Source organism: Poeciliopsis prolifica, unplaced genomic scaffold, assembly GCF_027474105.1.
Source record: "Poeciliopsis prolifica strain line A6 unplaced genomic scaffold, Auburn_PproV2 SCAFFOLD125, whole genome shotgun sequence".
Taxonomy (NCBI): domain Eukaryota; kingdom Metazoa; phylum Chordata; class Actinopteri; order Cyprinodontiformes; family Poeciliidae; genus Poeciliopsis; species Poeciliopsis prolifica.
In genome coordinates, this window is record NW_026562500.1 from 650,001 (window position 1) to 764,538 (window position 114,538).

Sequence of the window (114,538 nt, forward strand, 5' to 3'; positions counted from 1 at the left end):
GCTGCAGTTTGGGAAGCAGAGCAAACATTTGGGAAACGATCGTTTGCATTTATTAAAGTCCCACCATCACTGCTTAACATACATCCTGTAAAATAATTTTATCACCATCATTCTAAAACAATTCAACCAAAAATAAAATGTATTTAAGTGGATGAAGACATTTGAAAATCTAACACTGGCAGGCTGACAGCTGTTAGCTTAAATATAGCAACGCTAGCATGAGGAGAGTTAGTCTCACTGCATTGATTGATTAGTGGAACATGTTGGTCAGGTTCAGATAAAAACTTGACCTTGTGCTTGGTGAATTCAGTTTCCAGTTCTGGTTGTGTGAGAATCTCAGGGTTCCACAGAAACCGCTTCGCTCAGCGCCGACAGCAACATCCAGATGATTAGAGGAACTAAAGAGCAGCTGCTCAAACCGATGGAACAACTCGCTCATCGTCTCCGGGAGCACCGCTCCATTTACGTTGCAGATCAGAGGAGACGGTTTCAGGTTCATGACCTTAACAGCCCCAATGACCCCGACAATCCTACCAGTGACCCCAACAACCCTATCAGTGACCCCGACAGCCCTACCAGTGACCCCGACAACCCTACCAGTGACCCCGACAACCCTACCAGTGACCCCGACAACCCTATCAGTGACCCCGACAGCCCTACCAGTGACCCGACAACCCTATCAGTGACCCCGACAACCGTACCAGTGACCCCGACAACCCTACCAGTGACCCCGACAACCCTATCAGTGACCCCAACAACCCTATCAGTGACCCCGACAACCCTATCAGTGACCCCAACAACCCTATCAGTGACCCCGACAGCCCTATCAGTGACCCCGACAACCCTACCAGTGACCCCGACAACCCTATCAGTGACCCCGACAACCCTATCAGTCAAATTGTCAAATGCCAATCGTCAATACACCTCAGATATTGCTGATTAATGTTGAACAATGTTTTGATTATTATGAATGAAAGGCAGTTGTTAGTGGTCCTAAGAACCGTGTTATGGTGATGGTTCTGGCTAACGCTGTGCATTGGTTCTTCCAATCATGTGCAGATTAGTTTAGTTTTGAATAAACATCTCAGAGGAACAACAGAAGAAGTCCAGTTGCCTTCCTGGCTATGACCTGAGTTTCCTCTCATCCAGTCTCTGTCGCCTCCAGGTTTTTCAGACTGATCTCTGCCCGGGTTTTCATAAAGAGCTGGTTCTGATTCTAGTCTTTGTTGGGTCCTGCCCAGAATTTGTTGTCCAGGTGAAACCACTGCAGCGGTCAGCAGCGGCTCGTCTTTCTGCTTTTTATTTGTTCGACTGAAATCTGAATCTTCTGCAAACAGTTCCTGCGATGCACCTGCAGCTCGTCATCCTCCTGGATTCAGAACCGATTCACAATCGGTTCTGCTCCGTGTTTTCAGAACTATTCCAGCCTTCAGCCGGACTTCATGCTGAGCTGTTTGTAACTGGGTTTGCTTCTCCAGCTGGGAACTGTGGCGCTCAGACCTTCTGGTTTATTATTTAGCGATGATGGAGACAATCTGCAGTCAGTCACATGATGTGACGGTGACACCTGGACCTGCAGGGCAGATTGCAGCTCCGGCGCCACCTGTAGGACAGTAGATGTCAGTCTGTCATGACAGCTGATGGCCAATAGAAAATCTGAAATTAAAGGTGCAGAAAATGTAATTTCTCTTAAATCTACTGGTTTTATAAGAAAAGGCTTTTAATTTGAAGGTGACTGAGGAGATGAGACAACAAGAGCTGCGCAGCATCATCATAGTATCTTTATCGTCTTCATCATCATCATCTTATCCTCATTATCATCATCAGCTCCTGTTTTCCACTGACGCGCCTCCTTTCCACCTGACATGAGGTTCAGTTTTTATTGTGAAGGAGCTGAACTGAAGGTTTCCAGAGAAGCTCGGAGCTGCGAGGTCCCCAGAGTCCCACAGTGGAGATTAATATTCATGCAAAGCGCAGCGTCTTATTAACAAAGTGCGGCTGAATAATCAGGCTTAATGAGAGCAAAGCTGCAAACGGAGCTGAGCGCAGCGGGACTCTGAGGCTGAGGAAGGTTCAGATGGAGATGAAGAGTCTTCCTCAGATCTCTGCACCTGCAGGTCAACCCGAGACCCTCTGATCAGAACCAGGCCTGTCACCGTGACGGGCTTTACCGGACAATAAACTCACCCAGAAATTATTGCAATTACTACAATATTATCATTTTCTAATATCATAATAACAACATATTTATGTGAGATCATCCTCTCAAAGATAAAAACATTTTAATTTCTTAAGAATTTTTAACGTTGGATCTGGAAAATGGTTTCAATATTGAAAATAAGTAAAACAATCTAATCCATTACGATGGATTAGGAACTCAAAGTTGGACTTTTGAAAAAACAAGGCAACATGGCGGCCATTTTGGATTGCCGTTTAGAGCACATAGCAGATAAAAGCTCTTAGTTTGGTCTTATTTCAAATGTAACTTACTTAAATGAGAATCCAGACCAAAAATACTCAGTAAGAGTTTGAGTTTTTGCAGTGCAGACATGAGGTCCATGTGTAAGAATCCTTCTTACTGGTGTTTTCTGGACAACTGGTTAGAAATGTCAGACCTGTCCAGGTCCAGTGTGGAATGAGATTTCTGTTGGTGTCGAACGTTTTCCTGCTCCTCTCTGCAGAACGTCCAGAGCTGCCTCCGTCCTCCTGTCCGACCCCTGCTTCCAGCTCCACTCCATCCAGCACCTCCTGGGGGAAGCGGCAGAGTCCGCCGGGCCCATCGCCGGTCGGCCCGCTGCCGCCGGGCCCGCAGCCGCCGGGCCCGCAGCCGCCGGGCGGCCCGCAGCCGGGCCTCCGGGTCCCTCTGCGGCGCCGCCGGCTCCTCTGGCTGATGGGAGCGCCTCAGAGAGGAAACACTTCTCCCTGCATGCATGTGAGTTCACCGACGCTCTCCTGGAACTGGGTCGGTTCTGAATCTGTCTATGGTTCCACCAGAACTTCGGCTTCCTTCACCTTCTGTGCTCCCAGGTCGACCTTTAGCTGTTGGGTCACTTTTATCCAGCTTGTTTTAGGGCTGAAATTATTAGTGAAATATTGAAATAATCGTCAATAAGTTTAGTAATTAATTAATCTGTAGAATGCAGGACTGAAAGAAGCCATATACTGAACAAACATGTTGATAGCAAATACAAAATAAACACTTTACATTTAGATAATCAGTGTCTGTAAATCTGTTCTGAAGTTTCAGTTTCAGTTAAGATTCACTACAGGAAGCTTTTATTGCCTTTATTTAATGACTTCATTTCAACCTTTAATGTATTTCTAACATTGTATAAAAAGGGTTAATAGTCACATGAAAAATCTTTAGAATTTATCTGATTGATCATTGAACTAATCAGTACAATAATCAGTAACTGAAATAATCAGTAGTTGCAGCCTCAGTTCGGTTTGGTTGGTGAGGTATGAACGCTAATCGACCTCTGACCTCTGACCTCTGGTCCTCCAAACCTCGGTCTGGTTCTGTTTGAATGTGAATGCCAAGCGGACCAGAGAGCGCTCCAAAAGCAGGAAGTGGACTACAGCACAGGGCATTCTGGGTAAATACAAACAAAGCTAATGTCCTAGCCTAGCGCTAGCAGCAGAAATGGCTCCTGGTCTTCAGTAACGGCTAAAGAGAAATCCTCCAGCATTTAAATCTGTTTCCATCTGGTGAGGAAGGAAGTTGCCTCTGTGTCTTCGGAGGTTTTCCTGTTTGAAATGTTTCTGTTTTGGCTCTCATCTGCTTCTGAAAACAGAAAAAACACCACATGGTTTTTTGGTGTCTAGAAACCGAGTCATTTCAAAAACCTCTGGGCAAATCACCAGGCTCTGGGCCGTTACCTAGCAACAGCTGAAAATGGAACAAATGTTACAACTTTGATCTCTAATCGAGTTTATTGATCAACGATCAGGTGGGAAAACTGCCACCTGATAGTTGATCAATTAATTGATTAACTTGATAGACTGATAAATAAATTATACCAATACAGGAACTGATGATGAGGTGAAATTTGAGAGTGGCTTGTCTTTCTGGACTTGGACAGAACCGTCCTCACTGGTTCTGATGAGCCACTGGACTTGGACAGAACCGTCCTCACTGGTTCTGATGAGCCACTGGACTTGGACAGAACCGTCCTCACTGGTTCTGATGAGCCACAGCATCAAACACAGTGAGAACCAGTGGGCCACATGGACCAAACGACGCTCCTGCAGGTGGACAACATCTTGGTTCTGTTCAGGCCCGTTAGAACCTGCAGAACCAGCTTCCTGGGTTCTGCCTGCGTCCCGTCACAGAGTGGGAATCAGTTCCCTCAGAACAGCAGCCTGGCAGCCGCCCAGCTCTGCACTATCACAGCCCAGATGAGGCGCTGACAGCTCACTGCAGAAACACGAGACTGATGGAGGAAATGGAGACACGGATCGAACACCATCAGCTGGGGGGAGGATGGAGGATGGAGGGGGTGGAGAGGATCCCACTGTGGCTGGTTCTGCTGCCTCAGCAGGTTTTCTTCTGACATTCAGTTAATCCAGAAGCAGAAACAATACATTCGCTGGTACCTGAGGCTGCGACCCATCAGAACCAGCAGAGATTCTGAAGGGTCTGGTTCTGCTTGGTGAGATCCGATTCTGAATCTGTTTTTCTGCCACCAGACACCGACTACATCAGCCTGGAAGAGAAGCAGAAGGTGGAGGAGATGTTGGAGTTCCTCACCGAGGAGTCCAAGATGGCCGCCGCCTCCACAGCGGTACGGTCACTTCCTGTCCTGGATTTTATTCTTCTTGTTTCTAGGTCTTAGTTTAGGTTTTATCAGTTCAACTGAATCAGTTTCTGTTCATAGTTCATCTCTCATTCTCCTAATCTGTAAGTGACATCACTCCTAATTAGCATATTTATGATGTCATCAGCAGCTTTTTGAAACATTTAGCTCAAGGTAGCTGTGAATCAGAATCAATGAAGGTAAACAGGATCACGAAAATATCCACATCCCCCTACACACACACAGACACACACACACACACACACACAGACACACACACACACACACACACAGACACACACACACACACACACACACACACACACAGACACACACACACACACAGACACACACACACACAGACACACACACACAGACACACACACACACACACACACACACACAGACACACACACACACACACAGACACACACACACACACAGACACACACACACACACAGACACACACACACAGACACACACACACACAGACACACACACACACAGACACACACACACACACACACACACACACACACACACACAGACACACACACACACACAGACACACACACACAGACACACACACACACACACACACACACACACACACACAGACACACACAGACACACACACACACACACAGACACACACAGACACACACACACAGACACACACACACACAGACACACACACACACACACACACACACACACACACACAGAGAGACACACACACACAGACACACACACACACACACAGCCACACACACACACACACAGTTCTGTGTTTGCTTGGTGTCACCAGGACAGCGGAACCAGCAGCTCCACAGCCCTGCAGAGTGTCTGCTTGACCTTTAACAGAACCTGAGGGTCTGGAACTGGTCCGGTTCCAGTCCGGTCTCGTGTCCTGCCCCGTCATGGGCCAGCGATGAAGCAGCTTTCTCTGGGTTCTGATGGAGTTCTGGCGGGTTTGGCTGCTGTTTGTGGCACCGATCAGAACCAGAACCTGCAGTCTGGTTCTGATCTTCATGAATTCTGAAGGTTCTGAAACGACAGAAGAAAGAAGATCAGGAGGAATATTAATTCAGCCTTTCTTCTTCTAGTGCTACTGTTAGCGGTTAGCATAGTTAGCATGATGAACCATCAGCCTCCATGTTTACGTTCCAGAAACTTCATTAACTGCCGACTTTCCCAGGTCCAGATTTTGTTCCACGATGGACAGAATTTGTTATTGCTGAGAGATGAACTGACAGTTTTTCTCTATGTTTTTAGCATTTCGGTTTTTTTTAAATCTTTGTTTTTTCAACAGGGTTAGGGCGGCCATCTTGTTTGAGATCATTTTTACAGCTTGTATTCATTTAGGCTTGACTGCAGGTCAGTATCAGGCTACAGTTTATACTTTCATTATGAGAATACTTTCATAAAATCACCAGAATAATAACATTAATAATATTAGGAGGATGAAGTAAAAATTTTATGAGAACTCAACATGAAAAATAACAAAAACATCAAATGGTGTGAAATTCTTCATCTTCTAAGACGGCGGTTTTCAAAGTGTGAGGCGCGCCTCCCCTGGGGGGCGCCAGAGCACATTAGGGGAGGCGCAGTGCGAGGGAAAAAATAAACCGAAGAAGCAGCTATTCGCTTGCTGTCACTGAAGTGTGAGAAAAAAATTGACAAATTTTTTGTAAACGTGTCCATCTCCTTCACTTCAACCTATCTCTGTGAATGTGGGTTTTCTGCTCTCGCAATGATAAAAAGCAAATCCCGGTCAAGGCTGCTGGTTGGAGATGATCTGCGGTTATACGCTCCACAGTGCAACCCCGCATTAACCGGATTTGCGCATCAAAAGCACATTGTTCCCACTAAAACGAAGGTGAGCTGAACAGTAATGTTGCCATGTTGACAATTTAGTTAAAATCATAAATAAAATGACTTACACATGATTCAGGACCGTGATAGAAAAAGAAATGGTGCGCATAGCGTGCGTAAATGTTTTTTCCTTTGTATGCCTCCGCTCTTCCATACTGCACGCTCTTTTAGCTCGAGATAAATTGTTTAGATGAGCCACAAAAAGAGCTCCACAGTTTTGCAACTGTTTAGGTTTTTGATTTATTTTTTTAATTTCAAGGAAATGTGCAACATTTACATATGTGTTCCAAAGATCTGATCAAAATGTTTTTGTTAAGATGTGAAAACACTGTTGGTATCTCAAACATGAAACTCAGAATCTCAGATGTAACGTTTGTTTGAGAAAACGGTTGAAAATGAGTTTGGGGTTATTCTTATCATTAAAAATGAAAAAAGGGCATATTTACCATCCAAAGGCCCTGATAAAATAATTAAAATGGGAGGAAATGTTTTAAAATGTTCATGTGTTAAATTTCATTCAGATAAAGTGTCATTTTAAAAGATGAGATGGTTCTAAAATAAAAGCAATTAGAGAGTGTTTTGGTGTGTGTGCGTGTGTGTGGGGGGCGCAGCAGGCATTGTGCTCCTTGGAGGGGGGGCTCACCCTTTCATACTTTGAAAACCCTGTTCTAAGACATCAGTTTTAACCTCCAAACTGCAGATTCTTCTCCCATTCACGACTTTTTCTCTTGATTTCTGGTGAAATTTTTATTCCACCAATATTTTAACTGTATTATGATATTAAGTTAATATTTTCATAATACAGAAAGGATGATTGACATCATTTTGAAAATAGTTCTTATTTGCAAATGTAGCCCAGTGTTATAACAAGGTTAAATAACTATATGTTGGGATTAATAAAAATCTTAATAGTAAATGTTTATTTACTAATCATAACCCTTATGATAACTAGGGATTAAATATTATTTTTAAAAGATATATTAGTGTTCTTCTTTAATATTTAAATAATATAAAGGGTATTTTATTTGGCTTTGCCATTTGATTGGTCACTGAGACAGTCCGTCTGGGGCGTGACTCCTGATTGGTGGAGAGAAGGAGAGGCGGGAGAAAGATGGAGAGCAGAACCGGGTTGGTGGATAACGGAGGGAGAGACGAACAGACCAGAAGGGAAGAAAAACAGACTCGAGCGAAATAAAACGGGAAAAAACACTGGAGAGGACGAAATTCGGGAAGAGTTGGAGGGGCACGAGAAGAGATAGACAGGAGGAGTCCAGACGAGTCTGGCTAAGCTAAGAGAACTAGCCGCTTCAGTCCCAGCTAAGGGAGCTAGCCGCTTCAGCCCCAGCTAAGGGAGCTAGCCGCTTCAGTCCCAGCTAAGGGAGCTAGCCGCTTCAGTCCCAGCTAAGGGAGCTAGCCGCTTCAGTCCCAGCTAAGGGAGCTAGCCGCTTCAGTCCCAGCTAAGGGAGCTAGCCGCTTCAGTCCCAGCTAAGGGAGCTAGAAGCTTCAGCCCCAGCTAAGGGAGCTAGAAGCTTCAGCCCCAGCTAAGGGAGCTAGCCGCTTCAGTCCCAGCTAAGGGAGCTAGCCGCTTCAGTCCCAGCTAAGGGAGCTAGCCGCTTCAGTCCAGCTAAGGGAGCTAGCCGCTTCAGTCCCAGCTAAGGGAGCTAGAAGCTTCAGCCCCAGCTAAGGGAGCTAGAAGCTTCAGCCCAGCTAAGGGAGCTAGCCGCTTCAGTCCCAGCTAAGGGAGCTAGAAGCTTCAGCCCCAGCTAAGGGAGCTAGCCGCTTCAGTCCCAGCTAAGGGAGCTAGAAGCTTCAGTCGCAGCTAAGAGAACTAGCCGCTTCAGTCCAGCTAAGGGAGCTAGAAGCTTCAGTCGCAGCTAAGAGAACTAGCCGCTTCAGTCCCAGCTAAGGGAGCTAGAAGCTTCAGCCCCAGCTAAGGGAGCTAGCCGCTTCAGCCCCACGCGTTGCTCGGGTTCAATGGACTTCAGGGACGAGTCCAGTGGATTTCAGCGCTCTCAATGTTTTTTCTGTGGGATTTCAACTCCGCTGTTCAACAGACCTGCAGGTTGAGTAACCAACTGCCTGGGTTACATTGGTTTAAGACTGTTTGTTGCTAGAAATGGGCGTTTCTTGTTGTGTTCTGGTTCGTTGGAACCAAAAAGTGGACATTAATGTTTTATTATTCTTGCCTTATCTAAGGAGGTTTATGTTTTGTAGATATTGTTGAAGGGTCTTTCAACTCTAAAGTTGCAGAGGTGACTAAATAATAGGTTTTCTGCTTTAGTTTGATAGAGTTAGGCTGAACCATTTCTCTGGGTCATAAATTAGGTCATCGGTGCCGCACAATTGAGGTACCGGATGTACATCGAACCCAGGACCCTCCATTTTAGTTTTCTCGAAGGTGCTACATAAATATTTGGAAAATAAATGAGACGTTTGATGCCCGGCCTGCTGCTCTTCATGCCAACAGGATTATTTCCATAACCGGATCAGTTTCCCAGCAGGAGTTCTGCTCATTTCGGGCCGAACAACACGAGCCTCTGGAACCCGCCGGGTCTGACGGAAAGGTCACCGCTCCGCTCCGACACGCTACGCTTCCTGCAGCACTCTGCGACCTTACCATAACCTTTAGGCTGCCAGCAGCTTCCTGCAGAACTGGACCGAGCAGAACCAGCACCACGCTGGGACTCCAGCAGGAACCGGCTTAGAGTTCTGTTCTGCAGAGAACCGAGCCAGGAGGTTCTGGTCGTCCCAGCATGAAGAAGCAAATCTCCAGTTTATAATGGATCAGAACCGGACCAAACTGGACCGGGATCAGTCAGAACTGTTCCGTTTTCAGTTTATTTCTATAGATCTGTTTCATAACACGACGCTTTAATAAGCAAATCATTTCAATCAATCAGCCAATCGATCCTATTAATTCCAGCTGTCATTCAGCTCTGGACCAGCAGGGGGCGACACGGGAGAGGAAAATTCCTAACAACAAGGAACCCTACTGGGGTCCGGTTCTGGTTCTGCTGTCACTCAAAGTTCTCCTCTGTTTGTTTTAGCCGACCAGCGGGAAGATCTCTGCCCATCTGCTACGCCCACTCCATCTCCGCCGTCTTCAGGCCCTGCGCTCACAAGTCTTGCAAGTGAGTCCACAGAACCAGAACCACACAGAACCAGAATCACTCTGACTCAATGTTTCATTAGTAGAGTTTTTTAGACTCAATAGTCGTGTGAAGAAAATCTGCTAAGAACCTGTAATTATATTCTCACTTTCAACCCTTTGGGTTCCTCTGGTTCTGGTTCTGATTCCTCTGGTTCTGGTTCTGATTCCTCTGGTTCTGGTTCTGATTATGCTGTGTTCTGTGTGCAGAGCCTGCATCAATCAGCATCTGATGAACAACAAGGATTGCTTCTTCTGCAAGGCCACCATCACCGGGGTGGAGGACTACAGCAAGCCCTCCTAACACACACACAGAGAGAGAGACACACACACACACAGAGAGACACACACACACAGACACACACACACACAGAGAACACACACACACCTCCACCGGAGCTCCACCCACCATCCTACATGGAGGCATCTGCAGCCAATCAGCTGGCAGCTCAAGAGAGACCAGCAGGTTGAGCTTTTATTTTGAAAGAGGCCTGGTGTGTGTGTGTGTGTGTGTGTGTGTGTGTGTGTGTGTGTGTGTGTGTGTGTGTGTGTGTGTGTGTGTGTGTGTGTGTGATAGCAGCTTTGACTCTGGACCGTTCTCCCCTTGAGAACCAGAACCGAGCCAACTCATGGATCAACTGCAGCATTAGAATCAGTTTGGTTCAGGTCCACTGTAGCTTCAGGTTCTGGTTCCGGTTCTGTAACTGGTTGAACGTCTCTGAGTGTTTAAGAGCCAAAATGGAGCAACGGGTCGGATTGTTCCGATCCAGATGTTGGTTCTGTTGGTGCAAAACTGCAGCATACATGTAACCTCATTAAATTATTAATCCTGAACCAAACAACCGGTCCTGTGTGCTCCTTTTGGACCCACCGGTACCACTCACTGGGTACGACACAGTGGGTACCCACACTGGGTACCACTCACTGGGTACCTTTCACTGGGTACCACACACTGGGTACCACACGGGTACCACACACCGGGTACCACTCACTGGGTACCACTCACTGGGTACCTTTCACTGGGTACCACACACGGGTACCACACACCGGGTACCACACACTGGGTACCACACACGGGTACCACACACTGGGTACCACTCACTGGGTACCACACACTGGGTACCACACACCGGGTACCACACACCGGGTACCACTCACTGGGTACCACTAACTGGGAACCTTTCACTGGGTACCACACACTGGGTACCACTCACTGGGTACCACTCACCGGGTACCCACACTGGGTACCACACACCGGGTACCACTCACTGGGAACCTTTCACTGGGTACCACACACTGGGTACCACACCGGGTACCACACACTGGGTACACACACCGGGTACCACTCACTGGGAACCTTTCACGGGTACCACACACTGGGTACCACTCACTGGGTACACTCACCGGGTACCACACACTGGGTACCACACACTGGGTACCACTCACTGGGTACCACTCACTGGGAACCTTTCACTGGGTACCACACACTGGGTACCACTCACTGGGTACCACTCACCGGGTACCACACACTGGGTACACACACCGGGTACCACTCACTGGGAACCTTTCACTGGGTACCACACACTGGGTACCACACACCGGGTACCACACACTGGGTACCACACACGGGTACCACTCACTGGGAACCTTTCACTGGGTACCACTCACTGGGTACCACTCACCGGGTACCACACACTGGGTACCACTCACTGGGAACCTTTTCACTGGGTACCACTCACTGGGTACCACACACTGGGTACCACACACCGGGTACCACACACTGGGTACCACTCACTGGGTACCACTCACTGGGTACCACACACCGGGTACCTTTCACTGGGTACCACACACCGGGTACCTTTCACTGGGTACCACACACTGGGTACCACACACCGGGTACCACACACTGGGTACCACTCACTGGGTACCACACACCGGGTACCACACACTGGGTACCACACTGGGTACCACACACCGGGTACCTTTCACTGGGTACCACACACCGGGTACCACACACCGGGTACCTTTCACTGGGTACCACACACCGGGTACCACTCACTGGGAACCTTTCACTGGGTACCACACACTGGGTACCACACACCGGGTACCACACACTGGGTACCACACACCGGGTACCACTCACTGGGAACCTTTCACTGGGTACCACTCACTGGGTACCACTCACCGGGTACCACACACTGGGTACCTTTCACTGGGTACCACACACTGGGTACCACACACCGGGTACCACACACTGGGTACCACACACCGGGTACCACACACTGGGTACCACTCACTGGGTACCACACACTGGGTACCACACACCGGGTACCACTCACTGGGTACCACTCACTGGGAACCTTTCACTGGGTACCACACACTGGGTACCACTCACTGGGTACCACTCACCGGGTACCACACACTGGGTACCACTCACTGGGAACCTTTCACTGGGTACCACTCACTGGGTACCACACACTGGGTACCACACACCGGGTACCACACACTGGGTACCACTCACTGGGTACCACTCACTGGGTACCACACACCGGGTACCTTTCACTGGGTACCACACACCGGGTACCTTTCACTGGGTACCACACACTGGGTACCACACACCGGGTACCACACACTGGGTACCACTCACTGGGTACCACACACCGGGTACCACACACTGGGTACCACTCACTGGGTACCACACACCGGGTACCTTTCACTGGGTACCACACACCGGGTACCACACACCGGGTACCTTTCACTGGGTACCACACACCGGGTACCACTCACTGGGAACCTTTCACTGGGTACCACACACTGGGTACCACACACCGGGTACCACACACTGGGTACCACACACCGGGTACCACTCACTGGGAACCTTTCACTGGGTACCACTCACTGGGTACCACTCACCGGGTACCACACACTGGGTACCTTTCACTGGGTACCACACACTGGGTACCACACACCGGGTACCACACACTGGGTACCACACACCGGGTACCACACACTGGGTACCACTCACTGGGTACCACACACTGGGTACCACACACCGGGTACCACTCACTGGGTACCACTCACTGGGAACCTTTCACTGGGTACCACACACTGGGTACCACTCACTGGGTACCACTCACCGGGTACCACACACTGGGTACCACTCACTGGGAACCTTTCACTGGGTACCACACACTGGGTACCACACACCGGGTACCACACACTGGGTACCACACACCGGGTACCACTCACTGGGAACCTTTCACTGGGTACCACACACTGGGTACCACTCACTGGGTACCACTCACCGGGTACCACACACTGGGTACCACACACTGGGTACCACTCACTGGGTACCACTCACTGGGAACCTTTCACTGGGTACCACACACTGGGTACCACTCACTGGGTACCACTCACCGGGTACCACACACTGGGTACCACACACCGGGTACCACTCACTGGGAACCTTTCACTGGGTACCACACACTGGGTACCACACACCGGGTACCACACACTGGGTACCACACACCGGGTACCACTCACTGGGAACCTTTCACTGGGTACCACTCACTGGGTACCACTCACCGGGTACCACACACTGGGTACCACTCACTGGGAACCTTTCACTGGGTACCACTCACTGGGTACCACACACTGGGTACCACACACCGGGTACCACACACTGGGTACCACTCACTGGGTACCACTCACTGGGTACCACACACCGGGTACCTTTCACTGGGTACCACACACCGGGTACCTTTCACTGGGTACCACACACTGGGTACCACACACCGGGTACCACACACTGGGTACCACTCACTGGGTACCACACACTGGGTACCACTCACTGGGTACCACACACCGGGTACCTTTCACTGGGTACCACACACCGGGTACCACACACCGGGTACCTTTCACTGGGTACCACACACCGGGTACCACACACTGGGTACCACACACCGGGTACCACACACTGGGTACCACTCACTGGGAACCTTTCACTGGGTACCACACACTGGGTACCACTCACCGGGTACCACACACTGGGTACCACACACTGGGTACCACTCACTGGGAACCTTTCACTGGGTACCACACACTGGGTTCCACTCACCGGGTACCACACACTGGGTACCACACACTGGGTACCACTCACTGGGTACCACACACCGGGTACCACTTACTGGGAACCTTTCACTGGGTACCACACACTGGGTTCCACTCACCGGGTACCACACACTGGGTACCACACACTGGGTACCACACACTGGGTACCACTCACTGGGTACCACACACCGGGTACCACACACTGGGTACCACACACTGGGTACCACTCACCGGGTACCACACACTGGGTACCACACACCGGGTACCACACACTGGGTACCACACACTGGGTACCACTCACCGGGTACCTTTCAATGGGTTCCACACACCGGGTACCACACACTGGGTACCACTCACTGGGTACCACACACCGGGTACCACACACTGGGTACCACTCACTGGGTACCACACACCGGGTACCTTTCACCGGGTACCACACACCGGGTACCACACACCGGGTACCTTTCACTGGGTACCACACACCGGGTACCACACACTGGGTACCACACACCGGGTACCACACACTGGGTACCACTCACTGGGAACCTTTCACTGGGTACCACACACTGGGTACCACTCACTGGGAACCTTTCACTGGGTACCACACACTGGGTTCCACTCACCGGGTACCACACACTGGGTACCACACACTGGGTACCACTCACCGGGTACCACACACTGGGTACCACACACTGGGTACCACACACTGGGTACCTTTCAATGGGTACCACACACTGGACTCTATAGTGATGTCATCACCAGGGCGGCCATCTTGTTCTACTTGCATATTTTACAGCTTCTGTTATTTTGGACGTTGAAATCATGGTAAACTACAATATTTTAATATTTCCAGAATAAAACAGTCATTTTTTGAAAACCCAAGAGAAAAATAAAAACATGATGAATGTTGAATCTCAGCTGATGAAACTGTAACTCGACTGTCTCGTCTCATCAGTTCTGCTTGTTTGGGTCAAATTGTTTTTGTTCAGACTGGATTCATGTTTCATTTGTTCTAGTAATATTCTGACTCCGTCATCCAACTCAGAGCTGGAAATAAAAATACTTTCTGCTGTTTTTGTAGAAAAGAATTGGCAGAAAGATGGATTCAAATCTGAGAAATTTGAATCCATCTTTATTTTAAAGTCGTAGTTTGACTATTTCCGGAACACAACCTGCATCCCGTCCTCACCGCTCCGGTCCAGAAGGTTCCAGGGTTCTGAGGTACCAGACGAACCCGACACCGCTGGACAGAAATAGCTGATGATGAGGAGGAGGACCGCTGATCGAAGGTCTGAGAGTATTTATAGCAGAACCGGGCCGGTCCGTTTCCCCTCATCGATGTCAGAGCAGAACCTGCGGAGCTAAAAAGTTCATAAAAACAGAACCAGATTCACATTTGGTTTTGATGCAAACACAAACATGTCTTGGTTTATGTATAATAATCTCGTTTCTCGTCCCTGAGCCTCAACGAGGCAAACAGAACTTGCTGTTCTGGTCCGGTTCTGGTCCAGATGTTCTGTTTCCTCGTCCTGAGATGCAGACCTGAGGAGACTCTGACTCTCTGCAGGTATCAACATGGGAACGCCGAACTAAACCCACCTGCAGATGAAACAGATGGTTTAATCAGAGGCAAAGGAGGCAGCCAGCAAAACTCTAATTAAACCGGTTAATCTGAAGGATATGAATAATAATTTGATTTAAATGGCAGAAAAAGGAAACAAAGTTCTTGGTTAGACAAAAACTTTTAAATATTCAACTTTATATCTATTGTTATCTAACATTTCAACTTTTTGTATTTATGATTGAAAAAAATCCAAATGTTTCATTTTTGGACTGAATTTTTTCCACTTCCAGGTTTTAAAAAAGTGAAACTTCTGACTGTCAAATGAAGTTTGAAGAGGAGAGGAAATATTTAATAACTTTACATTATGAACCATACTTTGCACATTTAAACGTTCCCAGCAGACCCTCACAACACGTTTGGGCCGGCCAGGTCTGACCGGCTGCACCGGAGCCGACTCACCACCAGGTGGCCGGCGGGAAGCTCGCCTCTCTTCCCCCAAGTGCCCAAGGGAGGCTACCCTCTCGTTCACCGGGGTAAACCCCAACGTACAGGCGCCGAGATGGGGGCCAACAAGTCTGCCCACCCCTGCTCAACGCCTCTCACCGTGGGCAACTCCAGAGTGGACGTACATCCAGCCCCTAAGGAGACTGGTTCCAGAACCAGAGCCAGGCGTTCAGGTGAGACCGGCTACTTTTAGCCGGAACCTCTCAGCCTCACACACCAGCTCCGGCTCCTTCCCCACCAGAGAGGTGACGTTCCACGACCCAAGAGCTTCTGCAACCGAGGATCGGACCGCCAGGACCTTCTTTGGTTTCACTGCACAAAACTTGAGTTTGATGAAAGTTTCTGCTTGAATTTCTTTGCAGGATGTCAGAAAACCTTCCCACCTGCATCCCAGCCTCACATCTTCTACTGGAGGAAACTCCAAAGGTTCCCAATAGGGTCAGAGGTCAGAGGAGGATGGTGACCACACCATGAGTTTGTCCCCTTTACCTCCATAGCAGCCAGTGACACAGTGTCAGTCCTTGCAGCAGATGGTGCATCGTCCTGCATGAAGATGATTTTGCTACTGAAGGTCCGGCTCTTTCTGGACCGAGACAGAAAGTGATCAGTCAGAAAGTCCATACATTTTGCTGAGGTCATTTTCACATCTTTGGGTCTCTGAAGGGGCCGACCAGCTCGCTCTCTCCCTCCCCATGATTTGGGCCCAAAGCATGACTCCACCTCCTCCTTGCTGACGTCACAGCCGTGTTGGGACGTGTGGCCGTCCACCACCGTACTCTACTGCGTCCATCTGGACCATTCAGGGTTGCACAGCAGTCATCAGTGAACAAGTCTGTTTGAAAATGAATCTTCATATCCGGCTGGGTCCACTGCTACTGGTTCTGCTTGTGAGCAGGTTAGGGGCAATAGTAGGTTAGGGGCAATAGTAGGTTAGGGGCAATAGTCATTTAGGGGCAATAGTAGGTTAGGGGCAATAGTAGGTTAGGGGCAATAGTAGGTTAGGGGCAATAGTAGGTTAGGGGCAATAGTCAGTTAGGGGCAATAGTAGGTTAGGGGCAATAGTAGGTTAGGGCCAATAGTAGGTTAGGGGCAATAGTAGGTTAGGGGCAATAGTAGGTTAGGGGCAATAGTAGGTTAGGGGCAATAGTCAGTTAGGGGCAATAGTAGGTTAGGGGCAATAGTAGGTTAGGGGCAATAGTAGGTTAGGGGCAATAGTAGGTTAGGGGCAATAGTCAGTTAGGGGCAATAGTAGGTTAGGGGCAATAGTAGGTTAGGGCCAATAGTAGGTTAGGGGCAATAGTAGGTTAGGGGCAATAGTAGGTTAGGGGCAATAGTAGGTTAGGGGCAATAGTAGGTTAGGGGCCAATAGTAGGTTAGGGGCAATAGTAGGTTAGGGGCAATAGTAGGTTAGGGGCAATAGTAGGTTAGGGGCAATAGTAGGTTAGGGGCCAATAGTAGGTTAGGGGCCAATAGTAGGTTAGGGGCAATAGTAGGTTAGGGGCCAATAGTAGGTTAGGGGCAATAGTAGGTTAGGGGCAATAGTAGGTTAGGGGCAATAGTAGGTTAGGGGCAATAGTCGGTTAGGGGCAATAGTAGGTTAGGGGCAATAGTAGGTTAGGGGCAATAGTCAGTTAGGGGCAATAGTCGGTTAGGGGCAATAGCAGGTTAGGGGCAATAGTAGGTTAGGGCAATAGTAGGTTAGGGGCAATAGTAGGTTAGGGGCCAATAGTAGGTTAGGGGCAATAGTAGGTTAGGGGCAATAGTCAGTTAGGGGCAATAGTCGGTTAGGGGCAATAGTAGGTTAGGGGCAATAGTCGGTTAGGGGCAATAGTCGGTTAGGGGCAATAGCAGGTTAGGGGCAATAGTAGGTTAGGGGCAATAGTAGGTTAGGGGCAATAGTAGGTTAGGGGCAATAGTAGGTTAGGGGCAATAGTAGGTTAGGGGCAATAGTAGGTTAGGGGCAATAGTAAGTTAGGGGCAATAGTAGGTTAGGGGCAATAGTCATTTAGGGGCAATAGTAGGTTAGGGGCAATAGTCAGTTAGGGGCAATAGTCATTTAGGGGCAATAGTCAGTTAGGGGCAATAGTCATTTAGGGGTAATAGTAGGTTAGGGGCAATAGTCAGTTAGGGGCAATAGTCGGTTAGGGGCAATAGTCAGTTAGGGGCAATAGTAGGTTAGGGGCAATAGTCAGTTAGGGGCAATAGTAGGTTAGGGGCAATAGTCGGTTAGGGGCAATAGTAGGTTAGGGGCAATAGTAGGTTAGGGGCAATAGTAGGTTAGGGGCAATAGTAGGTTAGGGGCAATAGTAGGTTAGGGGCAATAGTAGGTTAGGGGCAATAGTAGGTTAGGGGCCAATAGTAGGTTAGGGGCAATAGTAGGTTAGGGGCAATAGTAGGTTAGGGGCAATAGTAGGTTAGGGGCAATAGTAGGTTAGGGGCCAATAGTAGGTTAGGGGCAATAGTAGGTTAGGGGCAATAGTAGGTTAGGGGCAATAGTCAGTTAGGGGCAATAGTCGGTTAGGGGCAATAGTAGGTTAGGGGCAATAGTCAGTTAGGGGCAATAGTCGGTTAGGGGCAATAGCAGGTTAGGGGCAATAGTAGGTTAGGGGCAATAGTAGGTTAGGGGCAATAGTAAGTTAGGGGCAATAGTAGGTTAGGGGCAATAGTAGGTTAGGGGCAATAGTAGGTTAGGGGCAATAGTAGGTTAGGGGCAATAGTAGGTTAGGGGCAATAGTCATTTAGGGGCAATAGTAGGTTAGGGGCAATAGTCAGTTAGGGCAATAGTCATTTAGGGGCAATAGTCAGTTAGGGGCAATAGTCATTTAGGGGTAATAGTAGGTTAGGGGCAATAGTCAGTTAGGGGCAATAGTCGGTTAGGGGCAATAGTCAGTTAGGGGCAATAGTCGGTTAGGGGCAATAGTCAGTTAGGGGCAATAGTCGGTTAGGGGCAATAGTCGGTTAGGGCAATAGTAGGTTAGGGGCAATAGTCAGTTAGGGGCAATAGTCGGTTAGGGGCAATAGTCGGTTAGGGGCAATAGTCAGTTAGGGGTAATAGTCGGTTAGGGGCAATAGTCAGTTAGGGGCAATAGTCGGTTAGGGGCAATAGTAGGTTAGGGGCAATAGTCAGTTAGGGGCCAATAGTAGGTTAGGGCAATAGTAGGTTAGGGGCAATAGTAAGTTAGGGCAATAGTAGGTTAGGGGCAATAGTCATTTAGGGGCAATAGTCAGTTAGGGGCCAATAGTAGGTTAGGGGCAATAGTCGGTTAGGGGCAATAGTAGGTTAGGGGCAATAGTCAGTTAGGGGCAATAGTAGGTTAGGGGCAATAGTAGGTTAGGGGCAATAGTCAGTTAGGGGCCAATAGTAGGTTAGGGGCAATAGTAGGTTAGGGGCAATAGTCATTTAGGGGCAATAGTAGGTTAGGGGCAATAGTCATTTAGGGGCAATAGTAGGTTAGGGCCAATAGTCATTTAGGGGCAATAGTCATTTAGGGGCAATAGTCATTTAGGGGCAATAGTAGGTTAGGGGCAATAGTCATTTAGGGGCAATAGTCATTTAGGGGCAATAGTAGGTCATTTCAGCAGATGATCTCTTGATCCCAGGAATTGAACAGAAACTTTAGTCTTTATCTGTAAACCATCTTTATTCTCAATAATCCACAAATCTCTTCACAGTTCGATGAAAACGATTCAGTTTTACTTAAATATCTAATATTTTCACACCTTGTCATACGGCTCTACACTATCTGATGGTTTTCATCCCATGTTGCTGAAATCCTGATCAATAATGTGAAGCATTATTGATCAGGATTCAATAATCCTGATTGAACATTATTAATCAGCTCTGAACGTAATTATAGTGATTCAAAGACATACCATCTATTTTAATAGCACAACAAAATCTTTGACACTTTAATCCAATTTGCATAATAATTTGAAACATGTGCTGAGAAACTCTGGATGATTTGTTGGCATTTCAGTCATTAGATTTCAACCACAAAACATTGATCTGCTGAATCTCTTCAGTGTTGTTGGATGATTGTCTGATGATTGATCAGACAAAAACCAACCGTTCTGACTAGAATTCAACGTTGAATTAAAATCGCCTGCGATCTGGGACGACACGTCCTTCTGACCGAGACGAAATGGATCCTATCCTAAATATTCGCCTATTTTTTCAGGAAGACTGGCCTGCTGAGGGCGTTAGCTGTGATGCTACATGCGTTAGCTGTGATGCTACATGCGTTAGCTGTGATGCTACATGCGTTAGCTGTGATGCTACATGCTCCATTCAGTGTGATAGTCACCCCAAAGTGGTTCATCTGATCAGCTACCTGATTGGTTCCTGATCATCCCTGTTCAAATCTGTGGGTTGAGACGTTTGCAGCGCCACCCGCAGGCCAGAAGCTGCCTATTATATCAACATGTATTTGTGTTTGCATCAAAATTACAAATGTGACTCTTCATCTGCGTTTGTGAATTATGAGACTGTTTTAGCGGCTTAGAACCCGACCCGGAGATTCCCAGACTTACTGGACCGGTTCAGTTTGGATTCCAGTGGAAACAGGTCCAACAGATCTAGAGAGAGGCTTCAGAACCAGATCCAGGAGAAAAGTCTGACCCAAACCCCAAGCAGAGTCTTGAATGAGCTGAACAACTCTGACCTGCTGAAGACCTGGTTCTGATTGATGGTACCACCTCAGGGTTCGGGTTCTGGTAACCTAGAAAATGTCATTGCTAAATTGGTTCTGACCCAATTTAGGCTCAGAAGACCAGCAGAAATTAAAACTGATGATGAGAAGGTGCAGTTTGTGATGAAACGCTGCCATCTAGTGGTCAAGATCCTGACCTGCAGTGGAGGATCAGAGGTTCCTCATGTTGGCGCAGAACCAACAGCAGCAGCTCCTCCTGACCAGAGGAACAGGAAGAAACCTCTAGCAGAACCAGAACCTGGATGAGTACCAGCTCACACCCGGGCCGATGTTTGGGTCGGTTCTGAAACGCTGAATTACAGCGAATTGGAGAGAAGTAAAGGAAAGTGAAATAATGTTTGTCTTCCATAGTAACAGAAATAACTCCAGATAATCTAAGCCAGCCCATCAGCTCAATCAGAGGAACGTTTAGGCCTAGTCAAAGTGCGCAGGGTGTGTACGGACTGGAACAGGCTATTGATGTGCTTGATGCAGTGGGGGGGTGGGGCTTACCGACCAGGTGACATACCTGCTCGTTCTCTCATTTTTCATCTGACAGCATCAGGTGGTGCACCGGTCCTGGAGGTACCTCAGTACCAGGTGGATGCGTGGAGTGGACGGAGCAAGCGCCTACTCCATCTCCCTGCTCCAAAAATCTATTTGAAGTTTCCGCTGGTTCAGATTCAGCTCATCATCATAGTTGATAAATGTCAGAGGTCAAAGGTCAAATCATTTCTGAATGTTTCTGTTTGGAGCAGAAACATTCAGTTCGATCTGTCAAAGCTTGGGTGAAAAATGAAGCTCTGAACGGCGAGATCTGGTTCCCTTCAGTTTGAGCTTCATGTCGATTTGATTCTTTATTTCAGTTCATCTCTGCAGGGTTTGATTCTTTTACCGTTTTCATTTGTTTTCAGTTAAAGAGTCAAATTTATATTCCTCTAGATAAAAATATGATCAATTAAATCTGTTTCTGTAAGGTTTGTATTGCAGCGGCTGCCTGACTGCTTGAGGTTTCCTGATGTAGCTCTGTAGCCATTTTACACTCCGCTACATTCTCCTACTACTCTCCAGTTTTATTCATATGCTGCTATTTCAACTTTTTACTTTTTGTTTCGGTTTGGTTTGAAGTGAACTGTGGTTCAGTTTGAATGTATATGTGGACATCAAGCAGGAAGTGGACTACAGCGCAGGAAGTGAATACAACCAGACTAGCTAACGTGCTAGCCTAGCGTTAGCAGCAGAAATGGCTCCTGGTCTTCAGCAAAGACTAAAGAGAAATCACTAAACTCTGACGCCTCCATCTTGTTTCATCTGGTGAAACAGGAAGTTGCTCTCGGTGTCTTCAGAAGTTTTAGTGTCGTTTCCTGCAGTGGTTGTTGGTGCAGCGCCCCACAGGCCAGGAGGGGAACAGGTTGGTTGGACTCAGAACCGCAGCAGCTGGAGGTTCTGTTCCAGATGTTCTGGTTCTAGTAGAACCGGGTCGACCCGACCATCAGGAAGGAAACAGCCCAACTCTTCCAGGATTTGAAACCAGCTCAGAGGAAGGCAGAAACTGGATGAAGCGGATATTCATTAATATTTAGTTTAAACATGAATATTTCACTGTCAACTGAATCGCCTGTAACTGTGCAGCTTTTTCAAGTCCAGAAAACATCAAAGTTATTTAGTTTGAATCTGAATATTCAGTTTCAAGCTGTTCTCCGTGTTAAAGCGTTTCTGTTCCTCCATGTTGATTCTTCGTCTCCTGAGATTCAGTCAGTAAACCTCGTTTCCACCTGCAGCCTCCAGTGACCTCTGACCCCAGACCAGCCTGCCTTCCTCAGAGGAAGCCGCGTGTAGATCAAGAGCCGCTGGTCCTTCATGTTGGTTCAGCTGTTCTGACCTGTTGTTCTCCTTTAACTCTACAGGCTGCAGCAGCCCAGGAAATGAAAGACAGCACTTTGTGAAGCATGAAATTGTGTCTGCAGGAGGTTTCAGTCCGATGTGGAGAAATGCCGACCAGCAAGCTGCATTAACAGCTCCAAAGAAACTGGAAACGCTGCATTTGCTTAATATTTGAATTAATTCAGAGATGGAAACCTGCAGGAGGCGTCAATGTCGGCCCAGAAATCCTCGCTCCGTGTTTTAATCACCACTCAACGTTACCGAGTATTACATCTTAATACACTTCAAAGGAACAAAGGAACTCATTAGTAACTTTTCAGGAGGAAAGAGGAACTTGTTTTATGTAAATAATTCCTGAGTATTGATTTAGTTCTATTTCCACTGACAGATTATTTCACTTTTAACATAAAAATGTTTGGTAAGTGAAATAATCTGTCAGTAGAACAAGACCTTTCATCAGTATCAAGGAGTTATTGACTTACGAGCTCCAAAGTATTTCTGAAAACTATTTATTCTCAAAACTTGGTGGCCTTCTTTTTATTCCCCTCTGCAACTAAAATCTCCCCAAAACTTTTCTCATTTCTACGAACTAATGCTTCTTTCGTTTGGACCTGATGGCGTCTGAACGTCTGGACCCGGTCGGTCTCCTAGCAGCTGAGGATTAAAATGCTTTTTAAATCTTCTGGAGCTTCGGTTCCGACTCCACCGGGTCCAGATCTGCTGACACTGATGTTGGTCAAATCTGTTTTCCACTGAAAGGCGAATCGTGATGTTCGTCCTCATTCCAGCTCATCGTCTCTGTTCTGAATTTTCTCTTGTGGGAAAAACTTTCCAATGTCTGTGTTAAATAATAATCCATATAAATACATCTGATCATTAATAAGATCAAAGTGTCTTTGAAGACGATCCGTCGACACAAACTGTTCATTCTGCCGACTGCATGCAGCAGACACACCTGCAACAACTCTGACCCCGAACAGTGAACTACAAGTCCAACCAGAGCTGCTCTACTGTTGAGCTCTGGGCTTGTTGTGCTTCAGACAGCAAAAAAACCGAACCCTAACCTTAGCCCCAACCCTAACCCCAACTCTAACCCGTTACTGGGTCTCTGACACCACGACCAGAAACACGTGTAATACACTGACAATAAGTACAACTAAAGGCAAAAACATTTTCCTTTAGAATGGATTAAAATGTTTAGATACTTAAATAGCAGATTTTTACAAGACAATTGTCCGAGACTATTACCTACTAGCATAGGCTATTGTAGCCACAATAAGCTAAAGCTAGTGTTAGCCACAGTAAGCTAAAGCTAGTGTTAGCCACAATAAGCTAAAGCTATTGTTAGCCACAATAAGCTAAAGCTAGTGTTAGCCACAATAAGCTAAAGCTATTGTTAGCCACAGTAAGCTAAAGCTAGTGTTAGCCACAGTAAGCTAAAGCTATTGTTGCCACAATATGCTAAAGCTAGTGTTAGCCATAGTAAGCTAAAGCTAGCTCTGCAGCACCAGGTTAAAATGGACCGGAACCCACCGAGCCGCTGTTCCGGAAGCTGACGTCAAGATGTTTGTTTAGTTTTGTTATTTATTTCTGTTGTGAATTTTGCTGTTTTGTAAACCCTTCATTATCAATAAAGAACAGAAAACAAAACAAACAAAACTAATAACTAAACTAAAAAGATGTAGATACACAACTTTGTAGTGATTTGGTTATATTCCATCTCGTATTTTTGTTTAACTAAATTAGTTATTTGATTTTTTGTTGATGAATATGTTTGTTCTATAATGTTACACACACTAATTGATGAATAAATGTAATAAATTAACCTTGATAACCTCATCAATGATCAAATAAATCACCATTGCATTGACAATAACAATAAAACAGAAAAAAATCTAAATAAATATTGATGGTACAAAGTAAAAGATATAATTATTGAATGATAACAATTTCATTAAAATGTTCAGTAATGAACTTTTTCAGTGAAGTGAAAAAGTTTTAAATATCTCCAAAGCAGGAGATTCGCAACTAAATCCAGGTTGTAATCTGGATTTAGTTTAATTATGAGCCTAACTGGGTCTGACTGGGTCTGACTGGGGCCTAACTGGGTCTGACTGGGTCTGACTGGGCCTAACTGGGTCTGACTGGGTCTGACGGGTCTAACTGGGTCTGACTGGGTCTGACTGGGTCTAACTGGGTGACTGGGTCTGACTGGGTCTGACTGGGTCTGACTGGGCCTACTGGGTCTGACTGGGTTAACTGGGTCTAACTGGGTCTGACTGGGTCTAACTGGGTCTGACTGGGTCTGACTGGGTCTGACTGGGTCTGACTGGGCCTGACTGGGCCTGACTGGGTCTGACTGGGCCTTTCTGTGTTGAAGTCCCACAGAGAAACCATCTCAGGCCTGAACCTGTTTTACAGCCTGAACCTGTTCAGCTGCTGAAGCCCCGCCCCTTTCCTGTCTCACCTGAGATGAACAGGAAGTGGTGTGAAAGAGAAACAATCAGTTGTGTCGTCTTCTGGAGGATTGGTCTGCAGATTCAGGATTCAAAGGCTGCAGCACATTTATGATTTATTCTCGTTTCTGATTAAAGGCTAAATTTGAACCTTAATATCTGAAAAAAACTTCTGCAACTTCTATATGATCCCATTTTTATTTGAAGATGAAATAAAACTATCAGGAAAAACTGAAACTTCAGAAACTGAACTGGCAAAATATCACAATAATAACTTCACATGAGGTTTTTATTGACTTATTTAACAGGTTTATGAGAACATTTGAATATTCTGGACATCTGGACCTGGAAATCCAACAGAAAATCCAGAGAGTTCAAAAACAAAGCTGCCAATAATTTAGGGGAGCTTAATCTGGTCTGCAGTGGACGAATGAATAAACTAATAAACCTTTAAGCAGTCAGTGGAGCCGTGACTGACTGACTTCCTGTGATTCCAGATTCACTCAGAGACAAAATGGCTTCCAGACCAGAGGAGGATCTCTGCTGTCTGCACTCTGAGAAAACTCAAACTCTTCTGTCTGGACCATCAGCAGCCAGTTTGTCTCGTCTGCAGAGATTCAGAAAAACACATCAAGCACAGATTCAGAGCCATCGATGAAGCTGCTCAGGATCACAGAGAGAATCTGAAAACATCTCTGGAGCCTTTAAAGAAGAAACTGGAGCAGAAGAAGGAAGTTAAAGAGGAGTTTGATCAGACAGCAGAACACATGAAGGTCCAGGCCCGACACACAGAGAGGCAGATTGTTGAGCAGTTTAAGAAGCTTCATCAGTTTCTAGCAGAGGAAGAGGAGGCCAGGCTGGCTGCACTGAGGGAGGAAGAGGAGCAGAAGAGAGGGATGATGGAGGAGAAGATGGAGGCTCTGAGCAGAGAGATAGCAGCTCTTTCAGACACAGTCAGAGCCACAGAGGAGGAGCTGAGAGCTGCAGACGTCTCATTCCTGCACAACTACAAGGCTGCAGTGGAAAGAGTCCAGCGCTGCCCCCTGCTGGAGGATCCACAGCTGCCCTCAGGCTCTGATAGACCAGGCCAAACATCTGGGCAACCTGGCCTTCAACATCTGGAGCAACATGAAGGACATGGTGACCTACACTCCTCTGGTTCTGGACCCAAACACGGCGAATCCAGAACTCCTGCTGTCTGAAGATCTGAGCGTTGTGACAGCAGGACGGAGGCAGCAGCTGCCTGATAATCCGGAGCGGTTGGATAAATCCCGTTTGGTTCTGAGTTCAGAAGGTTTCAGCTCAGGGATCCACAGCTGGAGCGTCGATGTTTGAGTCGGTGGGACCTGGAGACTCGGCGTGTTATCAGAGTCTGGAGGGAGGAAGAACTACATCACCTCAGCTTTATGGGAGATCTGGTTTAATGAAGGGAAACATTACAGCTGGTCTCCAGAGTTCCTCTTACTGTTCTCCCAATAGAGAGGAAGATCCAGAGGATCCGAGTGGATCTGGACTGGGATGGAGGGAATCTGTCCTTCTCTGATCTGGACACGAACACACACACACACCGTCACACACACCTTCACTGACCGGATGTTCCCTCATTTTGGCACCGAGAATAAAATGCAGATTTTACCTGTAAAGTTCTCAGTAACAGGAGGAAAGCAACCAAAGTGACCTCTGACCTCCAGAGCCACATGGAGCCGGTTCCACAGTGGGCCTTCATGCAGAACCAGAACCAGAGAAACTGATTCCTGCAGCGTCTGACAAACCAGAACCTGCTGCTGGAGTTCTGACCAGAACCAGGAAGATGGAGGCACCGCCCGGTTCTACACCACCTGGTTTCTACACCATCAGGTTCTACACCACCTGGTTCTACACCACTGGTTCTACACCATCAGGTTCTACACACCCTGGTTCTACACCACCTGGTTCTACACCACCTGGTTCTACACCGCCTGGTTCTACACCACCTGGTTCTACACCACCTGGTTCTACACCGCCTGGTTTCTACACCGCCCGGTTCTACACCGCCTGGTTCTACACCGCCCGGTTCTACACCACCTGGTTCTACACGCCTGGTTCTACACCATCAGGTTCTACACCACCTGGTTCTACACCGCCTGGTTCTACACCGCCCGGTTCTACACCACCTGGTTCTACACCGCCTGGTTCTACACCATCAGGTTCTACACCACCTGGTTCTACACCGCCTGGTTCTACACCGCCCGGTTCTACACCACCTGGTTCTACACCACCCGGTACTACACCGCCTGGTTTCTACACCACCCGGTTCTACACCGCCTGGTTCTACACCACCCGGTTCTACACCGCCTGGTTCTACACCACCTGGTTCTACACCGCCTGGTTCTACACCATCAGGTTCTACACCACCTGGTTCTACACCATCAGGTTCTACACCACCTGGTTCTACACCGCCTGGTTCTACACCGCCGGTTCTACACCACCTGGTTCTACACCACCCGGTACTACACCGCCTGGTTCTACACCGCCTGGTTCTACACCGCCTGGTTCTACACCACCTGGTTCTACACCGCCTGGTTCTACACCACCTGGTTCTACACCGCCTGGTTCTACACCATCAGGTTCTACACCACCTGGTTCTACCGCCTGGTTCTACACCGCCCGGTTCTACACCACCTGGTTCTACACCACCCGGTACTACACCGCCTGGTTCTACACCACCGGTTCTACACCGCCTGGTTCTACACCACCCGGTTCTACACCGCCTGGTTCTACACCGCCTGGTTCTACACCGCCTGGTTCTACACCACCCGGTTCTACACCGCCTGGTTCTACACCACCTGGTTCTACACCACCCGGTTCTACACCGCCTGGTTCTACACCACCTGGTTCTACACCGCCTGGTTCTACACCGCCTGGTTCTACACCGCCTGGTTCTACACCACCCGGTTCTACACCGCCTGGTTCTACACCACCCGGTTCTACACCGCCCGGTTCTACACCACCTGGTTACCTTTAATTCAGGATAACAGGAACATGTATTAATATCATTAACGGTGATTATTGTTGATTTGTCAAAATGTAAATGTTTAGTTGCTTTAGTACTGATACTCGTTTCATGCATATTAAGGAATTATTGGGTTAATAAAATTTTTATATTTTGCTGAAGATATACTTGTAAATTAGCTTTGTCATATTTTCTCTATTAAAATATCTGCATTAGAAACTGGAGCAAAATGCTGGGAAGGGTTTTGTTTTTTAGTGCAATGAAACTGATTGTTTTCATGTGAAGCTGCTTGAAACGCCTCGTTTCTGAAACTTGCATCGTTCTGTGTTGTCCAGCAGCTCATACACACATTGCAGCATTTGGATCAATGTGGTTCCGTCCGGATCCGGACCCGGCTCCTCAGGGTCAGCGTGTTCCAACCTGCTGTCCCACTCTTCCTGTTTGTCCCCAGAATAAAGGCTGCAGGATGATAAACTGGTTTCCATTGATTCTGCTTTCTGGCCGGAGGATCTCATCAGGCGGAGCAAAGCGTCCCGTTCCCGCCGTGCCGCCTGATCTCAGATGAAGGTTCAAACGCTGCAATATTCGTCATTTTTCTGTGAGAAATCAAAGAGGCAGCAGATCAGCACTTTAACTGTCTGCAGCGCTGATTCAGACTGGAAGTTCCTCTGCACCAACCAACTGGGAGGAAAACGTCCCAGTTCGGTCATCTGGGTCCACTGGGACCAGCCGAGGAAGCAGAGACTTTTCCCTTTCACTAAAACTCAACTTGTTCACAGAAAGTGGATTTTTCTCTCAGCGCTGGATGGATATTCATTTTATTCAATTGTTTCATTATTTATTGATGTGATTTTTTGTAATGTCTGAATTTCGGGCGAGTCCAGTTCTGTGGTTCCGGTCCAGGTCTGTGGATCCGGTCCAGGTCTGTGGATCCGGTCCAGGTCTGTGGCTCCGGTCCAGGTCTGTGGATCCGGTCCAGGACTGTGGTTCCGGTCCAGGTCTGTGGATCCGGTCCAGGTCTGTGGCTCCGGTCCAGGTCTGTGGATCCGGTCCAGGTCTGTGGTTCCGGTCCAGTTCTGTGGCTCCGGTCCAGGTCTGTGGATCCGGTCCAGGTCTGTGGATTCGGTCCAGGTCTGTGGATCCGGTCCAGGTCTGTGGATCCGGTCCAGGTCTGTGGCTCCGGTCCAGGTCTGTGGATCCGGTCCAGGACTGTGGTTCCGGTCCAGGTCTGTGGATTCGGTCCAGGTCTGTGGATCCGGTCCAGGTCTGTGGATCCGGTCTATGTCTGTGGATCCGGTCCAGTTCTGTGGATCCGGTCCAGTTCTGTGGATCCGGTCCAGGTCTGTGGTTCCGGTCCAGGTCTGTGGATTCGGTCCAGGTCTGTGGTTCCGGTCCAGGTCTGTGGCTCCGGTCCAGGTCTGTGGATCCGGTCCAGGACTGTGGTTCCGGTCCAGGTCTGTGGTTCCGGTCCAGTTCTGTGGATCCGGTCCAGTTCTGTGGTTCCTCCTGTTTTTCCAGCTGAGTTGGGTTGGAGGAAAAACGCGGCTCTTTGGGCCGGAACGGAGCCGTTTGACGGTTCTAGAAACCAGAGTTTGGGCCAAAGACATGAATTCAGCTGAGAGGAAAACATGTAGAAAAAATAACAAATGTTTTTATTTCATGTTAATACATTCTTAGACAACAACACAGAATAGTTGCATGAGTGGCCAAATGTAAATCTCTCCCACAACATTGGCACAGAAGCAGCAAGGGCAACAGGAAAATATCAAGTACAAACAGTAAAAAACATACATGCTTTCTTTTTAAATATATATACTCAACTTCCTCTGTTTCCCAAAACTTCTCTGGGAAAATCCAAGTTCTGCAGAAAGTATCGGAGGAACCAACAGTGAAGAACAGGAACCAAAGAAAAGAACGTTACATTTCAGAGCAGACGTGTGGAATCAGCTGTGCTTCGAATATTTCATTATTTTCAACTTTTTTTCTGATTCAGTTTCAACATCAAACATATCAGGCATGCATCGACAATCTCCACAGCAGCAGTCCATGAAATCACCAGGTTCTTCAGGGACTGTGGGACAAACGGACGCTCCCTCTGCAGAAACGCCGTGACGGGAAACCTTCCCTGAACTCGCTAACAAAACCTTTAATCGGTTTGGCGTAGTGCCAACAACCCGCTGAGTTTTCTAACCAACCGGGATCTGAAAACAACTAAAGTACAGAGAAAACATTTCAAACCGCTGGGAAACTTTCACCGATCACCTCCATCCCAGGAAACGGCAACACTTTGGAGACGATCAGGGATTGGCTGAGGAAGCAGGTGGTCGTCTACTGGCTAGCTGCTGGTTACCAAACCAACCGGGTCTCCTGGTCCGGACGGGTTCTGGTGAAACAGAACCTGCGTTTCACCAGAACTGCGGTGAAGAAGAGCCAAGTGGACAGAAAAGTGGGAAACTTCTGAACCTGTCACGAATCGGCTCAAGAGGTCAGGCTGTGATGTGACAACCCCTAAAGATGATGTCATACCTCACATCAAACTTCCTGTTTTAAACGAAGAAGTGATCTGATTGGTCAGCTGCTGTTTGATGCTTTGCAGCCAGCATCCAGGCTCGAGCCATCAAGCTAACGCCACCGGGCCGCTCAGAACCGTTCTGCCCGTCCTCCAGCCGTTGGTGACGTTTCCATGTTGGAGTCCAGGCAGAAGCGAAGCAGCTCGGCGCCGTGAACCCGGCGTTGGACCAGCAGTTATCCTGATGACCTCTTGACCTCTGCTTCACATTCTCTCAGCTTCTCCGTTTCTCCACACTGGCAGTGGTGGGCACCGCTAGCTAAACAGATAGCTGCGCTAAAGTGCTAATCACTATTATTGCTTCTGCTAATGCTAAGCTGCTGTGCCAACAAAGTATTTAGCAGAAGCTAATGCTAAAGGGCTAACTTGAATAAAAAGCACAGCTGAGATGTTCGGCTTTAAATCGTCTTCATGTTTGTATCTTGTTCTGTTGGGTCCATGTTTAGCCTTGCTTCTGTAAAACGATGCCTGCGTCCAAAATAATGCCGGACATCAGTTTGTAAAACATTTTCAAAGTTAGCAAAGAAGCAAAAGTGCCAACATAAAAAAAAAAAAAATCATTTTCTGTAATGCCTTAGGACTTCAGGATTATCTTTTAGTGCTGTTTCTGTATGTTTCTTATTTTAAATGAAGGGAAAAGAGAGATTGTGACCAGGAGTGAATCTGCTGCTGTTATCTAGAAAAACCGACCGAGTGAAGCTAAGTGTGCTGAACATTTTCAAAGTCAGAATAATGATGAAGAACTACTGGGACCAAAGCAGCGATCGCATCCTTTGGGTGGTGATGGCGGCAGTCATTGTGACTTGGCTGAAATCTAAAATCTGTCCCAGGTTGAGCTGTTTTTCACTATCCTAGTGTGAAATATCTCTTCCTTTTAGTTCGTTTTTATTTGTGTGTTCTGGTTTTACTTATCAGGTTTTAGTAAAGGTTTTAGCGTTTCCTCTCTCAGGGTGGGGCCTCCACCATGGCGGCTCGCCGGCATGCGGAGGCACCACAGCGTCCGCTTTTATTTGACGAACGAGGCAAAGAAACTGAGCTGAGGAGGTTTAGACTTGTCCCGAAAATTGATGCAGCAAATGCTGAAGTTTCGGCCAGATGACCTGAACTGTATCCTCACCCTGCCTTTCAACAAGGGATACGACGTGAGTTTTGTTTCCGCCGCGCTTCTGAAGGATTTCTGGACCTGGGAAGGAAGGAAACATCCAGCGAGGGGGGGAGATGCAGACCGAAGGCGGAGCTAGCTCGGACTCTGAGGAGCCGCAGACGGACAGCAGCGATGATGCCCCCCTCCCCGACGCCCAGCTGGCCAAGAGGCCGGCATCGGAGTCCCCGCTTGACGGCACCAACACGGCGGAGAAGAGAGGGAGGAATCCATGCTCTCCCCCTCGGACTCCTTCAGCCAGGCCTCCTTTCTGAAACTCGCTCACCAATCAACCCCGAAGGACCCAAACGAGGTATCGGCTCTAGAAAAACGACCGAAACCGAGACCATTAATGTTAGAAGTCGCGAGTTAGAGCGCAGAGCGTTTTATCATTTTTACAGGAATGTGGTCTCCCGTTTTTTAAACATTGCCCCCGGTGGCAGGATTTATGGCCACCGTCCATATGGAGCGGCTCTAATGTGGCCATTTTAATAAACAAGCCGCACATCCTGGTGAAGGCAGCACTGTGCTGAGAGAGGGACTTTTTAGCAAATCTGACTTTTAACGGACAGGATTTTAACCTTAAATATTTATGGTTTTAGTGATAAACATGACAGGTACGACTTTTTAGAGGACTGCAGCCCCACATGCTGGGAAGGAAACCTTTAATAGTTGGGGGGGATTTTAACTAGAAAAGACAGGAAAAGAGAGACAGGATTTTAAAATAGACAAGACATCGCTTTTTATTACAGAGGATACTTTGGGATTTTAAACTAGTGGACTGCCAAAAACGGATCTTGAAAACTGGAGACCCCGTCACCCTTTTAAACGTGGACTATAAACTTTTAGCAAGCTTTTAGCAGCCAGGATGCACCGAGTGTTGGGGGATCTAATCCACCCGGATCGCCTGCGCCGTGCCGGGGAGGAAGATCACGGACAGCCTGGTTCTGATCCGAGAGCCTGGTTCTGATCCGAGAGCCTGGTTCTGATCCGAGAGCCTGGTTCTGATCCGAGACACCATCTGTTTTGCGAGAGCCAGAAACATTCGGCTGATAGTCCTAATCTAGATTTAGAGAAAGCGTTTGATCGGGTCTCCAGAACCTCCTCCAGGTACTGCGAAAAATGGGTTTTCCCGGGAGGTTCGTAGAGTGGGTGGGACTGCTGTACCGAGACATCTCCAGCAGATTTCTGGTGAACGGGTTTCTGACAAAAGCAGTGGAAGCGAACAGCATGGGGTGTCCGTTATCTGGTTCAAAACTAAAAGAAAAAACAAAGCGCAATTTTATGGCCCATGGAAAGAAAGTGAAAAGACAGGATTGCAGTTTGAAGTAGAACAGGAAGAGTTAAAAATACTGGGTGTGAAATTTGACAAGAATGGGGGGGAGGAGAGGAAAACTGGATAGAGAAAATCAGGAAAGTAAATCAAAGATTAGGATTTTGGGGACTAAGAGCGCTGACGCTAGGAGGCAAGATTTTAAATCATTAAAGCTGTGATTTTACCCGTTTTTACTAACCAGTTCTGTTTTTATTCCTCCTAGGAGAGTGGTTTTAGAGCTGCAACGAGACATCTTTTATTTTATCTGGAACTCCAGGTGGGAAACACTGAGCAGAAATATGATGTTTAAACCCAAAGAGAAAGGAGGGAAAGGACTTCCAGAAATGTTTTTGTTTTTATACAGCACTCACCTCAAACAAGCGCTGAATATCTCTACAGATGAAAAGTCAAACGCAATGAGCAGAATCTGGATGGGAAACATATTTCAGAAAATTCAAACTTTTAAAAAGTGATTTTAGAACACCAGTAGCTTTTAACCTCCCACCAGCTGATGCTTTTATACAGATTTTTAGAGCATTTTAAACTGGAAGGAGAGGAGGACAGGATTTTAACCAATCATCGTTTTATCTCTGTTGTGCAGGACCGGGAACCAGGACCGAGAACCAGGACCGGGAACCAGGACCGGGAACCAGTGACTCCAGTGCGCAGACTCCTGTACGGAGACGCCACCACCGTTTGGCGCAACGTGAGCATCCCGTCCTCCCAAACAGACTCCAGGACCTGTCATGGATGGCGGCTCATGGGATCCTTCGGGTCAGAGCCGTCATGCTCTCCCGCGGCATGTCCGCAACGTCCATCTGCCCCCGACCCGGTTGTGGCGCGCCGGAGTCGGTGAGGCACCTGCTGTGGGAGCGCAGCGCTGCTGAGGACCTGCGGGCAACGGCCGGCTCCTCGCAATTCCCACACTTGCCAGCAGGGGGGGTCCTAAATGCACAGCTCATTCTGTACAGGTGAGCCAACAGAAACTTACAAAAAAAGACTTTGCAGAGATGTGGCTCACCCTCGCCACCATCAAAGACGCCATTTGGACCTCCAGAAACCTGCTGGTGAGCAGCGCAGCCAGATCCCCCCGTGGCTGTGATCCGGATGGCGGCAGCAAGAAGAGAAACATCAGGAGCTGCCGAGGACACAGCCACCAAGAAGCCGGCGCCTCCGTGGACGGAGGAGCCGGTCAGAGCCGGAGGTCCCGGCAGCGGCGGCCTGCCTCACAAAGGGGGACCCCCTGCTGGGCGGGGAAGGACGGGATGACTCTGGACTGGATGGGGAGTCACCCCTTGTTCTTGTTTGCTTTTAGTTTAATTTAACTAACAAAAGTGTATTTTAAAGAAAATGAAGAAGATTCTTTGTATCACTGCATAAATGCCACATTTTTAACTGTCCCAAGTAACCATAAACTTTTTTATTAAAGAAAAAAAAACAACAAAAAAACTGACCAAAGCAGACAGGTCTTTTTGTGGGTGACAAATTCAATTCAACAATAAATAAATGGGGCCATGCGGCGCCGGTGGTTCTACAGAGAGACTTTTAATCTGGGCAAAATTCTGACTGATATCAATATTATAATTATCACAGGAAAGGAAAATGTAAAGTGCAAAGTACTCATGTGTTTTATAATAAGTAGAACCATATTTATCCAGAGACTTTTAGTGGAAAGTAATCTTATTGAAGTTGACTACAGAGCCAGCGTTCCAAAGAAAGCGATCCGAATCCAGTTTCCACAATAAACAATGTCTCCATAAAACAAACGTCCAAAATCCTCTGAGGTTTTCCTACCAAAACTCAGCCAACAACAAATCCGGCTTCATTTCAACAATGTTCTCGCATGACAGCAGTTTGGACACACCTGCACCAAACAAAAGCTAGCTCTGCTGTTAGCGCATTAGCACATTAGCATCAGTGTGCCCACCACTGTACACTGGAGACGCTTGGGGTGTCAGGCGGGTCGGACTGGACATGCAGAACGGTCACATTAACAGAAACCATCGCCTCAGAAACACAAAGAGCCACAGACGGAGGAACCGCAAACACAAGCTGGGAACCGGACAGGATGGGAACGGACGCACACGACGGCACTGGCACATCACAGCTGCTACTTCCTCTCACAGCTCCTCCCACAATCCTGCAAAGCATTCTGGATGTAGAGTTCCCAAAGTTGGAGCACGAACATGGACCTGCAAACCAAATAAAACATGCACCATCGATAATTACATGAAGCTGTGAAGGTGGTGGCGTGGTCACCGTGCGCCTCAGTCTCAGTCCAGAACCAGCGGACCGGTTCCACTGGTTCTGGACGCGTTTCATCCTCCAGCCTCCAGGTGGCAGCGTGAGCTCAGCTCTGCAGGTGTGTGGCTTCAATAAACACAGAAAACAATGAGATGTTCATCCAGGAAGCAGAACGGATCCGCCAGCGGGCCAGAGTCATCCCGGCACCAGAACGAGCAGAACCGAAGGACGGGTCCGATGGAAGAAAGCGACGGATGAATCAGCCTCCAGAACGCTCCGGGTTCGGCGCGCCGTCAGGTCAGACACCTCCGTCCCATGAGTCCACGCTCAGAGCGGATCAGAACAGAACCGGCGGCCCAGTTCCCCGGCTGAAGAGGATCGGACCAGCAGACCGCTCGCAGATGGAGGATGGAGTTAGATCACGACGTCGTTGTAGCTCACGTACTTGGTCTTCGCTGCTGGACCTGCGGACAAAAAGAGACGCCATAATTACCAGGAACCCGACGACTGGAGTTCAGAGGCCAGAGGTCAGGTATTTGTCCCGGTCATTCAGAGAGATCCTAACCGACTGGTTTAGGATGATAAATCACCTCCCACCTCCTTCCACTGTTAATGTTCATCTGAAAGATGAAGCAGCCTGGAACCAGCAGCTTTGGGTTGTAAGTTCTGACCCCCAACCAAAACCGCTCCAGATTCAGTCGGTTCTGAATCCAAGTAGAGGAAGAGGAGCGAATGTTCAACATCCTTCAGGAGTTTTCCATGAGCTGGAGGTGATGGAGGAGCTGCTGCAGAGACTTTAGCAGGAACTCCTCTGACTTTTAGCTGAAGCTAGTGAGGGATGATATATATGTATATAACATAACAGCTGTGCTAAAGTGCTAATCACTATCATTACTTCTACTAATGCTAAGCTGAAGGAACTGTCAATATGAGGCTCTTAAGTTCACTGAGAAGGGGATCTTAAGGCCCTCCAGACTCAGCAGTGACTGTAAACAATGGATTCATGAAGAACTAAGAAGCTCTCCCCAAAGCCCCGCCTCTCCCCGAAGCTCCGCCTCTCCCTGAAGCCCCGCCTCTCCCTGAAGCCCCGCCTCTCCCTGAAGCCCCGCCTCTCCCTGAAGCTCCGCCTCTCCTGAAACCCCCCTCTCCCTGAAGCCCCGCCTCTCCCGAAGCTCCGCCTCTCCCTGAAGCCCCGCCTCTCCCTGAAGCCCCGCCTCTCTCTGAAGCTCCGCCTCTCCTTGGCCGTCATGGGCAGGAAGCTGACTGAAGGGCGCCCCGAGTATGTTGGGGCCTCAACGCTGCAGGTTTGATACAGATGAGGAAAAACGTTGAGACACGATGGGAAGGTTGATTTTACACAAACCGCCCTTTAAAAGCTGAATCGTGAGCTTACCGCTGTTCTCTTTAATATTTAACGTTTTTTCTGCTCTAACTCCTGAAACGGCGGCGTTCAGACCGCAGCTCTAACGACCGTGCGGGTGATAAACATGAGGGTCGCGGGCCGGCCGGAGCCGCCAGACTCACTGCTGGGCTCCAGGTTCTCGCACAGCTCCGTCTTGGCCTCGCCGTTGGGCCGGTCGGCCGCCTTGTGGGACAGCCGGGACGACATGGTGGCGGCGGTGACCACGGCCTTGAAGGAGCGCTTCCTCTTCTGGACGTTGAGCTCTGGGTGGAAGATGATGACGTAGACCTTGGGCACAAAGAGCAGGCCGAGGGCGACGGAGGCGCTCAGGTTCATGGAGACGGTGAGGGTGGAGGTCTGGATGTAGAGCTGGGGGCAGAAAACACCAGATTAACCAGGAACCACAACGGCCCGGAACCGGCCGGACGGAACCAGGTGGAACCGGCTGGACGGGTTTTACAGTGAAGGATTGTTTTATTGCTGTGTTGCTCACCAGCAGCACCTGGTTCTGAAGGTCCATGAAGAGTTTATATCCAGTGGATGTAAACACATTTAAAGCCACCTGCTGAACCCATCCAGAACCAGAACCAGAGGAATGCAGTGAACCACCGACTTTATGTTTTATGGCTGAAGTGGAAATGTTCTCCAGATGTAGCCAAGAGTTAAAGCTGCAGTTGCTGCATCCGAGGTCCAATCAGACACCAGCATCTGGTGAACAGCCAATCAGACTGCAGCATCTGGTGAACAGCCAATCAGACTGCAGCATCTGGTGAACAGCCAATCAGACTGCAGCATCTGGTGAACAGCCAATCAGACTGCAGCATCTGGTAAAAAGCCAATCAGACTGCAGCATCCGGTGAACAGCCAATCAGACACCAGCATCTGGTGAACAGCCAATCAGACACCAGCATCTGGTGAACAGCCAATCAGACACCAGCATCTGGTGAACAGCCAATCAGACACCAGCATCTGGTGAACAGCCAATCAGACACCAGCATCTGGTGAACAGCCAATCAGACACCAGCATCTGGTGAACAGCCAATCAGACACCAGCATCTGGTGAACAGCCAATCAGACTGCATCTGGAGGACAAAGAGACCTTTGCCTTCAGGTTGGAATGAAAGAAATCCAAAGATTGAGCCGGATAACTATCAGAACCAGAATAGGATCAGATACAGATCAGAACCGGAACACAAGATGACATATTAGATAGAGCAGAAACAGCAGCAGTTGTTATTGGGATTCAGGTCACTACTTCCACTAATGTGGGGCACTCACAGTGAGTGAATGAGTGTGTGTGTGTGTGTGAGAGAAAGTAGGAGAGACAAGGGAAAACACTAATTGATCCTGATCCCAGAGACGAGAACAGATAAAGCAGCAGAATCAGAGATAAAGAGGTCGTCCTGATCCGCTGCCTGCTTATCAAACTGCAGACTGCTAACTGGGGGCTAACAGGCTGCTAACTGTTGGCAACATGCTGACCAACAGGCTGCTAACTGGTGGCTTACAGGCTGCTAACTGGTGGCTAACAGGTGGCTTACAGGCTGCTAACTGGTGGCTAACAGGTGGCTTACAGGCTGCTAACTGGTGGCTTACAGGCTGCTAACTGGTGGCTAATAGGCTGCTAACTGGTGGCTAACAGGTGGCTTACAGGCTGCTAACTGGTGGCTAACAGGCTGCTAACTGGTGGCTTACAGGCTGCTAACTGGTGGCTAACAGACAACTTACAGGCTGCTAACTGGTGGCCAACAGGCTTCTAACTGGTGGCTAACAGGTGGCTTACATGCTGCTAACTGGTGGCTAACAGGTGGCTTACATGCTGCTAACTGGTGGCTAACAGGCTGCTAACTGGTGGCTAACAGGCTGCTAACTGGTGGCCAACAGGCTGCTAACTCGTGGCCAACAGGCTTCTAACTGGTGGCTAACAGGCTGCTAACTGGTGGCTAACAGGTGGCTTACAGGCTGCTAACTGGTGGCCAACAGGCTTCTAACTGGTGGCTAACAGGTGGCTTATATGCTGCTAACTGGTGGCTAACAGGCTGCTAACTGGTGGCTAACAGGCTGCTAACTGGTGGCTTACAGGCTGCTAACTGGTGGCTAACAGGCTGCTAACTGGTGGCTAACAGGCTGCTAACTGGTGGCCAACAGGCTGCTAACTCGTGGCCAACAGGCTTCTAACTGGTGGCTAACAGGCTGCTAACTGGTGGCCAACAGGCTTCTAACTGGTGGCTAACATGTGGCTTACAGGCTGCTAACTGGTGGCTAACAGACAACTTACAGGCTGCTAACTGGTGGCTTACAGGCTGCTAACTGGTGGCTAACAGGTTGCTTACAGGCTGCTAACTGGTGGCTAACAGACAACTTACAGGCTGCTAACTGGTGGCTTACAGGCTTCTAAATGGTGGCTACCAGGCAGCTTACAGGCAGCTAACTGGTGGCCAACAGGTGGCTTGCAGGCGGGTTACAGGCTTCTAACTGGTGGCTAACAGGTGGCTTACATGCTGCTAACTGGTGGCTAACAGGTGGCTTACATGCTGCTAACTGGTGGCTAACAGGCTGCTAACTGGTGGCCAACAGGCTGCTAACTCGTGGCCAACAGGCTTCTAACTGGTGGCTAACAGGCTGCTAACTGGTGGCTAACAGGTGGCTTACAGGCTGCTAACTGGTGGCCAACAGGCTTCTAACTGGTGGCTAACAGGTGGCTTATATGCTGCTAACTGGTGGCTAACAGGCTGCTAACTGGTGGCTAACAGGCTGCTAACTGGTGGCTTACAGGCTGCTAACTGGTGGCTAACAGGCTGCTAACTGGTGGCTAACAGGCTGCTAACTGGTGGCCAACAGGCTGCTAACTCGTGGCCACAGGCTTCTAACTGGTGGCTAACAGGCTGCTAACTGGTGGCCAACAGGCTTCTAACTGGTGGCTAACATGTGGCTTACAGGCTGCTAACTGGTGGCTAACAGACAACTTACAGGCTGCTAAACTGGTGGCTTACAGGCTGCTAACTGGTGGCTAACAGGTTGCTTACAGGCTGCTAACTGGTGGCTAACAGACAACTTACAGGCTGCTAACTGGTGGCTTACAGGCTTCTAACTGGTGGCTACCAGGCAGCTTACAGGCTGCTAACTGGTGGCCAACAGGCTTCTAACTGGTGGCTAACAGGTGGCTATATGCTGCTAAGGTGGCTAACAGGCTGCTAACTGGTGGCTAACAGGCTGCTAACTGGTGGCTTACAGGCTGCTAACTGGTGGCTAACAGGCTGCTAACTGGTGGCTAACAGGCTGCTAACTGGTGGCCAACAGGCTGCTAACTCGTGGCCAACAGGCTTCTAACTGGTGGCTAACAGGCTGCTAACTGGTGGCCAACAGGCTTCTAACTGGTGGCTAACATGTGGCTTACAGGCTGCTAACTGGTGGCTAACAGACAACTTACAGGCTGCTAACTGGTGGCTTACAGGCTGCTAACTGGTGGCTAACAGGTTGCTTACAGGCTGCTAACTGGTGGCTAACAGACAACTTACAGGCTGCTAACTGGTGGCTTACAGGCTTCTAACTGGTGGCTACCAGGCAGCTTACAGGCTGCTAACTGGTGGCCAACAGGCTTCTAACTGGTGGCTAACATGTGGCTTACAGGCAGCTAACTGGTGGCCAACAGGTGGCTTGCAGGCGGGTTACAGGCTGCTAACTGGTGGCTAACAGACAACTTACAGGCTGCTAACTGGTGGCTTACAGGTGGCTTACAGGCTGCTAACTGGTGGCTACCAGGCAGCTTACAGGCTGCTAACTGGTGGCTAACAGGTGGGTTACAGGCTGCAAACTGGTGGCTAACAGGCGGGTTGCAGGCTGCTAACTGGTGGCTAACAATAAACAATATTACCATTTCTTTCAAATGTTGTCCACAAATCTGTCTAAATGTTCGATAGTGAGCACTTCTGCTTTGCTGAGATAATCCATCCCACCTCATAGGTGTGCCACATCAAGATGCTGGTCTGACATCATGATTAGTGCACAGGTGTACCTTATACTGCCCACAACAAAAGGCCACTCTGAACGTGCAGGTTTGTCACACAGCAAATGCCACAGATACCGCAGGCATTGAGGGAGCGTGCAATTGGCATGCTGACAGGAAGAATGTCAACCAGATCTGTTGCTCGTGCATTAAATGTTCATTTCTCCACCATAAGCTGTCTCCTAAAGCGTTTCAGAGAATACGGCAGTACATCCAACGGGCCTCACAACCGCAGACCACGTGTAACATCAGCCCAGGACCTCCACATCCTGCAGGTTCACCTCCAAGATCGTCTGAGACCATCAGACAGCTGCTGAAACAATTGGTTTGCATAAGCAAAGAATTTCTGCACAAACTGTCAGACACCGTCTCAGGGAAGCTCAACTGCATGCTAGTCGTCGTGTGGGTGAGCGCTTTGCTGCTGCAAATGTTGTGGATCGAGTAGCCCATGGAGTTGGTGGGTTGATGGTATGGGCAGGCATCTGTTACGGACGAAGAACACAGGTGCATCTTATTGATGGCATTTTGAATGCACAGAGATACCGTGATGAGATCCTGAGGCCCATTGTTGTGCCATACATCCATGAACATCACCTCATGTTTCAGCAAGACAATGCTCGGCCCCATGTTGCAAGCATCTGTACACAATTCTTGGAAGCTGAAAATGTCCCAGTTCTTGTATGGTCAGCATACTCACCGGACATGTCACCCATTGAGCATGTTTGGATGTGCTTGACCAGTTCCACTAATATCCAGCAACTTCGCACAGCCATTGAAGAGGAGTGGACCAACATTCCACAGGCCACAATTGACAATCTGATAAACTATGTGAAGAAGATGTGTTGCACTGCATGATGCAAATGGTGGTCACACCAGCTACAGACTAGTTCTGAGTCTCCAGACCCCCAATGAAGCAGAAACAGAAATGCACATTTCAGGGTGGCCTTTTATTGTGGCAGTATAAGGTACACCTGTGCACTAATCATGATGTCAGATCAGCATCTTGATGTGGCACACCTATGAGGTGGGAAGGATTATCTCAGCAAAGCAGAAGTGCTCACTATCAAACATTTAGACAGATTTGTGGACAACACTTGAAAGAAATGGTAATATTGTTTATTTGGAATAAATTTTAGATGTTTGAGTCCATCTCATGAAAAATGGGAGCAAAACAAAAGTGTTGTGTTTATATTTTTGAGTGTAATTGATACCAGGACTCTTCCTCATACCTGAGGCTTTAGCAAACAGAAATCATGTTAGTGGTTCTGAACCAAAGGAGGATAATGGTGGACGTGGTTTTTTATTGGGCGCATGTAAACTTCTGGTTTTAAACTGTACATGAGCATGCATATCATGGATCCTATATTTACCAAATTTGGACTGAACATATTCCAATGCATATAAATACAGAATTTATCTAAATTATTTACATCAATGTAAAACTGAGGAGCCTTTTAAATATTTGTAGAAAACCTGAGTGTTTAGTGGTATGAAAGAATGTAAGCAAAGCAGAAAAATAGCGGAAAGGATCATTACAGCAGCAGGAAGAGAACGTGGAAACGGCATGAATATTAGAGATGCTCTTCAGCCTCAGTTCCTCCCAGCATCACTTTAAGCAGAATATTTAACTCTGAAGCGTTTTCTTATCTCTGGATGTTCCTTTCATTTCTGTAAACACTCCACATCATTACTGATGCTTTTCTTTCTCTATCTGACCCACTTTTCCACAAGTGAGAGGCTCACAGCTGCCAGCCAATCACAGAGCAGAACGGCTCTGCACTCCAACCAGATGCTGAACCTCAAACTGGTTTCATCCGAGATGTTCAGGTAGTTCAGCTTCAGAGACCTGCTAATGTGACACAGCGCTAATGTGACACAGCGCTAATGTGACACAGCGCTAACAACAACGTTAACGTGACGCAGTGCTAACATGACACAGCGCTAACGACAATGCTAACGTGACACAGCCCTAACATGACACAGCGCTGACGACAATGCTAACGTGACACAGCCCTAACGTGACACAGCGCTAACGACAATGCTAACGTGAGAGATACAACAAAGGAGAGATATTCTCTGTTAACGGGCAGAGCTCTGCCAGCAGCAGGCTCTGCTCTGCCAGCAGCAGGCTCTGCTCTGCCAGCAGCAGGCTCTGCTCTGCCAGCAGCAGGCTCTGCTCTGCCAGCAGCAGGCTCTGCTCTGCCAGCAGCAGGCTCTGCTCTGCCTGCCTCCGTCCTTCACTGTTGGTTGTTTCTTCAGATCAAAACAAGATCATACAAGCAGCTGACAGCTGAGTGTCCTCATTAATGATAATTAAAAATGTATTAAAATGATCAGCATGGCGAGAAGTCGTGACAAATCACTAGTTAGGCGCGATCACACATGTTGGTGCCATATGGAAATTAATTTATTTTTAGTTTCATCATCGTGACTAATTTTTAAATCCAGACAGAATTAGACCAGCTGATTGATTTCAGAAAGATTGTAGTTCTAGTACAATCACCTGGATGACTGGACACGAGGCTGCACATTCTCACCAGTAGGTGGCGGTAATACCCAATTAAATTATTCACCAAGGAGCATTCATCAGAAGTAGAAGAAGAAAAGGAACCAATCACAAACCCTAGAAGACAGCATCGTACCGAGCAACGGGTCGACCACACCCGGCAACGGGTCGACCACACCCAGCAACGGGTCGACCACACCCGGCAACGGGTCGACCACACCCAGCTAGTTTCTTACACATTTCTATCAGTGAATCTAAAGTTGCTCAGCTGCTTTCAGGTGTTCTGCTCTAGAGGAGATGAGAAGGACCAGGATGGGACCAGCGATCAAGGTCATTGGGGCCGATGGAGGACGAGTTGAGAGCAGAGACCTCTGATCAGTGAAGGACAAGCAGGAGGATATTCAAAGCAAACAGGAAGTCTGGAGAGATGTAACAGGAAGCATGGAGCGGCTGTCTGCAGCAGCAGGTCAGTTTCTCTCCTCCTGTGTCTCTTACGTCTCAGCGTCCCTGCTAAGCTTCAGAAAGCCTCCCTGCTCTGCCGCTGATCTCTGCTGTCAGAGGCAAAGCGCTCAGATTTATTTACGTCGCTCAAACCACACGTTACAAATCTGCCCCACAGGTCCGTAGATTCTGCGGCGTGGAACCGGCTCTGCTGACCTCAGAACAGCTTAGCCCATCACTCCAGAGCTACTTCATCCCGTTATCTGACGCTGAGGTCTGCGGCGCGTTGCAGCAGGCCACAGGTTACGGCTAACGGTCTGAGGAGAGCCGGCGGCGACTCCTCCACCGGGAGAATGAAGCCACGAGCTGAAGGCTGAATCAGGCTTTTAATCAGAGATGTGATTCTAGATTTCTGCTCCTGGATCCAATAAAACAGACCATTAGATGGCCAATGGTGCCGCTCCTTTAAAACCAGTCCTTAATGGGAAAACGTGGAGCCGTTCCAGTGTCTGGATGAGGAGAACATAATTAAGGCTGCAGCTAAAAATTATTCTAGTAATCTATAATTCTGACCATTAATGGCACATTCTGCTTATTAAATTTTATTTTATACGTCAGAAATACGTTGAAGATGTAAAAACAAACTATTCAATTCCTTTTTAAAGAAGAAAATAAATATTTTAAAGCATTCCTTCAGTGATGGCTGGATCATCTGTAGCAGAGGTTGAATCTGCAGCTGCAGGAATCATCTACACTGTAAAAACACAAAATCTCACTACCAGGTATTTCTGTCCAGTTTCTACTGCAAATATCTCAGTTCAGTTGAAAAAATGTTCTCAACAAGATATAGGAGTTTGATTCAGCCAACAATTTCTCAACACTGACAAAAAGAACTAGTTCCACTTGCAGATTATTTTACATATGACACGAGAAAAATGCTGGTTTATAAATAAAATAATCAGTGGAACCAATACTTTATCATTCAATAATTATTGGCTTAAAACAAACTTATATATCTTGCAGAATAATTTATTTGCAAGTTATTTTCTCTATAAACTAAGATTTATTTTTTGCAGCCCAGACTGGAACTGAAGAGTTTCCTCCCGTCCAGCTTCAGAAAGAAAACATCCAAATGTCTCAAACTGGAAATCCTGCAGAATTTGTGTCAGCAGAAAATAGAGAAAATGTTTTTATTATTTTGTCTTTTTGCTTGTTTCAGCTGTTTGGACAGAAAAGTGAAAACCAGCTCTGCGGTTGAACAAATGGGCCTTTCTCTTTTTGTTAAGAGTCCTTTCATTTTTTTCTGAAATAGAAAATAAAAATCTAATCGTTTTTGACACAGAAGAAGAGAAACGCGTTCACATCCTGCAGCAACACACTGAGGCCTGTTTGTGTGTGAATGCAAGCAGCTGAGGAAGGTAAAGTCTGTAAAGCAGGGAGATAACAGGTAAACACTCTGCTTTCTGACTCGCTCTCCCAGATATTCTGCTGCCTCAGGCTGCTGCTCCCACATTCGGAGTCAGCCGCCGCCGCCTTTCAGATCCTCCAACAAAGCAGAATGAAGTCAGCCCAGACCTGCCTGCGAACACAAATCCTCACACAGACATGGAAACATCTGCAGCTACCACCAAGAAACAGTCAGCAGGGCCGAGGAGATTCCTGAGCTGCAGCTGAAAAGCTGCTTTTATGTGAGGACAGGCACAGCAGGGGGTCAGAAAACCACCAGGAACAGCACCGCCGGGTCAGTCCGGTCCGGCGGTGCTTACAGGAGAACAGTTAGAGGTTTGAAGATTTAGGATAACTGTATTTCATTTTCTTCTTTAAGAAGTTCAGTTTATCACAAAGAGTCCAAATTATAATATACAGTAAAATTTAATCGGCTCTTACAGACGTTAAATAATTCATCATGTTCACTTTACTATTCTCAAAACTTTCTAAAGCTAAACGTTCACTTCAAAGTTTAGCTTGATGCTAAATATTCAGGTTACTAATTAAATATTATGGTTTAAACTGATAATTTAATTATCAAATTAATATTTACTTTGAAGCTAAATGTGGACAGCAGGGGGCAGTAGCTCGTTAACGCATCAGCTTTCAGATGCATATTTAACGACAGATCACCAATGAAGATTTATTTTTGCACCAAAATTGCCATCATACGTTAATAATTTTAGTGTCAAGTTGTACATAAATGGACACAGAAATTATATTTATTTCTATTTAGATGAATGTGGTTATTGTAACATCATAGCCTATATATTTTGAACCATGGAAATCATATATTTTCTTCATTTTGTGCTTCTCTGGTAGATATTTTTCAAAATGGCTGCCATGGTTGTAATGGAGAATATGTTTACAGTAAAATCAGCAGTTATTGTCAGTGGTGGGTATGGCTAACCAAACAGTCACCAACTGCTAATTCACTGAACAAGAATCTCAGTTACGGTAATCCTAAACTGCTAAATACATAAAAGAATTAGCAGAGGCTAACGCTACCCATTAAGATGCTAACCTTTCAGGCTTCCCCTCATTCTGGTTGGTGACCGGTGGGAGAAACAAACAGCAAACTCTCCAGTTTGTGATTTTGCTGCATATTATGACATTAAAAGGGCAAAATTCAGTATTTTTCAGGCACAAAGAAGCCCTTTAAAAACGACCTGATTGTGTTTTTAAATACATGAAATATGACTTGTAAATTTTTAACGCCTTGAAATTGGGCGTCTGCCTCTTTAAGACAGAGGTTCTGTCTGAAGCTCCGCCTCCAGGAAGTCATCCCAACATGACTGCTCTGAGCAGCAGCTCCTATAATGAACCCAGCAGGTATTTGCTAATTGCTGGTGGCTAGTCTGAAGGAGCTGAGTGCAGAGTTGGAACACTCAAGGTCTGTTTTTGTTGAGGAAATAACATACTAGGATGTAAAGCTCGAAAGATGTAATTTTACATGTTAAAGCCCCTTAAAAGTTGCATGAATAGGATGAATGTCGTCAAAATACGATGTGATAAAAATGAATCCAAAACATAAAGAGGGAAAGTTTTAAGGCAATAATTGGCTCAAAAATGGCGGCCATCTTGAAAGACGACTGAAATCCCAAAAGTCCGTGGCTAATGGAAAACACAGGCCCTGAAGGCTTAGCATGCTAATGCTAGTACTTTTCACAGTAAAACTCCTACCTTCTCTGCAGACTGAGCCGTGCCGAAGAAGATGGGGATGAAGGCCAGCCACACGATGCAGGTGGTGTACATGGTGAAGCCGATGGGCTTGGCCTCGTTAAAGTTCTCCGGGACGCCCCGGGTCTTGATGGCGTAAACAGTACACGTCACCATCAGCAAGATGCTGTATCCCAACGAGCAGATGATCTGCAGATCCGTGATGTCACATTTCAACACGCCCCGCGCCAGCTCGGGGTCAATGGTCCTCTGCTCGTCGAAGTCCACCACGGTGTTGGGCGGGTCCACCCCGAACCAGACCAGAACCCCCAGCAGCTGCACGGAGATGAGGCTGAAGGCGATGGCCAGCTGGGAGGTGGGGCTGATCAGCCGCGGCGCCGTCACAGACTTCTTGCCCTGCTCGAAGATGCGGTAGATGCGGTTGGTCTTGGTGAGCAGCGCGGCGTAGCTGATGCACATCCCCAGACCCAGGAAGACCCGCCGGAACGAGCACACGCCCACGTCCGGCTTGGCGATCATCAGGAAGGTGATGATGTAGCACAGGAATATTCCGGTCAGGAGGACGTAGCTCAGCTCCCGGCCCGACGCCCGGACGATCGGCGTGTCGTTGTAGCGCACGAAGGTCGCCATGACAAAGATGGTGGCGATGATGCCCAGCATGGCCAGGAACACGGGGATGACCGCCCAGGGCGAGTGCCACTCCAGCTTGATGATGGGTATGGGCCGGCAGGAGGTCCGGTTGGCGCCGGGCCGCATGTTGTAGGCGCAGAGCTTGCAGCTGAACTCGTCGGCCTGGAACTGGTATCCGTCGCAGGGCTCGCAGTGCCAGCAGCACGGCATGCCCTTCACCACCTTCTTCCTCTCGCCGGCCTCGCAGGGCAGGCTGCACACCGAGACCGGGACGTCCTGCTCCCCCCGGGGCCACCGCAGGTCCTCCATCTGCAGGCAACAGGAGGTCAGAGGTCACCACGACAGGGCTCTACATCAGTGGAGCGTCTGGAGGGAACTACAGGGAACCAATTCTAAGGTCAAATGTTCACAGCAGTAATTTGGGTTATTACAAGTCACCATGTTGTTCATTTATAGACAGTTTCAAACTAAATATTTCATTTGCAAGCTAAATATTAAGCCTAATAAATACTTAGTGAGCAGCTCTGAGCTAAATGTTCAGCTAATAAGCAGATTCACTCATTATGAAGTGGACTATCAAAATAAAAGCTGAGTCTTTGCTGCTGTGGATCCGTTGCTAAAACGGCTCGTCTGTTTCAGCTGAATGTTGGACAAAAAGAAAACAGATGACGTGGCGTAGGGGAAGCGCGACCCACGTTTGGAGGCTTGAGTCCTCGACACGGCCGTCTCGGGTTCGATTCCCAGAGCCGACGACATTTGCCGCATGTCTTCCCTTCCTCCTGTCAGCCTACTGCCATATGAGAGCCACAAAAACCCCTGGAGGGAAAATGACATGAGGCGAAGGAGGAGATTATAATTTGAAAGATTCAACTTTTATTTTGGTAGTCCACTTCCAGAAATCAACAAGTGAAATTGCATAATGTAAAAATATTTACTATGCACTAGCTAAATATTTAGTTTGACAGTAAATGTTTAGCTTCAAACTAAATAGTTAGCATGAAGTTAAATATTAAACTTGCTAACTAAATATTTATAAATGAGCCCAAATTATTGCTAATTTGACTCAAAATGGCACAAGATCGTTTTTATGACACAAACTGGAGACATATTTCATTCCTGAAGCCAAAAGAGAACAGGTAGACCCAGAAGGTCGTCTGTCCGTCCAGCAGCGGCTTCAGAACCGCAGCCGGACTGACCTCAGGAATTCAGCCGTCTGTTTCTGCTGATCTGATCTCGACTTGCCGTCTCAGGTCCAGAGTCCAACATGCTCCCTCGTCTCTGCAGGCTCAGGGTTGTGAACTCTGTACGTCTGAGAGGAAGTGAGACGTGAAGCTGCTCCGGGTCAGGCCAGAATCAGCAGAACCGCCTGCAGCCTGCTGGGATGTTTCACCGCTTTTCTGTGAAAATCTGCATTACTGTCGTTTTTTGCGTCTCCTTCCTGAGAGAACCGTGAAACTGATGATGATCCATGTAAACGAACCATAATTTATGGTGAAGAGCGTTTATATCTCGGTCTGTCATTAAATATGCGTCTGAAAGGTTCTTGTACGGAGCACCGAGAAGGCCAAAAAGGTGTGAAACTTCCTAGAATTGCTCTGCTTTCAGTGAGAGTTTTTCTGTTTCAAACTTTTATTCTTGCCTTTCGGGGCAGTTGGACAGACTTGGCCACAATTTTTATACTTTTCTCTTTATTTAATTTACCTCTGGGATCAATAAAGTAATTTTGAATTGAATTAAACAAAGGGAGCAGCTGAGACACACCACCAGTGAATTACAGGTTGCTTTCATCCAATTAGATTACTCCATGGATGCAAACAACCAATCAGCCAACGAGTCAAAAGCAGAAACTCGGATTTCAGAAAAACAATCCTGGGACCATTTCGTATTGAGCTCTTTGTGATGACGTCATTTCTTGTGGACTCATCCTCTGCTCCACTGGTCGATGCAGAAACGATCCGTCGTTTCAGGAAGTTTGCAGCAGTTTCTCCGCGCCGCCTGCGGGGGGCGCCACCCGCGCCAATCGGCAGTCGTCTGGCATCAGAGATAGAATCTGGAGAGGCGGATGGGAAGCATCGACCGTCCAGAGATCCAGGTCAGATTCCCTTAACCAGGCATCAGACCGGCGATCAGAGAGACGCCGGCGCCTCCCAGCCCGTCTCCATCTCCAACAGATTGTACTGAGATAAGGGCGGTTCTGATCCATGAGAATTACATCTCCCAAACAGAAAGCCGATGAGAAACGTTAATATTCCTGTTTTTATTCTCAGAACGGCTTAAAGAGAAAAAACAGAGAGAAACCAGCTTTTCTCTGAACTGGTTCCGAGTCCTGCAGAACCAGAACCGCTCAGCCGGACCTGTTAGAAATCAGCATCATCTGCAGTCATCACTGGGCGGCGGAAACATCTAGGAACAAGCAAAGTTTCTGATTTTTATTCTCTGTAGGAAAAAATGTTTTGCACCTTTACTGTGTTGAAAGAAAAGCATTTAGTTTTCAGATTCTTTTGTGTCCGACTGAGTAAATGTATCTGGATCGGGTTCCCTTCCCGGGGATCGGGTTCCCTTCCTGTGGATCGGTCTTCACATCCCGTGGATCGGGTTCACATCCCGTGGATCGGGTTCCCTTCCCGGGGATCGGGTTCCCTTCCCGTGGATCGGGTTCACATCCCGTGGAGGTCTGCGGGGAGTAAAGTTGCCCTGTGGTTGTCAAAGTCCAGGTTGCTCTGATAGGAACCACCTGCTGCTGGTGCTCTTTGTCTTCCTTCCACTCAACTTTCTCCACTATGCTGGACAGAGCAGCCAGTTTCCTGTCCTGTCGGGCCAGCGGTCCGGAGCCCAAGAGAACAGAACATTCTGTGAAAATCCTGTTCATTGATCCAATGAAACGTTTTAATCTCAGCAGCTGAATTATTAAACCAGAATGAGCAGAAATGAAACCATGAATCTGATTTTATGAACCGGATTGTTTTCTCAGTTTGGTTATAATCTTAGTTTCTGTCCGTTTCTGTGGAGGTGTCGGGTTTTCGGGTCGCTGGGCCGGTCCCGCTCAGAACCTGGAGCATCAGTCTCTGTTGGTTCTGTTTAACGGAGTGGATCGTTTGTGGGTTAATGTTCAGATGTTCCGGCATAAATCAGAAACCAGCTGAGCCAGAAAATTAAACTCTGATGAAGGTTCCTGAACTCAAAGTGAGGTTCTGGACGGGTTCCAGGCTGAACGGGTCGACAGGGAGCCATCCAGACAATCAGAAAGGAACAGAAATTATTCAGGTTTTCATCTCAGTCATGAGAGAAAAATTCAATTTTATAAGAAAATATCTTCAGCATGTTATTCACTCACTTATAGAGACCAGTTTAAAACTAAACATTTAATTAATGTGGAAAATAAAGGCTTAAAATGATCTAAAATAAAATCTCACTGTTCAGTTTGAAGCTAAATATGTAGCATTAAACTAAATATTAGCTGGCTAATTTTAGCTCAAAGCTAAGTAGGAGCAAAAGAATAAGTTACAACAGCAAATTAAAATGAATATGAACTAAATTAACTAGACACTTAACTAGAAGATGAATATTTAGTTTGTAGCAAAATATTTAACAGCCGTTCAGGAGCTAATTATTTAGCTCGTTAATTAAATATTTAGTTTGAAACTGGGACTTTTATGAATGAGTAACTATGACTTTAAAAATGTGACCCCTATTTTTTAATGACAGCCAGCTGGTTCTGGACCTACAGAAACCCATCAGAACCAGAGGCTGAGCCACAGAGACTCATCAGAACCAGAGGCTGAGCCACAGAAACCCATCAGAACCAGAGGCTGAGCCACAGAGACTCATCAGAACCAGAGGCTGAGCCACAGAGACCCTTCAGAACCAGAGGCTGAGCAACAGAGACCCATCAGAACCAGAGGCTGAGCCACAGAGACCCATCAGAACCAGAGGCTGAGCCACAGAGACCCTTCAGAACCAGAGGCTGAGCCACAGAGACTCATCAGAACCAGAGGCTGAGCCACAGAGACCCATCAGAACCAGAGGCTGAGCCACAGAGACCCATCAGAACCAGAGGCTGAGCAACAGAGACCCATCAGAACCAGAGGCTGAGCCACAGAGACTCATCAGAACCAGAGGCTGAGCCACAGAGACTCATCAGAACCAGAGGCTGAGCCACAGAGACTCATCAGAACCAGAGGCTGAGCCACAGAGACCCATCAGAACCAGAGGCTGAGCCACAGAGACCCTTCAGAACCAGAGGCTGAGCCACAGAGACCCTTCAGAACCAGAGGCTGAGCCACAGAGACCCATCAGAACCAGAGGCTGAGCCACAGAGACCCATCAGAACCAGAGGCTGAGCCACAGAGACCCATCAGAACCAGAGGCTGAGCCACAGAGACCCATCAGAACCAGAGGCTGAGCCACAGAGACCCATCAGAACCAGAGGCTGAGCCACAGAGACCCATCAGAACCAGAGGCTGAGCCACAGAGACTCATCAGAACCAGAGGCTGAGCCACAGAGACCAATCAGAACCAGAGGCTGAGCCACAGAGACCCATCAGAACCAGAGGCTGAGCCACAGAGACCCATCAGAACCAGAGGCTGAGCCACAGAGACCCTTCAGAACCAGAGGCTGAGCCACAGAGACCCTTCAGAACCAGAGGCTGAGCCACAGAGACCCATCAGAACCAGAGGCTGAGCCACAGAGACCCATCAGAACCAGAGGCTGAGCCACAGAGACCCATCAGAACCAGAGGCTGAGCCACAGAGACCCATCAGAACCAGAGGCTGAGCCACAGAGACCCATCAGAACCAGAGGCTGAGCCACAGAGACCCATCAGAACCAGAGGCTGAGCCACAGAGACTCATCAGAACCAGAGGCTGAGCCACAGAGACCCATCAGAACCAGAGGCTGAGCCACAGAGACCCATCAGAACCAGAGGCTGAGCCACAGAGACCCATCAGAACCAGAGGCTGAGCCACAGAGACCCATCAGAACCAGAGGCTGAGCCACAGAGACTCATCAGAACCAGAGGCTGAGCCACAGAGACCCATCAGAACCAGAGGCTGAGCCACAGAGACTCATCAGAACCAGAGGCTGAGCCACAGAGACCCATCAGAACCAGAGGCTGAGCCACAGAGACCCATCAGAACCAGAAGATGAACATTCCTCTGAATGTTTCCATGGCGGCAGAGCATCAGGATAACGGATCCTGACGTCTCCGTCTGTTAACAGCCGGTTCAAACTGAGGTTAGCCCGGTTACTGCGGCGTGGCGATCCATCAGGCTCCTCCTAACGACTCGGCCCGTCTGCAGGGAGCGCCGCAGCCAGACACCCAGGAGTTATGAGGACGGGGAAGGCGGCCATCATGGGACGCTTAACGTCAACGAGGCTGCAGCTGGAGCGGCGCCGCCGTTCAGAATTATTTACAGACGGGAAAGAGCAGAGGCATGGCTCTGCATGCAGAGCAGGACAGGACCCGTCCGGCGCCAGCTGGGGACGGAGGGACCGTCCGGCACGCGGTGGACAAGGTGAAAGACAGGGGGACAGGTGAGACTAAAACAGATCAGACAGATCAGGTTCTAAAACCAGACATTGTGGGATCCAGTCCTGGTTTGGGACACAAAGAGACAAAATAAAGTGGGACAGATGACGGCTGTCCGTGTCCTGCTGGCCCGACGGAAAATTTTTTGTTTGTTCTAAAAATAAAAAAAAAATAAAAAAAGTTTTGCAGCTCAACCAGAAACCAAAAAATATTCCTGGATTCCTCGGATCATTTCAGGATTCTGTTTTCCTTCCTCCAGGTTCTTCAGCGGTTCTGTTCAGTGACCCGGTCCATTTGTCCACTGCTAGTATTGCTAAACGCAATCCTTCAGTAAGCTAGCTGACCACCAGAGGGCGATCTGAGAAGCCACCCGACTCTGGTCAGAACCAGAATCCGGTCAGAACCAGACTGGGTCAGATCCCGGTCAGAACCAGAATTGGGTCAGATCCCGGTCAGGACCAGAACCAGTATTAGACTCACATTGAGCTGCAGCGTCTCGGTCCACTGTCCCACCGCTCTGTATCCCGACCCGGTTCCGTTGCTCCGCTGGTACTGGAACAGGTCGTAGCGACCCGGAGCGTCGCCATTTCTGTTGAATGTCACCGATGTGCCGGCACTTCCTGTGGAGGGAGAACAGGGTCAAAGGTCATATTCACCTGCACTCTGATTGGCTGATTCAGCCAGGAAGAAACGACACATGGACACATGAGGGATGAATGTTGGGTTGGGTTTTTCAGCAACCCAAGAGCTTCCTGTTTGTTACATTTGATAAATATGTCAGAGTTTAATAATGTGAAAACCATTTCCTGGTTATTTAGTCGATGCAGCATAAAAACCACATTATGGTTTATGGTTTCAGCAGATTGAAGTTCAGCCCTCTGGGAAAAGATGGCCGCCGTCCTCGTGCAGGAGGAACTCAGGACTTCGCTGCTCATCATGACATGCAGGATCTTCAGAGGAGTCGTTGTTTCTGATAACCGGTGAAGGACGCCGGGTCTCTCTGCTGTCCTTTGGCTTCTGTTTACGATAATCCGGAGCGTCTTTCTGCCGCCGCAGTGATTTCCCTCGGAAATCCTTAACAAGACGAAACATCGAGCTTTCAAGTGCAGGTGGAGATTTAACCACTGCAGATCAAACAGAGAGCGGCGGCGGCCTCGTTATGGGCAGCGCCGTCTCAGGGAGGTGATGGAGGCCCTGCTGTCATAACGCCATGTTTCATTTGCGTTTTGGAGCAACTCTGGAGGCCAGAAAAAAGCAACTCAGCAGAATTAACTGGCTCATAAAGTTCTTGCAGATTCTCTGACTCGGGTCCGCCCGCAGCCGACTCGGGTGAGGAGAGATGTGACCTAATCGACCTCTGACCTCTGATCCTCCAAACCTCGGTCTGGTCAGTTTGAATGTGAGCACCAATCAGAGTGTAGACCACTCCAAAAGCAGGAAGTGGACTACAGCGCAGGGCATTCTGGGTAAATCCAACCAATGCTAACATGTTAGCTTACCGTTAGCAGCAGAAATGGCTCCTGGTCTTCAGCCAAAGACTAAAGAGAAATCACTAAACTCTGACGCGTCCACCTTGTTTCATCTGGTGAAACAGGAAGTTGCTCTCAGTGTGTTCAGAGGTTTTAGTGTCGTTTCCTTCAGTGATTGTTGGTGCAGCGCCCCCACAGGCCAGGAGGAGAACAGGCTGGTTGGACTCAGAACCACAGCAGCTGGAGGTGGAGCAAATGATGGAGTTCTAATACAATCGATTCTACCATCCAGTCTCATTATGACCCTTTCAACTGAACTCATTAGTTTCCATCCTGCTGTCTGACTCCACAGTTTCAGTCTGGATCTGATCTATTTATCCCCCAGCTGTGAGAAACTGTGATAATGGAAGATTTCACAATGAGTCACGTTTTCCTTCAGTGTGTTTATGATGCGGAGCTGCCTGGGTGTTTGTCATTCTGACGCCCTGCAGCCCGGCTTTACGGGCCGCTCAAGGCCGGTGGCCCACTCACCGTTGAAGCCGACGCTGCGGATGTACTTGAGCAGTTTCTTCCCGCCGGCCAGCTCCATCTCTGGGCAGATGCCCGACACGTCAGGACACAGGTCCCGCTGCATGTTGTGCAGCGCGTGCGCCATGGCGTACACGGCGTCGATCACAAACTGCACCTTGCCCTCCTGCTCGTACTTGGAGTGGATGCCGATTCGTTCCTGACCTGAAACAGAGAGCAGACGAGAAAATGAGCCAGAGGGAAGATCGGCTTCCTCTGGTCCCGCAGCCAGACAGGAAACGGGACTTTAACTGAAATTTTATAAACCAGGCCTGTTTAGGCCTCCATATCTCTCACCCTTCACAAGTATTACAACAACTAAATATTTAGTTTTACAAAATTATTAAGTTCAAACTAAGTATGAAGTGAGCAAGCTAACTCCAAGATAATATTTAGCTTCAAACTAAAAAAGCTTCAAAATAAATATTTAGTTTAAATATTGAGCAAAGAGCTAAAGTTTCAGCTATATGCTAATTCAGTTACCAGTAACTGATTTATCTGTGAGCTAGCTAATTATGTAGTTAGCACACAGATAAACGTTTGTGTTCAAGCTAAATTTAGTTAATTAAATTAAAGTTTAATTAAAAATATAGTTTAACTAAATGTTTTGATAACTAAACATTTAGCAAAGAGATAAATGTCCAGCTGGTCTCAGGTGTCTCAGCTGGTCTCAGGTGTCTCTCAGCTGGTCTCAGGTGTCTCTCAGCTGGTCTCAGGTGTCTCTCAGCTGGTCTCAGGTGTCTCTCAGCTGGTCTCAGGTGTCTCTCAGCTGGTCTCAGGTGTCTCAGCTGGTCTCAGCAGGATTTCCCTCCTTGCTGCTTCTCCTCAGAGCCGATCCGAATCCCTCCAGGCTCCATGTTTTGCTGCCTGCAGCTGAATGTTTTCTCTCCTCTCTCAGTGAGCGCCCCTTATCTGTCCTTCATCCAGGCGTCCCCCAGACGCGGCGGATAATGTTATCGGGACGGCAGAGCGGCTGTAAACAGCTGGCGTCCGCCGCCATGACGACAGGCTGCAGCAGCAGCAGGACAACGGGCGCAGGAACGACCAGCTGCATGTGTCCACTCTGACCGTCCAAGCCTTAGTCCTTTTTCAATGCAGGTTCGATTCCCACCCTGGTGACCGGTTCTGTCAGGCCAGATCCAGGTTTAGCAGGGCATGAAGGATCCTGGGTTTGTTCTGCGGGTTCTGGACCGGATGGTCCGACTGCTCCGTCCCAGAGAACAAACTGTTTCAGGGAAAAGAGACTCTGACAATAAATTATACGGAGCAAATGAATCAGAGGCTCCAGAGTTCATATTGTCCAGAATCAATCAGTCAGAGACGGAAATTAGAGCCAATAACGGAGGAGGGAAAATGAGCCCACAAGATAAAATGTTCCTGTGTCTTCGATCAATAGTCCAAACAGAACCGGCTCATTAGCGATCGGGCCGGCTCTCGCTGCGTCACTAAATGCAGCGCTTCATAGATCAGAGAGCAGCTGCTGTTGTCCATCGCCACGGCGATGCAGTCTGTCTGAACCGACCCAGACCAGGAGAACCAAAAATTCATCTGTCAGCCGTTAAACGCTGCGTCTTTGTCATGTGGAGCAGGGCTGAGCAGTTACTATCTTCCCTCCGGGATGAGTTCCAATCAGACCAGAAGGAATTTGAACTTTTCTGTGATTTAAAGGTTTCAGGAGAATCTGGAGAACATCATTACAGTGTAGCACCGGTATCAGTTCTAGGCTCTAAGGAGTGGGGACCAAGAATGACATCACCAGAGACCGCTGCTTTAAGTGAAACAGGCCAGCAATTTACTGAATGCGAAACACACACATAAGATGTGATACATAAACAAACAAAAAATAATTTCTCTGCAGGTTCTTAATAAGGAGGAGAATAACAATGACAGGGGACAAAAAAATAATCATTCAAGAGTATATCACTCTTTCTTTTTGCCCTTTAGTTTACCTAGTTTATTTTAATAAGACTAATCTAACTTAATCGATCTCCGTTCTCCTAGGTTATTTTAGACAGACTAATTTGACTTAGTCTGTCAAATAAGATTGCACCTATTTTAGGATTCCCATTTTTCTTGAGTTAACTCGTTTCCTTTCTTTTACAGGTAAGAAAATACCTCCAACACAATCAAACCAAAATGGACCACAATTATTCAAATCACATTCAAAGACATAACATATGAAAATTAAAGTATTGCACTTTAAATTCGAGTTCAAGTCCAAATATGAATTCAGGTATTCAGTTCAATAGAAACTTTTAGTTCAACTCAGTCCAAAACAAAAAAATAATTCAATAAGTTCTCAGTTCGATCTAGTTCCTGATGCTCCTACCGCCCTGGCAGCGAGTTACCACATGCAGGAGAGTCCCTCCCTAATGCGATGGAGAAGACGAATTGAAGGTCTGGGTCGCCATCTTGAATCCCGTCTGTAAATGTGCAGGCCGCACACGGCAGACCAATCCTCGCTCCCAACAATAAAACTCTTTTTAAATCCTCAAATTATACTAATAAGTTCTTCTTAAACCCAATATGTTGACCAAATAACATTTTATGACGGAGCATTTCTTCGTAACGGCTACGTTTTTTAGCATTAGCTCTCCGCCAAAAGAAAAAGTACAACACAGTGAAGTGCGGAAAAATAAACATAAAACTCACCGAAACCGATGTAGCTTAGTTCTCATAAAATTCCCGTCAGTTCCCGACCAGATAGATTATGTTTCTCAACTATAATATTAACTTTTGCTGTTAATTAATCACCGCTCTTTTCCTCTGATTCCTCCTCTGCTCTCTCTCCCGCCGGCCTGTGCGCTGCAGCGTCACTCAGCGTCACCTGTGACGCTAGTCCCTTAAAGGAACAGCGACATGATTTTCTGTCTACAGACTTTTAATCAACTATTTATTCCTATTTACGTCACATTTTAACGTGGGTTACAACAGGAAACAGGAAATGTTTCCTTCCAGTGTTTGAAATGAAACAAAATTATGAAATGAACGCTGAAAATGAATTTCAGTGTTAAATTTTTTTTTACAATTTACAATAAAATGCAAAAGACAAAAAGAAGCTGAGTATCTGACATAAAATACACAAAAAAAGGACATAAAATGAAACTGGGTGGATAGAAAATCACCTTGTTTGGTAAATAATTAAAAAAATAATCATTAAAAGCGCCAACTTTGTAAATAATGACACTTTAATGCAAAGTTGGCACTTTTAATAATTACTTTTTAATTATTTACCGAATGACACTTCAGTCACAGACATTCATAAAGACTCCTTCATTTTTATGTCATGTCAGTCTTATGCACACCTCGAGTTCTTCTCTATTAATAAATAAAAGCTTTCTGGCATAAACCGGACAAACAGATGAGAGAAAAGCAGAAATGTCGCCAGCTTCACACCGACCTGTGCACTTCCTGCTGCTGTCGTCCTTCTTGGAGGAGCTCATCAGCTTGCAGTTGAAGTTCTCCTCCCAGTACTCGGCGAACCAGACGTTCCTCCGGTTGTTCTCCAGGGTCCGTGACATGAAGTAGGCGTCGAAGCCTGGAAGACAGCAACAGAGGTGGCTTTTATTCACAGCATCCTCTAGAGCGTGCAAATGTTTATCTGCTCGTGTTCGAGAGGCTCGGCTCAAGAGGAGTCAGAGGGGAGAGCTTCCTCCTCCTGCTGCACGTTGGAGTGAGCAGCTGCTGCCTGAACACAGCGCTGCAGGAGCAGCATGGAGGACAGGACGTCTGCAGGAGCTTCCTGATTATTTACAGATCACCAACAAAACCAAAGGTCATTCAAAGAGTCGCCAGAGTGAAGCTGCTGCAGAAACGAGTGGCTTTTAATTCCCTTTTTCTCTCAGTCAGTCAGTTTTTATTTCTATGATCAGAAACGTTTGGAGAGCAGAGCAGTGAGAGGTCTGGACATCCTGGAGGACAGAGGACGTCCCAGAGGACACAGGAAGTCTCAGAGGACAAATGTCAGGAAGCTATTTTACTTTCTAGAGATTTTTTTATTTAGCTAATATTTAGCTAAAGTTGGCTAAATATCAGCTAGCATTAGTTAGCTAGCAGATATTTAGTTACCTAGCTAAACATTGAGCTGGTCATGTAGCTAGCTAAATATTGAAAATGTAGCTAAATATTTAGTTTACAATCTGATATTTACTGTAGCTCCATCTTAAATATTTAGTGTCAGTAAATGGAAGTGGACTATCAAAATAAAAGCTGGGTTTTTAGAGCGGCTGGTGGAAGTTTAAGCGTCGCCGTTAAAAGGGAAATAGGTTCAGAAGAAATGGCTTTTATTTTGATAGTCCACTTCCAGGATCAGCAACTGTATTTGCATAGAGGCTAAATATTTAGCTTTAAATTTAGTATTTAGCATGCTAACTGGGTATTTAATTTGGAATTGTGGCATTATGAAAATAATGAACATGGTGAAATATGACTGAAAGATCAACGCCGTAAATAAAACCCACTTCTTTCTCCTATGAAAGTTTGTGTAACTTTGCGAACAGCGCCACCTAGAGGTCAGTAGGATCTGGATCTCTCAGCTGTTTCTGCAACATGATGGTTTGACCCGAAGCTCCGGTTCCTCTTCATCATCTCGAAACCAACATTTCAGATAAAAAGGTGCTGCCCTGTTTCCTTCAGCTGGCTGGGATGAACAGATTCCTTTAAAACCAGCAGAACCTGGAGCTTTGGGAAGGTTCTGGTTCAGTCAGCGCCATCAGTTCCTGACTCCCTTCATGTGTTTGCTGACAGTCAGAGTTATGGGAGGTTATAATCTGAAGAGGAGCTCTTAATCTTCCCCGTCGGACGGAGCTGCAGCCTCACCGTCACCGACTGCCTCAGACGTCCTTGACGCTCCGAAATGATCCCAGCGATGCATAAATATAAATAATTCCTGACGGGATAAAATCAGGATCTTCACCTCGCGTGGAGCTGAAAGTCACTGAGGAGGCAAAGAGGAGCCAGTCAGGAGGCGACGAAGAGACGACCAGGTTGGGACGCTCCATCGCCCTGCATGGATCCACTGATGATCCAGAATCCAGTTTGGATCTGGTGACAGACGACCATCAAGTAAGAGACATAAAATTCATCTGATTTTTGTTCCATTTCCTCCATAACTGAAGAAAAACTGTGGAAGAATCAAATGTTATTGGCATTTAGTTCTGCTGCAGAGAATCAGGAGTCTCTGCACAGCTTGGCCGTAATTTCTCCCTGGAAGCGTGGTTACGACGCTGCAGCAGCGTTACGATGCTGCAGCAGCAGAGCAAACATTTGGAGAACATAACAGGGTCTGGATGAAACCTCTGGATTCGCCGCCGCGTTCGGTCCAAACTGATACGAGCCTCCGGCGGCTTCACCGAGCAGAAAACTTTAGAGCCGAGTTCGTCTTCAAACAGAAACGCTGCTCACTTTCCCCTCATGTCCTCCAGAACCAGAACCTGACCCGGTCCAGTCTCTGCAGAATCAGCTGTAAACCTCCAGGAAGTGATGAACAGCTGACTTCCTGCCCTGCAGATGTTTGTCTCCACGTTTTCTGGGTGAGCGGCTGCAGTGACAGAAACAGAGGCGGCGGCGCGCTCCGCTGCCAGAGGGGAGGTCAGAGGTCAGGCAGCAGGACGGCTCGCTGTGCAAAGCTTTCATCTGGCTCCGGCGGGAAGCTTTCAGACTCTGGGTCTCAGATCAAACAACCGGCTGAGAAAATGGAGGATGGAGGTTTAAAAAGATTCGGCTTTTCAGGTCTAAAGACAAAAACACCAAATATTACAAAGTATTTAATCTGGTTTATAGTTAAAGTTTCTCAGTTCACTTGACATGAAACAAACTTTCCAGTAAGATACAGGAGCTTGGCTCAGATTAATCTGCTTCATCAATGCTCAGGGATTGTTGACATGAAGAAGCTCCCGTATCCTCCTGCAAAGTGACTGCAGCTCAGTTTGGTCTCACGTCAAGTGAACCAAAATATTTTAAGTAGAAACTCGAAAATATTTGGTGATTTTGCTGTGAAGCTGCATTAATGGCACCGATGAAGGTTCTGGTGTGAAGTTCACAAACGACCCGATTCCTTTGAACAGTTCTTTTCTCTGAACGTTGGACCTGCAGTCCAATCAGCCACAAACATTTATTTTTACAGCTTTGCTTTCTAACAAATCATATTTATTTAAACCTGTGAATAAATAAGAAGTTTGGATGTTTGAGCTTCGTCGTTTGTTTTCGTCACATTTTGGCGGCAGCAAAAAGAACGAAGTCCAGTTCCAGCACCGACCTGCCAGTTCGGACTTCTCCCTCTAACCGGGACACAAACAGCAGCAGAAATGGCTGCAGCTGCTTCAGGCGTTGAGCCTGGAGATCCTCAGGAAGTCAGGCAGAGATCCGTCTTTATTTCTGCATAAAGCTCAACGCGAAGCTGAACCGCAGCAGCTTCTGCTGCAGCTTCTGCAACCTGCAGCAGAAGCTGCTTCACTGAAACAGAAGCAGCTCAGAGAAGCAAACATCTGAACAGTTTGTCAAACGTTTGAGGGAAAGTGATTCATTTTTGTGGGAAAGACGGAAAAACCCTCTGGATGAAGAACTGCTTCACATTTTACGCTTTCACCTCGTTTGGCTTCTGGAGAAACTTCAGGAAGATCTGAGAGGAAAATCCTCTGCAGAAACTCCAGAAAACCAACTAAAGCTTCCTCACATCCTTCAGGAAATGGCCTGAGGGCAGGACTAGGGTCGCTGTTCGCAGAGTTACAGGAATCATTTGGTTTATTTAACCAAACACAAAATAAAATGGAGTTCACTTTTCAAACTAAGGATCTAAATATTTCAGTTACTATCCAAATATTTTGGATTAAAGCAGACCGGAGTCGGGTCGAACCGGACCGGAGTCGGGTCGAGGCGGACCGGAGTCGGGTCGAAGCGGACCGGAGTCGGGTCGAGGCGGACCGGAGTCGGGTTGAGGTGGACCGGAGTCGGGTCGAACCGGACTGGAGTCGGGTTGAACCGGACCGGAGTCGGGTTGAGGCGGACCGGAGTTGGGTCGAACCGGACCGGAGTCGGGTCGAGGCGGACCGGAGTCGGGTTGAGGTGGACCGGAGTCGGGTCGAACCGGACTGGAGTCGGGTTGAACCGGACCGGAGTCGGGTTGAGGCGGACCGGAGTTGGGTCGAACCGGACCGGAGTCGGGTTGAAGCGGCTGATGAATCCTTAGTAAATCCCAGTAGTTCTGCCTTGCTGCAGGCAGCAGCTCAACAATCCGATGACCTTCCGGTGACCTTTCCAGGTCGGTTCTCCAGGGTTCGCCAGGAGGACAAGCTGCCTGTTGACCTGCAGTTCTTACCGTTTTCACAGCCTCTCCTCTCAGCCGGGTGTGAAGAGGCTGCTGAGCTCTTTAGCCGTTATTTCTTCTTTTTCAGTAACTGTGTGACTGAGAGTCAACATTTTCAGCCCCACTAACACATAAAATCATTCCCATGGGAATGATTTTATGTGTGGGACACAGAGATTTTATGTGTGGGACACAGAGACCTTCCCTCTTTGGCTGTTCTGCCCACAGGATACACAGCTTGCTGTGGGGGGGAAAACACATTTAAACCTGCGTTTCAGGACAGCCGTCGCATAAAAACACGATTTGTATCACTAAACTGCACAGAGTTGTCAGATTTATTGATGGTGAGGAAAATAGTCAAAAGGTTTTAGGGAGTTTTAAACTCACTATATGGAAGTTATCATGACAGCAATAAAACAAAATTCTAATTATCACAATAAATTTATCACGTGAATCGATAAACGATGCGATACGTCTTCCTCTGCTGTAATGAACCGGTTCCACAGCGGCTTCATATCGGACCTTCATGCAGCTGCAGAACATTTCCAGAACCAGACACTAAAGTCTCCGATCAGAGAAACTTTGATTCCTGCAGCAGGTCTGACTGACAAACCAGAACCTGCTGCTGGTCCAGAACCTGCAGCTGGTCCAGAACCTGATGGTGATCCAGAACCTGCTGCTGGTCCAGAACCTGCTGCTGGTCCAGAACCTGATGGTGATCCAGAACCTGCTGCTGGTCCAGAACCTGCTGCTGGTCCAGAACCTGCTGCTGGTCCAGAACCTTCTGATGGTCCAGAACCTGCAGCTGGTCCAGAACCTTCTGATGGTCCAGAACCTGCTGCTGGTCCAGAACCTGCTGCTGGTCCAGAACCTTTTGCTGGTCCAGAACCTTTTGCTGGTCCAGAACCTGATGGTGATCCAGAACCTGCTGCTGGTCCAGAACCTGCTGCTGGTCCAGAACCTTCTGATGGTCCAGAACCTGCAGCTGGTCCAGAACCTTCTGATGGTCCAGAACCTGCTGCTGGTCCAGAACCTGCTGCTGGTCCAGAACCTTTTGCTGGTCCAGAACCTTCTGCTGGTCCAGAACCTGCTGCTGGTCCAGAACCTGCTGCTGGTCCAGAACCTGCTGGTCCAGAACCTGCTGCTGGTCCAGAACCTGATGGTGATCCAGAACCTGCTGCTGGTCCAGAACCTGCAGCTGGTCCAGAACCTGCTGCTGGTCCAGAACCTGATGGTGATCCAGAACCTGCTGCTGGTCCAGAACCTGCAGCTGGTCCAGAACCTGCTGCTGGTCCAGAACCTGATGGTGATCCAGAACCTGCTGCTGGTCCAGAACCTGCAGCTGGTCCAGAACCTGCTGCTGGTCCAGAACCTGATGGTGATCCAGAACCTGCTGCTGGTCCAGAACCTGCTGCTGGTCCAGAACCTGCTGCTGGTCCAGAACCTGATGGTGATCCAGAACCTGCAGCTGGTCCAGAACCTGCTGCTGGTCCAGAACCTGCTGCTGGTCCAGAACCTGCTGCTGGTCCAGAACCTGATGGTGATCCAGAACCTGCAGCTGGTCCAGAACCTGCAGCTGGTCCAGAACCTGCTGCTGGTCCAGAACCTGCTGCTGGTCCAGAACCTGCTGCTGGTCCAGAACCTTCTGCTGGTCCAGAACCTGATGGTGATCCAGAACCTGCTGCTGGTCCAGAACCTGCTGCTGGTCCAGAACCTGCTGCTGGTCCAGAACCTGATGGTGATCCAGAACCTGCTGCTGGTCCAGAACCTGCAGCTGGTCCAGAACCTGATGGTGATCCAGAACCTGCTGCTGGTCCAGAACCTGCTGCTGGTCCAGAACCTGCTGCTGGTCCAGAACCTGCTGCTGGTCCAGAACCTGCAGCTGGTCCAGAACCTGCAGCTGGTCCAGAACCTGCTGCTGGTCCAGAACCTGCAGCTGGTCCAGAACCTGCTGCTGGTCCAGAACTTGCTGCTGGTCCAGAACCTGCTGCTGGTCCAGAACCCGCAGCTGGTCCAGAACCCGCTGCTGGTCCAGAACCCGCTGCTGGTCCAGAACCCGCTGCTGGTCCAGAACCTGCTGCTGGTCCAGAACCTGCTGCCTGGTTATCAGAGGATAAGCTATAAACCGTTTAGCACCACAATACATTAAAGATCCGCTGTTGTCATAGCAACCTTCCAGACCGGTTCTGTTCTGCAACCAGAACCAAACATGGAGAAGCAGCATTCAGCATCGATGCGCCACAAATCTGGAACAAACTTTCATAAAACTGACAAACTGCTGAAACCCTGAGCTCCTTCACATCAGCTGCTTCTGATGTGCAGAATGAAATGTTGACTGTAAAGCACTTTGAAAAGTCTTGCTGCTGACAGGTACTTTACTGTCTCTGGAGGGGAAAGCCCCCTGGTGGGGGACGGAGGCACTACCAATCAATCCCAGAACTGGTTTGATTGTTCTGGGATTGCTGGTCAACACCTGCAAAACAACAGCTTTTTTTACAGTATTTGCACAGTTTTTAGCCTGAGGTCGAGTGACATTTGACTGTAATCCTGTTTTAGCATCAACTCTTGTAGGAAATAAGCTTCTAGCAGCTGCATTGACTCTCCCAGTTCTCCTAGCTTGTACAGTACAGCGCATAAACGCTTGAAGTGGCTGCATGGACAGAACAAAGCCAGCAGCTGGAGGAACTCTGCTGCTCGCTGCACAGAAACTCAGTCATCAGCTGATAAATTAACTGTTGAATCAAGCAGATTTTCTGAGTCTTTTTGGTCTTTTCCTTCATTTTCTAATCATTATGTCTGTGGAAAGGTGAGGAGTGAAGCACTGGCAGACCTTCATCTTCCTCCCTCAGGTTCTTGTGAAATATTGTGTGACCTGCAGCACATTCCTTCTCCTCCAGTCTGTAACGCTCTGAAAGGTCACTTCATTCAAATATGTGCTGATTGAGTCAAAGGTTAAATCAGAGCACAGTCTAAATAAAAGCTGTGAAATGGAGCCTGTTGGAAACGATTTCTACACCAGACTGAAATAATTCCTCGTTCTCTGCAGAAAGGTCAACAATAAAACCTGAACTTTTCTGTGGTTCAGTAATCCTGGGTGTTGATGATGCTGATGCTGCTAGTGATGATGATGATGATGATGATGCTGCTCCTGTCCTGTTCTTGCAGCTTCACAGCAACAAGAAGTCAAACAATCTCAAACTGAGAACTTTCCTGTTAGCAAGTCTCAAATGAAGACCGACTGTCTTAATGTTAGCATTAGCTTATGCTAATGTTTCTAATGTGTTTAGCTAACATGCTTGAATAGCGTACCAGTAGTTAGTGAAACTAATGTTTTACCTATTTGTGCCACTGGTAATAACTACAGATTATTTTAAAGATAACATATATTCTCCATGACTACCATGGCGGCCATCTTGAAAGATAAACACATTGTGAGTAAATATGATTTCCAGTTGATTTGACACCAACATTTATCTTTGATAAAACAACATTTTCCAGGAGGCTCAGACATCTGGAGGCGATAAAGCGATGGATCCAGTCTGAGTTCTGCTTTTCTCCAGGTCAGCCGGTGTTTCCCTGAACTCACCACTGATGGTGGCCCTCTTGGGCAGGATGGTGATGGCGCCCACAGCCGCGTCCTCCAGCTGGTGGATGGGGCTGTTCTTGGAGCCCCAGCTGTCGGAGCCGATCCACAGGAAGTGTCCGACCTGATCGGCCCTCTTGGAGGCGTTTAGGATTCCCCTGCAAACAGAGCAAAACCCAGAGCTCAGCTTCTACGGAAGCCTGGAGGGCCAGAGACGCTGCTGACGAACGGCAAGGTTTCATCTGATCATCAACGGTTTATTAAACTCTCTATTCAATGACCTTTATTGTCCCAAAGCAAGGGAATTCAGGACAGAGCAAATTAACAAACCAACCAAGTTCTGCCTGAGAAAATTCTAAAAACACTGAAACAGATAATATTTCAATGTTTTAAGGAAATTAATAACCTGACCCGATGCATCGATGAGAACCAGATTAATCGATCTGCTGTAGCTGGCTCTAGGGAAACAACCGGATACCTGATGTCCTCGTCAGAGGCGAACAGAACCACGGTTCTGGCGTAGCGGGTCTCCAGCAGCTGCCGGATGATTTTGTCAAAGTCCGACGGTTTGTGTTCGTGGGGAATCTTCAGGGACTGAGCGATGCAGATTCCACCTGCGGAGATAAAAACACCTGGATGAGCCGAGGCGGTTCTGGCGGGGTCAGCCGTCGTCTGGACCCCACGGCTCTTTAACGCCTCTCTGCTGTGCAGCGGCTCCGACTTTGACTGTTCCCAACTCAGCCGAGTCTCTGCTGGTTTAAAAAGCCCCGAAGGAGCTCAGGCGGCCAGTTAGAGGGAAATGACATCACTTCCGATACCTGGTCAGTAGGCAGAAGGCAGAGTGGATAACCGATCCAGATCTAGATCGGTTAGATCTACTTTAACATAATTTCACTCAAGTTCTGAGAAACCGATCAAATGATCAATCATTTAATATGTAAACATCACATCATCAGACAAATCAGAATTTTGCTATTTTAAGGACGAAAATGACAATATTTTATAAAAGTAACAACATTTATCTAAATTTACATTTTTATTGAAAGAAAATTTAAAATTTCTGAAATTTTTCTCAGGAAAGAAAAAATACTTGAGAATAAAAGTCAAATGTAAAGCAGCTACTAAATGTAACCGAGAGACTAGTTACTGAACTAGTCATTGAACTAGTTTATTAACTAGTTACTGAACTAGTTTATTAACAAGTTACTGAACTAGTTTATTAACAAGTTACTGAACTAGTTTATTAACAAGTTACTGAACTAGTCATTGAACTAGTTTATTAACTAGTTACTGAACTAGTTTATTAACAAGTTACTGAACTAGTTTATTAACAAGTTACTGAACTAGTTTATTAACTAGTTACTGAACTAGTTACTGAACTAGTTTATTAACAAGTTACTGAACTAGTCACTGAGCTAGTTACTGAACTAGTTTATTAACAAGTTACTGAACTAGTTACTGAACTAGTTTATTAACAAGTTACTGAACTAGTTACTGAACTAGTTTATTAAACTAGTTACTGAACTAGTTTATTAACAAGTTACTGAACTAGTTACTGAACTAGTTTATTAACAAGTTACTGAACTAGTTACTGAACTAGTTTATTAACTAGTTACTAAACTAGCGAACTAGTGTAGTAACTAGTTAGTCCACTAACTAGTAACTGAACAACAAACTGTTTGGGAAAAGCAGAAGAGTAACCATGGCGACAGCGTCCAGCGGTAACCATGGCGACAGCGTCCAGCGGTAACCATGGCGGCAGCGTCCAGCGGTAACCATGGCGATAGCGTCCAGCGGTAACCATGGCGACAGCGTCCAGCGGTAACCATGGCGGCAGCGTCCAGCGGTAACCATGGCGACAGCAGAAAGAAACTCCGGCCTGTGATGATCAACATGTCGCCGATGAAAGCGGCCCGGCCCGGTTCTGATTCCTCGGGTCGCTCAGCAAAGCTTTCAGGACTCACTTGATCAAATGTCCTGAAATATTCACGATGTTCCTGCATTTTTAAAGAGCCGCGCGCTTCAGGGAAACGGCGTGGTTCCTGACGGAGCTGCGGCCCGAAGCCCGGCTCCTGGTTCTGCCGGAACCTTTTCTGGACTCCGCGCGCTCGGCCACCGACCTGTTCGGCTCGGCTCAGGCGGATTGGATCTCATCGCCTCGGATTCCAGCAACAAGCTGTGACGTGCTGAGCCTCTGAACCAACTCAGCTCCCAATCTGAGCTGAAGCTCCATAGAAACAGCAGCATCTCTTATTCACATGGAGATGTGAAGTTTTAGCTGCCAGACTGGTTCACACATCGAACCTCTTCAGGGTGAGAAGCGGTCATTCCTGTCAGCTAATTACTGCTGACACAGAATGGACTGGAGGAGGCAGAGATCAGTCAGAATGTAATCTAACAGCATCATCATAGTGAAATAATCAACTATCTACAGCACAGGAGGACGAATGACAGTCGATTCTGATCTGGACCGACTAATGCCTGGAATAATTTAAGTTTTAGTCTGTTTCCTTCCTGATGGTCTGGTCGACCCGGTTCTACTAGAACCAGAACATCTGGAACAGAACCTCCAGCTGCTGTGGTCCTGAGTCAAACCAGCCTGTTCCCCTCCTGGCCTGTGGGGGCGCTGCACCAACAACCACTGCAGGAAACAACACTAAAACCTCTGAAGACGCTGAGAGCAACTTCCTGTTTCACCAGATGAAACAATATGGAGGCGTCAGAGTTTAGTGATTTCTCTTTAGTCTTTGGCTGAAGACCAGGAGCCATTTCTGCTGCTAACGCTAAGCTAACATGTTAGCTCTGGTTACCCAGAATGCCCTGCGCTGTAGTCCACTTCCTGTTTTGGAGCGGTCTCTGGTCCGCTTAGTGTTCACATTCAAACCAACCCCAGACTGAGGTTTGGAGGAAGAGAGGTCAGAGGTCAGTTAGCGTTCACACCTCACCAACCGAACCAGAGTTTCTTGACAGACGGACTGGAGTCGGGTGAAAGCGGACTGATGGGACAATCCAGTGGTGCTGTCGCGCTGCTGCTGACCTCTGACCTCCTTGGCGGCAGCAGGAGCAGGAATCCAGGAAACGAAGATGTGATGCTGAGTCATTAGGGAACGGAAACAGGCTGTTCTCTGACAGACTCATGATGGAGGATGATGAAGGGCTCAGGATTCAGGATCCTGCACAGATTGATGCAGAGACTCTGCTGCAGGTTCTGACCCGGCTGTAGTTCTCTTGCTGGTGCTTGAACTGGGAGCTCTGGTCATCATGATCACAGCTGGTTCAGTGTGTTTGTCCCTCAGTCCTGGTCCCATCCGATCCCTTCTGAGTCAATCTGCCCTCCAGGTCCTGGATCAGGTCACGACCTACAGGGAGAAGACGCCCCCAAATGTGTCTCCCATCTCAGGCGGCCGGCCTGCTGCGATACGGCTGGGGCTAGAGCTCACCTGCTGCAGCTTGTGGATGGTGCTACTGGGATCAGATGCACTGGTGGTCCAATCTCAGACCGACCAAACCCACCAAGACACATGTACTGATGATGAGGAGGTGAGGAAGACTGACTCAGTTTCAGGGATGAGCTGCAGAGCCTGGTGTTCATGGAGGAGGTTTCTGTGTTTCTGCAGCAGAGAACCTGGAAGCTGCTGGTTGCTGCAGCAACGTGTGGTGAGCTCCGGCTCGCCGCAGCGTCCCGACGAGGTCGGCGAGTTGAGTTTCGTCATGATGATGTGGGAGGATGACAGAGGAGGCTCTGCTCAGAGCGCGGACAAGGAAACACTTGGAGCTGCTGGAAGCAGAACAGAGGCGGCCGCTCAGTCACAAGACGTCTCCAGCTGAGCGCCGGCATGTGGGAGTGAACGGAGGAAGACGTGGAAATCGGCTCCTCTCAGCTCCGCTGCGTCGCGCTTGGCGCCTCAGCATTTCACAGTTCAGCCTCACGGCAGCTCGTTACGACACAGCAGAAGGTCTTCGCACTGACAAAGAGGATCTGATGAGTGTTTGATGGCAGCCAGCAGCTAAAAATAAAGCCTCTGGAGTTGTTTTCATTTCAGATTAAAGGATGATTCCACTTTAATTCAGCCTGATTTACCTCCACAGAGAGCCTGTTTTCCCTGCGTGTCTCTGAAAGCCTGCAGCGCAACACGCCACAGCCTGCAGGATCTCCACATGGAGAGAAACCCAGGAATTATCCACATCCAGCCTGCAGACTGGCGACAGCATCAGAACCACCAGTTCCCTCTTCTGCTCCGGAACAAAGAGACAAAAAGAGAAACTGAGCTGAAACTGGGAGTATTATTTTCCCTGAACGTTTCAATCTGACAGACGAGCCACAGTTTAATCATCCAAACACAAATAATAACTTGTAATGTATGGAAGCTGTTGCTGCGCCTCATTGCTGCTCAACTAAATGCCTTCATTACAGATATTATAACAGCAGTAAACAGACAACCAGGGAGAAAATGAACTCATGTTCTGAGTTTTTAAATATACAGTCACCTGATCCTAATCCAGATTACAACACATTACGATGCATCGGCCTTTGGAAAGCGGGAACAAAAGTCAGAGTTGAAACTATGGAGCCAAACTGGTGCCATAAAGCTTGTTAAAAAAACAACAGAAAAAAACTTGGAACTGAAATAACTTTAATCTAAAGTTTTCATTTCCAGTTTCATCTGAACAAACTTTATGGCACTAACTTGGCTCCATACTCTAACAGCAATGACCCCATCAATCTGGGAAGGGTCAAAGGTCATCATTAGACCGTCGGAAGTTCATCATGCTCTCAGACGATGAAGGTCAGAGGATGAAGCTCAAGAGCGCCATCTAAAACTCTATAGGCCTCAGTTAGAAGGTTAAAGGTCATGACACTGAGCCAGTGGGGTCGTTTGGAAGAACTGAAATAGAAGAAAGACAAGATGGCCGCTGCACTGAAGTTAGCAGAGACGAGACTGATAGAACCAGGATGGAACCAAACAAACGTTTTCGTCTCAACCCGCTGCTGCGGTTGCAGAGCACGGTGGTGGAGGGCTGATGATCTGGGTTTGTTTTGCAGCCTGTGAATGCCGCCTGAAGCCCAGTCCAAACTGGGTCAGAACCATGACCGTCAGCAGAGCGGCCTGCACCTCGGCGGGCTGCCGGACCATCAGTCAGTGTTTAGTTTCTGACCGACCCGGCGCAGCGACATCGGGCCTGGTCTCTGTGGTGAGAAGCTGTGTGAGGACAGATTTCCCATGAGGCTTTGCTCCGAGGGACGGGGTGGGCCTGAGAGGAGGTATTTCGGCGACGGGCCGCAGGCGAGGAAAGGCTTCGCTCAGGACTCGTCTCCATCGACTTTCAGACGAATGAAGTCAAACTCCTCATCCCGACCAATCACAGCGCTTCCTTCCTTTTCGTCCTCCTCTGTCACAGAGGGACTCGGAGCTCCACCCGGGTTTCATGGAGCTCCACCCGGGTTTCATGGAGCTCCACCCGGGTTTCATGGAGCTCCACCCGGGTTTCACGGAGCTCCACCCGGGTTTCACGGAGCTCCACCCGGGTTTCACGGAGCTCCACCCGGGTTTCTCGGAGCTCCACCCGGGTTTCACGGAGCTCCACCCGGGTTTCACGGAGCTCCACCCAGTAACTTCAGGCTCAGGTGAGTGAGTACGGGAAGCCGTTTGTAAAATTACTGTTTGTTGTGTGAATGAATTTACTACGGTGGCCCTGAGGTGCAAAACACAACAACATTAACAAAAACACAACAACATTAACAAAAACACAACAACATTAACGAAAACACAACAACATTAACAAAAACACAACAACATTAACGAAAACACAACAACATTAACAAAAACACAACAACATTAACGAAAACACAACAACATTAACAAAAACACAACAACATTAACGAAAACACAACAACATTAACAAAAACACAACAACATTAACAAAAACACAACAACATTAACGAAAACAAAACAACATTAACGAAAACACAACAACATTAACAAAAACACAACAACATTAACGAAAACACAACAACATTAACGAAAACACAACGGAAGAGGTAGGTCCCAGTGGGAGACCTAAGAAGTCGCTGATTGGACGACAGGTCGTTTCTCTTTTGAACCGGAAGTTATTCTGGCTTTAACTTGATTGCTAAAAACATGAATGTTCTCAGTGATCCAAACCTCAGTACCGTTATTCGGGAATATTTTGAGTCAGGATATACATACGAGGTGATACTGGACATGCTCCAGACCAACCACGAAGTGTCGGTTAGCCTGCGTTCTTTAAAGGCTCATTTGAAAGTAGCAGGGCTGCATAGACGAGGCAACTACTCTCCACTTTCTGACGTGAGACGTGCCATTATGACCGAGCTTAGAGGACCAGGCCAATTATTTGGCTATCGGACCATGTGGCAGGTTCTCAAACAAAAACACAACCTGCGTGTCAAACGTGATGTTGTAATGAGACTGCTGAGGCAGCTGAATCCTCAGGGCATCGCTCTGAGGACTCGCAGGAAGTTTACCAGACGCACGTACCACTCTATGGGGCCCAATTACATATGGCATGTAGATGGCTACGACAAACTGAAGCCATTCGGCTTGGCCATCTCAGGATGCATTGATGGGTTTTCTAGAAGAATGATGTGGCTTGTTTGTGGGGCAACAAACAACAATCCCTCTGTCATTGCCCAGCATTACATAAACTGTGTCAAGAGTCTTGGCGTAATACCAATGAGACTGCGAACAGACCTAGGCACAGAGAACGGGACTATGGCAGCAGTACAATGTACCCTCCGGCATGCGCATACGGATTATTATGCTGGATCATCAAGCCACAGTTACGGATCATCCACAGGGAATCAACGCATCGAGTCATGGTGGTCTTCTTTCAGGAGAGGAAGGTGGGTACATCTGTGTTTTTCAGATGTGAAGTACAGCGAAAGCTGATCACAGTGTAAAGTCCATGTAAGCATAAAGTCTGAGTTTAAACGGATTTATAAAGTACGTCCAAACTCTTTGTGTGAAAAACAAGGTTCTGGTGATTATAGCAACATACACATAAGTCAGATGTCAGTGAAGCAAATTTTTCTAGTTAGGCAGGTTTAAGCTTGTGATTTGTTTATTGTTGTCATGACAACTTCATAGGAAGTGCCTATGGAGTTGACAGTCACATGGCTATCGTGTTGCCAGGTAATAAGTGAATTTGTTTCAAACATTTATTTTCATAAGGCTTTTGCAATTTTTTTGTCCAAGTTATAATTTTTCATTGTTTGGTATCAGATGTTATACAAAGTTTTAGTTTGCACGTGGAAAAGTAGGGCGCGATATTCAGTGTGACATACATTTATAGCATGCTTTCAATGTTATGGACATGGAGAAGGACAATTTGTTTTTATCATTTTAATATGAAAAAGAACAGAACCGTTTCTAATTCAATTTATCCTCAGGTCTCAGTTTTGGATGGACTTGTTCGGAGATTTAAGAGACTCTGGAAACTTCAACGGAAGCCATGAGCACCAGTGCTTGCTCAGATTCTGCTTCACCAGAGTTCTGCAGAAAGACCTGGATGAATGCAAAGGTCTCTGGAATAACCACAGGATCCGGCCAAGCAGACTTGCATCATGTCCTGGGGGGATTCCTAACGAACTCTATCTCTTGCCTCACAGGTAATTGACATCTTCACAAATAGAAATAATGCTTGACATTACATAACAATGCAGAAGTGTTGTTAGGACACTTATTATCTATGTACAAGTAACCTATAGCTATTAATGTACACAAAAGTACACCCTTCACATTCCGCAGCTATTAAAGTATATTTTGTCATGGGATAACACCAACAATTCACTTTGACACAATGAAAAGTAGTGTGAGTACAGCTTATATGTGAAGGGTGTATTTGCTTTTGTGATACACTGTATAAGCTGTCACTGATAGTGCTCACTATAGCCAGCAAAAAAAAAGACGATTCCAAGTATTTGTACTAAATAGAGAAAACAGCTGTCACAATTCTATTATTAATTATATTCTGACTTTGCAGATATGGATCAAGAGATTGTGGATTTCCTGTTGAGGACAGCGATCTGGATGTTTTCCCAGAAGCAAGTCAGGTGACAGAGTTGTGTGGGGATAAAGACATCGAGGAATACCTACAGGAAGCCATGCAACAACATGGACAACAGCAGTCACAAGACTGGGAGTCAGCAATGGAATTGTATTTATTGCTCAAAAACATTGCGAGGCTGTGAACACAAACAAGCAACATCAAATCTTATATTTTGTCTCCTGTTCATTTTGTTGATATAAAGTGAAAACTTCATTGTTATTCAGAATTAAACTTTTTTTAATACACAAAATTGTGCATTTAGTTTGAACTATGAAGATAAAATCTGACATTACACTCTTAATTAACAGTTTTGAGTATTTGTTTTAACTTGCTAAAAGTTGCGAGAAAGAACATAACAAGAAAAAGGTTTTGCAAAACAAACTATTTTTTGGAAACACATTTAACCAAGAAACCATGTTTTTCAATTTTAGTAACATCCAAATCCCGGAGCATTTTGTATTCCAAAGTCCATGTTAGCTCTAAAATCAGCGTAAGATTCCAAAAGTGGCAGTTTAAGTGTGTTTGCACAGGTGTTTGCAATAGGAAAGGGTGAATCACTCAAAAACTCAAGATGTGGGGATGGCATCATGCCTGCTGGTGGAATCGTTGTGAGACCTGTTGCAAACATCAGGACTTCCTCTAGAGATACAGCAGTTGTTTTCTCTGAAAGATGATAAACAATGTAGTTAATAGATAATGCCTTGTACAAATTATTTCTTTTTATTTTTGTTTTCCAATAAAACAAACAATTTTAGAATAACACAATTTGTTCTTACTAACCTTCGCAATCAAGCAAATAATCTGCCCAGAAGACAATTGTTTTGCCCTCTTTTGCCGCCTGTTGCTTCCTACAGGGCTGAGATCTGGTTGGAACATGGTCTCCAAGTCTGAAGCAGTCAGAGCCTTGGCAGAGAAACATAGGACTGGGGACAGGACACTGGAATGCTGCTGCAGTGCAGCAAAAAAACCAAGACTTGCCAGTCCATCTTTGAATCTGTTAACGATAAGCAATGTACTGTATTGATAGAGTATATATAAAGTCAAAAAGATAAACAAAAAATAAAAAGTAAAGCTAATTTTCCACAGTGCTCAAAAGTTATCATTAAAAGTAAAATATAAAATTGAAACTTAAAAATGTTTTCATTGTGCAAAAAACGAAATTGTCATGCAACAGTATATTTTTATAAGTCACATTGAAATATTTTTCATGTGCCATGCCTATGATTAATCTGTGTAATGGTGAACAACGATTCAAAACCTGTTGCACATAAAATTCCGAATGGATGATAGAAGTGGTGAAACTCAGAATTTGGCAAGTATTGCTCTGTATATTCTAATATTTCACACAATTTTTCAGAAAAACACAAAAAGATGTGTTACCTACAACAGATTAAAAACAAAAACAATTAAGGAAGGAAGCTGGTTAAATTTGATGTCTGATCTACTAATGTCATATCTCTAATCTGATCCCAATTTTTTATACCTAATTAGTTTTTCTTAGTTAATTAGTGTCATGATGTCAGTGGCAGTTGTTCACAGTATTGACATTGAGCATTGATACTCTAGATCAACACTCAATGATCTTGAGTACTGAGCATAGAACTTCAGAATAGTTTTTAATTATTTATAACTATTTATTGATTACCGTTGAATGGCACTGTGGTTTCTGTCAAGGATGTACCATCTGAGATACTCCTCTACAAAAGCTTTCTTCTCAGAAGCCTTCACCCCTCTGAAGCATCCAGCAGTTTGGAACATCCCACTGTTTTGCAAAATTACATTTAGCAGAGATTCATCTGAATCAGCTTCCAGGACCTACAAAACAAGCAGTATTCCAGAAGAAGTACAGAACTATAAATTTAAAAACATCTTTGTTATGAATAAAAACATAGCATTAACATTTTGTGTGTTTGTAATGTAACATCTGTTGAGACAGGCTGAAATCGGGCCTTTCACAGCAAAAACATTTGTCAAGCTTTGATAAAACAAACTTGGTACTTTGTCATAATCATTTCGTAATCTCAATCTGAAAATAATAATAATAATGAAAATAATCTCCAGTTGGCATACAATAAATCTATTCCCTATGCCTAGGTAATTTCCTACCTGTTTCAGAACTTTCCCTATCTCCTCATCTTTAACATCTTCAACAGTGGCGCTGAAACTTGGATTCCCTATCATGTAGTTGACCAGGTTCTTTGAGAGAAAATGTGGTGCTGGTCCCCCATGTACAATACATACGGCAATCATCTTTCCTGCTAAAAAATACTCATCTTCCCTGGCAGCTGTTGTACAGAGCACAGAATTACTGTGGGTAATTAAATCTTAGATCTGCTTATGACAAAAACATAAGCTGATTTTTCAGCAAATTTTGATTTTAGAAGTACTACCACTTCACAAACCCAAAAAAATGTCTCACCTCTCGAATTGCACACAATGTAACGACTTTCTGGGGGTCCATCAAAGATCGGGCGATTTCTCAGAATGGCCATGAGAAGCGTGAGAAACTCACGCCTCGGGCCACCTGTGTCCAACCCTTCCTCCAACCAGCCAGCATCATCGTTAAATTTGATGAACATGTCATTCTTGTCGGAGTATGTGCTCCTCTGAAAGCCCCGAACAGCTCCATCCCACACATCAGTCCGACATATATTGAACCGGCTGACTTTCTTGTGGTCAATACCCATGGCCAGTTCTGCAATAATATCATGTGGCTGCACATTTGTTTCTCTAGAAAAAAAATATTTTAAAGCAGTTGACTGATCACACTTAGCATTATGTAATTATGCATGAGCAGGATGCTGGTTAATTTAATACAAAATATTAAAATTACTAACGCATGTTCTTCTGGGGGCAGGTCTTGCTTTTTGTCTTCGGTTAAATATTCAATCCCATCATCATCATCATCATCATCATCATCATCAATAACAATGGGCTCAAAGAGATTGGTGTAGTCTCTGTGGAGCAAAAACGTGCACACAATATAGATGGAGGGGGGGGAACTTCCAACTGTCCTTCACAAAACATTCCATTTATGTCAGAAGTTATATTTACAACATTCGAAGTAAATAAATGCACTTTAGATGACACAATAGATCTATCAGTATCACCTTGTCATGATGACACAACACACACCCTTCTTCTTTATGACAGAAGCCATTACACACCTGTAACAGGAGCTCTGGACAGGGACACATTCACTGGTGCTTGGATTGTTGCTGTTGTCATCCAAATCCATAACCTGAAAACAGAGAAAAGAGTAAAATGAAACTTAATAATTGACTATTCTACAGTTATTTTAATTATCAAAATATTTTACTAAAAGGTTTGAGATAAAAATCTGTGGATTGTGGTGTGACATAATAAAAAGTTGTACCTGTTTTACTTCATTTGCAAGTGCAAGATCCCCAACACCATTACTTAAAGGACAATGAAAAAACATATTAATGGGTAATTTGAACATATGAAGTCATATGAAGAAAGCAAGGGTGGTCTAATAATTATTTCCAATCCAGTATATTCAACATTTAAAAACAAGCATCTTGAAAAAAAAAAAAAAAAACTTCATTGGACATGTTCCCATAACCACATAATTTACAAATATCCACATTCAACATGTCACCAATCCATACTATATGAAATGCAATGAAGGTTATAATACTATTGATACATGTACACACATCATGCTATGATATGTCCCTAAAATATAACTTACTGTGTTTCTGCCACCTGTTGTAAACGACTGCTCTCATCCATAGGTTCCCATGGCTGAAGAAAATGAAACACAATTTAACATCTTCATAGTCCAATGAAGCTTAGGTAAAATGCGCTTGTTGTGATCACTCAACCAAATAAAAATGACAGACCAAATACATTTGAAGTTGGACTTACCAGTGTATCAGCAAGATCAAAGTCGGAGGATTTTCTAATAACAATCTCTGGGTCAGAATCGGACAAGTCTGACAATTTTCCAACTGCAAAACAAGGGGAAAAAAACAAACCAACTTAACTTCTACTAAGTGATAGTACTGTATTCGGTCAACTATATTACATTGTATCAGAAAGGACAAACATAGCACTGGTAAAAACAAAAAACTGAATGTACCTATCAAGTGTCCAGAAAGTAACTTCACATGTCAGAGCCAATCTATGTACACCTATTACTTTATTGATTCATGCCACTAATGCTTAATTGCACAGCTTTAAGATTTAGATTTATTGCAGTTATTGCAATGTGCCAATGTAAGCGCAGACATCTGAGCTTACCTTCTTCAAAGTCTCTTTTCAAGCAGAGGAAAAGACATATCCTTTGATATGTCTTGCCAACTTCAGCCTTGTAAGCTGCAAGGGTAAAAGGTGTTTGTGTCCCAGGGATATTAATAACCTCTGTCCCATCTGGGTACAGAAGGAGGAAAGGTCCATCTTTGACATCTTTGTTGAAGTCCTTCATTTTTTTAATAGCAAGACTGAGGAGAGGTGTGGCAGAGACTTCTGGGTTTGTTGCAACCGAAATGGTTTTTCCACGCCGTGGTTTAGACAATTGTTCAGAATGGTCATCAATCCAATATTTATCTGAAACAAAAAATTATGTGGAAGATTGAGCTATGTTTTTTTTCTTTTTTAAAGAATAGTAAAAAAAAATGTGTTGTTTTTAATTCCTCCTGGCTTATATTACAATAACATGCAAACAGATCCATTAGCTATTCATATCAGTCATTTTCAAGCTTTTACTTTTGAACTACAGATTTGGATACAAACAGAACAATGCTTTGACAACTATTACTCAGTAATTAATCAATAGATGATTTACTGTTTTGACTGATCATGAATTGACAGTTTGCTGTTACTGTTAAACAATTATTCTGTATAGCTGTGCTATGCAGAACTTTCTTTAAGCAAGTCCATTAGTTAAAAGCTGCTTGTTTTGGTTGGAGCCATACCGGACCTACCCTAACTTTCTTTTTGTCCTTTTGTTTTAACCCCTTTTTCCCAAGAGAATATTTTTGTCGCTCCTCATTTTTCTTTTTTCTGTATTCAAGGAAGGTGCTGAGGGCTGGTGTAGGGCAGGATGGGATAGTCTGTTGTGCTAGAAGTAAAGCAAATAAAAAATGTCGCACATCACATTCATGCAAACAGACGATATGTATTACGAACTGAAGTAAAGCTGCCACAAGTATAAATTAAGTGCGAGTTCGCTTCCGAAAGGCGGCTAGCCTGATCGCAGTGCAGCAGAACCAGAACGACACAAATTATCCTAAAAAAGTAGTGCCTAAGGCTGTAACGGACCTTACGATATATAGCTAATACAATTCTGCTGTATTATAGCGACTTTGTGTACTTTTAATTGCATTTATAATGAACAACTAAATGACTGGACACGGTCTGGAGACCACTAGCGTTAGCAAGTTACTACATCCATAAGAAATATGAATCTTCCTTTATGCTTTTTAACTTACTTGAACATTGTGGAGTATCCGCCATACAAGTTTCTTCAAGCCTTTTGCCACAATTACTGCAAAAATTTGGTGACGGCTCAACCACCTCCTTTCCACAGTTCGGGCAATACATGGCGAAGTGACTGTGTTCCCGCTTCCTTGGGTTCTCATTCAAAAGAAGCACTCCAGCATAACTTCCGGTTCAAAAGTAAAACGACCTGTCGTCCAATCAGCGACTTCTTAGGTCTCCCACTGGGACCTACCTCTTCCGTTGTGTTTTCGTTAATGTTGTTGTGTTTTTGTTAATGTTGTTGTGTTTTTGTTAATGTTGTTGTGTTTTTTTAATGTTGTTGTGTTTTTGTTAATGTTGTTGTGTTTTCGTTAATGTTGTTTGTGTTTTTGTTAATGTTGTTGTGTTTTCGTTAATGTTGTTGTGTTTTTGTTAATGTTGTTGTGTTTTCGTTAATGTTGTTGTGTTTTTGTTAATGTTGTTGTGTTTTCGTTAATGTTGTTGTGTTTTCGTTAATGTTGTTGTGTTTTTGTTAATGTTGTTGTGTTTTCGTTAATGTTGTTGTGTTTTCGTTAATGTTGTTGTGTTTTCGTTAATGTTGTTGTGTTTTCGTTAATGTTGTTGTGTTTTTGTTAATGTTGTTGTGTTTTCGTTAATGTTGTTGTGTTTTTGTTAATGTTTGTGTTTTCGTTAATGTTGTTGTGTTTTCGTTAATGTTGTTGTGTTTTCCTTAATGTTGTTGTGTTTTCGTTAATGTTGTTGTGTTTTCGTTAATGTTGTTGTGTTTTTGTTAATGTTGTTGTGTTTTCGTTAATGTTGTTGTGTTTTCGTTAATGTTGTTGTTTTTTTTGTTAATGTTGTTGTGTTTTTGTTAATGTTGTTGTGTTTTCGTTAATGTTGTTGTGTTTTCGTTAATGTTGTTGTGTTTTTGTTAATGTTGTTGTGTTTTCGTTAATGTTGTTGTGTTTTTGTTAATGTTGTTGTGTTTTCGTTAATGTTGTTGTGTTTTCGTTAATGTTGTTGTGTTTTCCTTAATGTTGTTGTGTTTTCGTTAATGTTGTTGTGTTTTCGTTAATGTTGTGTTTTCGTTAATGTTGTTGTGTTTTTGTTAATGTTGTTGTGTTTTCGTTAATGTTGTTGTGTTTTTGTTAATGTTGTTGTGTTTTCGTTAATGTTGTGTTTTTGTTAATGTTGTGTTTTTCGTTAATGTTGTTGTGTTTTGCACCTCAGGGCCACCGTAATTTACTGTAATCTGTGGCGGAATAAAAGGACACATTTATTCTAGCATTATTTATCACCGATCACCCCGATCCTGCTTAAAATTTTACAAAACACCGGTCCTCTGGTCCTGGTAGCTCCAGTGGTTCTGTAATTGTCCCGGTTGGACCAGAACCAGAGGAAAACCGCGTGCAGGTCCAGAGAGTTTATTAAAACTGAACCAATTAGAAACGACTTTATAGATCGGAAACTGATCAGCTTCAGAGAATAAAGGAGTCCAGGTGGGTTCATCTGAGACCCAGAACCGAGACCAGAACCAATACCGAGACCAGAACCAATACCGAGACCAGAACCAAGACCAAGACCAGAACCGAGGTCAGAACCAGGACCAGAACCGAGGCCAGAACCAAGACCAAGACCAGAACCGAGGTCAGAACCAGGACCAGAACCAAGACCAAGACCAGAACCGAGGTCAGAACCAGGACCAGAACCAAGACCAAGACCAGAACCAGAACCAGGACCAGAACCAAGACCAGAACCAAGACCAAGACCAGAACCAAGACCAGAACCAGGACCAGAACCAAGACCAGAACCAAGACCAAGACCAGAACCAAGACCAGAACCAGGACCAGAACCAGAACCAAAACCAAGACCAGAACCAAAACCAGAACCAGAACCAGAACCAAGACCAGAACCAGAACCAAGACCAGAACCAAAACCAAGACCAGAACCAAAACCAGAACCAGGACCAGAACCAAGACCAGAACCAGAACCAAGACCAGAACCAAGACCAGAACCAGAATCAATATCAGAACCAAGTCCAGAACCGAGGCCAGAACCGGGCCCAGAACCAAGACCATAACCACAACCACAACCGAGGCCAGAACCAGAATCAATATCAGAACCAAGACCAGAACCAGAACCAAGACCAGAACCAGAACCAAGACCAGAACCAGAACCGAGGCCAGAACCAGAATCAAGACCAGAACCAGAACCAAGACTAGTGATCCTTCACAATAAAATGTAAGCATCATTCTGCCCAGTGATGGATATTGTCTCAGTCATGAGGGTAAAGGTCCTGAGTTTCTCCTGTCCGGCCCGTTGGACCGGAGCTGGAAGTGAAGCGTCGTTCCTTTGGGTTGTGAGGTATAGAACCCGCAGCGTCAGGTGATGGATCGGCTCATGTGTGATGTTATGACTGGGCCGTCAGCGCGGAGCGGCGGCTGATGGATGAGCTCATCGCCTGCATGTCGGCGGCTCGTTTTAATGTTTTAATGCAGTGAGATGGGAAACGCAGAGGGTTCCCCGCATGACAGCAGCTCCATCAGTTATTGATTTTGTCGGATGATCAAACATAATTTCTGCGTTTCTGTTCCCGTGTTGCGCTCCGAGGCGTGACACTCTGCAGAACAAACGCTGCAACGGCGCTAAACCTAATAAAACAGGATTTTCTTTCGGTCCCAGCAGGTTGCTGCTCCGGTTCACTGGAAAACCTGTCAACCAGGAGACGCTCCCCCACCACATCACATCCATTACTCCCAGTTACTCTCTCATGGCTCCCATTCACTGCTCCCAGGCGTGTCGGGAGGCTGAATGCTGATTTCAGACACATTTTCTGCACTTATGTTTCCTTCCAGCTGATGTGGATTGACAGGAAGCGCTCCAAGTGTCAGAGTTTTAACTGGAAGCACTGGAGGTGAAACGCTCTGTGCAGGTCCAGGGGTCAAGGCTGCTGACGCTCCAATCACCTCCTTCCACCGCAGCCAGCACTCAGAGCAGGAGCTGGCCTGACTGACGGCTGCATGTTGGGAGAGTGGAAAACATCTCAGTGGTTTCACAGAAAGCCCTCATTGTTGTAGCACCGGTATCACACCACTAACTGCTCCACTGGACCAGTTCTAGGCTCTAAGGAGTTTTGTCCCCTTTCATAAAAATGAAAGGGGATAAAAAAATAATCATTCAAGAGTATATCACTCTTTCTTTTTGCCCTTTAGTTTACCTAGTTTATTTTAATAAGACTAATCTAACTTAATCGATCTCCGTTCTCCTAGGTTATTTTAGACAGACTAATTTGACTTAGTCTGTCAAATAAGATTGCACCTATTTTAGGATTCCCATTTTTCTTGAGTTAACTCGTTTCCTTTCTTTTACAGGTAAGAAAATACCTCCAACACAATCAAACCAAAATGGACCACAATTATTCAAATCACATTCAAAGACATAACATATGAAAATTAAAGTATGGCACTTTAAATTCGAGTTCAAGTCCAAATATGAATTCAGGTATTCAGTTCAATAGAAACTTTTAGTTCAACTCAGTCCAAAACAAAAAAATAATTAAATAAGTTCTCAGTTCGATCTAGTTCCTGATGCTCCTACCGCCCTGGCAGCGAGTTACCACATGCAGGAGAGTCCCTCCCTAATGCGATGGAGAAGACGAATTGAAGGTCTGGGTCGCCATCTTGAATCCCGTCTGTAAATGTGCAGGCCGCACACGGCAGACCAATCCTCGCTCCCAACAATAAAACTCTTTTTAAATCCTCAAATTATACTAATAAGTTCTTCTTAAACCCAATATGTTGACCAAATAACATTTTATGACGGAGCATTTCTTCGTAACGGCTACGTTTTTTAGCATTAGCTCTCCGCCAAAAGAAAAAGTACAACACAGTGAAGTGCGGAAAAAATAAACATAAAACTCACCGAAACCGATGTAGCTTAGTTCTCATAAAATTCCCGTCAGTTCCCGACCAGATAGATTATGTTTCTCAACTATAATATTAACTTTTGCTGTTAATTAATCACCGCTCTTTTCCTCTGATTCCTCCTCTGCTCTCTCTCCCGCCGGCCTGTGCGCTGCAGCGTCACTCACTGCAGCGTCACTCAGCGTCACCTGTGACGCTGGTCCCTTAAAGGAACAGCGACATGATTTTCTGTCTACAGACTTTTAATCAACTATTTATTCCCATTTACGTCACATTTTAACGTGGGTTACATTCTGCTCTCCAAACCAACTAAGAGCCGCACGCTGAGGCAGTTCGCTCTGAATGAGGCAGACACCAAGCCGCGAGCTGGGGCAGCTGCCAGGATCCACCGACACCAGAACCGGACACAAACCTCCATTTACACTTCAATAAAAACAAAGCGCCCTGCGACAGACTGGCGACTTGTCCAGGGTGAACCCCGCCTCTCGCCCGGAACGCAGCTGGAGAGGCACCAGCACCTTTCGACCCCGTTAGGGAGAAGGGTGATCAGAAAATGGATGGATGGATGGATGGATGGATGGATGGATGGATGGATGGATGGGATGGATGGATGGATGGATGGATGGATGGATGGATGGATAAAAACAAACCTCCAGAATAAAACAAAGACGCTCAAAAACAAATAAAACTATTCATAAAGCAGCCAGAACCCATTTACAATCCTGGTTCATCTCCACGTAGGTAATAAACTCTGCAGACATTTTGACCTTCTGTCATTAACTCATCGCCTCCAGATGCTAAGCTAACATAGAATCACTGACTAATTTCCCCTGGGAATCAATAAAGTACTTTTGATTTTGAATTTTATGCAGACGCTTCATGTGCACCGCTGTAGATTCTCTCACCTCAGCATGTCAGATGCTGACAGCATGACCTGATTTCTCAGTAATTTGACGCTCAGAGCGTTGAGATAAATCTTCAGAGGCAGTGGCAGAGCCTGAGGGGTGGCCGGGGTGGCACTTGCCACCCCCAACAGAGCCCTTGCCCCCCCTACTGCCACCCCACTGGAAATGGTCATTTTATAATATAATACTTATGAGATCGGCAAAGATTTGCCAGGAAAACTGTACTTTCCGACTGTCCCTGAAGGCAGCCCGATGCCCGACGCTGTTCATTGGTTAAACTGACATGTAGTTCCTGCTTGATCCAAAACACATCAACGGCTTTAGAGTTACAGCGTCAGGAGTTCTGCAGGTATTTCCAACATTTTACCGCTCAGCAGTAACCGCTGTTACTTTCCTAATGAGAGGCGGCTCTTGTCATACATTTCTAAAAAGAAACAAAATGGTTGTGCACCGCTGCGTAGTGTCTGGTTTATTATATTAGCCATGCTAATATATTACATTAGCCATGCTAGTGCTAATAGATCGTATTTTAGACAGATTCTTTTAACATATGTTTTAGTGACATGCTGCCCTCTAATGTTTATTTCTCCCAGCTCTTGCTTGAAATGTGTGGTAAGAATATGAGAAAAACCATTAAGTTTTATAATGACTGAAATGTAAGTAGGCTATGTCATATGAAAGCTTTGAATTATAACCTCACTAGTTATATTAATTAATTTTAATTATGTATTTTTAATTTAGTATTTTAGCTAGCTAGAGAAAACTAAAACTATAGTTTGAATAATAGTTAAAATAGTGTCTCTGCCAAACAGTCATGAAGTATAAATACCAGGCTGTCTTATTTTGTGTAGAGCCCAAATGAAGAGAAAAGGGAAAGTCTCCCAGTTCTTCTTAAAGAGGCAAAAACCAGGGCCAGACAGAACCAGACAGAACCCTGCAGCAGTGACCAGGACCAGACAGAACCCTGCAGCAGTGACCAACCTGGAGAATCCAGCCAGGAGACTCCAGGCCCAAGTGGATCACCAGCGGGTTAATACTTAATAACTCTCTGTGACAGAGAGTTATTAAGTATTAAAATCCAATAAGCCTAATTCTAAAGGTTAGCATGATGCTTTTTGCATTTTTTATTGTGTCTGTTTATGCATTTCCAGTTAAGTTCCAGAGAGAGATGAGGGTGATACAGATTCAGAGTCAGACTCTGGGGAGGAAGACAGTGAAGCAGAAGGAAATGGCACTGAACTGCCCCACCCAGCACAACCTATTGCACACCAGAAGCACCAGTTTATTTATTTATTTATGAGAATTTATTTTTGGTCATATTCTGGGCTCTGAGTTTACATTTACATGTTCACTGGTCCATAGAGCCGTGTAACGTCTTGTTTGGTCATGGCAAATCTTTGTTAAATAAACCATTTTAATTTGAGTGTGTGAGAGAAAATATTTGTTTCCTTTCGTTCATCATTTGTATATGGACCCTCTGATGAAGCCTTGCTCACCCTTTGGCCACCCCTTGAAAAAAGTCTAGCTCCGCCACTGTTCAGAGGGTCAGAAAATAATCAGTGGAAGAACGGGATTAAAAACGTTATTGGGTTTATTGCAGGATCTGTGGCTCCTCAATTAAGCAAAGTCTTCAATTCAAAAACACTTTTTTCTGCTAAATTATTAATTAAACAAACATGAGATCGATTTGAATCTGTTATTCAGGTTCTTTAACCATCAGATTGGAGCAAAATGTCTTCCAGACTTTCCCTGATCTTTAGAAATCTGGACACTGACATTAGCATTAGCTGCTACATGACATGCTATTTTAAGCTAGCACAGCTTCACTCAAAGGCTAAGTCTTTGTAGCACAACTAGAAACGACAATCAAATTAAAACCCAGTGTGCTGAGTGTGTGTGTGTGTGTGTGTGTGTGTGTGTGTGTGTGTGTGTGTGTGTGTGTGTCCAGGGCTGCTGCTGTGCATCGGCTTTACAGGCGAACCAGAAACATGCAGACTGAAAGGTTTCAGATCCAACTTTTGTCTGATAAAAAGAACAAAATGCGATTGTGTTAAAAACATGTAGCCACAGGCTAGATGTGAAGCTCTGCAGAGCTTCTGCATCACAGCAACATGACAGGAACAGACTGAAGGTCTGAGTCTCATTCAGAGAAAATCTGCTAGCAGGATTCAGCAGATTATTAATGTTTTCCTCTTCATCACATCATCACAGTTCAGCTACCAGAGGCTTTAAATCCCCATCAGTCCTCAAACTTATCGGTTCTGCATGAAGGTCGCGTTTTGCTTTCAGAGTAACTGGACCTGAACAGCCTGTGTTCAGGAACCGTTTGAACGGGAGGTTGAGTTTCTGCTCTCGTTTTGAACTCAAACAGCTTCAGTGTCTGGAGCTTGTAGATCTACAGGATCCTCACCTGGATCAGAGCTGCAGCCACCAGATGCTGCTGGATGTTTGGTTTATGAGGGCATCTGAAACCAGGCGCGTTTTAATGTGAAGCAGCAGCTGCAGCTCAGATGAAGCGACCAGATTAAATATTCATGCTGCCTGCAGGACGCCATTAAACGTCTCCTCTGCACCCTGACATTCTGCAGGACGAGCTGCTGCTGCGACGCTAACGGCCCGATTACAGGAACACAGTCGGAAACGGAGAAGTTAAACAAGGACGTTTAGGATGAACTGTGTCAGAATGTCTTCAGAGAACCACACTTTCTCCTCCTACTACTCTCCAATAAGCATTACTTCCTGTTACTTTACGTTAACTTTGTGTTTTCTCTGCAGAGCAGCCGGCGAACAGGAAGTTCTGCTTCTCTGTCCCTCTCCTCTCAAACCTCCATGGCTGCTGGAACCGAGCCCGGTTCTGGTTCTGCTGGAGGTTTCTTCCTTTTAAAGGAGAGGATTTCCTCTCCACTGTTGCCCCCTGCTGGTCAGGAGGACTGAATGCTGCAAGCTGATGCGTTAACTGATAACTAGGTTTAATTGGAATATGTTTATGATTGAATGAAATGGTTCTTTTTGCAGAGCTCCTCCATTTGAAATGTGGAAAATGATGGTTCAGAATCAGCAGCCGCCCCGTCTGGAGGGAATCTGTTACAGTTTAGTTTAGCGAAAAACTTTGTTCTGTCTTTTGCTCATTTTAACTTTCAGTTTTTTTGTGGCTCTCACCATAAAACCGAGTCGTTTATCAGAAACTTATCTGCTTTTCCAGGCTGATCGTTGCACATCGACGCTCGTTTGCTGTTTGTGGCGCAGCTTCAGACCCCAGAGGAAAGACTAACATTAATTCATAATTAAATAGAAACCTGGGAATATCCATAAAGAACTTTTACGACTTTATGACCCCGGAGCTTCGCCCGGCGGCAGAATCAGTAAGTTATGTAAACTTTGGCAGAAATGAAAATCTGACACATTTTTAGCTGTTTTCCTTCAGTCTGTGATCCTGCAGCAGTCTGACGCTGCAGATGCAAACATTTGAATTAAATCATCCTGCGGCTGAGGAAGCAAATAGGACAAGAGAAGCTGCTGGTTCCTCCTTCAGGCCCGTCAGCAGCTTCCTCTCCTGCTGATTCAGAGGAAACCGTGTCAGAGCCGACCCAGTCCGTTATTCGGTCTGACTGGAAACCAGTTTTACATGACGGCTTGCTGCTGCTGAGGACATGAAAACCTGAAATGTTTCAGATCAAATCAATTTAATATCTCAGTAAAATACAAAAAGATGCTTGAGGTGATGATTTAATTAATCAGAAGAAAAACTGATTCAGACCAAAACATCCAATAAATGTGTGTGTGTGTGTGTGTGTGTGTGTGTGTGTGTGTGTGTGTGTGTGTGTGTGTGTGTGTGTGTGTGTGTGTGGGCGTGCATCTCAATGACGGTGAAGAGCGTAAAATCTGCGGTTCTGATTCTGATGAGGCGGTCCACTGACTCTGGCAACCAGAACCGCTGACTGAAACGTTTCTGCTGAAGCTTTGAAACTGTCTCAGCTCCTCAGTTTGATTAGTTTCTTCTGACATTTCCATTAAAGGAGCGCTGAGGCGCCGCTTGGACTTCATTTAATCCAGTCCAGTTAAAGCCGCGCAGATCAACGCTCCGCGGCTGAACCGGTGCAGGCGCCGCCCGCCGCGGCTGGATCTGCGGGGCGTCCTCCGCGCTCTGCTCCTTTCATAATCCCCTAAAAACTCCTGCGCGCAAATGTCAGGATGCTCCTGACCGCCGCGCCGCGGAGAGTCATCAGATTGCTGGAAATGTCAGCGAGATTATTCAGAGAGCGATCAGCGACACGGGAGACAGAATGAATTCCTTTCAAGCTTCTGTGAGTCAACAGTTGATCTGCAGCATTTCGTTTGGCTTTTTGGATTCAATGAGACCCAGAACACACACACACACACACACACACACACACACACACACAACACACACACACACACACACACACACACACACACACACACACACACACACACACACACACACACACAGAAAATAGAAAAACAAAATATTCCTCAGCTTCAAACTGAAATCAGACTCTGAACTGATCAAAAAGCATCATGTCTGGTGGTTAGAAACTAAATACTTACTTGGTTCTCTAGCTAGCTCAGAGCTAGAGGTTTAGCTGATTCACTTAGCAATAAGCAAGATTGGATTATCAGAATAAAAGCTGGGTGTTTCAACCTTCTCTTCCTGAATATTGCTGCATCTGTTGCTGCATCTGTTGCTGCATCTCTGTTGCTGCATTGCCTTTCAAACGGTTCATCCTTCGTTTTCAGTTTAAATGTTGGACAAAAAAGGAACAGAAGCAAAATGAAGCGATTCGACAGCAGGAGTTTAGAAAGTTATGAAGACTCAGCTTTTATTTTGGAAGTCCACTTCCGATATTAGCAAGTGAATTTGCATGTTAGCTAAATATTTAGCTCAAAGTTAAATATTACATTTGAAGCTAATTTTTTTGGCTCAGAACTTTTAGCCTAGAGCTAAATACTTAGCTCATCATCCCAATGTGTAGCTTGCTAAATAGTTAGTTTGAAACTGTGATTGTTGCAAAAAGAAAAAACACGGAGAAAATAAGATTTTGAAAACGCAAAAATGTTTTTTCTAATAGCAGCTAAAATTTAAACCTCAAATTATTGCATATTATTTTTTCATGTGTAACTTTACAAACACTGTTAGCAGGTCCAGACCGTTAGCTGGGTTCAGGTTCTGGTTCTGGTTCAGGTTCTGGTTCTGGTTCTGGTTCTGTTAACGGGTCCAGACCGTTAGCTGGGTTCAGGTTCAGGTTCTGGTTCTGGTTCAGGTTCTGGTTCTGGTTCTGTTAGCGGGTCCAGACCGTTAGCTGGGTTCAGGTTCTGGTTCTGGTTCAGGTTCTGGTTCTGGTTCTGTTAGCGGGTCCAGACCGTTAGCTGGGTTCAGGTTCTGGTTCTGGTTCAGGTTCTGGTTCTGGTTCTGGTTCTGTTAGCGGGTCCAGACCGTTAGCTGGGTTCAGGTTCAGGTTCTGGTTCTGGTTCTGGTTCTGTTAGCGGGTCCAGACCGTTAGCTGGGTTCAGGTTCAGGTTCTGGTTCAGGTTCTGGTTCTGGTTCTGGTTCTGTTAGCGGGTCCAGGCCCCGATGTCTGAAAGCAAACGCCGCCATGGGAAACTGCATGGCTGCAGCAGGGACTCTGGTCACAGTTGGTGGCGTTAAATCTTCATTAATCTGCTGCTTGTTTTTCTGTGAATAAATAAATAAAATCCAGAATTTACTCATGAAGATGAGTCCGCAGATTTAATAACGTCGTAAATCAAGCCGACGCACAGAAACAGGAAGTTGGTGTCCATGAACGACGGCCAGTTATTGACCTGGTGCAGCCCTGCAACGACCCGATCACAACATGAACCCTGTTTCTGAGGAATGAAGGGGTGAGTCACACGTTCACAACAAGCAGAAACCTTCTGCAGGAAAACCAAAGAGTCAGCAGAACTTCACATCAACAGACTTCATCTGTGCGGCTCAAAGGAAATCACTCCTATTGATCACTTTTGATGGTTTTTATTTCTTCAGCAGTTTGTGCTTTGAACACAAATGACTTGCTACGTTTTCTGGCAGTTTCTGTTTCTGCGTTTCCTCTGACCAGATAATTGCACAATTTGAAATTTCATAAACAATTTTGCTGAATAGAAACGCTGATTAAGATTTGCTGAAACGTTTTGTCCTCGATGAGCTGACTTATTTTGGAAAAGTCCAACGGAAGCACAAGTTTGGAGGTGAGCTGGTAGAAATCACAGCTTATACCTTCAGCTCATGGCGCAATGTCTCAGTGTGTCAGTCCTGATGGAAATGGACCCACCAGGGACCGGCAGGTTCCGGTTTGGTTCCGGTTTCACCAGGGACCAGCAGGTTCCGGTTTCACCGGGAACCAGCAGGTTCTGGTTTCAGGACCGGCCCGGACTCACCTGCCTCTCTGGAGAGCTGCATGAAGGCCTCCACCCCCTTCTCGCCGTAGCTGCCCTCAGACGCCACGGTGGAGACGTAGTTCCAGCCCATGGCCTTCACGACGTCCACCATGGCCTGCGCCTGGAAGCTGTCTGGAGGAACCACGCGCGAGAAGAAGTCGTAGCGGCGGTCGTCGCTCAGCTCCGGGGCCGTGGATGCGTAGCTGATCTGAGGGATCTGAAAGGAACGAGCGGAGGAGTCAGAAGGAAAAATGTTCAGCTGCAATTCATCTGAGGAGAAAAACCAAACCTGCAGCATTATGGAAATCAAACGGATTTCTGCTTCAACCAACTCGGACCGTCTGCCTCGCCTCCTGCGGTGCGTTTGCCGCAAAGCAGAACGTGGGAATTTTCTGACAGGTTTCTGGAAGAAGATCCAAAACATGAAGAAGAAAAAGCGGTGCCTGCTGGAGAATGGGTTTGACCCGGCTGAGAGCGGCGCCGGTCGCAGTAATTACACCAGAGCCGTGAAAGGTCGCAGGGTTATTCAATCCGTTCCCAGGAACCTTTCGTTCAGGAAAGATTTGCAGAAACTCTGTTTTCCCAGCAGATTCCCTCTAATTAGCCGCTGATCGCCTGACCTTCGCCGGATTAAAGGTCCTGCTAATTCCAATAAGGTCAAAGGTCAGTCATTTGGCGCTCAAAACGCTGCAGGTTTCACAGCAAAACCTTCATATTATGGGATGTTTTACAAAAAATATAAATTCATTCAAACCTTTTTATTATTGTGACCTTTAATAGGTCAATGACTGTAGATATTTTTATTTTAAAAATGACCTAATAATTATTATAAAAGTCATTGTAATTAATTTTAATTCTATTATATATTTTCTATAATTTATTATCTATAACAAATAATCTAATTACATAAATTGTACATCATATATTATAATTCAATTTATTATAAATATATTATTTTTTATCGTTATTTTTTTCAGTTTTAGTTAGACTTTTAACAAATATTTTTATATCTTTGCAAAAATGTTCAGAAAGATTTATGTGAAAAATGTTGCATTAAATATGTTTTGTTTTTCATTTCAGTATCATTTAAGTTGCAATTTATTGTATTTCATGGTTGTATAAATATCTATATTTACATGTTACACTGTATATTTTAAAACATTTATTTTATCCTGCAGACATCGGTTCAGGGAACCGGAGGAGGAGAACCATCGGTTCAGGGAACCGGAGGAGGAGAACCATCGGTTCAGGGAACCGGAGGAGGAGAACCATCGGTTCAGGGAACTGTTTGGTCTGCAGCTCCTCCTGTCCTGCCATGTGACCCTGTGGCCTATAAATGTGCTTAAAATGTTACAACCTCTGCTTCATGATTAGAACAACTGCAGAAGCAGATTCAGATCCAGTTACAGAACCAGCTGTTCAGAGTTGGACCTGGAAAAACATCCTGGATCCGGACTGGCTCCGATCCGGAGTTCTCAACCAGACGGATGTTGTCAAGGAAGAACTTGAGCTCTGAAGGTGAAACAGAGAAACTAATAATACTTAATTACCCCGACTCTGCTGCAATTACTGTTTCATTACAACCTCTCATTTTCTGTAACACACACACACTCTGTAACACACACACACACACACACACACACACTCTGTAACACACACACACACACACACACACACACACACACACTCTGTAACACACACACACACACACACACACACTCTGTAACACACACACACACACACACACACACACACACACTCTGTAACACACACACACACACACTCACTCTGTAACACACACACACACACAGACACACACACACACACACACTCACTCTGTAACACACACACACACACAGACACACACACACACACACTTTGTAACACACACACACACACACACACACTCACTCTGTAACACACACACACACACACACACACACTCACTCTGTAACACACACACACACACACACACACTCAGGCGTTCATCAACTCTCTGTTTTTCTCCTGCAGACGGAGAAATGAAGCAGAAAGCAACAAGCTCCACTTACTGACTGGCTGCTCCTGTCGGCGGTTCTGATGGATTCTACATGATGATTATCATTTTATTTGTGAAACAATGACTCCGCGCTCAGACTGCTAACGGCTCGTTCGCTCCTTTCATCCTCTAATCTTCATCATCCGTCTCACTTTCACTCAGCCTTTATTTGTCGGCGCCGGCCCGCAGCGCCTCTGCTGACACCGATCGGGTCAAGCTGCAGCAGAGACGGACGTTTGTCCCGTTTCACGGATAAATCAGGCGGAACCAGGAGCCGATTTACAACGTCTGCGATCCCAGAACCAGAACCTTCTGACTGGGCCTCACTGCAGAGACGAGTCCAAAAGATCTAAAAATCCATAAAGATGAACTTTATGGATGTAAACCAAACAAACTAAAACTGCAGAGACGCCAAAGAGGAACTGAACACAAACAGGAAGTAGACACAAGAGAGGCGCAGATCCATCAGCAGAAACACACAGGTTTCATGTTGACCTCTGACCTTTAGCTGAAACAGGGGAAAAGAAGTTCTGACATCATCAGTAATAAATACAGTTCATCCCAGCATCAGACTCTGAGCTGCTTCCAGGCCAGTTAGCATTCAGTTAGCGATCCAGCTGGATGTTTTGACTTTACCGTCAGGTTTTTATTAAAGGGACAGAGGCACGCGTTTGTCATTTCATAGCTCAGTAACTATGATACATTCAGGTGTTCATATATCAAATATGACTCAAAAAAATTTACTTCCTGATTTAACGCCTTGAAATTGGGCTCTGTCTCTTTAAGAAGGTGCTCCTCTTTCTGAAGCTCCGCCTCCAGGAAACTGTTGCAACATGGCTCCTGTTTTAACAAAATTTTTACCTCTGAGCAGCATCTCCTATCATGAACTCAGTAGATGTTTGCTAACTGCTGCTGGCTAGTCTGAAGGAGCAGAGTGGGTTGCCATGGAGAATCAAGGCAACACTCCAGGTTTCCTCTATAATGTCTGTTGTTTTGCAACCTGGAAACAACCGGAGCAGAAAAACCCAAATCAGCCCAGAAGGTCAGAGCAGCTGCTTTTCTCTGGTCCTGAAGGAAAACACAGACGCTTACTGACCTTTGACCTTCTAAACCATTTAAATCTGGCATTACCTAAGGTCAGTCACACACACACACACACACACACACACACACACACACACACACACACACACACACACACACACACGCACACACACACACGCACACACACACACACACACACACACACGTCTCCACTCAGCTCCTTTCACATTAAAAGCCTTTCCCAGGGTCTGGCATTAAATCAACTCTCTTGTTGCTTCCATAATTCATCAGCCGCTCGCTCGCCCCTCTCTCTAATCTGATGTTGGTAATTCATTTGTCCTACGGCCCTGAACCTCACCTGGCTGCTGAAGACGAAGAGGAAGGTGAGGATGAAGGCAGAATGGAGATGAGCTCAGAGGGAGAAGATTCACAGAAAGAGTAGCAGGAAACGGGAAGTTCCTCCTGGAGGAAACGGGAAATTCCTCCTGGAGGAAACGGGAAGTTCCTCCTGGTGGAAACGGGAAGTTCCTCCTGGAGGAAACGGGAAGTTCCTCGTGGTGGAAACGGGAAGTTCCTCCTGGTGGAAACGGGAAGTTCCTCCTGGTGGAAACAGGAAGTTTCTCCTGGTGGAAACGGGAAGTTCCTCCTGGTGGAAACGGGAAGTTCCTCCTGGAGGAAACGGGAAGTTCCTCCTGGTGGAAACGGGAAGTTCCTCCTGGAGGAAACGGGAAGTTCCTCCTGGAGGAAACGGGAAGTTCCTCCTGGTGGAAACGGGAAATTCCTCCTGGAGGAAACGGGAAGTTTCTCCTGGTGGAAACGGGAAGTTCCTCCTGGTGGAAACGGGAAGTTCCTCCTGGTGGAAACGGGAAGTTTCTCCTGGTGGAAACGGGAAGTTCCTCCTGGTGGAAACGGGAAGTTCCTCCTGGTGGAAACGGGAAGTTCCTCCTGGTGGAAACGGGAAGTTCCTCCTGGTGGAAACGGGAAGTTCCTCCTGGAGGAAACGGGAAGTTCCTCCTGGTGGAAACGGGAAGTTCCTCCTGGAGGAAACGGGAAGTTCCTCCTGGAGGAAACGGGAAGTTCCTCCTGGTGGAAACGGGAAATTCCTCCTGGAGGAAACGGGAAGTTCCTCCTGGAGGAAACGGGAAGTTCCTCGTGGTGGAAACGGGAAGTTCCTCCTGGTGGAAACGGGAAGTTCCTCCTGGTGGAAACGAGAAGTTCCTCCTGGTGGAAACGGGAAGTTCCTCCTGGTGGAAACGGGAAGTTCCTCCTGGAGGAAACGGGAAGTTCCTCCTGGTGGAAATGGGAAGTTTCTCCTGGAGGAAACGGGAAGTTCCTCCTGGAGGAAACGGGAAGTTCCTCCTGGAGGAAACAGGAAGTTCCTCCTGGAGGAAACAGCAAGTTCCTCCTGGAGGAAACAGGAAGTTCCTCCTGGAGGAAACAGGAAGTTCCTCCTGGAGGAAACAGGAAGTTCCTCCTGGAGGAAACGGGAAATTCCGCCCGGTTCTACACCATGCAGTCCTTCACTGGCTTCCTTTATATCAAATTGAACATTTTCAACTTTTGAAACCAGGACATTTTCAAGTTTTTTCAATGAATGTTCAGAGATAAATCTCTGAACATTTCTGAGTTTTTTTCTCACTAATATTCCACTTTGAGAACTGAAAGAGGACAAATGTCAGTGTTTTGGCTAAAATGTCCTCCCTTTTGATTTTGCAGCTGCACTGGCCAGAGTTCGCCATCGTTCGGCTGGCCTTACTGGATCCAGTGAATCCGCTCCGCAGAACAAAGCGGCGGCCTTCAGGCGACACTGTGAGCTGCTCCCTGATGGCACAAACTGAGCCAAGCCGTAATTGGCTGCTGGACTGAGGAAGAAGAAGAGAAAGCTGGCTGCGGCTTTGTTCACGTCCTGACTCATCGTTTCACCCAGAGCTTCAGCATCAGAGCCCAACACAGAGAAAGAATCTGAGTTTTGGTTGAGATACGGAAAATCGAAACCAAAGAGCTGAAGAACGGCTTCACTTTCCAGTGTCTCCTCTCCTTCTGTCCCATCGAGGTTCTGAGAGCATCAGCTGACATGATGCTTCTCCTGCTGTTAACTTTCAGCTCTTCTGGTTATTTTTGTGGCAAATGGCAGCTGGTACCTAACCAGGTTCTGGTTCTGGTTGCAGTTTCTTCTTGGTAAATTGGAGTTTTTCCTGTCTTCTGCTGCCCCTGCGGGTCAGGAGGACATGAAAGCTGGCAGTCAAAGATTTGATGCTCTGCTACATTTCTGTAGCTAGGAACTGATTTTAATAATGAATTTAATGAACTGACTGGTAACTGGGATCACTGGGGATGGATGACTGGATTGAACTGATTTTATTTTAAAGTGTCGTTACAGATCTGGGCGGCGAAGTGAAGCTTCCTCCTCCGTTTCTGTCGCCCGGCGTTTAGCTGGCAGCATATGTCCTCCAATCAACCGCCGTAAACTGTGATTTACAGACGAATGATCGCGGATCCTCCGGAGGCCCGCCGAGGGCTCGTCACATTTACAACACCTAATGAAAGTATGATCAGCGCAGCGCGCACTGCGGCCTAGTTAAAGGAGCAACACACGGACACTGTTGACTGGGAAACAGGAAACAACAGAAAGATGGAAGCATTGAATAATTTCCTCAGCAGATCCAAAAATCACAATATTCAGCAGAAACTGACCCAGAAATCACCAGAAACACAAAGAAAATCAATTTATCGATTCAGACCTGATAAGGTTTAAACTCTGGATCCGATTCTGATCATCAAGCCGGGGTCTCAAACTCCAGTCCTGGAGGGCCGCAGTCCTGCAGTTTTTAGATGTGTTTCAGGTACAAAACACTGGACTGAAATGGCTTAATTACCTCCTCCTGGTGTAGATCAGATCTCCAGAGCCTTAATGACCTAATTATTCTATTCAGGTGATGCAGCAGAGCCACATCTAAAGGTTGCAGGACTGCGGCCCTCCAGGACTGGATGTTGACACCCCTGAAAGACAAACATCTAAAATAAGAGACATTAAAAGTAACCAAAAATTAAACTGGTATCATTTTCCATTGTTTTAAGATGCAGTAAAAACATGCAACTAGTTTCTATCCCACTGTGATGTCATCTTAAAGGGCCAGCACCATGTGTTCTCCTCCAGGCACACAGAGCCATTTTATAGCACAATCCAGTAACTATGCTTCCTTCAGTTGTCATAAAAATGCTTTTTAAGTCAAATATATTTTGAGTCAAAGTCAAATATGAGTTAAATTTTACTTCCTGAGGCTCTGCTCTTCCTTCAGTTTTTCACATCAAAACAGTTTCCCCTCAGATAATGTTTCTCTGCTATTTAGAAGAATCTAAGAGATGCCTTGAACAGTTAGCCATGCTAACCAGCTAACGCTTTGTCATGTGACCAAAGGAGAGACATTTGATTGGCTGTCAGTTGTTGATCAATCAATGAATCAAATGTTATTTGTATAGCTCATTTCAGCAGCAAGGCATCTCAAAGTGTTTTACATCATAAACACAAAGTCATGCATCATAGAATCAACAATATATTGTTACATATTACATTTCAAATAAAACTCTAATCAGCTGGTTTTTAGTTGAGATTTAAAGGAAGTCAGGGTTTCTGCTGTTTTACAGTTTTCTGGAAGTTTGTTCCAAAGTTTTGGTGCATAGATGCTGAAAGCTGCTTCTCCTCTCTTGGTTCTGGTTCTGGGGATGCAAAGCAGAACCAGAACCAGAACCTGAGAGTCTGGAAGGTTGATACAACAACAGCAGATCTTTGATGTATTGTGGTGCTAAACCGTTCAGTGATTTGTAAACTAACAACAGTATTTTAAAGTCTATTCTTTGAGCTACAGGGAGCCAGTGGAGGGACTTTAAAACTGCTGTTATGTCTCTATCTTCCTGGTTTTAGTGAGAACAGGAGCAGCAGCTTCTGGATCAGCAGCTTCTGGATCAGCTGCAGCTGGAGGATTGATTAGTTGGACAGGCCTGTGAAGACGCTGTTACAATAATCAATGAGACTAAAGATAAACGTATGGATGAGTTTCTCTAGATCTGGCTGAGACATTAGTCCTCTAATCCTGGAGATGTTCTTCAGGTGATAGAAGGCCGACTTTGTTACTGTCTTTATGTGGCTCACAAGGTTCAAGTCAGAGGTCATCACTACTCCCAGGTTTCAGGCTGATTGCTAGTTTTTAGTTGTAATAACTGAAGCTGTGCGTTGACTTTAGATCTTTAGCTCTAGATCTATAACTGTAGATCTATATCTAGAGCTATAACTGTAGATCTATAGCTCTCCGGACAGTTTTGGGTTAACACTTATTAATAACAATTGTAACATATTTAAGCAAACATGCTTGACACATTCTAAATTATCACTCCTTCTATGAACTTAACTCATTACAAAACACCTTCAGTGTTTTGTAATGAGGCCCGGAGGCCTGGGGGCCAGAGAGCTATAGATCTACAGTTATAGCTCTAGAGCTATAGATCTACAGTTATAGCTCTAGAGCTATAGATCTACAGTTATAGCTCTAGAGCTATAGATCTACAGTTATAGCTCTAGAGCTATAGATCTACAGTTATAGCTCTAGAGCTATAGATCTACAGTTATAGCTCTAGAGCTATAGATCTACAGTTATAGCTCTAGAGCTATAGATCTACAGTTATAGCTCTAGAGCTATAGATCTACAGTTATAGCTCTAGAGCTATAGATCTACAGTTATAGCTCTAGAGCTATAGATCTACAGATCTAAAATCCAAAAACATTGGATTTTTAGACATTAAATCCAATGTCTAAAAAAAGTCTGTCTCTAATGAGACTCTTCCAGAGAAACGACTTTGGATCATGTTCCATCAATGGAACATGATCCAAAGTCAGACAGGAAGGGCTCAGCTCCAGAACCGGTCCAGGAGGAACCAGAACCCTGCTGTGACCCGGGTTCATCTTTCAGGCAGAATGCAGCCTTTGTGTTGAACCCTGTGGCCTCATCAGGATTCTGCTGGAGGAGCAGGTGGGGCCTCGGCTGCGTGTTTGTAGCGCAGCATGTTAACAAGCGGCGCGCTGCAACCTGCATTTACTCAGCAATCAGTCGGGGGCCGCAGCGGACCACTGGCTCGTTGGTGACGGGCCCCGACTTGACAAGGATACCAGGATGTTTTAATGAGCCGGGTCTCCGGGTCAGTATAGATTTCCATAATTAGATCCTGAAGAGGAAAAACGCAGAATGTGCAGAGCTTTGATTAGCATCTGCTTTATATTTTCTACACAGAGTCAGGGTTTGGCTCTGAAAGATTCTGTTCAGGAAGAACTTTAACAGACTTCAAGAATAACCAGAAATTACTTTGATCCAGAACCAGCAGGCTGGTACGGAGGTTCAGGTGTGAGCTCCACTCAGCGGAGGAACAAGGTCTCACCTAGAACCAGAACTCCATCATCTGCTCCACCTCCAGCTGCTGTGGTTCTGAGTCCAACCAGCCTGTTCCCCTCCTGGCCTGTGGGGGCGCTGCACCAACAACCACTGCAGGAAACGACACTAAAACCTCTGAAGACACTGAGAGCAACTTCCTGCTTCACCAGATGAAACAAGATGGAGGTCTCAGAGTTTAGTGATTTCTCTTTAGTCTTTGGCTGAAGACCAGGAGCCATTTCTGCTGCTAGCGCTAGGCTAGCATGTTAGCTTTGGTTGGATTTGCCCAGAATGCCCTGCTGTAGTCCACTTCCTGCTTTTGGAGCGGTCTACACTCTGATTGGTGCTCACATTCAAACTGAACCAGAGTTCACTTCAACTGAACCAGACTGAGGTCTGAAGGACCAGAGGTCAGAGGTCGAATAGCGTCCACACCTCACCAACCAAACTGGACTTCCAATGCAGATGGACTGGAGTCGGATTAAAGCGGACTGAAGAAAGCTGAATGCTAAAATCTCGGTCCTGAGGAGCTGAAGGCTTGACTTGACCTGCTGCTTGAGTTTTAATTAGCTCTTAATTAGCAGCTTCTCACTTCTTCATCACCTCTAAATTGATCCAGTTTGTTTCACACATTTATAAATACCTTCTCTCTCCAGGTCTACTGCTGCTCAGTTGGTTTTGGTCTCCAGTCCCTCATGAACCACAGAGTTAGGCTGCTGCACATCTCTGCTGATGCAGTTTATTTTAGATAATTCATCTTTTTACTGCTCAAGTTGTGCATTTTAATTGACCTACTCAGTTACACGCTCCCTCGGATCACAGTATTGCATTTCTAATAACTAAGTCCGTATTTATGTTGAAATGTTGTTCTTCATTCTATTTTTATGTATTTTATATCCCATCTTTGTGTGAATCTATTGGCTTTAATTGTCACATTTTTGTTACTGTTGCACAGAAATTTTCCACAATGAGGGACAATGAAGAAAATTTCTAAATTTTTATTCTCTGAAATGGGTCAGAACTAGACTTTTTAGTAAGTATTCTGCTCCTCCAGAACCAGATCTTAAGCTAGAAGAGGAGCTTCCAAGATTCCCATATGTCATCCAGTTATTTGCCCCAGTATGAGATTTGATCCAGTCATTTGTCCCAGTATGAGAATTGATCCGGTTATTGGTCCCAGTATGAGAATTGATCCACTTATTGGTCCCAGTATGATAATTGATCCAGTTATTTGTCCCAGTATGAGAATTGATCCGGTTATTGGTCCCAGTATGAGAATTGATCCAGTTATTGGTCCCAGTATGAGAATTGATCCAGTCATTTGTCCAAGTATGAGAATTGATCCGGTTATTGGTCCCAGTATGAGAATTGATCCAGTTATTGGTCCCAGTATGAGAATTGATCCAGTTATTGGTCCCAGTATGAGAATTGATCCGGTTATTGTCCCAGTATGAGAATTGATCCAGTTATTGGTCCCAGTATGAGAATTGATCCAGTTATTGGTCCCAGTATGAGAATTGATCCAGTTATTGGTCCCAGTATGAGAATTGATCCAGTCATTTGTCCAAGTATGAGAATTGATCCAGTGGACCCAGTATGGGAATTGATCCAGTTATTGGTCCCAGTATGAGAATTGATCCAGTCATTTGTCCAAGTATGAGAATTGATCCGGTTATTGGTCCCAATATGAGAATTGATCCAGTTATTGGTCCCAGTATGAGAATTGATCCAGTCATTTGTCCAAGTATGAGAATTGATCCGGTTATTGGTCCCAATATGAGAATTGATCCGTTATTGGTCCCAGTATGATAATTGATCCAGTTATTGGTCCCAGTATGAGAATTGATCCAGTTATTGGTCCCAGTATGAGAATTGATCCAGTCATTGGTCCCAGTATGAGAATTGATCCAGTTATTGGTCCCAGTATGAGAATTGATCCAGTTATTGGTCCCAGTATGATAATTGATCCTGTCATTTGTTCCAGTATGAGAATTGATCCAGTTATTGGTCCCAGTATGAGAATTGATCCTGTCATTTGTCCCAGTATGAGAATTGATCCAGTTATTGGTCCCAGTATGAGAATTGATCCAGTTATTGGTCCCAGTATGAGAATTGATTGAGTTATTGGTCCCAGTATGATAATTGATCCAGTTATTGGTCCCAGTATGAGAAATTGATCCAGTTATTGGTCCCAGTATGAGAATTGATCCAGTTATTGGTCCCAGTATGAGAATTGATCCAGTCATTGGTCCCAGTATGAGAATTGATCCAGTTATTGGTCCCCAGTATGAGAATTGATCCTGTCATTTGTTCCAGTATGGGATTGATCCAGTTATTGGTCCCAGTATGAGAATTGATCCAGTTATTGGTCCCAGTATGAGAATTGATCCGGTTATTGTCCCAGTATGAGAATTGATCCAGTTATTGGTCCCAGTATGAGAATTGATCCAGTCATTTGTCCAAGTATGAGAATTGATCCAGTGGACCCAGTATGGAATTGATCCAGTTATTGGTCCCAGTATGAGAATTGATCCAGTCATTTGTCCAAGTATGAGAATTGATCCGTTATTGGTCCCAATATGAGAATTGATCCGGTTATTGGTCCCAGTATGATAATTGATCCAGTTATTGGTCCCAGTATGAGAATTGATCCAGTTATTGGTCCCAGTATGAGAATTGATCCAGTATTGGTCCCAGTATGAGAATTGATCCAGTTATTGGTCCCAGTATGAGAATTGACCCAGTTATTGGTCCCAGTATGAGAATTGATCCAGTTATTGGTCCCAGTATGAGAATTGATCCAGTCATTTGTCCAAGTATGAGAATTGATCCGGTTATTGGTCCCAGATGAGAATTGATCCAGTTATTGGTCCCAGTATGAGAATTGATCCAGTTATTGGTCCCAGTATGAGAATTGATCCGGTTATTGTCCCAGTATGAGAATTGATCCAGTTATTGGTCCCAGTATGAGAATTGATCCAGTTATTGGTCCCAGTATGAGAATTGATCCAGTCATTTGTCCAAGTATGAGAATTGATCCGGTTATTGGTCCCAGTATGAGAATTGATCCAGTTATTGGTCCCAGTATGAGAATTGATCCAGTTATTGGTCCCAGTATGAGAATTGATCCGGTTATTGTCCCAGTATGAGAATTGATCCAGTTATTGGTCCCAGTATGAGAATTGATCCAGTTATTGGTCCCAGTATGAGAATTGATCCAGTCATTTGTCCAAGTATGAGAATTGATCCGGTTATTGGTCCCAGTATGAGAATTGATCCGGTTATTGGTCCCAGTATGATAATTGATCCAGTTATTGGTCCCAGTATGAGAATTGATCCAGTTATTGGTCCCAGTATGAGAATTGATCCAGTCATTGGTCCCAGTATGAGAATTGATCCAGTTATTGGTCCCAGTATGAGAATTGATCCTGTCATTTGTCCAGTATGAGATTGATCCAGTTATTGGTCCGTATGTTGTCCCATGAGTATTGATCCAGTTATTGGTCCCCAGTATGAGAATTGATCCAGTTATTGGTCCCAGTATGAGAATTGATCCAGTATTTGTCCAAGTATGAGAATTGATCCGGTTATTGGTCCCAGTATGAGAATTGATCCAGTTATTGGTCCCAGTATGAGAATTGATCCAGTTATTGGTCCCAGTATGAGAATTGATCCGGTTATTGTCCCAGTATGAGAATTGATCCAGTTATTGGTCCCAGTATGAGAATTGATCCAGTTATTGGTCCCAGTATGAGAATTGATCCAGTATTGTCCAGTATGAGAATTGATCCGGTTATTGGTCCCAGTATGAGAATTGATCCAGTTATTGGTCCCAGTATGAGAATTGATCCAGTTATTGGTCCCAGTATGAGAATTGATCCGGTTATTTGTCCCAGTATGAGAATTGATCCAGTTATTGGTCCCAGTATGAGAATTGATCCAGTTATTGGTCCCAGTATGAGAATTGATCCAGTATTGGTCCAGTATGAGAATTGATCCAGTTATTGGTCCCAGTATGAGAATTGATCCAGTTATTGGTCCCAGTATGAATTGATCAGTTATTGGTCCCAGTATGAGAATTGATCCAGTTATTGGTCCCAGTATGAGAATTGATCCAGTCATTGGTCCCAGTATGAGAATTGATCCAGTTATTGGTCCCAGTATGAGAATTGATCCTGTCATTTGTCCCAGTATGAGATTGATCCAGTTATTGGTCCCAGTATGAGAATTGATCCAGTATTTGTCCCAGTATGAAAATTGATCCAGTTATTGGTCCCAGTATGAGAATTGATCCAGTTATTGGTCCCAGTATGATAATTGATCCAGTTATTGGTCCCAGTATGAGAATTGATCCAGTTATTGGTCCCAGTATGAGAATTGATCCAATATTGGTCCCAGTATGAGAATTGATCCAGTTATTGGTCCAGTATGAGAATTGATCCAGTTATTGGTCCCAGTATGAGAATTGATCCTGTCATTTGTCCAGTATGAGAATTGATCCAGTTATTGGTCCCAGTATGAGAATTGATCCTGTCATTGTCCCAGTATGAGAATTGATCCAGTTATTGGTCCCAGTATGAGAATTGATCCAGTTATTGGTCCCAGTATGATAATTGATCCAGTTATTGGTCCCAGTATGAGAATTGATCCTGTCATTTGTCCCAGTATGAGAATTGATCCAGTTATTGGTCCCAGTATGAGAATTGATCCTGTCATTTGTCCCAGTATGAGAATTGATCCAGTTATTGGTCCCAGTATGAGAATTGATCCAGTATTGGTCCCAGTATGAGAATTGATCCAGTTATTGGTCCCAGTATGAGAATTGATCCTGTCATTGTCCCAGTATGAGAATTGATCCAGTTATTGGTCCCAGTATGAGAATTGATCCTGTCATTTGTCCCAGTATGAGAATTGATCCAGTTATTGGTCCCAGTATGAGAATGACCATTTGTCCCAGTATGAGAATTGATCCAGTTATTGGTCCCAGTATGAGAATTGATCCTGTCATTTGTCCCAGTATGAGAATTGATCCAGTTATTGGTCCCAGTATGAGAATTGATCCTGTCATTTGTCCCAGTATGAGAATTGATCCAGTTATTGGTCCCAGTATGAGAATTGATCCAGTTATTGGTCCCAGTATGAGAATTGATCCTGTCATTTGTCCCAGTATGAGAATTGATCCAGTTATTGGTCCAGTATGAGAATTGATCCTGTCATTTGTCCCAGTATGAGAATTGATCCAGTTATTGGTCCCAGTATGAGAATTGATCCAGTTATTGGTCCCAGTATGAGAATTGATCCTGTCATTTGTCCCAGTATGAGAATTGATCCAGTTATTGGTCCCAGTATGAGAATTGATCCAGTATTTGTCCCAGTATGAGAATTGATCCAGTTATTGTCCCAGTATGAGAATTGATCCAGTTATTGGTCCCAGTATGAGAATTGATCCAGTCATTTGTCCCAGTATGAGAATTGATCCAGTTATTGGTCCCAGTATGAGAATTGATCCAGTTATTGGTCCCAGTATGAGAATTGATCCTGTCATTTGTCCCAGTATGAGAATTGATCCAGTTATTGGTCCCAGTATGAGAATTGATCCTGTCATTTGTCCCAGTATGAGAATTGATCCAGTTATTGGTCCCAGTATGAGAATTGATCCTGTCATTTGTCCCAGTATGAGAATTGATCCAGTTATTGGTCCCAGTATGAGAATTGATCCAGTTATTGGTCCCAGTATGAGAATTGATCCTGTCATTTGTCCCAGTATGAGAATTGATCCAGTTATTGGTCCCAGTATGAGAATTGATCCCATTTGTCCCAGTATGAGAATTGATCCAGTTATTGGTCCCAGTATGAGAATTGACCCAGTTTGGTCCCAGTATGAGAATTGATCCTGTATTGGTCCCAGTATGAGAATTGATCCTGTTATTGTCCCAGTATGAGAATTGATCCAGTTATTGTCCCAGTATGAGAATTGATCCAGTTATTGGTCCCAGTATGAGAATTGATCCTGTCATTTGTCCAGTATGAGAATTGATCCAGTTATTGGTCCCAGTATGAGAATTGATCCAGTTATTGGTCCCAGTATGAGAATTGATCCTGTCATTTGTCCCAGTATGAGAATTGATCCAGTTATTGGGTCCCAGTATGAGAATTGATCCCATTTGTCCCAGTATGAGAATTGATCCAGTTATTGTCCCAGTATGAGAATTGATCCAGTTATTGGTCCCAGTATGAGAATTGATCCAGTATTTGTCCCAGTATGAGAATTGATCCAGTATTGGTCCCAGTATGAGAATTGATCCAGTTATTGTCCCAGTATGAGAATTGATCCTGTCATTGTCCCAGTATGAGAATTGATCCAGTTATTGGTCCCAGTATGAGAATTGATCCTGTCATTTGTCCCAGTATGAGAATTGATCCAGTTATTGGTCCCAGTATGAGAATTGATCCTGTCATTTGTCCCAGTATGAGAATTGATCCAGTTATTGGTCCCAGTATGAGAATTGATCCAGTTATTGGTCCCAGTATGAGAATTGATCCTGTCATTTGTCCCAGTATGAGAATTGATCCCAGTTATTGGTCCCAGTATGAGAATTGATCCTGTCATTTGTCCCAGTATGAGAATTGATCCAGTTATTGGTCCCAGTATGAGAATTGATCCAGTATTGGTCCCAGTATGAGAATTGATCCTGTCATTTGTCCCAGTATGAGAATTGATCCAGTTATTGTCCAGTATGAGAATTGATCCTGTCATTTGTCCCAGTATGAGAATTGATCCAGTTATTGGTCCCAGTATGAGAATTGATCCTGTCATTTGTCCCAGTATGAGAATTGATCCAGTTATTGGTCCCAGTATGAGAATTGATCCTGTCATTGTCCCAGTATGAGAATTGATCCAGTTCATTTGTCCCAGTATGAGAATTGATCCAGTTATTGTCCCAGTATGAGAATTGACCCAGTTATTGGTCCCAGTATGAGAATTGATCCTGTCATTTGTCCCAGTATGAGAATTGATCCAGTTATTGGTCCAGTATGAGAATTGATCCTGTCATTTGTCCCAGTATGAGAATTGACCCAGTTATTGGTCCCAGTATGAGAATTGATCCTGTCATTTGTCCAGTATGAGAATTGATCCCAGTTATTGGTCCCAGTATGAGAATTGATCCAGTCATTTGTCCCAGTATGAGAATTGATCCAGTTATTGGTCCCATATGAGAATTGATCAGTTATTGGTCCAGTATGAGAATTGATTGTCATTTGTCCCAGTATGAGAATTGATCCCCAGTATGAGAATTGATGCAGTTATTGGTCCCAGTATGAGAATTGATCCAGTTATTGGTCCCAGGTGCATTTGCTTCTGGTGTTTGGTTGGGTAGAAACCCTATATATCATATTTGAATGACATTTGAAGAAAATTTTAATTGACCTCATCAACTTAATCTTTCCTGAAAATTAACTGGAGCTTGATCTTAAAAAATTACTAAAATGTTTGACAAAAGTAAACTGGAAAAATCTGCGATTTATGATTTTAATCTGACTTCCATTCATTCTACTGATTGTGTTTATGGTTAACCCGGAAATTTTACTTCACATTTTCCCTCTAGACCAAACAAGCAGAAGTGCTTTCCTGTTGAAAAGAAAGTGAGGACCAGGAAAATGTCCCCACTTTCCACCATGACCTCAATTTGTGGGTCAAAGTGGTTATAATGGTTCATTAAATGTACAATATACAAGTACATAGACACACAGACACACACACACACACACACACACACACACACACACACACACAGAGGGACTGAAAGAGAGACAATGCTGCAGCTCTGCTACAATAAGAACAGGCAGATCTGATCCTGGTTCAGTGGTTTATAACAGCATGTGTGTGCGTGCATGTGTGTGTGTGTGTGTGTGCGCATGTTGTGCGCATGTGCATGTATGTGTATGTGAGGGCAACAGAAAGCAGGCCGGGTGCACAAAACATGTATTTGATCTCAGCAGCCCACGAGCAATAAATTTTATATCAGGCTGAAAATGGAAATCCTGCTGAGCTGCTTCAACAGCAGCTGATCTGAATACAGACGAGGAAGAGGAGGAAGAAGAGGAGGGATGGCTAAGCAGCTCAATGGCTGATGGAAGAAAACTTTGGAGAAGATAAATGAATACCAGAAATGTTCCAGTGAGAGCGCCCTCTTCAGGGTGACTGAGGCAATCTCCTGTATTCCTGTTCCTCAGGCTGTTCACACAGGGGGCAAAGGTCAAGCAGCATTTAGTTTGCATCAGGGATGGGAATCTTTGATTTGATTCAGAACGATTCTTCATGATTTCTGTTTAATTCATCGGTGAGTCGACGTATTTCCAGACGTTCTCCGTCTTCGTTTGTGAACGGTGAACTCGTTGAAGCTCTGTCGTCTCGGAGTTCCCAGGAGTTTCATAAAACCAAAGTGAATCTCATTCTTTGTCATTTCCTCTTTGTTTTGGTGATTTCAGCGCCCGCCTATGTTCAAGCGACAAAATGGCCTACCGACAGCTGATTTGTTAATTTTTTAATTAATTTCAGGATTCGTATGGATTCTGATTGTGGTAAAAAGAATCGTGATTCTTTCATGAAGTGATTTTTGCTTAAGACGTTCAGAAACTGGTGGTTCCTTCAGATCAGGACTGAAAACAACTCAGTTTTCTGCAGGTTTAAATCAAAGAATCTGATTTAGAAACATTTCCTCCTCTCGTTCCTTTAGCATCTGGATTTTTAGCCTCTTTTTCTGTCCTGTCTGTGAGTCCTGCTCGGCCCTCAGATTGTCTTCATGTTTCTGCAACGTCTCTCGTCTTTCTGTCCGTCTCTGCAGGACGGACGCTCGGATTGACCCGTGAAGCGTTCAGCCTCAGCAGATGTTCCTGCTGCTGCGCCGCCATGTCGGCTGTGCAGCCTCATTAGCGTTGTGTGCAGATTCACTTCTTGACTCTTATTAAAATTAAACAGGCTTTGTTGTCCGTCCCCAGGGCCGGCGGCGCTGCAGGAAATTGAATCTGTGCTTTCTGCTCTCTGCTTCTCAGCAGGCTGTTTTCTCTTCTCTCCTCCACCTGAGACAGTCAGTGGAGGAAGAGCGGCTCACCTGGAAACCCGACTCAGCGCAGAGGAAGTCCAGTTCAGTGAAATGCCGGCTCAAACGATCCTTCAGCTGGACCAGGATTCCTGCTCTGAATCCCGGCTTAGATTAAATTACCATGATAAGAGTGCTTTAAAAAGTTATGTCACAAGAAGCTTGAAAATATGACGAAGCAATTGTTAGTCACTATTAATGATTTTACTCAAAAGTAAGACTTTTTAAGAACATTATGACTGGAATTTAAGAACTATAAATTCAACTAGAGGCACAGACACAAAAAGGCTAGCTAGCAAAGGGATGCTAACGGCTAACAAGCAGCCATCAGTCACAGAACACAATGAGATGTCTGTGAAGAAAAAGGAACAGGAAGCTGAAGGAAACAGAAGCCGGAAGCAGAAACAGGAAGTGAACTCCCTGTTAGCTTCAGGGTTAAAGCGCTAACGGCGCTCCTCGGATGTTTCCTCAGAGAAAGCTGCTTTAGATAAAAATGTACGCTACACTTCTCTGCAGCCTTTATCAGAACAGATTTCGTCAAAGAAATAATTAATGAGTCGGCTCTTAATTGCTGACAGAAACATTAGTTTAAAGCTGCTGCTGCTTAACTTCGTCTGGAAGATAAACGACTTTTTGTTTTTCTGCTTTTAGCAAATGACTGCAGAGCAGAAAGAGCTGTTTGTCTTTTATTGTCTGAGTTTTAGCATCTGCAGCATGGGAGTCCGGGTGGAGGAAGCTTTTACTGGTGGAGCTAATAAAAGGTTAAGACGAGGCACTGAGTACAGACTCATCGGGCTTTAACTATGCACCTCATCTGTAGCAGAAATGTTGGCCTACTTTATGCTATCAGACAGGTTCTGTCTAACTGTCTGTCTGAGTTTGTCCAAAGAGGTAAGTTCACACGTTGGTGCAAAAATGTACTTAAACCTCATCGGCATCATAAAAGCTTGAAGATGAATTATGGGTTTTAAAGCCTCTGCAGTCTGATTCAGAAAGACTCACAGACTGGATGAAGACTTTCGTACGTTTTGCAGCTGGAAGATCAGAACCAGCAGAACCTCGTACACAACCCTTCATTTCAACATGTTAAGTTCTGCAGAGGTAAGATGCAGATAGTGATTGGGCTGGGCTGATCGACGGCTCGAACCGCAGCGACCCGCAGCGACCCGCAGCGACCCGCAGCGACGCTCACAATGTTTCAGAGCCACAAAAAATATTAATAAACAGAAACGCACGTTTCATCGTCAGAAAACTAAAACTGTTTAATGTGGATGAGTTCTGATCAGATCAGGTTTCAGAGCAGCTGAGTGTCACGTCTGGTTCAGACAGGAAGGAGAACAAACAGCTTCCTGTCCAGCAGGAAGTCCGGCTCCCTTAATGTGACGTGTTGCTGCAGCGCTGCAGCTCATGCATGAGCATGATTCCTGCTGCTGCAGCTCACAGGAAGCCAGGGTGGCGTGAGCGCCCTCATCAGGAAGCCTAGCGGCTAGGAGCGTTTAGCTAACTGATCCGAGACAAGCAGGAAAGTTCACAAACAACAACGTTAGAAACATCACATCTTCACGAAGCTGGGTTTTCCCAGGTGAACCTGAACGTGGCACAGCTCAGTGAACAGCTGCTGATTAAAAAGTTTCATGGTGATATTTGTGGTAGCATTGTGATAACAAACAGTGACAAATATTGACCTTAAAATCATGCCTATAATGTGATTCTTTAGGACACCAGTCACATAAAAGGTGTCATTTATATCGCTAAAATCCTCATAATAACTGAATTTAATCATGTTTTAAAATTGATTGATATTTATTGATTCACCTATATTGACTAAACAGTTTTGAAAAGCTGTAAAAATATGAATCTTGAAAATAGTGACAGTTTTGGAATTCACAACGATAAATCAAATCTTATAAGAAATTTATCAAGATTAAAGATAAACGATACAAACGCCTCACAAGATCCCCAAAGTTCCTCATTTACTTTTTTTATGTTACTTGTAAAATTATGACTTCAATCCTACTATCACTTTATTATCATATTTATTCTAGTAATTGAAAGTATATGGTGGCCAGGCCTTAATATTTCACCACAGAGTCGGAACAGAAAAAGTTGCAAACAAGATGGCTGCCTTGACATCACTCTGAAATATGGAAACCAACAAGCGCATTGCTGAAGAAAAAAAGGGATGAAGTGGATTTATTGGTGTTAAAGTGTCCGTTGTTCCGGCTCTGTCCATGAAGGCCAGACGAGGAACAATGACATTTACTTCAGTAACGTGTAAAATGTACCTTCAACTTTTCTAATTTTATTATAAAGTATCGCTATGGTTGGAGGTTTTACCCGCACCATAAAATAGAAGAAGAAGAAGAAGCTCTCAGTATTAGCGGAAGTTAGCATGGACGCTAATGATAAACATAATTTACGATTCTGAAGTTGTTGTTTGACCGGAGCGCTCTTTAACCTCATGAATCCTCATGAATCCTCATGAATCCTCATGAATCCTCATGAATCCTCATGAGTCCTCATGAATCTCATGAGTCCTCATGAGTCCTCATGAGTCCACCATGGTTGGTGTTTTCCCTGCTTGCGCGCGCCTGGACGTGGAATGGTGACGTTTGTCGAGATCCGGTCACATGAAAAGCCTCCCAGCCTGTTCAGACTCATAAGAGATCAGATGCAGGCCGCATTCAGGCAAAGCAACTAATAAATAAAAATAAATGGAATGCGTGTGGCGCCAGGCTGCAGTTGTGAACGTGACCGGGTCCAGATTCCGGTCCTGGGAGGATCCTGTCGTCCTGCCGGCTCTTCTGCAGGCCTGAGCTGGAGATTCACTCGGTCAGACGATCCTCTGCTCCTCCGACAGAGACACGGATGATAACAGCTTTCTGCCAAAGCTCAGATTAACCAGCAGGAAGCTGATCTGATTGATCTGATTGATCTGATTGATCTGATTGATCTGATCAGCCAGGAGAAAAAGCTTCACCACGACGAAGACGCGACAGAAACAAGCGGCTCTCCTGACACGGATGTGATTCACTAATTAATGCTCAGATTAACACTTTGGCGGCCAATCTTTCTGCTCAACATCAGACAAATGATCCTGTCAGTATAGTAACAGGTCCTGAATTAGAAAGCGACGGATATGGAGGAATGCAGGTTCACACAAAGAACCGACAGTATCAAATATATCAGAAACTAAGAATAATATGCACAGTAAGGATTGTGACGCAAAATACCTGACAGTTAAAAATAAATTCTGATCTAAAGAATCTGCAACTGAAAAATGTAAAAGTTGAATAAAATAATGAAACCGATTCATCAGATCATTTCTGTGAAGGATTCAGTTCACTTTCTAATAGATTCTCAGCAAAGTCAAACATTCCAAAACAAAAGGAAATAAATCGTCACTATTGATGCATGCAGCGACAGTGGAGAGGAAAAACTGAGTTTAGAAGTTTAACATGTTGGAAACCAAGTTCAGGCAACATGTCTGAGTTTTTCTCCTATCCCGTCTTCATCGGCGCAGGGAAGCCATGTCTGTTTCCTTTCTGCTCAATCCTGCAGCAGCCGTTAAACCATCGCAGCTGATTTACAGCCGACTTCCTGTGAGCATCATGAGGCCGTCGAACCACACAGACTGATACGAGTGGCGCTCCAGGCGTCCGACTCCGCTGCTCATTACAGGCGGGAAATGAATCACTGTGTCCGGCCGGATCAGAAATCCATCAGAAAGCAGCAAACAGGCTGACGAACAAGCAGATAAATCCTGGAAAACGCCGCTGCATGGACTTTCTGCCAAAGCAACAGCTGGTTGACTAACACCTGGTGCCTTGCTCAGAGGCACCGGGGTCATTGGGTTAAATTACCGCCGCTTAAAGGACGATTCAGCTGCGCTTTTCCTTAAACTGTTCCTTACGTTTGAACAAGAGCTAAAAGGTTTTGAATCCATAAATCAATAAAGGAGAAGCCTGATGAGCCACAGCTGGACGGAAAATCCTGCATTTATCAGTTTGTATTTTCACCGCATTATTCTTTTATTTATAAATGTCAGTTTGAAACGAAACATTTAACTTTGTCAGGAATCAAAATGGGCATCAATTTTTGGCATTTGCAGCTATTAATTATGACTATTAATGATGAAATTATGAAAGTTTTTCAGTAATTTAGGAACCAATAAAAGCCAAAATCATAATTCAAACTCAGAAGAAACTTTTCACACGATGAACAAAAATCACCGACACAATAATTCCTAATCAAGTCCGAGAATTTATGAAGAAAATAGTTTAACTTTACAGCTGAATTATCCCAGAATTAACATCTTTAACCACAACATCACTACTGATGTACATATATGTATAACTGGATATATATATCTCCATCTTTGTTTTATATATATATATATATATATATATATATATATATATATATATCTCCAGTTATTCATATACATATATAACTGGAGAAATACCAGGGCCTCAGGGAGGAACTGGAGAGGGCCTGGAAGGTGAAGACCACAGTGGTGCCTGTGGTCATCGGGGCCCTCGGGGCAGTAACCCCCAAACTGGAGCAGTGGCTACAACAGATCCCAGGAACAACATCAGACATCTCAGTCCAGAAATGTGCAGTCCTTGGCACAGCCAAGATACTGCAGGACCCTCAAGCTCCCAGGCCTCTGGTAGAGGACCCGAGCTCAGAGGATATATAGATCTATATATATATATAGATCTATATATCCTCTGGTAGAGGCTCAGAGGATAAGAACCACCGCGGTGGGTGATCCATTGTGTTTTCTTATCTTAGAAAACACTGCATTGTTAAAACAGTCCAGCATCTGTTTTAACAATGCAGTTAAAACAGAATCATAAATCAGTGGCTCCCTTGGGGTCAGAGGTCATTCAGACCCAGAACAAGGCTAACCTGAAGCTAAAGAAGTGAATGTGTGACGATAAGAGAAAACAAAGATGGAGGGAAAGAGATCGCAGATTAAACATTTAGATAAAAATTACTTCAAACTGCAACAGAGACGACAAAATAATTATTACAGAATAAATCATTATTTCAATATCAATAACTGTTCAGTGAGAATCTTCAATAATGGAAGAAAAATGACGACTAAATCGTCTTTTTATCTACTTTATCCAGCGCAGACGCAAATGAAAGCAGCATGTGGACTACAGTGCAGGGCATTCTGGGTAAATCCAATCAAAGCTAACATGCTAGCCTAGCATTAGCATCAGAAATGGCTCCTGGTCTTCAGCCAAAGACTAAAGAGAAATCACTAAACTCTGACGCCTCCATCTTGTTTCATCTGGTGAAGCAGGAAGTTGCTCTCAGTGTCTTCAGAGGTTTTAGTGTCGTTTCCTGCAGTGGTTGTTGGTGCAGCGCCCCCACAGGCCAGGAGGGGAACAGGCTGGTTTGGGTCAGAACCACAGCAGCTGGAGGTGGAGCAGATGTTCTGGTTCCAGTAGAACCGGGTCGACTGGACCATCAGGAGGGAAACCTGGATCTGATTGGAAACCAGATGAATCAAAGAAACAACGAAGCCTGGAGCTGGAGTTGCCTCAGGCGGAGTACGAAGCCGATTCCTGCGGGTCGGTTCTGGGTGGATTTGGCTCCTCCATCCAGTCACAGTCCGCTCGGTGCCGATCATCTCCAAAGTCCCGTTCCGCTGCATTCAGACGTCTCAGCATCTGGACTTTTCTGCTGTAAATCAACAGAATGTTTCCTGGTGGGAAGGAAACTGACGGCACTTTGTGGGGGTCGATATCTCCACTGTAGTTCATAAACTGGGTTTCATGCATTTCTCAGGTTGTTCTTCATTCCAGCTGAACTTCAGGCTCAGGTCAGGAAAACAGAACTGGAACACGTTACGGTCCAGTTCCTGTTCCCAGTTTGCTGATGTAACTGGGAGATTTTCCACAACAACCCAGAACAGAACACCGATCACACCTGGAACAAAACGAGCCGAGCACAGCGTCATCGTTCTGAGGCCCTGCTGCAGGACCGGGTCGGAACCAGAAATGATAATGAGCTGATGATGATGATGGGTTGGAGTCAGTGTGTGTGTGTGTGTGTGTGTGTGTGTGACTGAGGCAGATCTCTGCTGAAATTTAATGGGTTTTAATGACGTGTTTTGTTCACAAAATGTGGACAAAAAGATGGAAAATAAATAAAAGATCAGATGAAAAAATGCCCGTCAGTTTCCACAGCAGCAGATTTATTTATGAGTGTGAATATTAATGAGCAACAAGCCGATATCTCTGGGAAGAC

The 114,538-nt window shown here is 45.7% G+C and overlaps 4 protein-coding genes and 3 pseudogenes across 6 annotated transcripts in view; 3 read left to right on the forward strand and 4 right to left on the reverse strand.

Moving 5' to 3' along the window:
• Positions 1-372, reverse strand: part of LOC129355125 (amphoterin-induced protein 3-like) — an 8,748-nt pseudogene extending 8,376 nt beyond the window's left edge.
• Positions 1-10,656, forward strand: part of LOC129355126 (E3 ubiquitin-protein ligase RNF123-like) — a 47,774-nt gene extending 37,118 nt beyond the window's left edge. Inside the window, 5 exon segments of the mRNA XM_055024680.1 lie at positions 2,682-2,932; positions 4,690-4,784; positions 9,720-9,734; positions 9,736-9,803; positions 10,031-10,656. Of these exon segments, the coding sequence (XP_054880655.1) occupies positions 2,682-2,932; positions 4,690-4,784; positions 9,720-9,734; positions 9,736-9,803; positions 10,031-10,124 (523 nt within the window). The 3' untranslated portion in view covers positions 10,125-10,656.
• Positions 10,657-21,249: 10,593 nt separating this feature from the next.
• Positions 21,250-21,397, reverse strand: LOC129355173 (U2 spliceosomal RNA; annotated as a pseudogene).
• An 11,453-nt stretch (positions 21,398-32,850) lies between these two features.
• LOC129355148 (uncharacterized) lies at positions 32,851-34,312 on the forward strand (annotated as a pseudogene).
• A 148-nt stretch (positions 34,313-34,460) lies between these two features.
• On the reverse strand, positions 34,461-91,418 carry LOC129355142 (metabotropic glutamate receptor 7-like). Of its 2 annotated transcripts, XM_055024692.1 has the most exons (10): positions 90,958-91,418; positions 90,669-90,885; positions 66,369-66,504; positions 65,894-66,048; positions 58,405-58,542; positions 54,969-55,169; positions 53,449-53,588; positions 46,814-47,749; positions 36,812-37,058; positions 34,461-35,751 (listed from the first exon to the last, which is right to left on the reverse strand). In XM_055024692.1, the coding sequence occupies exons 1-10, from the start codon at positions 91,090-91,092 to the stop codon at positions 35,702-35,704; spliced, it is 2,355 nt and encodes a 784-aa protein (XP_054880667.1). In that variant the 5' UTR covers positions 91,093-91,418; the 3' UTR covers positions 34,461-35,701. The 2 variants fall into 2 exon arrangements, with proteins under 2 accessions (XP_054880667.1, XP_054880666.1); XM_055024691.1 differs by having other exon boundaries at positions 90,669-91,418.
• On the forward strand, positions 71,847-74,752 carry LOC129355143 (uncharacterized). The gene is made up of 3 exons (XM_055024693.1): positions 71,847-72,773; positions 73,320-73,538; positions 73,913-74,752. Exons 1-3 carry the CDS (start codon positions 72,031-72,033, stop codon positions 74,118-74,120), a joined length of 1,170 nt encoding a protein of 389 aa, XP_054880668.1. The 5' UTR covers positions 71,847-72,030; the 3' UTR covers positions 74,121-74,752.
• Positions 75,665-79,687, reverse strand: LOC129355144 (uncharacterized). Of its 2 annotated transcripts, XM_055024696.1 has the most exons (10): positions 79,435-79,687; positions 78,928-79,064; positions 78,245-78,550; positions 77,870-77,952; positions 77,694-77,746; positions 77,355-77,397; positions 77,146-77,219; positions 76,816-76,935; positions 76,398-76,708; positions 75,665-75,793 (listed from the first exon to the last, which is right to left on the reverse strand). In XM_055024696.1, the coding sequence occupies exons 3-10, from the start codon at positions 78,426-78,428 to the stop codon at positions 75,780-75,782; spliced, it is 882 nt and encodes a 293-aa protein (XP_054880671.1). In that variant the 5' UTR covers positions 78,429-78,550; positions 78,928-79,064; positions 79,435-79,687; the 3' UTR covers positions 75,665-75,779. The 2 variants fall into 2 exon arrangements, with proteins under 2 accessions (XP_054880671.1, XP_054880669.1); XM_055024694.1 differs by lacking the exon at positions 75,665-75,793 and having other exon boundaries at positions 76,161-76,708.
• Positions 91,419-114,538: the final 23,120 nt, after the last annotated feature.

Coding starts and splice junctions, on each gene's coding strand:
- LOC129355142 (XM_055024691.1), bottom strand. CDS start 91,092: ATGTTTTGGATCTTCTTCCAGAAACCTGTCAGAAAATTCCCACGTTCT. Junction 66,505..90,668: donor GCAGCTCTCCAGAGAGGCAG/GTGAGTCCGGGC, acceptor TTATCTCCGCAG/GTGGAATCTGCATCGCTCAG. Junction 58,543..65,893: donor CAAGAGGGCCACCATCAGTG/GTGAGTTCAGGG, acceptor GCTGTCTTCCAG/GCTTCGACGCCTACTTCATG.
- LOC129355143 (XM_055024693.1), top strand. CDS start 72,031: ATGAATGTTCTCAGTGATCCAAACCTCAGTACCGTTATTCGGGAATAT. Junction 72,774..73,319: donor TCTTCTTTCAGGAGAGGAAG/GTGGGTACATCT, acceptor ATTTATCCTCAG/GTCTCAGTTTTGGATGGACT. Junction 73,539..73,912: donor CTCTATCTCTTGCCTCACAG/GTAATTGACATC, acceptor CTGACTTTGCAG/ATATGGATCAAGAGATTGTG.
- LOC129355144 (XM_055024694.1), bottom strand. CDS start 78,428: ATGAAGGACTTCAACAAAGATGTCAAAGATGGACCTTTCCTCCTTCTG. Junction 77,398..77,693: donor CAACAGGTGGCAGAAACACA/GTAAGTTATATT, acceptor TTGTCCTTTAAG/TAATGGTGTTGGGGATCTTG. Junction 76,936..77,145: donor GTCCAGAGCTCCTGTTACAG/GTGTGTAATGGC, acceptor TTTGCTCCACAG/AGACTACACCAATCTCTTTG.